This window comes from Astatotilapia calliptera, chromosome 3, assembly GCF_964374335.1.
Source record: "Astatotilapia calliptera chromosome 3, fAstCal68.1, whole genome shotgun sequence".
In the NCBI taxonomy this organism is placed as follows: Eukaryota; Metazoa; Chordata; class Actinopteri; order Cichliformes; family Cichlidae; genus Astatotilapia; species Astatotilapia calliptera.
The window spans coordinates 35,819,965-35,963,765 of NC_137424.1; the positions used below are offsets into that span (position 1 = coordinate 35,819,965).

General features: G+C 40.5%; 5 protein-coding genes and 5 long non-coding RNA genes across 21 annotated transcripts in view; 5 read left to right on the forward strand and 5 right to left on the reverse strand.

Moving 5' to 3' along the window:
- The first annotated feature begins 1,549 nt into the window (after positions 1-1,549).
- LOC113018636 (uncharacterized) lies at positions 1,550-49,647 on the forward strand. 3 transcript variants are annotated; one of them, XM_080298347.1, is made up of 7 exons: positions 1,550-1,613; positions 2,900-4,838; positions 4,927-5,099; positions 5,181-5,401; positions 47,992-48,118; positions 48,194-48,291; positions 48,464-49,647. In XM_080298347.1, exons 2-7 carry the CDS (start codon positions 2,912-2,914, stop codon positions 48,672-48,674), a joined length of 2,757 nt encoding a protein of 918 aa, XP_080154473.1. In that variant the 5' UTR covers positions 1,550-1,613; positions 2,900-2,911; the 3' UTR covers positions 48,675-49,647. The 3 variants fall into 3 exon arrangements, with proteins under 3 accessions (XP_080154473.1, XP_026017612.2, XP_080154474.1); XM_026161827.2 differs by lacking the exons at positions 47,992-48,118; positions 48,194-48,291; positions 48,464-49,647 and adding exons at positions 5,569-5,698; positions 5,770-5,867; positions 6,040-7,612; XM_080298348.1 differs by lacking the exons at positions 1,550-1,613; positions 2,900-4,838; positions 4,927-5,099; positions 5,181-5,401 and adding exons at positions 45,171-47,068; positions 47,166-47,338; positions 47,417-47,637.
- On the forward strand, positions 13,372-17,239 carry LOC145426293 (uncharacterized). 2 transcript variants are annotated; one of them, XR_013907001.1, is made up of 5 exons: positions 13,372-13,459; positions 14,158-14,223; positions 14,568-14,723; positions 15,175-15,267; positions 15,565-17,239. It is a non-coding gene; the product is annotated as an uncharacterized LOC145426293 (long non-coding RNA). The 2 variants fall into 2 exon arrangements; XR_013907002.1 differs by lacking the exon at positions 13,372-13,459 and adding an exon at positions 13,488-13,615.
- LOC145425365 (uncharacterized) lies at positions 22,288-23,563 on the reverse strand. The gene is made up of 3 exons (XR_013906035.1): positions 23,263-23,563; positions 23,030-23,083; positions 22,288-22,854 (listed from the first exon to the last, which is right to left on the reverse strand). It is a non-coding gene; the product is annotated as an uncharacterized LOC145425365 (long non-coding RNA).
- LOC113013481 (uncharacterized) lies at positions 27,625-29,491 on the reverse strand. The gene is made up of 6 exons (XM_080298349.1): positions 29,355-29,491; positions 29,043-29,190; positions 28,875-28,922; positions 28,627-28,704; positions 28,475-28,528; positions 27,625-28,321 (listed from the first exon to the last, which is right to left on the reverse strand). Exons 2-6 carry the CDS (start codon positions 29,160-29,162, stop codon positions 28,142-28,144), a joined length of 480 nt encoding a protein of 159 aa, XP_080154475.1. The 5' UTR covers positions 29,163-29,190; positions 29,355-29,491; the 3' UTR covers positions 27,625-28,141.
- On the reverse strand, positions 30,356-31,835 carry LOC113012202 (uncharacterized). Its single transcript, XR_003270663.2, has 3 exons — positions 31,680-31,835; positions 31,402-31,514; positions 30,356-31,016 (listed from the first exon to the last, which is right to left on the reverse strand). It is a non-coding gene; the product is annotated as an uncharacterized LOC113012202 (long non-coding RNA).
- Positions 49,648-50,968: 1,321 nt separating the features above from the next.
- ccdc149a (coiled-coil domain containing 149a) lies at positions 50,969-65,473 on the forward strand. Of its 4 annotated transcripts, XM_026161829.2 has the most exons (13): positions 50,969-51,132; positions 52,062-52,223; positions 52,636-52,674; positions 54,281-54,388; positions 54,475-54,591; positions 56,247-56,419; positions 57,674-57,746; positions 57,920-58,004; positions 58,594-58,738; positions 58,925-59,001; positions 60,122-60,154; positions 63,248-63,352; positions 64,277-65,473. In XM_026161829.2, exons 1-13 carry the CDS (start codon positions 51,082-51,084, stop codon positions 64,834-64,836), a joined length of 1,728 nt encoding a protein of 575 aa, XP_026017614.2. In that variant the 5' UTR covers positions 50,969-51,081; the 3' UTR covers positions 64,837-65,473. The 4 variants fall into 4 exon arrangements, with proteins under 4 accessions (XP_026017614.2, XP_080156065.1, XP_026017615.2 ...); XM_080299939.1 differs by lacking the exon at positions 60,122-60,154 and having other exon boundaries at positions 63,206-63,352; XM_026161830.2 differs by lacking the exon at positions 60,122-60,154.
- Positions 65,474-66,416: 943 nt separating this feature from the next.
- On the reverse strand, positions 66,417-70,467 carry LOC113018640 (uncharacterized). Its single transcript, XR_013907003.1, has 3 exons — positions 70,348-70,467; positions 69,045-69,165; positions 66,417-68,738 (listed from the first exon to the last, which is right to left on the reverse strand). It is a non-coding gene; the product is annotated as an uncharacterized LOC113018640 (long non-coding RNA).
- Positions 70,468-75,859: 5,392 nt separating this feature from the next.
- dhx15 (DEAH (Asp-Glu-Ala-His) box helicase 15) lies at positions 75,860-101,857 on the forward strand. 2 transcript variants are annotated; one of them, XM_026161833.2, is made up of 14 exons: positions 75,860-76,099; positions 77,766-78,072; positions 79,406-79,599; positions 79,932-80,091; positions 81,326-81,544; positions 84,836-85,003; positions 92,270-92,356; positions 92,768-92,917; positions 93,416-93,524; positions 97,743-97,934; positions 98,999-99,121; positions 99,218-99,408; positions 100,245-100,414; positions 101,227-101,857. In XM_026161833.2, the coding sequence occupies exons 1-14, from the start codon at positions 76,089-76,091 to the stop codon at positions 101,342-101,344; spliced, it is 2,199 nt and encodes a 732-aa protein (XP_026017618.1). In that variant the 5' UTR covers positions 75,860-76,088; the 3' UTR covers positions 101,345-101,857. The 2 variants fall into 2 exon arrangements, with proteins under 2 accessions (XP_026017618.1, XP_026017617.1); XM_026161832.2 differs by lacking the exon at positions 75,860-76,099 and adding an exon at positions 76,106-76,263.
- Positions 101,858-110,856: 8,999 nt separating this feature from the next.
- The window catches only part of ppargc1a (peroxisome proliferator-activated receptor gamma, coactivator 1 alpha), a 297,981-nt gene continuing 265,036 nt past the window's right edge, over positions 110,857-143,801 (forward strand). For 2 of the 5 annotated variants that reach the window (XM_026161835.2, XM_026161836.2), the window contains exon 1: positions 110,857-111,106. In XM_026161835.2, the coding sequence (XP_026017620.1) occupies positions 111,026-111,106 (81 nt within the window). In that variant the 5' untranslated portion in view covers positions 110,857-111,025. The remainder of the gene's footprint in view (positions 111,107-143,801) is intronic. The other 3 variants (XM_026161841.2, XM_026161842.2, XM_026161840.2) reach the window with 2 other exon arrangements.
- The window catches only part of LOC113018642 (uncharacterized), a 2,100-nt gene continuing 621 nt past the window's right edge, over positions 142,323-143,801 (reverse strand). The window contains exon 2 of the long non-coding RNA XR_003271836.2: positions 142,323-143,256. This is a non-coding gene — a long non-coding RNA (uncharacterized LOC113018642). The remainder of the gene's footprint in view (positions 143,257-143,801) is intronic.

The following is a 143,801-nucleotide window of genomic DNA, read 5'->3' on the forward strand; positions in this document are numbered from 1 at the left end:
TCTCTGATGATCACTCTGCATTCCTTCACACATAACTGTATATGTAGAGAAAACATGCCCTCCACCCTCTGGAAACATGTGAATACAGAGCCGATGGAAGCAGTATAAAAACATGACGTTAAAAAGACATCCACAACTACCACACTTGGACTATAAATAGCTGGTACACGGAGGTCCTCTGGATTTCAACATCAGACGTTCTGTAGACACAGTGAACCAAAACTGCACGTTCAAAAATTAAATATAAAAGATCTCACCCCAATGTCACTGATCGCAGTGGGTACTAACAAATGACTGTAGAAAAATGCTTCAATGTGAATGTTATCAAACATTTTTTTGTAAGATTTTGGTTTACACTTGAATGTTACTCTAATGATATAGGCCTACGCTAAGATTTATCAGTTAATTATCAATAAATGTATGAAAATATGATCGTAAATTGTGTTTTATCATGTGTTAATCATTGGAGTTGTCAATGGGTTTATGATACAGTATCGATTAAAACTCAGAAAAAAATATGAATCACTTTTTTAAGGGAAACTACAATAGAATGTGAATAAATAGAACAAAATAGAATAGTCTTTTACCGTCTGTATTGTCACATATACAATGAAACTGTGTTGTTGTTGGGTTTTTTTGGCTCTTTAAAAAAAAAAAATAACAGAAAAGAAATAATATTTATTAAACAAAGATGTCAGTGTGAGCTATATGAGGGCAAGAATTGGACCAAAAGTGCAGGAAAGCAGAAAACTCAAAAACAGCTTTATTGCTAAGTTTCTAAAGAAATAAAAGCAGGTTTAGGAGCAACAACCCCCAAAATAACTCTTCTCAGATAACACACAAAAAAGGAACACAGCTGAGCGAGAGAACACAACAAAGGCAAGGGAAGATTGAGACAATATATAAGACACACAAACAGCCAACAGGTGAGAAGACAGTTGAAACTAAAATAAAGAATCCGGGAAAGTAGAATTGAACACAAAGCACACGAGACACGAGACTTTCAGAATAACACAGGAAATAACTAAGACTGAAACCTGGATTAAGACACACAAACTTGAAACAGACAAGAGAAACAAGAGAAAAGAAACAGAATGGAAATATAAAAGGACGAGACAAATCTAACAACTAAAGCAAGCAGAGAACAAAAGGCACAGAATACAGGATCATAATAAGCACCAAGAAACTAAATAAAACTCTGTAACCACAAGGCTAAGTAACAATAAACAATAAAGGACCAAAATACAAGATTATAAAAAACACAAACTAGAAACCCCCTCATCATCCCCAAAACTCAAAACCCTGAGTACAAGGCCAAGGGACCATTACAGAACATTGGAGGTTTACTCTTTGAAAAACATGTTACCAACTGTAGCAGGATGTTTGCTGCCAGCAAAATCTTCATATTTGATAATACCGCTGTAAGGAATAAATCATTAACCTGCAGGCTAGGTTGGCAGCAGCAGTACAAAAATATCTTGTATCTTGACATACACTCAACCCCACCCACTCCCTATCTAACAATTTTGCTGTATGTGTTGTATAAATGGGAGGAGCCAGAAGATACCTGAGACCTTGACCTAAATGTAACAGCTGTACTTTACGTCGACGCTGTAAGTTCATTTTCTTACAATCCTCTGATTGTTTTTTTTTTTAGCCTTATTGAGAAAAGACTGAAAAAACTGGGAGAGAGAGAGCAGAGGGCAGACAGGCAGTAAAAGACATTGGGGTGGATTTGTTTCCGGGCTCTGCTATAGCCTTACAGCATGTGGGTCACATGCTCAGTCAGGTCGACTGTACCGGCGCCTTACATATATGTGTGTGTGTGTGTGTGTGTGTACACACACAAAAGTATTGTAAAATAACCTCTGCTTGCTTAAGAAAAGCACTGAGCTAACGGGGAGTGTTGGGTTGTAATTTGATCCCATTTGCAATGTTTGGGTTGGGTTATGTTTGTTCACTTTGTTCAACAAGGAAGTTCAAAGTTTAAGTGGTATGGCAACCCTTGTCTAAGATATCGTTGTTAAGAATATACTTCAGTATCTGAGGGATTTTGCGATTAAGAACCCGTGTAAATTGTCTCCAAATACAAATGCACTACTTTATATTGTAATATAACATTACATAGTCCGCTGCCCTCATGACCCAGCCCCATATAAGCGGAAGAAGATGGATAGATAATATTGCGTTTATTATTTGTGTCCAAACCTGTTGCTCTCTATTCCGAGTTGATATTTTTGTCACGGTTGTTAAAGAGTGGACTCCTGCGCGGAGCTCAGAAATAAAGACAGTGCGTTTATTTACAGTGCAGCAAGGTGACAACAGTTCAAATGTGCAACAATGGTGATAGTGCGTCCTTCCTTCCGTGTAAGCCCGTGCGTGGTAGTGAGTGCCCGTCTCTCCTCCAAGTGCTTCCTTTGTGTCCGTGAATCCTCCATCAATCCCTGGGTGAACACACACGACAGCAAAATGAGTACGAAGATCAGACAGCACTTCAATCACGCTAGCGGCTCGAAAACACTACCAGGCTTACTGCGATACTCCAGCACTGTCTGTCGCTCAGCCACACCATTAAGTAGCCGGTCCGAAGGTGGTAGTAGATTGGCAGCAGCCGGTGGATTGACTGCAGGTGCGGCAGCTCCGGGCGACAGCACTACGGGTCGGAGGTAGCCTGTTGCTTGGTTACCCCCTAACACATGACAGCGGAGCCGGAGGGGAAGACAGGGCGATAGGAGAGACACATACACACGCACACAAATATACACACTGGCACGTCCACCGGTCAGGGCGCCGCCAGATCCTGACAATTTTTGCACAGAATTTTGTTTAGGTTTCTGAAACCAAGCAGAACCAAATTCAGTATCACTTTGCTAATATTAATTCTTTCTCTCTTCCACAGGCAAGCAAAGAAATGAATTTTCCAGTGGCACAGTTTCAACTGACACTCCCCCAACCAACAGACACACATCCTGTAGTACAGTGTATATTTAACGATAACCGCAGAGAGCTCATGAAGTTACTGAGGGACAATAACATTAATCGACTTTACCCTTCTAGAGAGTGGAAGGAATGCATAACACCATTGATTGCTGCTGTTGTAAAACACAACAGATATTTATGTACTTATCTTTTGAAAAAGGGTGCAGACCCAAATATACCTTCTCAGTGTGGCTGGACACCTTTGGATTATGTCTCACTTTCCAAAGCTCCACTTTTTTTTGTGGAGAAACTTCTAGAAGCAAAAGCTGATCCAAATGGATGCTCTAGTTTCATGCCACTACTTACTGCTGCCAACAATGACAGAGAAGATGTCGTAAACATGCTCCTCTCTGCTGGTGCATTGGTAGCACTCTTACCTATAACTCATCCTGAGCATTCAGTTCACAACAGAAGATTATCTGAGATGATTCATAAAATTGCATCCAAAGGAAATGAACTCTGCTCCAAAATCAAATATTTTTTGGATGCTAGAATTGCTATTCCTGAAAAAACACCTGAAGAAGTGTTCAGAAATGTTAACAGTCAGATGCTGTTGGAAAATCCTCAGGACCATTTAACCATGATTGAACTTCTCTTTACTGTTACAGGGCGACATGCAGATAAATACTGCCAGGCGTGTATTAAATGGCTAAAGGAAACTGAAAATGTGAATACTTACATTGCAGGTGCAGCCAGTCGTTTTCCAAACATCCCTAAGACACATGTAAAGCTGGCAGTTAAAAGTTTAAATGCAGTTTTCTGCACAATGGATGACATAACAAATGAGCATGCAGTAGCTATAATTCCACAACTACTGAAACAGCTTGACTCACAAGACAGTGGTGTTCGTGAATCAGTGCTGCAAACACTGTATGTAATAACACAGAAAACAAAAGGCACACAGGACTGGGACTTAGACTTCTTCAAGAATTTATGCAGAACAGTTGCCCCTTTTGTAAATGAGAAGCTCTCGACTAACATCAGGGTCTATACATACGGTATATTGGCAAACCTACGGTTAATCGAACAGGCAGCTAACATTTTTACATCAGTGGGTGTAACTTCAGTGCCCGAGGACATACTGACATCAGCTGATATGAAAATGAATGAAAAGCTAAAAGAGGTGCTGAGAAGTCTGAAAGAATATCTGAGCAAACCAAACTCAGAATGTGAGGGAAATGCAGCATCGTCTGTGCCCAAGAAGAAAAAGAAGAAAAAGAAGAAGAAAAAGAAGGAAAAGACACAAAAGCAAGAAGATCTAAATGATGAAGTTTCCACTGCAGCAACTGATCCAACAACAAAAGTTCCTGTTTTAGAATCAACTTCAAATGTAAAGCCTTTTGAATACAGCATCATTGAAAAATCAGAAAAACAAAAATGGCTTTCAATCAGCGAGAGGTGGAAGGAGAAACTGGAGAAACTTGCTGTCTCAGATGACAGTAAAATATCCAGAATCAGAAGCATTATTTATGTGAATGATGCAGAATTCAGAATAGCGAAGGGAAGTGATGGTACTGAAGTCTTCTTGGGGCTGAGAGAGGACGGCACAGAAGTTGCCATTAAGAGAATGTCTAAAAGCAACTATGAAGAGCTGAAGAACGAAGAAGTAATTCTACGACATCCTGAACTCGATCATCCTCATATCGTACGATATGTTGATGCTGCAGAGGACGAGAACTTTGGATATCTTTGTCTGCAACTTTGTGAATACACCCTGGAAGAATATATCAGGAACAATGACCATGACCCACTGATGTTAAAGAAACTTGTCAAACAAGTTCTTGAAAGTCTAAAGGTGCTTCACTGTGGAAATCCTAAAATTATTCACCGAGATCTCAAACCCCAGAACGTTTTGATTGGTAAGACACGATTAAATTTCAGGAAAAAAAAAACATTTTAATTAATGTTTACCAGATATGATTTTATTTAATATCATTCCTCCTGCAGATGTTACTGGGAGGGCGAGATTAGCTGATTTTGGCATAAGCAGACGCTTACTCAAAGGCCAAACAACTTTATGTACACGCAGTGCAGGAACCAAATGTTGGATGGCCCGAGAGACTTTAGCAGAAGAAGCAGAAGAATCTGTGATATCATACAAGTCAAGCACTGACATCCAGGTAAAGTCTGAACACAAACTTGATTAACTGAAAAATGACATGGTAAACATACCTAAACTGATAATATGTGTTGTTATTAAGGTTGCAGGCATGCTGATCTATTATATTCTCTCTGGAGGCCACCATCCATTTGGCAAATCCTTTGAATGTGAGTTCAACATTCACAGAGGGAAGTACAGTTTGGATCACATTCAAGATGTGGTGGCAAAGGATCTCATCGAGTGGATGATCAACAAAGAGCCAAAGGACAGACCCAAAGTAGAAGAATGCTTAAACCATCCCTTCTTCTGGACTTCTGAAAAGTGAGGGAATTATTGACAATTAATAAAAATCATATTTTTATGATTCTTGATTTCTGCCTGTCAAAGAGGGATACAGATGTTCAAAAAAATTTAAATGCTCAATGCTGCTTTTTTTGCATTTATTTATTATTATTTTTTATATTTATTTTTAATCATTTCCTTTCCAGGAAAACTGAATACTTGAGAAAGATCGGTAACAGAGACGACGTCGCAAACTATAGAAAGGCTGAACAGGAGCTGATTGATTCTGTAGAAAAATGTGCTGTGGACGGATCCTTTAAGCAGTGGAAAAATAAGGTGACTGTAACATCAAATATCAAATGTCTAGATTCCTAAAATCTGCTTCATAACCAATGTTTTTGTTGCAGTTTCCACAAGAGCTGGTTCAGAAATTGGAAGGTAAAAAGCCCTACACTGAAAACACGTTGGGATTACTGCGCTTTACACGCAATCTCCATGAACATTAGTGAGTTAAACTAAATGATTCTATCTATCTATCTATCTATCTATCTATCTATCTATCTATCTATCTATCTATCTATCTATCTATCTATCTATCTATCTATCTATCTATCTATCTATCTATCTATCTATCTATCATATCTATCATACAGTAATAAAACCTTCCTTGTTCACAGTGCCAAGGAAACAGCCCAAATTGATGTTCTGGTATTGTTTCCTGATCTCTTTGGGAGTATTTACACATTTGCAAAAAACCAAGGCTGGAATTTAGAGACACCATTAAAGGAGATGTTTCAAAGAGAAAACAGCGAGGATATTAGCACAGTTTTGATGATGTCATCTAAAAGCACGGAGGAGTCCCTGGGTGTCCCTGTTCAAGAGTCTCAACCCAGTGAAGTCAAAGTTGTCAGCAGCCATAAAAAATAAAATAATAACTGCAAGTAGAGCAGAGATGTCATGTTGGTGTGCCTCCTGCTGCTTTGTTAGTTCTTAAGGCATCACGACAGAAGACACTGATCTGCTGTGGTGATCCACATGTTTGCACATAGTTGCTGTTCCTCACACAGCCCTACATTTCACCAGCACTAATAATGCACCAACTTGAAGTTAGATTTGTGCCTTCATGGAGCCACGACCATGACTGGTTCAGTCTCAGTCTCAGACCAATACCCTGAGACTGAGACTGAACCAGCTAAATGGATTTTAGACACGGTGTATGATTTATACTGTCTTGTGTAAAACAAGTGCCTGATGTTTTTAAAAAAGTAGTTATTGATTTTTAAAAGTATGAAAGAAATAGATTAGAATTACTATTTTTCGAGTCTCTTTGATTTAATTTTGTTTTTGTGAGGTTGTGTACTGTATTTACACACAGTTATGCTACTTTTAGGTTGTAGTTTCTAATTCATTCATACATTCATTAAGAAACACAAGAAGAAACAATGAGGTGTACTTAAAGAGTGGAACTTGGTAAGATCGGTAGCAAACAGAGATCTAGCTCTAGAAAAAATACCATTATATTTTTATTCAGTTAATCTTCATTGTAATGTTAATGTAGCCAGGTGGAAGGTCGATATTATGGGACATGCCACTGGATGGCGCTGTTTCTTTGGGGGTCATGCACTGTATGTATTTGAGTTCACACTTGTATTATACTATCTCTGTGGGTAAGAGGGAAAATGTACCTTGTTAACTGTTTAATCTTGGCTCTGTATCTTAGCAGGAGAAGCCATGTTTGTTTTATTTCTGTATGCGTTTATATCAGACACAAAATGATGCTAGACATCCTTGAGTTCCAGATATAGAGACATTTTTGATTTCTTCCACAAATACAAAGGTAATAAAGGAGCAGCAGTTTACACTATTATAGTTTTAAATACTTCCATTTCTGATCGCAGCCTTTCACAGATTATAAACAGAATAAATACGTTGGACATGCCTTTTGCTTTGTGGAAATTACCTCGAGCCTATGACAGATTCAAACTGTACAAACATGTATGTCACATAGTAATTGAAAAAATCTTTGTACTTAATATTAAGAGCCACAAGTGGCTTTAGTAAATATTATGAGTTTGAGATTTTAACCATGCAGGGTTTTTTTTTCTAGTGAATGGTACTGCAAATTTGCAACACATATACATTACACATATTTAAGAAACATGATTTCGTATTTTGTTTCTTGTCATGTTTTCTAAAGCAAAATACAAAGTAAACAGTAGATTGATTCTTTCTGTGTAAAATCTGTAAAACTGACTGTAGGACGTGTCCCTTCATGGTTTTTTGTTGAATTTTAAATCTTTTCACCACAATACAAAGTAAAAGTAAAGCCTAGTTTTCTTTTGTTTCAGCTATTTTGCACTTTAAAGGTCTGAGAACTAAAATATAAACTACACTTTAAGTTTTATTATTATTATTATTTAACCTCCTAAGACCCGAACTCTTCCACGGCATGCATTTTTAATTTCTCTTTGATATTTGGGCATATTGGGACCCGATGAATGTAAAAACAAAGAATTACCAGATTATATTTTTGTTTCTAAGAAAAATGAGAGCCACATATGAGGATATTCATTTAAAATTGTGATAGAACCGTTGCAGTATAATGTCCTTGTAAGTGGATATCAGGCCCTTGTAGAGCAAGATTTAGTATTTTGGTCTAATTAACCCAAAATGTGATGTCCACATATGTGGACGCCAGGTCCTAGGAGGTTAATTGTAATTTTTTTCTTATTATTCCATAACAGTGTGCGATAAAAGGTAATTACAGACTTTATGCCTGTGGTAGGACTTGACTTAAGCGGTCAAAGAAGTGCAGGAGACTGATGCTGTCCAGTGTAGCAAGTGATTTATTCACCATTTTGTGACCCAAACAATATTTACAAAGAAACAAATAAGAAACTCAACTCTATAATTAACTCAGTTCAAATAAACAAAACTGAACTTAAATCAACGGAAATTAAGGTCAAACTGCACACAGCTACACTGACCTGAATCTTTTTCTTGAAACACCTGAGTTCTGCTTAAATAGTCCACTTAACCAAACAATTTCTCCTCTGGACTATTCCATTCAGTAGGTAGGTAAGATGAACATGATTATATTCAAACTTCTACTACTCCTCTTTACTGGCAACATAAACTCTGTGGTGTAATCAATACATATTACAACAATAAATCTATTCATAAACCCTCTAAAATCAACTTTATTAAATTATAAGAGTTCTTCCCCTCTCGCACTTGGTCTCTTCCTGTGACCTCAGATGAACCCAGAAGCTATAAAGCAGGAAGTAAAACTACATTTCCTCCTTTTGTTTCTGGAAGACAGGTAGGTAAGGTAAGTTCTAAACAATACAAATTAACAGTTGAAATAAAGAACATGTTAACTTAACAAACTTGTAGGGATTGATTTAAACCAAGATGTTATATTATATAATCTGTAAAAGTGCAAAACATAAACAAACCCGGGATAGTAGATGTTTGCCTGTTGCAGATTACATGTGAAATATGGTTAAATCAAAACAAGAACGTTAACTAAGAATATAGACAAATGGTCTTCTCACCCACTTTGTCACACTCCCCCCTCTTATGACCGTTACTCCTCTGAGTCACGGGACAGGAAATCAGCAATGACATTCTTATGTCCGGGTCTATACTGGACCTGGAAACGAAAAGGCTGGAGAGATAAATACCATCTTGTTATCCTGGCATTAGTGTCTTTCATATTATGAATCCATTGCATCAGTCTCAATGATCAGTCTCAAGAACAAACTCTTTCCCAACGTGATAATATCTTTTTGGTGTCTAGAGCCCATTTGATCGCCAATGCTTCCTTTTCAATGGTCGAATACCTCATTTCCCTTGGAAAAAATTTTCGGCTGATGTTCTGGACAGGCAACTGCTGCCCTTCCTCTCCTTGCAGTAAAACAGTTCCCAGACCCACCTCAGAGGCATCCGTTTGTACTGTAAAGGGAAGGTTAAAATCTGGACACTGCAAAACAGGTTTCTGACACAGTCTTTCAAATCATTAAATGCATTCTCACCATCTTTCGTCCACCTGATCTTTGTAGGACTAGATTTTCTTGTCATGTCATTCAATAAAGCTGCTCTTGATGAAAAATTTGGAATTAGTCGACGGTACCAACCCATCCATCCATCCATCCATCTTCATCCGCTTTATCCGGGGCCGGGTCGCGGGGGCAGCAGCCTAAGCAAAGAGGCCCAGACCTCCCTCTCCCTAGCCACCTCCTCCAGCTTATCCGGGGGAATACCAAGGCGTTCCCAGGCCAGCCCAGAGATATAATCTCTCCAGCGTGTCCTGGGTCTGCCCCGGGGCCTCCTCCCGGTGGGACATGCCTGGAACACCTCACCCAGGAGGCGCCCAGGGGGCATCCTTGTCAGATGCCCGAACCACCTCAGCTGGCTCCTTTCGATGTGGAGCAGCAGCTGCTCTACTCTGAGCCCCTCCCGGATGGCCGAACTTCTCACCCTATCTCTAAGGGAGAGGCCAGCCACCCTTCGGAGGAAGCTCATTTCCGCCGCTTGTATCCGCGATCTCGTTCTTTCGGTCACTACCCACAGCTCGTGGCCATAGGTGAGGGTAGGGACGTAGATCGACCGGTAAATTGAGAGCTTCGCTTTTACACTCAGCTCCCTCTTCACCACGACGGACCGGTGCAGCGTCCGCATTACTGCAGCTGCAGCCCCAATCTGTCTGTCGATCTCCGGCTCCCTTCTCCCATCACTCGCGAACAAGACCCCGAGATACTTGAACTCCTCCACTTGGGGCAGGAACTCATCCCCGACCCGGAGTGGGCACTCCACCGTTTTCCGGCTGAGAACCATGGCCTCAGATTTGGAGGTGCTGATCCTCATTCCCGCTGCTTCACACTCGGCTGCGAACCGTTCCAGTGCGAGCTGGAGGCCCTCACCCAATGAAGCCAGCAGAACCACATCATCTGCAAAAATCAGAGATGAGATTCTGAGGCCACCAAAGCGAAAGCCCTCCGCCACTTGGCTGCGCCTAGAAATTCTGTCCATAAAAATTATGAACAGAACCGGAGACAAAGGGCAGCCCTGGCGGAGCCCATCACCCACCGGGAACGAGTCCGACTTATTGCCGGCAATGCGAACCAAGCTCTTGCAACGGTTGTATAGGGATCGAATGGCCCGTAGCAATGGGCCAGACACCCCATATTCCCGCAACACCTCCCACAGGACACCCCAAAGGACATGGTCGAATGCCTTCTCCAAGTCCACAAAACACATGTAGACTGGTTGGGCAAACTCCCATGCACCCTCAAGTATCCTGGAGAGGATAAAGAGCTGGTCCAGTGTTCCGCGACCAGGACGAAAACCGCATTGTTCCTCCTGTATCCGAGGTTCGACTAACGGACGAACTCTCCTTTCCAGCACCCTGGCATAGACTTTCCCAGGGAGGCTGAGGAGTGTGATCCCCCTGTAGTTGGAACACACCCTCCAGTCCCCCTTCTTAACCACCCCGGTCTGCCAGTCCACAGGTACTGCCCCTGATCTCCACGCAACATTGCAGAGGCGTGTCAACCAGGACAACCTCCTGCGGGTGGTGGGCCTGCGGGAGGATGGGCCCATGTCTCCTCTTCGGGCTGTGCCCGGCCGGGCCCCATGGACTAAGGCCCGGCCACCAGACGCTCGCCCTCGGGCACCCTCCCCGGGCCTGGCTCCAGGGCGGGGCCCCGGTAACCCTATCCCGGGCAGGGTAAACTGTTCCCTCGGTGTCCTTTTCATAAGGGTCTTATGAATCGCTCTTTGTCTGGTCCCTCACCCAGGGCCAGTTTGCCATGGGAGACCCTACCAGGGGGCAAAAGCCCCCAGACAACATAGCCCCTGGGATCCCTGGGACACACAAACCCCTCCACCACGATAAGGTAGCGATTCAAGGAGGGGTTAGCGGTACCAACCCACTAATCCCAAAAATGATCTCAACCTTTTCTTTGTGTTTGGCAAGAGTGCTGCAGCAACTGCATCCACTTTTCCCACCTGAGGGCGAATGCCTCCACCCCCTATTACATAACCCAGGTACTGCACCTTGGGCTTGGCGATGTGACATTTCTTGGCATTTATGACAAGTCTAGCATTTGTGATACGTCGAAACACATCAGCAAGATGTTTCAGATGATCTTCCCATGTACCACTATAAACAACAATGTCATCAATGTATGCAGCTGCATATTGTTCTGCACCCTTTCACACTCGATCCACCAACCTTTGGAATGTAGCTGGTGCTCCATGCAAACCAAAGGTCATCACTGTGAATCTAAACAGTCCACTTGGCACTCTGAATGTTGTTAAGTCCTTAGATGAGTCTGTCAAGGGAACCTGCCAATAACCTTTACAGAGGTCAAGGGTAGTCAGAAACTTAGCACTTCCCAAACGATCAATTAGTTCATCAACCCTCGGCATTGGATAAGGATCAAAACAGACACAGAATTTAACTTAGAAAAGTTTACACAAAATCTAAGCTTAGGATGTCTGTGAAGGTTCTCAGTCATCCAGGTCATCGTAGTCAAAGGAGCTTGCAAAGAAAAGCGTTACTTGAAGACGTTTCACCTCTCATCCGAGAAGCTTCTTCAGTTCTAAGGTCAAATGGTGGAGAGTCCCAGATATAAACCTAGTGGGAGTAACCCCCCACAGAGGGACAAAAGGACCCCCTGATGATCCTCTAATCACCTGAGCCAAGGTGTGAAACTGGGTGTGGGTCCCAATCAGCCAGAGTTTCGGGTGAGTTCATTGTGAAACCTGGCCCCACCTTATCATGCGAATTCCTGAGGTCAGATGGCCCAGGATGTGAGTGGGCGTTAAGGCATCTGGGAAAGGATCTCAAAACTGGATTATAGATGGCAGAGAGTTGGTGTGGTAAACCCCCGCCTCTGTTCAAAGATGGTCGCTCACAGTGGACATAGATGGCTTTTTTCACTCCTCTTTCAAACCATCTGTCCTCTCTGTCCAAAATGTGAACATTGGCATCCTCGAAAGAGTGTCCTTTATCCTTAAGATGCAGATGGACTGCTGAGTCTTGTCTTGTCACCTCCACAGGACCCACCCTCCCACCCTTCTATTTCCTCAAGAATTTAATAATAAACACAATTGGCTGCATTTTAAATGTGTCTGATCAATGTCTTCATTCAAGAATGAATTGTCTTTGTTACGGAGTCATGTGTATTTTGTGTTTTCCTCGGGCTGGTGATCCTCACAGTTGTTCAGCCAAGAATTCCAGATTAGCAGCAATAACTTCAATTCATTGACATTTGCAAGCATTCCTTTATACACAGCATTTCAGTCAGGTCGAGGTCTGGCCCTTCCAAACAAGCCATACTTGTTTGGTCTTTTTCTAATTAAACTGTCACGAATGTTAACATTTAACATGCTGTCTGAGGCCTGTAGAGGCTCATTGCCTCATTGGCTAATGCACAAGTTTAATTCAAGGTAAGCAGAGTTTTATTGTCAACCCAACAACATGCACTCAAGCATACAGTGCGACGAAATATCATCGTCCTGGATCAAAGGTGCAAACTGTAAAAATAAAATGGGAAAATTCAAATATACATACATTCTTACAACTATTCAGAAATAAGATAATCTAAGAGTAAGTACAACAGTATTGTACTTGAATACAGAGAGAGTAAGAATTGAAAACAATGAGAATAAATAAATACAATAGTACACAGAATAAATACAATAGACAGAGTCGATCAGTACAATACAGGGTACACTCAAAAAAATGAATGAGGTGGATTGTTCAGTGTATATTAATTATTTATTTTCATTTTACTTAAAATATATGTTTTTGTTAAGTTAACATATGTTTTTCTAATCAAGTCTACGTAATTGTGTCTATTATTCAACGTACATAATACTAATGTGTTACTTGATCGCATAACATTTAAGTTAAGTCAATTAGGATCGATATACCTTGTATATCCACAAGGTGGCAGTAATGCAAAAACAGTTGTAATGAAACCGCGCAGAACAAGAAGGTTTCACGGCTTGTGCCTGCTCATGCACAAGACTTCAAATTTAACTGAAAAAGGCTGTTTTGGCGCCAAGCTACTGTTTCTTTGAGAGGTAAGACCACTTTTTTCTTTGACTATGTTGTGTAGTATCTATATGTCCAGCATGGTTATATTTTGCGTTTGTCTTACAAGACATGTTATATCGTTTGCGTGCGCTTGTTTTACATTAGTTTTACTGGGTCCTGGACATGCTTATTTTGTGGACTGTGTAAGAAACATTTTTATTGTTTTTTGTTTTATTAAGGGATTAGCTACAGGGGTTCATGGGGTTATTCTTTCAAGGGGTTATTTTTCCATTTGCTTTCTTGGGATTCCTTTTCTGTAGTCCGAGAGTCGGAAATATCGAATAGGATAGCAAGGATAGCATAAAGTGACATTTAAAATCCAAAAAGTCAAGGGCGAAAGCCACTGTGACACCATTGTTCTGCTCTATCAGTAATCTGTATTATGTAAAAATGGTCTGTAAATACAGCATGTTTCCTAGCGGAGTTATACATATCAATGTAGTTATAAATTACAGTTTGTGAAAGTACACACTTACTTTTTTTAATAAAATTATTCAAGACATATGAGTGGACAGACAATGGAGGTCGACAGACCTGGTGATAATTGCTTCTATAGAAAGTTAGCACATGGCAGTGTCAATCTCTTGCTTTTCTTCTGAGTAGTATTTTATTTAGTTGTAATTCAAACAATAATTTGCTTCTTGAAATTAAGGAATTAATTTTTTTTTTTCTTTATAAATCTCAGATCCTGCCTTTACCTGCTCCCTCCTATACTGATGTGGTGTATGTGGTATTGCTGAGCTTGTATGTGGTATGTGAACTGTTATACTTTTAAAAACAAAACTGTTTTATAAGTTAAGTTTTCTTTTGTGACCCATCCCATGCCCCTGTTATTTCTTCTCCACATCTGAACCATGGTTGCAGTTCAAGGGCCTGAGGCATGAAATTCTTTTCAGATCAGCTGTGATCAATATTTTTTGGAACTTGATAAATAACAATAAAAGCTGTAATGGCTCCATTAGCATTTTGTGTAAATGTTTGTGTTAAAATTATAGCTTTAATGAGGTCTTACTACATTAGTTTTAGTTTGTATATGTGTACATATAGTATGTATATTTACAGTACAGTATGTTGTGTTTGTTGACATATTTTCAGGTGGAAGCAGAATATGTGAGGATTACTACTGCTGCACATGTTCCAAGGCTTTTTACACAACTTGACCAATACACTGACCAGCTCATAAAAGTCTTCAAGAAAAAAGGAGGCGTTGCAGGGAAGAAAATTAGACAAACTTTGGCCCCAGCCACACAGGTGTTTATTCTGTTGGTAGCAAAATATTATGGCTAATAAGATCATTTTCAAATTTAAACAGCTAGTGTATGGTAGCTGCACAGTGCACTTACATTTATATTAAGCAAGACAAAGTTTGGTACTCAAAACGTTGGAAAATTTAAATTACCTAAACATATGTAAAATCTGATCCCTTGATTTAGGTTAAACCAGAAGTGAATGTTTTTATGTTATGTTTTGAATGCAAAAAAGATGATGTATTAGTTTGTCTTTACCTCCATTATGGACATATATAATGTGGTGGAAACCCTGCCCAACAGGTTAACTATTCATGTCCATGTGATGATTAGTTGGTCTTGTGTACATGTCTATCTGTGCAGTGGATATGTCATTCATTTTGCGTATAATGTGAGTTTCTGTCATCCTAAAGTATATCTGTTTTCTCTTCCTGTATCTCTGCCACTCTCTACAGAAGGAAACCATTGAAAAGGGGAGGGAGTGTGTCCTCAGGGCACTACCTTTTTACCTGAATGAAGACCCAAGCATCCTCTTCAAAGAATAATTGGTTGGTAATTTTAGTTTAGTTTTTTATCTGTATTAAACCAAATTTTGAATAACTAATGTTGTTGCATGTTGTAATGTTGTTGTTGTTGTAATTTGCATGGAACCTGTTTAAATGTTTTGGGAAATCTTCTTGTATACCCAAACTATTTATATTTATCGTTGAATCTGTAGTCTAAAATAGTGGCGCACTGGGGTGCATGTTCCTAATATTGTGTTTACGTCATTAAAGGGTAGCTTTGGCCCTTTTTCTTTCTTTTTTTAAAACTGGATGCCATTTTTCTATGTTTTTGTGTCTAAGCTACAGCTGTTCAGAGGGAGCTGGAACAAATTACCCTTGCTATCTTTACCATCGAAAGAGCTGATGCCAGCACTCCTCCAGCCGATGTGGGTATAACCATCTAGTGTGTCCTGCATGACCTGGAAGACCTGGCCTCTGCATGTGCACTCTTAATGGGTGGGATATATGCACTGAATCTCAGTTAACCTCAAGACTGAAAGCTAAGAGACAATCAAAAGTATTGAGATTTAAAGGATTTAATTGAGAGATGATACTGCACCAGAAATGTTGAAGGGTGGTGTGTATATTAGCGTTCAAGGCATATTGTTATGAGGTGGAAATATGTTCATATTCAGTTTGTGTTACATTGTGTGCATTGTAAAGGTAATTGCAATACATACTAAAAATAAGGGTAAGTTAGGAGGTTGATCTGATATCCTCGTGTTGGTGTTGTTCCCAGATTATCATACTAAATGTTGTTCCAGGATCAACATTGCAAGTGACCAATCAGAATGTTGTGACGTCATACTTTTGCGACTTCGGGAAAAACCGGCGTAAAACAAAAAACTGTACTTAAGCTGCGTGAAACCGCCTCTGTCCGCCGATCAACTGACCCTAACCCTAACCGTAACCCTTTAATAAACAGTAAGCAGAATTGATATTGTCCTTGCAACATTGGAATTTCATAAATGCACGAATGGCTTGGAATAGAATAACGTCACAACAATGTGATTGGTCACTTGCAATGTTGAACCTGGAACAACATTTTCATGATGGTCTGGGAACAACACCAACACGAGGATATCAGATCATCCAAGTTGGGAATGCAGGATGAATGTATATTTTGTGGACTTTTAAAGACGAACAATTGTTTCCATGTTAAAATGTTTACATCTGAAGTTTTTTGCCCAAACACTGGTAAAATAAATGTTGACAGTGGCGATTGTTAAATGGTTACTGCTGTGCTGTTGCAAAAAAACTGAACGCTGACAAGCTGTTTTATTGTTAGACCATAATGTTGGCATGTTTTGTTAAAGTTTTATTTGGGATGGTGATGTAATTTTCTTTGATTGCTAATATCAGTGGACTATTTATTATTATTATTATTATTATTATTATTATTGTTGTTGTTGTTGTTACATTATTTTTTTTTTTTTTAATTGTGGCTGTTGAGGTGGACACTTCACTTTGCATTGTTAAAGGAAAGCACTTCATTGGCATTGTGTTACTGGACTGACCCTAAGCAATCATTGCAAATAGCAACTTTGCTATCCATTTTAGACACTAAAAGAAAAAAACACTCACAGACCTTACTAGCATCACATGTGCATAACTCAAGTGTCATCTTATCAATGTGTTATGTGATCTTCAATGCGTTTTTTTTCTCTTCTATTTCTGGTAGATACAGACATTTAATTTAAAGTCTTGATGTTGCATCTGTCTACATACTGTTAATTACTAACCCTAATGAGCTGTTGTGTTTTATTTTGGACTGGGTTTACACAAATGCTCACTGAATGTGTTGGCAATAAAATAAATTTAAAAAAATAAGTTGGATGTACTTAATTCATTTGTGTGGAACCTGTTGACAAAATAGATTTATGTAAAACTAATTAATAAAGCACAAGGTGGCTGAAAATATAATATTTGAATTAATCTAACTTAAATTTAACATTTTACTGCCACAAATAAGAAATGTGTTGAAGTAACTAATCTAAACTATCTAACCTGAAAATATATCATCTATGTTCATACAACATAACTTGATTTAGTTAGTTTTAAATATGTCTTGTTAATCTTAAGTAGTTTTTTTTAAATTAGATGAACTAAAGATTTTTGCTTTAAACTAACATAATTCAATTTCGTGGAACCTGTTGACAAAATAATTTTAATTAAAGTCAACGTTTCATTTTTTTGAGTGTAGTGCAAGAATTGGTTGTGAAAGGAGAGTGTTATGTAGTCCAAGAAGTGTGTGGAGAAGAGAGTTCAGTGTGGAGGAGCGCAGCATGGTGTTCAGGAGCCGGACTGGTTTGGGGGAAAATCCCATTGCACAATCTTGCCGACCTGCTCCTGATGACGCAGAGTCGTCTTCTGGATTGAGGGGTGGTAAGCAGTTGGTGGAAAAGGTGATGCGGGTCAGCTATGATGCTTGTGGCTTTCCCAGTGCAGCGTGAGGTGTAAATAGCGGGTTAGGATGCTCTGTATGGTACCTCTGTAGAAGGTGTTAAAGATGGGTTTGGGGATGTGCACCTTCTTCAGTCGCCTCTTGAAATGCAGTCGCTGCTGAGCTCTTTTTGTTACTGATTTGGTGTTGCTGGTCCAGGACAGGTCCAGGGGCGGATCTAGAGAAATTTTCCTAGGGTGGCATGGAAATCAAATGGGGAGGCAGAATCTGGTAGTCTTTTTTAAAACACATATGCAGGTGTTACATATGGTTAATATGCAGTAAGTATACACATGTTTCATATAAATATGGTCTATAACTTAATTATTTTCTATAGCCCACAATTAAATATTTCAGTTACATTAAAAAATTTGAATTTTTATTTTATGTACTGTATAATAAATAAATATGTACCCAATAAGTATAAAATCCAGAAAGCTACACAACATTGGGCAAACTTAAGTCTAACTAAATCCTAGTAATATTTATGTTTTCTTTTTACTGTAAAAACCACAGACATGTTTAGTAAATTATTTTTCATAACTTGAAATGCAAATATAAATTGTAAATTTGTAAAAAAATATTGTGTAAACATTTTGTAAATAATAAAATTATATGCAACTATTCATCTAAAAATGCAGCCAATGCACCGGTGTTCGCTTTTTGGTAAAGCCATTTAAAAAATACTGCTTAATTAAAGTGAGAGAACAATCATGTGTCACAATAAGACGCCCCACAAATTTTTTCTGCCAGTAAAAAAAAAAAAGAAAAGAAAAAAAACTGTCTACCACAAGACAGAGAAGAACATCACAGGGAGAAACCCTGCAGGCCTGACAGCAGGAGGTGTATCACTCCCTCTGTTTTCCACCTGGAGACAGTGTTCACACTGCATCCTCACGCTGCTGCAGGATTGCTCTCCCCCCGCTTCAGGACACCTACACCAGGAGATGCCGGACTAGAGCAGCGCAGATACTGAAGGACCCGTCCCATCCTGGCAACATCATCCATAAGTGACTGAGACAGGACTCTCTTCCAGACACTCTAAACCCACCGGCACAATGTACATTTCAAATTCCTTTAATTTTAAATATGTTTATATTTTCTGTTCTGTAAAATAGTCAGATTGTCTATTCTTATTTAATTCACTTAATGTACAGAATTCACCTGCTCGCTGCATACATGCTACTACTGCACATTCACCTAATGTATATATTATATATATAATGTTCTTCCTATATACCCCCCCCCCCCCCCCAAATAAAGAACCTTGCACCATGAACCTTGAACCTCACTGATACACAAAACAAAACGACTACACAACACACTAACCAACACACCAACTGTACGCTAAACGTCACAAATCTCGAACATCTCAAAACTCTCACTCGATCACTCGCTCTGTCTCGCTGCCGTTTACATCACCTGGGCTGAGGCAGTGTTTTTCGGATATTCTGCCACCCCAACCATTTGATATAAAGGAAACTCTCCCTGGTGTGACACCAGTTTATTTTTTTTATTTTTTATTTTTTATTTTTTTCCTCTGCCTGTCCCATTTGGTTCTTTAGCCATCAGAATTGTTGTCTGAAGACCAACAAGGATACCCAATGGATTTACTTTGCCAAATGGATCATCGTGGCATTGCCGTATTGGTCCATTTGGTCGATCTTTGTTTTTATTATTTATTATATTTTATTTTCAGATGTTACAGACGGGACAGACATGAGTGAGGGATAGGAAAGGGAGAAAGAAAGAGGAAGGAAAGGAAAAACAGAAGGGGAGAGGGACAGTGAGAAAGGGGGGGAGAAAAAAAATAAAAATCTCCTGGATCACCTGTTGAGAGAAAAATAGAAAACAAGCAAAAAAAACAAAAAAAAAACAAAGCAACATACTAAACACAACACCATCGCATTAATCTAGCTAAGTGTAAACAGCAGTAAATACTAAATATTCAATGTTGTTGTGCAGCACGCAGGACAGATGTGCTTCGAAGTAGCAGCCAAGAAAGGTGTAATTTGGGGTGTGACACCAGTCTAATGTTTCATTGTATAACAATGTTTGTAATCAGAGTATGTTTCTGACCTCACTTTCACATCTTTAGGTTTTCAATGAAGTATTCAAAGCAGCCAATAATACAGGCACATCTGCGAAGAACATCTCAATAACAAACAGGAAAGAAAGGGAAATACAGCAAAAATACTTAATCAGTTCTAAATTCATTGAACTAAGATTAAGTGATAGATAGCTCTTCTCTATACAGTGATATTTGTTCCTGTGTAAGGGACACTCCAAGCTTTGACCTGCCAGCATCTTTGCTTTAGTGAGAAAAAGAACCCATGTTGTTCATCAAAGGGAGTGAAGCAGCCAGCACATTTGATTTCTGGTAATTAGACGTTGTAAACTAAAACTTGAGAGAACAACAGAAGCTCATATAACCCATCGTAAATACGGAAAAATTCCAAAAGTTAATGAGCCCCTAATTACTGGCAGTGTTTACATGTATGTGCAAATAATCCTATTGTTATTATTATATAAAGAGATTTTATCAAAGATGAATTCACCAGCTGTCCAGCTTGTAATGTAAATAAGGAACAGGAGAGATAAGATGAACAGAACAAGCTGACACAAGCTCGCTCTCTTGTTCTGGTGCTTCTGTCATCACTGTTAGAATTAAAACAATCTATCAGGTTTAAACAACAACATGTCAGGGAAATAAATAAGGAACTCACACACACACACACACACACACACACACACACACACACACACACACTCACACACACACACACACACACACACACACACACACACACACACACACACACACACACACACACACACACACTTTTTAATCTTTGCAACCATCATACTTTACTCATCTTACCTGTTTAGTTTATAGAGGAAGAACCGTTGTGCTGAACTGATCAAGAATGACAACATGATGAGGTGGTGTGTTTGGAATGCTCTCTATACTCTGTTGTCCTTTCACTTTCTTTCAGCTTTCATTTTCACTAAAGTCTTTTTATGGATCACTTTATAGGAATAGGGGCCCACTGGTTATTTTTGTGAGTGAAAGCACTCAATAAACCACAAAAAATCATATTGTAAGGTTTCTTAATATCACTTTAGTAAGACTTCCCAATAACCATCATAAATGAATTGTAAATTATAGCACACTGTTGAAAAGAAATAGGAACTCCTAATTGTTACTACAGGGATATGAATCTGAGGAGCACTGCTTACAAAAGTACCACTAGTGAGCATGTTTGATGTTCATGTCTCTGACAAAACTATATGAAAAGTATTCTATGAGGATGGCATGAAGTCCATCAGTGTGTTCACAGACCAGTGACCAGCAGTGAGAACACCTGAACCTGCTGTTATCTTTGAAGAGAAAGGCACAAAAAGCAGGTCTGACAAGTTTTGGATCCCATCTTTGATGCAACCATCTGTTTGGTATCATATTTGTGAAAGTAATTAGGAGGAACTGACTGATTGCGCTACAAAAATCTGCACGCTACTCTTATCTGAATCTTATTCCACTAACTTCTTCAAGTATGTTTTAAAACAAACAAAGATAACAACATGAATGTGTACAAAACATAGTACTATTGTATTGTGCACATTAAATTATGCATCTAATGTCAATGTCACTGATTATTTATATAATATGAAAGGGAGCAAATAATATACACAGTGTTTTTATAGCATGTCATGCAGAATTACACTTTTTTTTTTACTCTTTGTAGTTTTGCCTCACTGCACCACAACAGTTAACTAAACAATCAAGATCTGAAGTGCAGAATATTACTTTAATTCAGCTGAAGTATTGCAGTAACTGTTAATTACAGCAGTCTTTACACACAGTCAACCAGTTTCAGCAGCTCACTAACAATAAGTTTTGTTGACTCTTAGTTGAAGTACATAATGTTTGTACATTATTGTATATTTTATGTCTACTTATATGAGTTTTTGTAGCAGAAAAATGAATCGTTTGTACATCATATATATTTATAATGGTAAATGGCCTGTATTTGTATAGTGCTTTACTTAGTCCCCAAAGTGCTTTAAACTACATTCAGTCATCCACCCATTCACACACTGGTGATGGTAAGCTACATTGTAGCCACAGCCACCCTGGGGCGCACTGACAGAGGCGAGGCTGTCGGACACTGGCGCCACCGGGCCCTCTGACCACCACCAGTAGGCAACGGGTGAAGTGTCTTGCCCAAGGACACAACGACCGAGACTGTCGGAGCCGGGGCTCGAACCAGCAACCTTCCGATTACAAGAAAGAAACTGCCAACTCTTGAGCCACAATCGCCCCATAATAACAGAGCAGCTAATAGACCTATAACAATTATTATTATGATCATATGAAATTTTATGTATTAGTAAATATTTGTTTATGAATTTTGCTAGTTTTCTTTTCCAGGATGTCCAGGATTTTCCAGGATTTACAAGTCAAATAAGATGTGGTGTTTTTTTGTGGTCTGTAATGTGATTGAGTATAACACTGCACTAAACTCACCTTTTAATACCAGTATAAAGCATCCACACACAAACGCACACACACACTAGAGAACAATCAGCAACTGCTTCTGTCTTTAATTACAAATGTCACAATTTGCAGAAACACCCAATAATACCAGTTTTATCATTAACAACTGTCAGATTTAATATGATTTCTAAACAGGCAATAAACCTGATATAACAAACACGATGAAAAAGTGTGACAAAACGATTCTTGTCAGAGTTTACAAGTCAAGTGTTCAGTTAGCTTTGATTTAGAAGCAGCACAGTATGAAAGAGAAGTTTTACACATACAGAACATTTAATACCAGAGACAGACGCTGACTAACATGCTACAGTTCATCTTTATTATTTTCTAGTTGTGTTAGTGTTGCCATCACACTGCGTAGTTTCTCTTCATTGTCATTGATTTCTGCAGCTGTTGTCTCAAAGTACTTATCCATGTACTCCTTGCTTGCTCCCATGAAAGTCTTTAGGTCATCCATTAAATCCAACACTGGTGTAAGCAGTGTTGGAAAAATTTTCATTGACTTTATAAGTTCGAACATAGGATCCATGAGACGTTTAACATCATCAAGCATAACTGGAACATAGGCTCTGTCTAAATTATTTTCAGCCTGGAAGACAAAAATACACCAAATTAATGTAACAAAATATACAAAAATAAGTAACTATGTGCAAAAAGACTTGTATAATGGGAAATTATGTTTGGTCTTAGTTATCATAGCAATACATATTTTTCTGTTAGCAGTCTGTCAATATCCATGTCCACAACATCGTTGACAGACTCACCTTCCTTCTCGCTGTTTCCTTTTGTAATCTTTCAACGTTTCCCTTCAGCTCCTCCTGCAAAACCAGAAAGAACATCAACAAACACGCGCGTGAAACATGTAACTGTGACTAAATGAGCATTTTAAAAGTAAAGAGGAAAGCTTAACCATTAATCGGTCTGTAAAAGTGTTTAATTTGAAATTTAATTCTCTATTAAAACAACAACAAAAAAAGAAAATTAATAACCAGTTTACCAGTTCGTCCTTGTTTATCAGTGCACTTGAAAGATGGAGCACACACAGCAAAGTCAAAATCATAACTAAGCCTTTGGCAGTTGTGACACCACTCATGGTCAACTGTGCTGCTGCCATCAAAGTTTCTGAAAAACATTAAAAAGTATCAATAAAATTTTAAAGAAATAAAGATTTCCAAAGAAATGTACAAAGAGAACTTTCTAAGTTTAAGTAGAGATGTTGCATGAAAATCTGCCTGCAATATTTCTTAATGCTACAATGTTGCTGTTCTTACCTGCCAGTGACAAAAAAAAAAATGAATGCTGACATTAAGGACTGACACACAAACTCACACACAGAGTGGCCCCTCCTCTATGACACGGCTCAGCTGTGGGTGTGTCAAAGTACTTCTTTCATTTCAATTCCAAAAAGTCACGTTCTGCTGTTCTGCATTACATGAAAATATCGACTTCATTTACAGGAACTACTGTGACCTTGAAAGACATTCCACAGTGAACAAAATGAAACAGAAACTTGCAGAAATATTTAGAATATGCATGTGGGTTGATGGGTTCATACTAGCTGTCTGTCATCCTGTAACAGATACTGTAGCTTGTATTGTCATAGTCATAGTTACACACATAATTCCTTCATTTTCTGTTTCATCACTAGGGATGGGTATCGAAAACCGGTTCTTGTTGAAAACCGGTTCCCACTGTTTCAATTCCTTGGAATTGTTTGCCGTTTATGCAAACGATTCCCTTATCGATTCCAGTCACCCTGAATGACGTCACCACGTTGCAAAGCATCATTTACCTGGCAGGAAACGCTCAAAAGTTTGGTTATACTTTACGAGAACGGATGACAACAGGGCAACTTGCAATACTTGCAAAGTAGATACTTCATTTAAGGGAGGAAACACTACGAATATGCAAAAGCATTTGCTCACAAAACACACGATGACCTTAAATGAATGTCGTGTTTTTAATTCCGGACTCGTGAATCTCAACCCAGCAGCAGCGGTAACGTTTGCACGTCCTCTCCCGTTAATGCGGCAGGTAAATAATCAACTAACAGTGCATATTATGTTAGCGCGATCTGCCTCATTACAAAACCTGCCATTACTGTGCATTTAGGTGATCATGATGAGAGAGACAGACAGAGTCTGGCTCAGATGCTGGCAGTTCTCGCTGCAGTCTACCGGTAGCGTCTCCTTTCAGGCCAGGATAGACGAATGTCACCAAGCAGTGGCTAAGTTTGTGGTAAAAGGTTTGCACCCATTTACCACAGCAGATGCCCTCGATTTTCGGTAAGTGAATGTGTTTAATTGTAGGCAGGAACATTACTGGATATTCTTGTGTAATTACTACAGAATAATTTATGTTATACTTTGTTATTGCTACAGAAGAATATTTATTTTATTATTTTACATTTACAATTTTTTTTCCTGGGGACCCTGTGACACCCCATTGAAGAGCCGTAGGCTGGATCTCTTAAGATCTCACTGTTGGGTTTGTAAGGCCATGTTACTACTGAATTTCTATCTTGTTCAAAGAGAAGATATAAAACAAAGTTCTAAGGTAATCGACCTTAGTGTTCTCCTTTTTTAAAAAGAATCGATAAAGAATCGAATCTTTAAACAGAATCGAAATATCAATACCCATCTCTATTCATCACTGTGAAAAGGACTCAAACACCTAGTTAAAAATGTTATAAATGAAAAATTGGTCTAATACAGACAACTTCTATTTCAGTATAAACTGACACGTCAGTGGTTTAACATTTGTATCTGTGAGTGTATGTTCAGACGTTCGGACTGCAGACATTACAGCATGTTTTGATCTCATTAAAGGATCTGTCTTAAAATGATTGGTGCAAATTGTTTTAGGGACAAACAGCTACAATAAATACAGTTTGAATACTCACCAATACTAATGGGCCTTTGCATTGAGAATCGGAGACAACTGCTTTCCACAGGGAGAGTATCAGATATAAGGAAGGATAACTCTTTATTGTCATCGCACAATCATATTTCGTACAGTTGTACAACAAAATTGGCACTAAGCACAACTAAGCTAAACACAACACAACGCAGTAAAGTGGATTTTTAAAAATTCCCAAGAAAGCTATGAGCAAAAAAGGTATTGGCTTAATAAATGAAACAATGCACAATATTGCCCCAGAAAGTCCAAGGAGGTAGCCAATCAGGTCAACTGTTAGTATTGATGAGGGCTATTGCTCTTGTTGTAAAATCTGTACTTGAGTTTGTTTGTCCGCGACCTCAGCAGCCTGAATCTCCTGCCAGAGTGCATCAGCTTAACCACTCGGTGTCCTGGGTGTGAGAAATCTTGTAGCTATCTTGAGACAGCGAGTGCTGTACAGGTCCTTCACGGAGGGAAGAGGATGTCTGATGATTTTTTGAGCCATATTAATGACCCTTTGAAGTGGCTTTTTGTGTGCCATGCTGCAGCTGGAGAACCACACAGAGTTGCAGGATGTCAGCATGCGTTTAATGGAGCAACGGTAGAAGATGATCAGTCTGTAAATCTGTGAAATATGAAAATTATGTGTCAGATTTGAGGTCGTTTCGGGAGTACATCCAGGATTCATTTTCCTACTTAAATGTGAAAATAAACAAATATTCAATCTGTTGGTGAAGCATGAAAGAAATAAAGTGATTCTTTACATGTTCGTGTAAAGTAGCTGGAAGTCATGTGACTTCAGACACAGTAAATTTGGGCAAATATAAATTTAAACATCCAATTCTAACATATAATTCTGGTGGTGACATATTCAAATAACTTCTACTTACATATAGTTGTTTGAACTGATGCTCTCTGAATCTGCAGATGTTTGGAAATGGGTTCAAGAGACTTACCCAACTTTTGTAAATCTAAAATTCTCCTTCTTACATCTTTACTGGGTTTCTTTGACTTTATGATTGTTATAAGCACTGTTCAATCTGATTACTGTTGTCAAAGAAAGTTTCTTTATGCTGGCGAGGAGAAACTACTACATGAGGTCAATCATGACCACTAACAAGAAATTATAAGACCTTGGCTTCGTCTAGTTAAACCCCATCACAGCGTAATGGAATCTCAACAGTGATAAGAATTTGGACAGGAACCCCCAGATAAAGGTTTGGAGGTTTGGACCAGCGTGTGGTGAAGTTGGGGAGGGGGTGGGTTACATAAATGGGAGTCTAAAAGGCAGAATAACACAGAGATTTAAAGCTCCCAGAGTGAAGGCTGGTTGCCTCAGAGAAGTTGAGCAAGAAGCTGATTAGAACAGAGCAGTAATGTCAGCATTGAGTTTGACAAATATGATATAACATGTGGACAGCAACAGAAACAATGTAATTGTCATGACCCTGTGCCTTCTCAGCTGACTCTGTCATGACGACTCCAGCCCCTGGTTCAGACACCTGCAAGCAATCGTCTCATCACCACGCTCACTTCTTAAGGCGGCTGCCGAGAACGCTTCTTCGCTGGATTATTGTGTAACACTCGTCAGTGTCATTGCAAGTCTGAGCTTTTCCATGAGTTACTTGCGTGCCGCAACTTACCTGCACCTGGTGTCTGTGTGTGAAACTTTAGAGACGGTCTGCCTCCGAGTCTCTCCTAAGCCTGACAGTAATATTATATCAAAACTCATCCAGTTAGTGCATCTACCTTTATATTCAAATTTAGCTGTAATGTTTAGACAGAAGTGCTAACCAGTTTTAAAATTATTGAAATGCAAAAGAAGTTATTTTACACACTAGAAGGAGAAAGCAAACTCAGTGTCATGTGTGGGCTGTGTGCAGGCTGGAGTGGTGGTAAGGAGGACCCAAAAGTACTACTTAACAAAAACAGAAAACTGGCTAAACTGGGACTACAGAAACTAAACTGGCAGGAAGATGGAGATCACAACACAAACAAAGGAGAACTCAGGGCTTAAATACACAGAGGGAGCAATCAGGGAATGGGAAACAGGAGGGAAACACAGCTGGGACAAATCAGGGCTAACGAGACAAGGGAAGCAAAACCAGATACATTAACATGAGTCATGGAGTTTCAAAGTAAAACAGGAAACATAGCATGGAGACGTGGACTTGACACGGGGACACAGCAGACGGGAAAAGAGCAACTACACAGAACAGAAACCAGAAGGCAGAACTCTGACAAAGAAACCAAAAGACTAGAAATGATAAATAATCTCAAAATCAAAGTTCAATAATAATGTAAACTCAAAACTCTGGGTCAATGACGAAGGTCTAACACTCAGCTCTCATCTGTGAGTTTGTGTATCTGAATAAGACCCCAGCTTACAAATCCAACAACTTCTTAAAGTTGCACTTTATATGTTTAAAACTAAAACTTAACTCTGAAGTAAAAGAAAATGTAAAGTTAATGCTACTTTTTAATTAAATGTACAAATGAAACTGAAAAGTTAGATTTTGTTGTACACAAAGAAAATGATGACACGGTGGAGAAGTTTCCTTGAATCTTATCTGGATTGTTTGATTTAAAACAGTGTAACAAAATGACACTGTGGGGCTGTACAAAGGTAAAATAGCAGGGAAGTGAGTAAATAAATAGATAAAAATAAAACGAAGAAATACATTAATTATCCAAATACTTAGAAAAAACATTATGACTGCCATCATCTCTGTTGTAAGTGGGCAGGATGGTACAGTTTCTACAAGCAGCATCAGCTCTGATTTCTTGTTTTTACTTTAGGGTTTGACAAAGAAAACTCAAGAACATTTTTTCACATGATACATTTATTTAGATAACATACAAATGTATAATGTTTAAACATATAATTGATTAACAGTAATGAATCACTGATCAATATCAGGAAAGCAAAAGACATTCTCTGTTTACTACAACATTGTGCCAAATTAATTTAATGTTCTCTATTTTTGCAGCAAACTCATCTTCTTGTATAAGAAAGTTCTCACATTCTTCAACATGTGCGAACAGATGTTAACGATTGGGCTATCGGGCGATAATCTCTTCACCATTTCCAGCTGACGAGTGCTTTGGTCATACATTTCCTCAAAACCTGATGTTGCTATTCTGTACATATATTTTGCCTGAATGAGAAAAATAAAAGTTTTAGCAGAATCACTAAATCAAATCACTAATTATCCGATCACTAAAGGTATGCTGATGTTATTGGAGTCTTTTGTTAGAATTAAACACTTTCTCAGCCAAAATGTGAGTAACTTGGAGACTGACTAACTCACCTTTAGCCTTTGTTCTTCTTGTATTGCTTTCTGCAGGGTTTCCTTGAATAGTTTCTGAAAATTTCCCAGAAAGAAGGAGAGCATAGTGAGTGTGACAGCCGGTTGAAGAATACACTGAAAACCACAAAGGTTAAGGAAACATTAGCATTTACCAGTTGCTCCTTGTCATTCAGTGAACTTGAGAGATCAAACAGTTTTGTGATTGTTTCCTGTCTATATTTGTCTTCTGCCTGATGGGGAAAAAGTAGCACATTTAAATTTACTAGATTATTCTGCATCCTGTACACTGCAGTTACTATACTTTCAGTATATCACTATAGACAGTTCAATGTAAAATGCACTCATTAAGTAAATACACACAGCAGATTTTACAAACTAATTTGGAGCCTGAGTGACCCACCTTCCAACTTTCTGCGTCTTTTATCGCTGTTTTCATCTGCTCAAGCATCTATAGTCCATTTCAAATAAAGAAAAAAATGACAGCAGTTAATGAGCTTGTAATTGTACATGTACACAGAAGTGTGTAATTGTTGTATCATAAAAGGGAAATCAGAAAGAATGAGATCACCAGTTGGCCCTGAGGATACAGGGAACTTGCGACTGAAACGAGACACAGCAGAGAGAAGATGAGAAATAAGCCTCTGGCACCGGCTGGTCCCCGGGTTCTGGAAAAATCTGCTGCTGCCATCGCTTGTAAAAGTGGAACAAGTGCTCAACTTGAGAAAAAGTTGAGAAAACAGAGAAATTTGGAGTAAATAAGGAACAATTGTGCTAATTAAAATTTTTTATTACATATATACGTATATATATATATATATATATATATATATATATATATATATACACACACATATAGATATATATATATATGTCTTCTTACCTGCTGCGTGAATTTAGGAAGAGCTGGTGTACCGTACAGGCGAAGAATGAAAGCATAATGAGATAACATGCTGCAAATGCTTTGTATGCAATGTGACTTAACTCAGCCCACCTCTCACACGTGTGAGCAGCCCTTTCACTTTTGTTTTTGTCTTTTGTTTTTGTCTAGTCTGCTTTATAGGAATAGAAGCCCATCATTTATTGTTTGGACATAACATGACAAAACACGTTTTTCTACTTCAAGCTCTTCCCTTGAGTGTTTAATAAGTGCCAGTAAAGTTTGGATTATATTACCTATTTGAGCCATTTCCTTTAATTAAAAATTACAATTAAAATCCAAGCAGATAAAAAGCTATAATGAATATATTCTTATGGCACTTTTTGTAATAGAGGTGTCAGTACTGATAACTGAGTCTGTTCTCTGGTGAAATGATAACTAGTTCAGTCAGTTTAAAATTGTGAATTCATGTATTTTAGCATGTATTTTAGCAGGGGAGTGCAGATCTGCAAAAATGTCTTTATCAGCTGGTCATTTTCCACTGTTACTTTTAGACAAATGGGTTTGATGCACATAACAGACCTTCATCAAATCACCATTTGAAACCAACATCTTTGTATGCATGAATATATGGGTTAATCGGTAGTACATAACAAATACCAAGTATGATACACATAAAAACAATTGCACAGTTATAGCAATAATACATAGAAAAAGCAGATCTGACAAGTTATGGAATGTTTCAATGATTATTATCTTGTTAGTATCATGTTTCTGTAAGCAGACAGGGAGAACTATGTGGTGCCTACTTATATTTGTTTTCTTTTGGTACAGTACGACTCAGTAACTCTCAACTTGCTATACTAGTTACATACTTCTAATTCTTTCAGTTTAAGGGAAGAAAGAAAATAGTATATAGTATGCCTTTATAAAGCATGTCTGCTATATGCATTCGAATGATAGAAGATGAGGAAAGAGTAAAAAAAAAAGTACACACAGGGCAATTAGTATGATATAATTTATTTCAACTAGGACAATTATTTAGGGCTAGCCCTCATTGTTGTTGTTCAGAATTTGAAGTTAAATAGAAGGGGGAAAATAACAGACGATCCAAGACACAAACACAAGGGAACACATAGATAACAATATGTGAATACAAGTTTCTATTTTGTTTTTTTAACACAAGTTAGTAAAAAGTAGTTTTTTCTAAGTTTGAGTTTAATACCACCTGGATTACCAGTCTAATATGCAAACTGCAAAAATGGCTGCTTCCCAATGAGAACGGCATAGATAACATATGGCTGTCATTTCTCTTACAGAAAACCACTCAGTCCATTCATATTTAATAATTCTTATTCTTATTATTTGTTTCATATTATTATTTATTTTAAAGACATTATACAGTAAGTTTTAAAGTTTATTCCATTGACTTTTAGGATGATTTTCATGTTTTCCACTTTAGTTTCCCCATTTTCACCATTTTTCTTCTTCCTCTCCGCCTATTGTGATGCTGGTTCTCACAATAAAGCGTCTGAAACTATTTACTATGTCCATCATTACAGGAAAATCATCAAAAAATGATGATGTCTTTATTAGTTCTTCCAAAGATTGAAAAAACTGTAGTTTTTCATCAAGTTCACTTGCTTGTTTCTTCTTGTATTCTGCCTGAAGAAGAAAACAACATTTATTTTTAGAAAAAGTCTAATTTACCTCTACAGTCAGACCGAGTCACAGTTCTCTTAGTGTGCACTGTATCACATCACTGCAAATGCACTGATACGCAGTTGTTGTTTCCTGCATCACCAAATTTGACTGATAACATGCAATAGACATGAAACTGACCAAACGAACTCCCGTCCGGCTGCTTTTGCTTTTTCTGATTTCCTAAGTTGATCTAAGAAACGCTTCTGAATTTTTTGAAATTTGCAAAAACAGGATGCGTCAGTTCAAACTGTGATTTGCTTATAATGACTTACATAATGTCTGTAGTTTTACATTTGCAAATAAGTACCTTCAGCAACAATTAATTCAGCAGTGACTTTGTTCTTACTTTTGTCAGTGAATTTGTGACATAAACCAGGGACAGCAGAAAGATGAGGATTAAAACGTTGGTGTTTCTGACACCAGCCAGTCCTCTGCTTCTGAACGCTGCTGCTGCCATCACTGTGGAAATAAAAATAGCTTTTGAGCTTGAGAGAAAATGAAAGAAAATAAAAGAAATGAACAAATAAAGAATCAAATCTATGTTTCCTCTTGTTATGTTATTAATATATTATAGAAAATCTCTTAAGTATAAACCATCATATGGTGTAGTTTTGCTGATCTTACCTGTCTGCTGAAAGGACAAAGAGCTGTTTCACTGTACAGGTGTAGACTGAAAACACAAGGGAATCACACGCTACATACTTAATGTTGTCCTGGTGTAATTTCCCTCTGGTCTGTGAGCTGCTCTTTCACTTTCATTTCACAGGTGTGATATGATCTACTTTACAGGAACTGAGGCCCATCCCTATGACTTTAAACAGTCCAAGAACATTCCACATATTTAAGCTTTATCAAGATCCATGGCAGCAGGTGGCAGAAAAAAAACTCTGTTTTTAGGACACTGGAACAGCATATAGAAATGAAGCAGAAGTCAATCCAGTGTTAGAGCCAGCACCAAGTTTGTTATATATGACACCAGTCCATAGTCCAGTTTTGTAATAATTCAAATTTTAGATTTTTAATTTAATATTCATTTAATATTTTTCAGATAATAAGTAGTATATCTTAACAATAATGTGGACATTACAGAGGACTGAGCAATATACGCAATAAACTGTTGTCTTTTCCACTTTTTGGTCATTTTTTCTTGCTGAGCCTAAGCAAGCACATGCCTGTAAGTAGTTGCTATCCTTTGTTTTAAGCTTTCCCGCAATAATTTTGTGTAAGAGTTCAGAGTTTTGTGTGAAAAACGGCTGCGATGCTAACACGTTAGCCTGTCTAGGGGATTTCTTATGTAACGTTAGCATGAAGCCAACCGCTAATTACTTGGAGCAAATTAATCAGTGAAGGTGTCAGGATATGTTGATGTGTGATGTAAATGGTAGCATGGCTCAGTGGAAGCATGGTAGCATGGCCCAAGCATGGCTCAGTGTTTGATATTGAGTAAAAAGTCAATTACAGCTGTTCTACTTTTGTGTAAATTTCACAATGTTCAAGATATAGGGGTAATGATAACAGTTTTATTAAGTTTTTATTCACATTAAAATGTTTTTTTTACCATATAATCCATTAATAACTGTCAACTAGTTAAACACAAAATTTCCATGATTTGTATTGATTTGTATTTACATCAGAGCTCTCTTATAAAAAGTTCAGTGAAGCTGCTGAATATCATTATGTCAGGTTCATTTTAAACATGACTTACTATTGTGTGTAATGTGTGAGTGTATAAAACGTTTATACAGTCATTGGTTGCAACATAGATCAGATGGTGTTGCCACCATGAGGTGAAAAGAGAAATTACACTTTAATAATTCTGTTTATGGTGGTGAGCCATGAATTATAAATTTTAAGGTAGGAGTGAAGGGCCTGATCTGGGACCGTGTTTGGCTGCCTGGCTGGACTTTGGTGTAAGACAATGTTTAGTCCACATTGAGTCATGAGTTGTATATATTCTGGACAAACCCATCGATGCCATCACTCTTATAAAAGAAAAAGAAAAAAACCCCAGAACATAAAGTAAAACTAAAGATTTAAGAAGGAATTTTGCACTGTGACTCTTTCTTGTTTTGTTTAAGAAGCTCACTTTCCAAACCCTGGTCAATGATGCACTCAGAGATTAAACCGCTTTTATTTGTAGTTGACTCGGACGACATCTTCCAAAGATCCAAAGAACGCCAAAGTCCCGACCATTTAGTTCTACATTTCTACAACCATACAGTTTTTTTTCTAGTCAATGGTATTGTAAACTTGTAAAACATATAAATTACACATATTTAATAAACATTATTTCATATTCATAAAACTAAACGCAAAGTAAACTGCAGATTGATTCTTTCCTGTGTAAATAAATGTATAAAACTGTGACTGTAGGACGTGTCCCTTCATTATTTTCAGATTAATGTTAAAAATACAAAGCGACAAGTGAAACCTAGTTTTTTTGTTTGTTTGTTATTTGCACTTTAAATGTGTGTGAACTAAATGTTAAAATAATATCAAATATAAACTACATTTTCAGTGTAATTTGATTTTAAATTGTTATTTAATTTAAATGTTTGTCTTATTATTCCATAACAGTGTGCTGTAAACGGTGATATATTTAATGATGGACTTTGTCCTTTATTATAAAACTAACTTTGTGTCTTCTTCACTTCTGCTGTTTGCAGGCTGTTTGTGGACATCAAATTGAGCCGCTTCAGAAACGACAGCTGGCACAAAAGCTCCGTCCTGACTGCCTTTAAAGACACGGTTGCTGCGTCTCATCCAGAGTTTGACGATGACGATCAGAAAGTAAGCAGCTGTGTTTTTGCACTACGCAGCACACTCATCTCTGCTATAGTTTGTACATTTGCACCTGGACCTGTGTTTTGTTCTGTGTGTGTCTGTGTGCAGGATGCCCACGAGTTCCTCGTCTGTGCTCCAGTGTGAGTTCTCTAAGCTGCAGACAGAAGCAGCTGCCTTGGACAAACCTTCCATCTGTCCAGTTAGAGCTCACAATGGCTTCAAGATATTGAGCACAAAGAGCTGCAAAAAGTAGGAACACAGTAAACTTTGAATGTTTTCATGATGCTGCTGATATTTCTTCACTGTGAGTCTGTAATCTTTGAAATGATGTGATGTGTTGTATGTGGTTTGCAGTTCTTTGGGCGGGAGGACTACCTCCACCTCTCCCTGGACCTGGTACATCGAGGCTCAGTGAGACTCCATTCTGTGAGCAGCCTTCCACAAATATGTAATTCATCTGTGAAAGAGTTCAACTCTAATGTACCTGTTCCTCTTGCTCCCTGCTGCAGTTGCTCATAGTTGGACTCATAGTTGGACTATGAGTGCCAGTGTGGAGCTAAGAAGATCGAAGAGGAGCTGTCGTTCTTGAACCTCAGATCGGTCCCCAAAGGCCTCAAACCACCACGGTTCAGTCGGTGTTGGGCTAACAGTTTCTTTCATGTCATGTCCTCCTATTGTGTGAAGTTGCACTGGGTTGGGACTGGTTGTTGTTTTATCAAAATGTTCATGTTTTTGCTTCAGATTGCCTATGAAAGAGAAAGCACTGACATTAACCAAGGTAGACAGCAGTCCCCCCACCAACAGAAACAATTAATTTCTAAACAATTAATTTAAATAATAAATGAATGTTTCTTTTCTTATGTCTAATTTTTACTTTTTGAACTCATGAAGCATATTTATCTTTTTTGTATTTTAGTTTCTTTGGGGCTTTTTTGTTTCTTTGTTTTTTGCAATATAAAGGTCACTAATATATTTAGTGACATACTTTCTTCCGTTATTGTAAAGGAGGGTTTTTTCCAAGTTCCACTAGCTCCAGTATTTGTTTCAAAATTAATTCTAACATTCAACATGTTAGAATGTAGGATTTTTTTTCCACTTCTTGACTTTTTGACCTGATGAATATCAGCTCCTTAATTACAATGGGAAAGATGAGTTTGCCACATACTTTGTGTCCACATACCTGGTGGTCTTTTGTTTGATGGTTCCACAGTGCCTCCCTCTGGCAGTGATGAAGTACTACACCCCCCTGCTCTTTCCATTACAGGGAATGTCTAGAAAGCACAAACCTTTAATTATCATAGCTGACATCATAAACTGTAGTTATCCTTCCTTCCTTTCCTTCTTCCTTCCTCTTAAGCACTTACGGGTTGCTGGAGAGGGGGCTGAAGACTATGCCAGCTGTCACGAGGTAAAAGATTTGCAGATTCCCACTGCTTCTAACTTCTATTGAACTCCTAGAGCTAACGTCCGTAGAACCTTCGGTGTATGCGTTATTTATATTCTAAATGTTGTTGTGGACGTGTTTTCAATGCCAAACTTAGATTCATTTTGGACATTGTTTTTATACTGATTCTACATGTAAAGGCTCTGTAGTCACATGTTTTCAGAAGGTAGAGGGCATGTTTTCTGCACAGACACAGTTATGTGCGAAGGAATGCACAGTGATCAGCCAACATCTCCAAAATGGTGAGCTGGTGAGATAAAACAAAAGTGAGCAGCTGTATGGTGGATTTCGAGCAGAAATGTCCCCAGCTTCTCACAGTCAGTTTGTATGCGCAAACTGTAAGACCACCAAGCAGACCACCTGCTACTGATTACAACCACATTCACTTCTTTTTTAAACTCTGCTTTTTTAAACTTATAAAACACATTCCTATCCTTTTAAATTGACTTCATTTTTTTCTAAATATTGTAACTGTTATTATTTCAGATTTAAACATGGATTTCAATGTTTTTAATATTATATTTCAAGACATTTTAATATATTAGTTTATTACACGTGCTCTCCTCTCAGGACATTACGTTTGCGATTGGGTTCATCAGATCACCGAAAAATACGACGTCACAGACAGCTGGCTCACGTACGATGACGAGTTTGTGCCAGGCCACGTGTGAGTCTGTGTGTGAGCAGCGGCAGAGAACAGCTTACCTGGTATTCTATGAGAAACAGGTGACGTCTCCCAGCAAACAGTCAGCATGTCTGCGCAAATACTTAGTGTAACTTGTAGAAAAACACTCACACTCAGTTTATTTGTATTTTCTTTGCAGCACTAAAAAGGCTGCAGAGTCTGGACTCAGATCTGCAGCAACACTTTTATTGTTTTATTATTATTATTAGTAGTAGTAGTAGTAATGGTTTGGTTGTTATTATTATTGTTAATATCATTAGTAGTAGTAGTATTAGTAATAGTTATATTATTATTATTATTATCATAATCAAATTATTACACACATCACTTGTTCGTATAGAAAGGCCAAAGTCTTGATGCTTTTTTAATTGTGGAGCTTCAGGTGAATAAACACTACAAACATGTATTTGTTCTTTTAATCTTCTTGATGACAAAGTTAGGATTTCGTTTAAGGAATGGCTGATTGCAGATTCCTGTTAGAAAATAACTGTGTTGCATTTGTGCAGTGGTTACAGTGGTGGCACTTACGGGACTCTGTAGGCTGCTGTGGTGACAAATTTCTTTATTTTATGTACTGATCACATGTCTTAACAATATTACCTCTTTGGTGCATAACTGGGATATCATGGGATAGCATCGCGTGTGTCATTTGTTATTTTTCATTTAGTGAGGCATTGTAAGTCAGACTGACACATGCAGGAGCCTAGGGGACTAGGCAGACAGCGAGACCTCTCTCTGATCCCTAGAAGAAGGAAGAGGCCTCTCTTGGAGAACTGGGAATGTGATTATCACGAGTGACAGTTAAATAGAGGATAACTTTGTCTCTGGGTGAGGGGGTTTAAGGATGAGCTGAACTGAAAGTATAGATTCACATCCTGTGTTGATGAATTCTCTTTGTCTGTGAGTTGGGTCGAGGCATTTACAAGACATGAGCGGACCGCGGTTGTTTTCAGAGACCATTTCGGTGAATAACCTGAGTGCTCTCTCGACTGCAGTGTTAATAAACTCCACCTCAAAAACGCTCACCAGGTGTTTGCAGTTTATTTGAAACCACCACAATGATGTGCACCAGTTTTTCGGGGTCCTTTAGGTGCAAATGCTGCTGTAAATGTGACACCATCACAGAAAAAGTTTATTAAATCAGAAGAAGAAAGAGAACTCTAACATGATGGCTGCACACCAGCTAGACCATTATAATAAGATCACATCACATGAGGAACTTCAACATGATATATATAAAATGCAGCAGGAGCCCTGCCAGCTAACGTTATGGTTACATTGATGTATTTATAATTTCTTTTTCTCTCTTAGCTTTTCAGCTCCACATTTTTGCCACTTCTTCCACACTAAACTCTTTTCTACAAGGTCACGGCCACCTCTCAGATCAGTAACCTGCAAATCAAGCAGCTTCTCCCCACCAGTTTCAACCAGTCGGATAGATGCATATTCTCGTATGAAACTATGAAGAGCTAAAAGAGGACACCCGTCTTGAAGCTGGCCGCAACTGATTGCTCGCAGACTGCAGTTTCCTGAATAAATGGGGGTACATGTACATGCTAAGTTTTAAACATTATTTTTGATCATTTTGATCAATCCTTTAATAAATTATAATAATAAACAAAGAGTTTCAACTGGTGATTCCTCAAGGTGGATAAACAAACATGATAGCAAGCACATCACCAAATTTCTACTTCCATATTCTGGATTGTGGTCTCCAATAAAGCTAGGTAAATCATTTTTAAGTAGACAGTATTTTTTAGCAAAATGTTCTTGCACATGTCTGTATTATGCTAATCTTTCAAATCTAAAGATGACCTTGGACGACATGGCACCGGGAAACCGTATTGTCAGTACCAAAACAAATACAATGTCTTAAAAAATTATCAAGAGACAAGTAAGACATTTTTTTCTTAGTAAGTTTACATAAGGGTTTATTAAATATCCACATTAAAGTATTTCATACTTTGTTTTTCAAAATATTACTGAGAATAATAACACCCAGGGGATAATGGAGAAGAGCCAGTGGGATATGAAACACATCCCTGTAGGTTCTGGAAAGGTCACCACACTGGATGACTTTGTTGTCCAGTATGAGATCACTCACACTGCTCTGCTGAAAGAGTATGAAGACTGTAAAAGAACCCTTGAAAGAAAAGTTTGCCAAATGAATGACTGATGTCCATCAAGTTTGTGTAGTTTCAAAGTGGAAAATTCATCATGAAGTCTTCTCTTCTGTTTACGTCATTCTCTACTTTTTCGCCCATTCTTTTCTCTTTTTGTGCCCCCCGAATTCTTCTGCTTTCTTCTCTTATCTTTCAGAAATCTGGCCTTCAACCCCTGTCTGCTCCAGCAAACCAACCACATGGCAAAGGATTGTATCATCCCCCCATTGTCACATAACACTGAGTGAAAACCTCACAGAACAAAACTACAAAAACAGGTCAGATCATTTGACTTGGTGGGGCATAACCCACGCAAGGCTGTGTTCTCAGCAACCTACTGTACACCCTGCACACCTTTGACGGTGAGTGAAGGAGGTGTACAGTCAAAGGTTATGCTGGGGCCACTACTAAGAACAGGAAGGCTGCGCAAAGAGTAATTAACACCATCCAAAAAAGTCATTGGCTGCCCCGTGCCAACCCTGGAGGCCATCGCCAGGTTCTCTTGTGTCATTTTGTCAGGAAAACCAGGCCCCTCGCAGGTGACCTCTTGCGCACCACGCACCACCTGTTTGATCTGCTACACTCTGGCCAATCACTCAGGTCAACCAGGTCCCACACCTCCAAACACACTAAAAGCTTCTTCCCCTGGGCCATTCACACTGTTAACAAACACTATTCCCCCTCCTTAGCCCAGCCCTGCCCACCCACTTCACCAAACTAAGCCATGGTCACACACGGACTTATATTTTATTCATGCACAGTCAGTGTGGAGCACCCACAATTTTGTTGTACAAGTACAATGACAATAAAGGGCTATTGTATTAAAATGTATAGAATAGTATTGTATTCTATTTGTTCTTTTTAAAGTTTTAAGCTATACTTAATACTTTATAAATAGCTGTAAAATATTCAGCTTAGCCCAGAGTGGAATCAAACAAAGTTCCATATTGGGATTTGTGTTTTGCTTATTGTGCAGACAGCTCATCCAAAAATTGTTAATGAAGGAAAATATTGGGATGGCACCACTGTATTGATTTGTGCATCAGTGTTTAACTGTTGTTTTGGGTTTGTCCTTTGTTTGTTTTTTTAATAGATACAATGTGACACATGTAAAAGGTGGTACCACGAACAGACCCTTGACATGAATAACAATGACCTTGTAAAAACAAAGGAAGAAGTATGGAAGTTTGTCCTGTGCTGTTAAACCTCAATCATGTGTGAAGTTTACATCCTTAACTTTGAAGATGTGCTCTTTTGTATCCTCCAACAAACGACTTTAAACAGCATGGCACATTCTAGGGCGTTAACTGTACTGCATATTTACATGACATGTGCATTTAGCCTTTGTGTACCTTTATTGTTATCAACACTGTCCTTTTGGGACAAAATTAGATAAAGTTTTGAAAGGTTTGTGTCTTGACTCTTTTAAGACAACAGTAATATTTTGGGAAATTGTGATTGCCAAAATCAGACTGACTTTATATTGACATGGTATCCCTGTGAGGGTGTATACTGTCGATATAGACTGCAATTTTCCTGTGGAAACAGAAACTTTCCTTTTAAGAGCATTCTGAAGTTATTGAAAGAGTAGTTCAAAATGAAAATTCAGAGGGCTTTTACTTTGAAATCCAAAAGAAGCCCCCCTTGATAATGATGGGGTACTACTAGAGTATGAGGGTGTGTCAACTGGATCTAATGTTAGAGTGTGAAAACAAGACTTAATGATATTTGTTATTATGCACTTAACCTGTCTGTTAACGTTAAAGCTAAATTCACTTGATGTTGGCTTTTATTTTGAAATCAGATTTCAAAGGCTTTTATTTTGCAATCAGGTTTCGACGTGGTGGAGGCTGGCAAAACTACTTCTCGAAATTTCAGTATTAAGTCACCATAAGAACTAAAAATCTAGAACGAGGGATACTGTTTGTTCATCATGATTTTGCAAATATTCCAACCAACAATGGTGATACAAGATCACAGGTGAAATTGGATGATGACTTGTTGGTTCATGACTGTATGTGAAGCACATGTGTGACTGCATGTATTTGGATTGTCTCACTGTTATTCATCAGGTGACAGAGGCAGCTCTGCCATGTTGTAGCTCAGAGGTGAAGAGGCGAGATCACAGGTGACTGACTGATGATTTGGTGCTATAGATTAACTAGTATTTATTATCATGACAGTTGTTAGCCTGCTGATGTAAATTGTTTCATTAGTGTATATTTGACAAAGAATCTGAATTGACACATCTCACTTTTTATATGGCACGAATCAATGTGTTATTTTATCAGGTGGCAATATGTCCTAGTGCAGTCAGAGGGGAAGAGCCAGGGCCAAAGGTGAGGCACATCAAGCACAGAATAATAATTGTAATCTGAGGATAAAACGCAGGTACTGAGGCTGAAAGAAGCTTCAGTGCTCTCAGAAGACTAAAAAGATGGCTAAGGTTAACAATGACTCAAATGAGATTAAACAATGCTGCTGTATGTCCACCAGGAAAGACTGGACAGTATAGATGTAAAACCAATATGCCAGCAGTTTATCTCAGTTAACGAGAGGAGAAGGCATGCGTTTGGCTCCTTCACATAGTGGACATTGAGTTGTTGTGTGGGACACCAGTAGTCCATGTCTGTTGCTGTAACAGTAGTTCATGTTTAGAATAAAAAAAATCCCAGCTCACTGATCTGATAGAGGGCAGTAGTGCCTAAAATGTTGCATAATTTTGCTGAGAGATCTTTTACTTTGTGGTAATCTTAGATAGGGATGGGTATCGAAAACCGGTTCTTGTTGAGAACCGGTTCCCACTGTTTCAATTCCTTGGAATTGTTTGCCATTTTTGCAAACGATTCCCTTATCGATTCCAGTCGCCCCGAATGACGTCACCACGTTGCGGAGCGTCATTTACCTGGCAGGAAACACGGCGCCTAAGCGGCTCAAACACTCAAAAGTTTGGTTATACTTTACGAGAACGGATGACAACAGGGCAACTTGCAATACTTGCAAAGTAGATATTTCATTTAAGGGAGGAAACACTACGAATATGCAAAAGCATTTGCTCACAAAACACGCGATGACCTTAAATGAATGTCGTGTTTTTAATTCCGCTCCGGACTCGTGAATCTTAACCCAGCAGCAGCGGTAACGTTTGCACGTCCTCTCCCGTTAATGTGGCAGGTAAATAATCAACTAACAGTGCATATTATGTTAGCACGATCTGCCTCATTACAAAACCTGCCATTACTGTGCATTTAGGTGATCATGATGAGAGAGACAGAGTCTGGCTCAGATGCTGGCAGCTCTCGCTGCAGTCTACCGTTAGCGTCTCCTTTCAGGCCAGGATAGACGAATGTCACCGAGCAGTGACTAAGTTTGTGGTAAAAGGCTTGCACCCATTTGCCACAGCAGATGCCCCCGATTTTGAGTGAATGTGTTTAATTGTAGGCAGGGACATTACTGGATATTCTTGTGTAATTGCTACAGAATGATTTATGTTATACTTTGTTATTGCTACAGAAGAATATTTATTTTCTTATTTTACATTTACAATATTTTTTCCTGGGGCCCCTTTGACACCCCATTGAAGAGCCGTAGGCTGTGGATCTCTTAAGATCTCACTTTTGGGTTTGTAAGGCCATGTTACTCCTAAATTTCTATCTTGTTCAAAGAGAAGATATAAAACAAAGTTCTAAGCTAATCGACCTTAGTGTTCTCCTTTTTTAAAGAGAATCGATAAGAGAATCGATAAAGAATCGAATCGTTAAACAGAATCGAAAATGGAATCGGAATCGTGAAAATCTTATCAATACCCATCCCTAATCTTAGATGAGTAGTTTTATGGACAAAAACCACCAGGTCATTCAGTGTTCCCTTAGTGCTAATGTATAAGAGATGTTGGTGTACTATAACTCAAGTAATGTTGTTAAGTCCTTAAAGTCATATTCTTTTATTGTCATGACTGTATTTGAAGCTATGTTTATGTTTGTATGATACCTGATTTATATGAAATATGGCTGAAGTAACCTAAACTCTAAAATACTTAGTCAGTCATTTGTTTAATAGTAATTTAACATTATATAATTCACATGTAATACTATGAATTGTAATTTTAAATGGTTTAAAAGCATGTAGAATAGCATATGTAGGCAAGTATATTTCTCCTTTTTTATCAAGAAGCAAAGACAAAAAGGGGGAAAAAAAGAAACAGGGCAGGGTTCGGTGGTTGAATCATCCGTCCCCACCAATGCCAAAACCAAATCTACGCCCTTGCCATGATGCATTGAGTTTTTCCTTTCAGTCACCTTTCTCACTCAGTATGTGTTAATAGACCTCTCTGCATTGAATCATATCTGTTATTAACCTCTGTCTCTCTTCCACAGCATGTCTTTCATCCTGTCTTCCTTCTCTCATCCCAAGCGGTCACAGCAGATGGCCCCGCCCCTCCCTGAGCCTGGTTCTGCCGGAGGTTTCTTCCTGTTAAAAGGGAGTTTTTCCTTCCCACTGTCGCCAAAGTGCTTGCTCATAGGGGGTCATATGATTGTTGTGTTTTTCTCTGTACCTATGAAGCGCCTTGAGGCGACTTTTATTGTGATTTGGCGCTATATAAATAAAATTGAATTGAATGTCTTGTGTCTTGGATTTTATGGCTTGATGTTTATGTCATAATTCTAAATACCTGTGTGATCAATGAGTGATCAAAAGGTAGTTTCTGCTTCTTCTCTTTACCAAGCTGACCTTATTGAATGAAAAGCACCATAGACACCATATTCTGTCCACGTGTCATCTATCATATGTTGTTGTATGAGCTATCTTTTGCACACAATGTTCTAACTCTATTCTCTGGCCATGGCAGATCACTTGTCATGATAAATATTCTAGGTTCTTTGTATGGACCTTTTCAAAGGTAACAAAACTAATAAAGACTACCCGGTTGTTTGCACTTTAATTTATTCCAGATTTCTACTGAAAGTACTTAAATAGTGCTACACCTCTAAGTATAAATGAGCAGTCACACAACTGTATGTTTTCTTTAAAAAAAAAAATACACCTCAGTGTATTTGTCTAACATTCAGACACACTCAAACTTACTACTTAATACTGGGAGCAGTATCTTGCTGAAGAATATGTTGCTTGTAGCCTTGAACAGCCAGGGATCAAACCACTAACCTCCCGATTAATAGAACACCTGCTACCTGCTCTAGCTACACTAAAGCCAACCTAAGGATACGCCTGTGCATCCTTGATTACAGTTCCTTCTGAAGTCCTGATGCATTTTAGAAATCGGGGCATCGTTCAACATGAAACACTAAGACAGATTTTTTTCCTTTTACCACCATACCTAGTGATTTTTTTTCTACAATACTGAGCATAACTAAACCAAATCTATGTCAATCTGAAATCTGTTCCCGTCATTTTCTTTGATAATATGAGATATCTTTGTTGTTTTATCAAAATGTACTTTCGTATGTTGTGATTAAACCGAGAGACCTGATAGCTCCCCCACCCCAAAAAACATTCAAGAGTAAAACCAAATTAATGTAACAACACAAACAATCTCCCAGCAGTCTGTCCAACAACAGCAAGTACAGACTTCATTGCACGGCTTAAACCAGACGACCCGGAAGAGAGGAGGAGAGGAGTAACAGCGTCGAGAAGCAGGAAGGAAACGCTGATATGACGCGTTTGAATTCCTCACCTTTGGCGCGGTAAGTTATTTCTCTTACCGTTTTCTTCTGACGGCATTGCAAAATAATCTTTATGTTCGCGTAAAAACAGCACACATTGTAGACCTACTTTTTTTTCTTAACATCACAGGATTTCAAGCTTACTTGAGACCAGGATAAGTCTGAATTCTTCAAAGTGTACGTGTTGCGCCGAAGTTTTACCGCCTTCAGTGTTCTCAGCCTGTATTTCCCGTTGCGCATCCTCCTGAGATTTAAAGTAAGGATTCTTATTCAGTTATAGTAATCCGAATGTTTTAGCAAAATATGATAATTTCTCTGTGTTTTCTATGTGTAATACATTTACTTATATTGGTAAACAGGCTGTAGTGAACAGGATTTAAAGAAATGACCTTTTTACAAGTATCTATAACTCTTTTTTTTCGTAGCTACATTATAATCAATTCATTCCGTTTTGACGTAACATCTGATAATACTGAAGTTAGCGGTAATAGTCGGCTGTCCAGTAATGTGTGTCTGTGATCGTCATAGCTGAGGCTCCCTGTAATAATATTTGACTGCGTTGGTATTTTTGTTTTGTTTATTCTTCCTTTTGAATCGTTCTTGAGGCCCCCTGCTTACCCACAACCCAAGTCAACAGGCTTACTCCCGTTTGTACTGTTTTCTACGATAATGATCACATACCAAATCACTTTGTTTAAATTTCTAAATTATTGAAATACTAATGTCATAAAAACCTTCAACAGGAAATGTGAAGGGGGAATAACGTCTCTAAATCCCAACAGTAAATTTCTCTAGTCTCATTCTGTAATGAGAGATCATGCCTTAAACAGCAGACACCCACACTGACACCAAAAGTAAAGTTTCTTACAGTCCTACAACAGTTAAACACTTAAAATCTGTCATTTAGCCTATGGATAACTGAAAGAGACCTTAATTATTGACTGAACTACCCATACATACTTCAGGCCTGTGTAAAGAGTGTGGCATTTGATAGTTTAGATGCAGTTTGTTTTAATGCAACTGTTTTGCACTGTAACAAGATGTTGTGCATCTTCTCTCCAGGTACTGTATGTCATAACACAAAAAACCATAGTCACAAAGGAATGGAGAGAAGACAAGGTCCTGTGTAAACGCTTTAAAACACAGTTAAAGGCTGCACGCACAAAACCTCCATTTGTAGTCTAAATAGAATCTTAGGCTTCGATAGACATTTATAAACAGCTATTAAAAAAACAAAATGAACATCCTTTAAACTACAGTTTTAATGATTTTAATGCCAGTGCTTTCTCTTTCACAGGTAATCTGATGCAAAAACATGGATATTATCACTAAAGTACAACTGAGAGTCTCCCCACCAACAGAAACACATCCTATAATCCAGTGCATAACTAACAATGACCTCAAAGAGCTCAGTAAATTACTGAAGGACAATAATGTTAATGGAGTTTACCCTTGTAGCAAGTGTAGTGATTATATAACCCCACTGATCTCTGCTGTTGTAAATCACAACAGAGATATCTGTTCTTACCTTTTGCGTCAGGGTGCAGACCCAAATGTACCTTCTGAACTCCTATGGGCACCTTTGCATTATGTCTCACTGTCCGAAGCACCTCTTTATTTTGTAGATCTATTGCTTGAGGCAAAAGCTAGCCTAGATGGATGGGGTCCTACTCCTCTGCAACAACAGATATTCACACCAATGCAAATTGCAGCCATTAAAGACAGGGAGGATATCATGAAAAGGCTCATCTCTGCTGGTGCTCTGGTGACACTGCCATCCAAAAAAGATGCTCAATGGCTTATGGAAAGTAAAAAAATATCTCAGATGATTAATCACTTTGCATCAAATGGAGATAGAGTGTGTTCCCAAATTAGACATTTTTTGGATATGGAAATTGCTATTTGTGAAAAAACATCTGATGAAGTTTTTAAAATGTTCAACAGTCACATGTTGTTAGAGCATCCTAGGTCTCATCTGACCATGATTGAAATCCTTTTTACTCTTACTGGGAGATGGAAAGATAAATACTGCCAGGCTTGCATTAAATGGCTAAAGAAAAATGGAAATGTGAATACTTACATTGAAGGTGCAGCCAGTCGCTTTCCAAACATCCCCAAGACACATGTAGAGGTGGCAGTTGAAAGTTTGAGTGCAGTTTTCTGCACAATGGAAAACATATCAAATGAGCATGCAGTAGCTGTAGTTCCACAACTACTGAAACTGCTTTGCTTAAAAGAGAGACCTGACATCTGTGAATCAGTGCTACAAACATTGTATGTGATAACACAGAAAACAAAAGGCACAAAGGACTGGCACGTCAACCTTTTAGAGAACTTATGCAGAAGAGTTGCCCCTTTTGTAAATGAGCAACACTCCACTAAGATCAGGATTTACACGTACGCTATATTCGCAAACCTGGTGTCAGTTGAACAGACAGCAAATATTTTAAAATCAGTGGGCATAACTTCAGTGCCCGAGGACATACTGACATCTGTAGAAATGGAAATAAATGAAAAACTGAAAGAGGTGCTGAGGAGTCTGAAAAAGTATTTCAGCAGGTCAAGCTCAGAATGTGAGGGAAATGCAGTCTCAACTTTAGTCAGGAAGAAGAAAAAGAAGAAGAAAAAGAAGGAAAAGGCCCAAAAGCAAGAAGACCCAAATGATGAAGTTTCCACTGCAGCAACTGAACCAACAACAGAAGTTTCTGTTATGGAATCAACTTCAAATTTAAAGCCTTTTAAATACAGCACCAATAAAAATGCAGAAAAACAAAAATGGCTTCCAATCAGCAACAGGTGGAAGGACAAACTGGAGAAACTTGCTGGCACAGATGACAGTAAAATATCCAGAATCAGAAGCATTATTTATGTGAATGATGCAGAATTCAGAATAGCGAAGGGAAGTGATGGTACTGAAGTCTTCTTGGGGCTGAGAGAGGACGGCACAGAAGTTGCCATTAAGAGAATGTCTAAAAGCAACTACGACGTGCTGAAGAACGAAGAAGGAATCCTGCGACTTCCTGAACTCGATCATCCTTATATCGTACGATATGTTGATGCTGCAGAGGACGAGAACTTTGGATATCTTTGTCTGCAACTTTGTGAATACACCTTGGAAGAACATATCAAGAATGATGACCATGACCCACAGATGTTAAAGAAACTTGTCAGACAAATTCTTGAAAGTCTAAAGGTGCTTCACTGTGGAAATCCTAAAATTCTTCACCGAGATCTCAAACCCCAGAACGTTTTGATTGGTGAGACATGTTTGAAATTCAGAGAAAAACAAAACAAAACAGATGTCATGAATTAATGATTTATTTTCATGAGTTTTGTACTTTATGCCTCCTGCAGATGTTACTGGGAGGGCAAGATTAGCCGATTTTGGCATAAGCAGACGCTTACTCAAAGGCCAAACAACTTTACGTACATGCAGTGCAGGAACCAGATGCTGGATGGCCCGAGAGACTTTAGCAGAAGAAGCGGAAGAATCTGTGATATCATACAAGTCAAACACTGACATCCAGGTAATACAGGTCCATGAAAACTTGATTAACTGAAAGATGCCTTGGTAAAAATACCTAAACTGATGTGTTATTATTAAGGTGGCAGGCATGCTGATTTATTATATCCTCTCTGGAGGCAACCATCCATTTGGCAAATCCTTTAAATGTGAGTCAAACATTTATGATGGAAAGTACAGTTTGGATCATGTTCAAGATGTGGTGGCAAAGGATCTCATCGAGTGGATGATCAACAAAGAGCCAAAGGACAGACCCAAAGTAGAAGAATGCTTAAACCATCCCTTCTTCTGGACTCCGAAAGAGTAAGGAAGTCATGCTGTAACAGAATCTGCGATTTCTAGTTTAACTTTAGTAAAGCAAGAATAGATTTGCTAATGAGAGCCTAAACTGTGAAGGATTTTCAATCATTTTCCCACACATGGTGGAAAGTTTTCAGTCTGTTACTTGGGAAATCCATATGTTGGGAAAATGAGGTCAAACTGTCTTGTACTCAGACAGGCACGTTAACATTGGCAGCAAATACTAAATTTGTTTCATACATTTCTGTTCTTGTCTTTTTAAGCATGACTCTTTTTTGCTGCTCCTGTTATTATTCAAGATTTTCCTCTTAGTTTTATGTTGTTACTTATAAAGCGTAATTTAAGCTTTATTTCCAGGCAGTTTGAATATTTGAGGAAGACCGGCAACAGGGAGGAGGTGGCAAACTGTCGAAATGCCGATGAAAAGCTGATTGGTTCACTAGAAGCATGTGCTAATGGATCCTTCAAACTGTGGAAAAATAAGGTGACTTACAGATGAGAGGTCAAACTTATGTATTCCTAAAGTCCAGTTCATGACCACCATGTTTTGTTGTTGCAGTTTCCTGAAGAGCTGGTTCAGAAGATGGATGGCAGAAAGCCGTACCCTCAAACCACACTGGGATTACTGCGCTTTATACGCAATTTCCATGAGCATAAGTAAGTTAAACTAAATGAAAAACATTATTTCATGAACACATATTCATATGTGTATATATATATAAATTTCTTGTAACTATATGCACATATCACAAATATTTCTGATACTATGACAGATTTGGAAGCTTACTTCTCTGTTACTACTCATTAATAAAACTTTCCTTGTTCACAGTCGTGAGGACGCGCCTCACATTGAGGTATTGGTGTTATTTCCTGATCTCTTTGGGTGTGTTTACAAGTTTACCAAGGATAAAGGCTGGAATTTAGAAGGAAAGAAGGAAATGTTTGAAAAAGAAGAAACAAAGGACATTTGTACCGCCTTTACAATGATGTCTACAAGTACGGACGACCCTCTGAGTTTCCCAGTACAAGAGTCTCAATAGTGACTTTAAACAAAGTTGAATTCAGTAAGGATGAAGGCTGTCATTAAGGCCTGTACAGCATGACAACCATTCAGAGAAAATGTATATAAGCAAATACTATTATTAGAAGTACAGATGTTAATGAAAGCTTTGAAGGATGCTTTATTTTGTTCAAACATATGTGTATATATAAGAACACCACAGAAACCAAACTAGCAAAATTTGTTCTGCACAATAAGCCAAAGTTTTGCACCTGTTGTTCATTGTGACCACTTTCCAAATCCTGATAGAAGGAGAGATGGTATTTTAAGGGACCTACTAGTACTAGATGTCAGTAATGTTATTTGTATGGTTTTATATTTAGTAGTTAATTTAAAATGTGCTATTATGGTGGCTGTATTTGCAAATGTTAGTGATAAAAATTCTTTGTTACTTTCAGCTTTAGTAGATAGATCAGTGGAAAAACGACAGGAAAGCAGGGGCAGAGAGAGAAGGGGGAAGACATGAGGCAAAGGACCGCGGGTCAGACTAAAACCTGGGCCGGCCCTTCTCGGCCATATGACATGTGGGCGTCTGCACAACGCGCTGAGCTAAACTGGCGCCCAATAAAAATAAAAATACACTGGCGATACTTAAGAATAAATTCTTCCACTTCTGTTTTTATAGACAGTGTTATTCCAGATAGGAAAATGATAAACCTACTTTTTCCTTTTTTAATGTATTTTATTTTGGTTGTGTGAAGCAAATACATAGCTTAAGTATGCATTTTCATTTTTGAAAATTTATATATAACATGTCAACTGTATACTAGTATTATGCACTATGCCAACTTTTCTATTCATGTATTTTGAATTAAAGTGAATGTCATTGAGAATTTACCAAATATATTAGAATTTGTATGTTTTATTAAAGATTTTATCTCATGTTCATTTTGTAAAAAACTGCAAATTTAATGTTTAGTAGCTAAATAAATTCCTTTTTTTTTTTTTTTAAAGTTGAAAGATGTGCTTCTTCCGTTCGCCAGCATAGTTGAAATCAGGCTTCAGAATGTGGAAATGCTGAATTTCATTTAATTACATTCAATTAAAAACATAGTAGCTTGCAGATCTGAAACCAAAACTGAAATGTCTTGAACCTGGGTGCTTTCTCAAGGCCAAGGGTGAGAAACTTGACTGGCTTTGAAAATATGTCCAGTTGTACAGGGGCAAAATAACCCCTCAGCACTCTTGTGCATGATCTCAAAAATATTTTTCATGAGTTCATGACCTGCAGTCAATTGTTTTAAGTATAACTGAATACTAATCTGTAATGGTGGCTATATAGTGCCAATACATTCCATTTACAGCACATGCTTTACTATGTTATTAACACTGAATGAGCAGTGGCCCTTGTTTGTTTGTTTGTTTGTTTGTTTGTTTGTTTCAGGCTTTTTAGAGTGAAAACGCCTGGCCTGATGGTTCTCAGCAAGGTTTTCTATAACAGGTCGCCTTTCAACAAGCTCCTGCCTTTATAAGCTGATATCTGGTGTTTGCGAGGGGTATCTGATTGGTATAAAGTTGGTTAAAAGGGGGGCAGGGCTAAACACCTTAATCAGTCTGTATTAAATTTACTATATAAACTGCCTAGGGTCCCTGGATTAGCAACAGCTTCTGGAAATGATGTATAATTTCACACAATGTGTATAATTTCTTGCAAATTATACACATTACCAAATGATCACTATAGACCTTATAGTCAAAGGAGCTTGCAAAGAAAAGCGTCTGGACTTCTTTAAGTTGCTTGAAGACGTTTCACCTCTCATCCGAGAAGCTTCTTCAGTTCTAAGGTGAAATGGTGGGGAGCCCAGATTTAAACCTAGTGGGAGTATCCCTCCCCAAAGTATATTAATAAGACTGATTTATCTAATTATTAAGTTTCTAAAGAAACCTGACGTTACTGGAACCCCCTATAGACCTTATAGTGCCCAGGCCATCACTGTTTACAAACTTTACAGGGTCTATAGACATAAAGAAAACGGTGCATTTTCCCCATATAATTTGTATTATTTAAGCGTTTTGCTCGTTTCTCTCCAAAAAGTGCTGAAACGGAATTTTTTTTAGTGGAAGACTTTCTGCTTTTATTATGAAGGAACCCATTTCCGCTTTATTGTCAGCTTCACTGATTCCCCACTATTTATCTCAAATCTCTTATATATATAACTCAAATCGTTCTTATAAAATCGTTTAGAACTTCATTGTATAAAATTGTCCAAAACTGAATTTCTTCAAATATAATATGATTTTCACATACGTACCGGAAGTCGTTTCCATGTTTTGTCTTTCTGCGTAACTTGACAGCGGAGGCTAAGAAAGTGACGTTGCAGGATAAACAAACGGATGAGGAGAGGGGGGCTGGTGTGTCGTGACATTTTTGCAAAATATTACGAATAATGCAGTCTTCCAAGAGGAGTGAGAGTGACTGGCAGGGGCTAGTCAGCGAGGTAAGTGAGGGGGAGAGACCGTAAACAGCTGCAGACACGGACCGGTTTTATAGATGTTTCCCGGTGTCCATATGGAAACGAGCCTCTGTCTCTTAGCTTTCATACACCTGGACGTTCATTAATAGACGCACGAGCTCAACGTTTTTTTGACACCGGTGGGCTCTTCATTGATGGCTTCTGCTAGCTATTCCGTTAAGCTGATAGCATACGACTGTGTTGGTGCAAATACACCAACCCACCCCTATATGATGATGCTACTGTGTACAGATAGGGTAGACCCACCTGTGGGCTCGCGTTTAACCTGTTAAGAGTATTACCGAGTAAGCTATTTGTATATATATATGAAGGTAAGCGTGTGTGTATTTCGGCGCTAACGCAGTAATTTAAGCTTGTAGGCTAATTTAATTAGCACTATATGCCGCAAATATCGAATAACCTGCACCTTTATAACATTTGAAAGACCATAGAAATAAGAAAATAATTAGCATTTAACGCAGTAATGAAAAAAAATGTTTGTTTGTTTTGATTTATTTTACTGTAACTGAAAGACATGGCAAGCACTGAACTTAACAAAACTACTACAGCACACCGTGCTGCATGATAGGAGCTGCTATTTGGTTATAAGCTGGTCTGACTGCTATCGGTCTCCACTGTTCATTATTGTGGGCCTTATCTGTACGTCAAACACTTCACTCCAGTGTGTTTTTCCACCTGTGGGAAACAGGTTAGGGTTGGTTTTGTTTGCACAATTAATGTAACCGTTCCCATCACAGAATAAGATAAACATAAAGATACATGATAAAACCAAGAACAAGCTTGATACAGATGTTACATGTCCAGCTGTGGTCCCTGAAATAAACATGACTGCCAATTCAGTCAACAGTAATATATCTCATAGCACCATGGCTCTCGTGCATTGTTTGCTTAAGTTCTTGGTGTGTAAGCGGAAGTTGGAGAGTAAGAAGGAAGCCCTCCTCATCCTGTCCAAAGAGCTGGACACCTGTCAGCAGGAAAGAGACCAGTACAAGCTGATGGCCAACCAGCTGAGAGAACGCCACCAGGGACTCAAGAAGAAGTACAGGGAACTCATTGTGAGTGGTTCAGCCTTCAAGGTGGTACTTTTTTGTGACCACCCTTTAGCATGAAGTATTTTACAGCCATGAGCAAAATGAATCGACAGTCCGCTCCAAGATGTTGAAATTCATTTTCACACTTGTGGTATTTTTTGTCATGTTAACAGGATCATTACTTTGCTTAATATTGCAGATCCTGATCTGATTTTGTCTTTATGTATTTTCTAGATTTCTTGAAGGAATATCGATTTTTTTGTGTAATTCTGATAGAGTTTCTCTATTCAAGCCCACCCCAAAAAAAGAAAATATTTTAAATTTTTTGGCAGCAGCTAAATGTAGATATTCAGTTTTCCATTTACACGCTGCTACAGTTTATAGTATTTGCTGTATTATTGCAGCTGATGATAGAAGTCTTTTTTTCATGTTTCAGGATGGTGACCCCTCTTTGCCACCTGAAAAACGCAATCAAGTAAGTTTTAATTTCATTAATACATATGCTAATAGGTACAGTTAAATGAGGTAATGTCTATTAAAAATGTGTGTAATTCATAAACAGTTAATCCAATGCTTATGTTAAATTCACAGCTTGGTTGTTTATTTGAAATTCTTCGTGCTGGCATACAGAGGCCATTTCTTTTGTGCTGCAGGATAAATATCAGGGTGTAGGTTAATCAGACTCCTCTCTCTCTCCTTATTGAATGCACTTAAGTAGGTGAGAATTCCAGACTATTGTTGTTCTAGGGTGGGTGTGTCTTCTACAAGTCCTGAGGCCTGCACTATGAAGCAGGATTTTGTATTTTCCAGGTAACTTCCTGGTTAAACCTGACTTTTCTGTACTGCAAAGGTGGCTTACTCCTTATCAGTGTACATCGCCATCGTAACATGTGCTGTGAACCTAACCTGCTATGGAGCAGGATGTTTCCCAGACTAGAGATCGGCACGCATGAGATCCTCATCTACTGAACACTCAGTTTTCTGGAAAATAGTGGCACTATCCATGGGACCTCTGTGCACGGGACAGAAGGACAGAATAGGAGCATCGAAAGTTGTTGTTTTTTTTAGTGCCATCTGGAGTCTTTGTCTTTCCTTGATCAACATCCGTGATAAATCTGGATTCTTAGATGCAACTTTGTTCCATGATTTGTTTTCTGTTAGCTTCACTTCCACCAACACCACTAGATCTGTAGCTGAGAAAATAAAAAGTGAAACTGCCCTCTAAACTTAATGATAGATTCATGATATTGACAAGTTTGTTAATATAGAGAGTTTGCATCTTCAAATAGCCTAAACCTTATTAATATTGTAAGCCTTTTCCTGTCTTACTGCCCAAAGCTCTGAAAGTGCTCACACATTCATTCAACACTAAACTGCTGTACAGTGCTTTTCCTGTCATGCTGCTGTGTTATCTGAGGCACTTGTGTTGGTTTTAGTCTGTATTATGTTTTTTTAACCTCTTCATATTTTTCGTACAGTATAGTTTTATTTTCCTATGCAAGATGACCTACTCTGATGCCAGTAAACCCATCGATAATTGCTATTTCTAAATGTTGCCAATGCCAACCCTTTCATGTGAACGCGCAGGGGAAACCTTGGATTAACTTAGTGCCTTGATAGCCAGCTTTGTGTGACTGCTTATCCTGACTGCCAGTGTTAGGTTAAGTGAATCCAGATAACAGAAAGATGTTCTGCTGAACTTGCTTTGTAACATAGGGCCCTGCATGACTCTGTCTTATTGTGCTTTCAGGGACATGGTGACACTGAACAGTTGCTGGTTGAATAGCACTATAAAATACAATGAAATAGTAACAAAACACCAGTGAAATGAAAAATGAAAATACTAATGTGTACACTAGATGGCACTAAATAATTGTCTCTTTCATTAGAACAGGATTGTGGACTGGCTTTGGTTTTATCTCTGAAATTTTGTGGATGTTAAGATAGGCATTTTTTTTTTCTTGAGTTGAAGAAGGAAAATGTTTGATGCTGATTAAATGTGATTTCCTGGGGTATTTGAACCTTGTCTGGCCTGGCACAAGCTGTTGTGCATTCACTCTTCTCCTCCTCCTGCTCTGCAGGTGAACCTGGCTCAGCTGCTGAGGGACTCAAGGGAACGAACAAAACAGCTTGCCGAGGAGGTGAAGGAGCTCACTCAGAGGCTTGCAGAGGCCCAGGGGGATAACAAGGTGAAGTAACCAGGGGTACTCGCACAAACGTACATGGAGATTAACTATTTAAGAGAAGTAAAAAGTTGAACTTCTCTTTTCTGCAGCTCCTGAGGATGACCATTACTCGACAGAGGCTGGGGGATGAAGAGGTCGGGGTGCGTCACTTCCCCGCCCATGAGCGTGAGGATCTGGTTTGCAAGCTAGAGAGAGCTGGGCTACAGGTGGACGTATTTCTTACCTTAAAGCACTTTGATACGTTTGGCAATTAATCCTCCTTTTTCAGGTCCATTTCTTCTTTTGTGGAATATTCATTAGGATGTTGCTACAGGATTAAGGAAAAGGAGGGAACTCCGTCCAGGGACATGTCATTTACAAATTTAATCCAAAAGAAAGACTGTTTTTAAAAAAAAAAAAAGTCTAAATCACTACCTAGGACGTTAATTATTGTTAAAGTCCTAAGATCGCTTTGTAACATATTAGCAGTTGCACAGTACTGTCAAATAATACAAATAAAAGCATTTTCTATGTGGGGTGGTGGAGCTTGGTTTAACCAGATGCTTAAAGTCCTGTTTTCTGACATATAACTCCATCAGTAATTTCCATCCACTGTTCACTTTTCCTGTCATAGGGAGTGCTCCAGTGACACTGACGATTGATGGAATAGTGAAACATGTTTGTAGTTTCCACATTTAGCAGGAACTTTTTTGTTGCATATCTTACAAAGCCTTGTGCTTAGTTGGAGATTATTGAAGTAGCTCCCTTTTTAGGCACTAAATCGCTCCAACATATACTTGGTCTTATGTCATTTTTTTTTTTATCACATAAAACTTTATGCCGGTGTTGTTGCTGATGACATGATATGGCACAGCTCTAGTTATCCCTGTCACTTCACAACAATGATCTAGGTTTGAATCTTTTGTCCATTCAGGGTTTGAAAATGTGTGTGTCATTAGGTAAATGGATGTAGGATGAACAGGGTGAGTGTAAATGGCAATTGAGTCCAGTAGTAAGTGATTCAGTAGTGACAGTTTCTATTGAAAACCAGTAACTGGTGCAGATTGTAACTACTTTAGAGTGTTCTTTTCTGCTTTTCATAGTCTTGGTTGATTGGGTATTGTCGTAACCCTGATGGGTCGATGTTGACATGCAAGTTATTGAATTTGATAACTCGAGGATGAAGCAATGTAGGAATTTTAAATCTATTCCATTGGTGTATCTACTTCATGACCTCGGCTCAAGGTCAGGAGTCAAAGGTCAAGTGTTCATTACACTCATTCAAAGGTTAAGTTGTCCTACAGTTTATGTAGAGAACAATGTAGTGACTTGTATCATTTTTAACTACATATTAATAAGACTGATTTATCTAATTATTAAGTTTCTAAAGAAACCTGACGTTTCTGGAACTGTTCGTTTCTAGTCAGGGCCTCGTGACAGACATTTATTATAGATTTCCTCAGTAGACGTAAGCTCAGTAATTCATTCATTTTGTTTAAAACTTTCCATAGTGAATCACACTTTTTGCTTGGAAATACACTCGGCGCATTACTGTCCATGTGCTTTGAATTTAATTTCAGAGTAGAACATTTTATTATTGGCAGAATCCTCTCTGCACATTAAACACAGTAAATGTATTAGACTGATAAACAATACTTCCTCCTCTTTGAAACCCGCAGTGGAGCCACTTAACTGTTATCTACTAGAGTGGAAGCTGCTCACTTTAAAACAGCAGGGGAGCTCCTGAGTTGCTGAATGCTAAAAACAGTGAATGCAGCCTCAGCAAACTCTACTTTAATGAGCAAAAGCTTTGAAATATCCATCACGTGAACGTTTCCGTGGCTTCCCTCACAAACAGTTCTGCCTGTATGCCTTTTTCTAGATGGAGGAGATGGAGAACAACATGAAAGCACTGACAGACGAGCTCCAGGACGTGAAGGCTGAACGCACTGTGTTCAGAGAGAAGGCGGAGCGACTAAATATGGAGCTGAATCATATTTTGGGGAACCACGAGGCTCGTATCATTGATGTGGACGCCCTGTGCATGGAAAACAAGTGAGTTAGAGATGTGCCAGACAGAAGTGTCATCATTTGACACTTTTTAAAATACATTTTTCAGTCTCAATACTATCTTCTAAAACATCAAAACTATTTAATACCAAACTTCGAATTTACCTAATAAACGTAATTAGTGTAAACCAACTAAAAGGTATGTTAAATCTTGAAAGTAGACATCTTTGACTTCAGTATTAACTTCATAAACTCCTGGCATTTTCTCAGCTACCTTTCATCATCACCTTTTTCAGCAGTCTTGAAGGAGTTCTCACACACTGAGCACCTCCTGGCTGTTCTTCCTTACTCTGTGGTGCATCTCATCCAAAAGCCTTTTCAACGGTGGTTAGGTTTGGATGTCCGTGGATGCCAGGTGTTCCTGATTCTGAACACCATCCTTTTTTTGAGAGGGGGGCTTTAATGTTCCCCTATTGTGCAATAATAATAGAAGTCAGAAATTGCTGCAGGATGAATTCTGAGTAAATCATCATCAGTGTCACTAGCAGATGTCCTCACAGTATCACACCATCTTCGCCATAACTAACAATGAGAGACACGTGCATGTCCATTTCTTGTTTCTTAGATGATAAAGGTGTGATTTGCACAGTGTCCTCCAAACAGCTCCTGCTGAGATGTGTTTGGTTCCTATCAAACTTGAGGGCTCTAATCTGAAGTGCCAATGATTGACTTCTGAGGCTGTAATCCTGATAAACTTCTCTCTTGGTCTTCCTGTCTGGAGGCAATTGTCATGAAAGACAGTTGATAGATTTTGAGATGGCACTTGGGGAAACTGAATGAACTGACTGACCTCCTTTTTTTGAAATAATATAAACTTGTTTCTCTCTTTATTTAGATGGCCATTTCTTGTTGCTTAACTAAGCAGTACTGGACATGTTCTTCCTTACTGTACATGCGCTTCAGTGTTTTTACCCACGTCTTATGTGGTAGTCATGTTTAATCGGGGTGGACGTTAGCTAACGAAAGATCAAAAAAGCATGGATGAAGAGAATGCTTGGTTTCATTTCCATATGAATGCATTTTTTATGTTGTGACTTCTGTGTTCTACATGGCAGAGGGTGAGCTAAATGACAAACAGCAAGACAAACATAAACAAGAGTCATTCACGTTACCAAATGCTCTTTTTGACACTGCCTCCTGCTCACAGTGCACAGCGATTATACATGTAATGTGGAACTCCTCTGTCTGTCATGTGTGTTTTGACTTTGCTAGGTGTCTTTCTAATCATTGTTCCTGTAGGTATTTACATGACCGTTTAAATCAACTGCAAGAGGAGGTGAACCTGCTGAAGTCAAACATCATGAAGTACAAGGTACAGATTGAATGCTGCAGTTAAAATGTGACACAGACATTGCCATACATGTGTATGGTTTGCATTAAGAACGTTTTGTGAACGTTCTTAATGCAAAGGAAGTGACTTTTTACTAAAATGTTCGTGTGAATCAGCAGGGTGAGCTTTATTCTCTTATTTTTCTGTGCCTGCAGACAGCCCTGGAGAGGAGGAAAAACTCCAGCACATATGGGAAATCAAATAACAGTCCTCTTACTGGAGTCCTCTCAGCCAAACAAGGTGAAAACACAACCTGTTCAGCTCACTTTGAGTTCTTTAAACTCAGACATAAATAGATGTAGTATTAGCTGATCTGGAAACTGCAGAAAGGCACTAATGCGAATGTTCTCAGGCCAAATAAACTCTACAACTGATGGCGTGTCTTCAGTATAACAACCACTTCCTTTGTTTCTACCCGTGTCTCAATGGATTATTTAATAACTTCTCTTTTTGCCGATCCTCCGAGCCACTGCCGGACACCAGCTGGGTTACTAATTGTATTCTGAGTGGTAAAGAGCACCACTGGCAGGGAAATGAGCCTGCCATGATGACTGACAGTTGCTGGCAGAAGCAGCACAGTGGGCTCTGGAGTTAAAGTTAGGAGAGTGTCACCTAGAAGACATCTGTTTCTAACTCTCCATCTCTGTCTTACTCTTATCATGCTGTGTTCCCTGTCTCTTGTTATATCACCCTGCTTTCTTTGTTACCTATTTTTAACTTTTGTGTAAGTTTTATTGGGGGATTATTGGCATTTCTCTTCCCTCCATTTGTGGCTCTCTGTCCCTTTCTCTTCCCATCCTGATTTTTTCCCCCTTTCCCTCCTTTTTAGTTCAAGAGATGCTTCTGGAAGAGCAGGGCTGCAGTCTACCAGCCACGCCTCAGTCAATCGCCGACCTCAAGTCTCTCGCCACTGCTCTCCTGGAGACGATCCATGAGAAGAATTTGGTCATCCAGCACCAGAGACACAGCAACAGGTATTAATAGTTCCTGCTTTGCCGCTGATGGCATCATAATGGTAATATTTCACCTTTAACCCCCTAACACAGTTACATTGTTTGTCTAGCTGTTACAAGAATTCTCCTCCTATAAAGCAAACACTGGAATATGACATAAGTGTGCGCACACACACACACTGACCCTTCTTCTCACCTGGCCTGCAGGATCTTGGGAAATAGAGTTGCAGATTTGGAAAGGAAGCTGAAGACCTTGGAGGTTTCAGGATTATGGAGTCTTCCAGGTGGGTCTTTGAACACCTAAGCTGTTCCACCATCAAACCTTTTATGAATCCATTAAAAACTAAAAGTAGTTCAGCAATGTTTATTTTGAGACACTTTTGTGCTTTTGGAAAAATGATCACATATGATGAGTAAAACTAATGAATCATATTAATGTATCGTTTGAAGACTACCGCTGAGAACATGTAATCTTTCCCACATCATTAGAAAACATAAATGTGTGTGTGTGTGTGTGTAGCCAATAAAACATTAAGATAAGCAAAAGATCAGACGTTGGCTGGTGTCAGATAGCTTTGTCTTTGCTCTGCTCTGCCTTGAAGACCAGCATCCCGGCATCGCCTTTTCACTCTTGACAATGAGACTGGTGTTATGTTTGTAACATTTAATGAAGCTGCCAGCTGAGGACCTGCGAGGCATCTGTTTCTCAAACTCGAGACTCTGATGTCTTCTTGCTCAGTTGTGCACTGGGCCTCCCACTTCTCTTTCTGCTCTGGTTAGAGCCAGTTTGCTCTGTTCTTTGAAGAGAAGTGCACACTGTTGTACTTCATTTTTATTTAATTTTTTTGGGGATTTTTCCTCATGGAATATCTTTCACGTCTAAGAACAAGAAAACTGAAAAACTGGAAAGTTGACTTGTTTTTTCTGTCTGTTTAAATCCACACAGGCTGAAGCTCCAGACACGCGACTACTTAAACTTTAAGCTAATCAGCTAAAACAGCTTTTAATAATCTTCTGTTACTATCATAGTCATCATCTACTACATAGATATTCCATTAAAATCAAGAAAAAGATAACAATGACTTTAAAGTTATTTTGATTTAAACAAATTAGGACCTCTTTTATTTTAAAGGTCTATGTAAAATCTCCTAAAATCATGGATACAGTATTGAAGTGCATCCATATAATAAATATGATTTTCAATTTAAGTTAAAATCATTTAATAATTGTCTCAGTGTTGTCCATCTGATGCATTTAAAGGTTGTTTAAATGACCCGGAGATCTTTGCTGGGATCGTTCTAGCTGGCCTGCTGGTTTAAATTCATTTCCTCTCCTGTCTTTTTCATTAATGAGCTTTTCTGTTCATAACACTGTGCCTTTCTCTCCTCTCTGGCTGCGTCTCAGGCTTGACCTACCACGTATCTGTGGGAATTGGGAGTATGTATTCCTTCTGCCCCGCTTAGTTCATCCATGCCCTCCACTATGTCATGCCAGGACAAATCTGGGCAGACGCCCAGAAAACATGTCACCTCATGCCCACCGTTTACAATGTGTTGACTCCATTGACCACCAGCTCATGTGTCTGTTCATGATACCGCTGACTGAATCAGGCCGACGGAGTGCCACACACTGATGCTCTCGGTCCAGTGGACCTGTCTTAAATTTTACTCACAAGAGAAACCAAAAAAAAAAAAAAGCGCTTTCTTTGAGTGATGCAGTTGGGCTTCTTTTAAGGGCAGCACAGTACTGTTGAGTAGTAGTAGTAGAAGGATTCGAGGCTCTCATAATACAGATGAGAGCCTTGTTGAAGACAGTTTGTCATATACAGTTTTGGTATATGAGGGTGTAAAGTCAAAGTTCTTATTATTTTATCAGAAAGTGAATTTTTGCACCACTTTTTAACCCTTGATCCTATATTTGTATTTAAAATTGAAGTATAAAAAATGCTGTATCGGCTGTCAGATTTTCCTCAAAGACACAGCTCGTCACTTTTCCTGTCCTGCAAAGACGTCTGACTCTCAGTAGAGCAAAACCAGTCCAAAAATATAAAACTATTTACCAAACGTAATCGAAAAACATTTGCGGCCTGAAAGAAGGGGACCGTGCTTGCTCACTTAGAAAGCAGTTCCCCTTTATCTCCACTGGAGGGAGATGTTGTGCCGTCTATGAAGCAGACTGAACGGTGGAGGGGCTGCGGCTGGATGGAGGTGCCCTGTCATGAGACCGTCATTCTCTCCGCCATAAAACTGACAAGCATCCATTACTGAAAATGATTGCCCACATTACAAACACATTTAGGGGAATGTGCCGTTATTAGGGAATTTGTAGACGAGGGCCCAGAGTGCCTGACGACCACGCTGTCCACCACAGTTAGGGAGACAGAGATATAGAGAGAGATGTGAGCGTCTGTGGCCTTGATGCGAGATGAAGTTGGGCTGATTGATATTAAAGGCAAACGGGATAGGATAGAGGGCCTTGGCTGCCTACCTGAGTCCCGGAAAACACTAGAGGTGACTACATTGTCTACGGATGAGAGAGAGCCAAAAACAATAACAGTGACATCGATGCGGTGAGTCAGATAAAGTTGTGATTGATAGCTTCCCCCACCCCAGTCCTCCAGTTCAGCGCCCCCACCTCCTGTGCTGAATGAGTGTGAGCTGAAATGTAACACTGCGAGTGAAAACCTGTCAGAGTGCATCAGAGATTGAAAAGACAGAGGTGGATACAGAATGCACCCTGTTTTGGTCAACTGACAGACTTTTTCCAGTTAAGAGGAAGGCATTTCCTGTCAATGTCGAGCTAGACAGCACTGCATAGTGTAAGCTCCTGTGACTAGCTGACAGCTATGTACACTTCTCCCGTTTGTGATATAGTGTTTAATATCCAGTATGATCTGGTGTCACATAATATGGAATAGTCCTTTTTTATGCGCATAAACACACATATATATTTGCGTGTTTGTTAGATGTGTTTCAAAGAGGTGTAGAGGTGGTTAGATGATGATACAGGCAGCTGTCAGTAAGGGTTCAAAGCAAACCACTGGTGCCTCCTATCTCTGAGTTCTGCACGCCTCATGGAGACACAGCTGCTGTGCTCAGTCTGGGTCTTCGTCTGCATATCCAGTAACCAGCATCGCTTTATTACTGGCTTCAAAAGGCAGTCTGGTGAAGTTTTCCTCGACTGTTCTCCTAAAAATAAATCTAAACTGTCCTAACACAATTGCAAGTTTAGATGCAGTTTCACACACTACTGGCCAGTCTTACCTATGTGATGTCGATATATTGCTCAGCATTCTAGCATCTTCCTAAATGGCACTTTTATGTCTGCCCAAAATGGCCCATATCTGCATATCTTTGGCCTTGAATGATGGCAGTGGCTCAGGGTTGGTCTGTTTGCTTAGACTCAGCTGCTGCACCACCTTATATGGATCTGATGTTACGTGTGGGATTAGATTTGACAATACTTGCCATAAAACATCATCAGGCTCAGTTTTCTGACTCGTGGGTCAAGTCTTTTTCACACAGCAGTTGTTATTAGTGCCAAAAATAGACCAGATCAAGCTCAAAGTGTATCTGGGTGAAAATATAAAAGCCTCCACAGATCATCAGTCTGTGTTGTACTGGGTTGTTGCTGTTTGCAAGAGAATAATCACAAATGATTTGTGGAAATATTGTATTGATTTTTTATGCTTTATTTAGCAGATATTTGGCTAATCGGGCTGTTTTTAGTCAAAAACAATCATAAAATTGATCTTGGTTTTGTTTTATGACAGTTTATTATTTTTAAATATCTTAGTAGTGGCCTATTGAAGTAACCAAAAGGAATGCAGTTTAACAGCCTAACAGCATATTAATGGCTAAACACAGTCTCACAGTTAAATAATTAGAGGAACTTTCTAGACAACATGACTTTTTTGTTTTTGCTTCTTTTGATTTACCCAGCTGGTACGACGAATTCTAACAGTCTCTCCCTCGCTCGCTGTTCCCATGTCAGTGTAAACATTGAGCATCCATAACAATATGGACTGTTTTCATAACAATATGGTGTCCGTTCACCATTCATGATTCTCATGCATTGTGTCTTCCAGTCATCCATTTTCTCGTTCTCCTGTTTGTTTTCTTGTCGCACACTTGAACGGTCGGAGACACACGCAGAGGTTCGCCTGTTCACAGGCTACGTGCGACGGCAGAGGCTGCTAACTTCCAGCCGAGTGTCTGTGCATATAGTTTTGTGTGTATAGTCGTGACGTCTGGTTTATAGTGCACAGTCTCTTTTGAGTAGCATATGGTGTCAGCCTAAGAGGCGTGCAGCCATCACTAATGAAGACAGATGAGAGGGAGCTGGAGCCTCTTCCTGTGAGCACTGCAATGCATACGTGCGCCTGTGTTTGCATGCACCATCGTACATGTGCTCCATCCAATCTAACACTCCTCCACCCTCCAAAAAACCCTCTACATATCACTTGTTTGTTGTTCTCATTTGGACCAGAGAGTAACTGGGAGCGTTTTCTCCTTGGCGCTGATGTTACAGGGACAAGAGACAGTATCACACTAAATGAGAACCTTCAGCCAGAGCTCCGTCCTACACGTGTCACGTCTCAGCCAAACATGCAGCCCAGAGTGCATCCACCCAAAGGTGAGTGTGTAATTGCGAGTGACTGGCTTCTCCAGTCAATGATAAGAACTCCTACCGCTAATGGCGTAAACACTGCAATTAGGCATTGCATGCTAAACACTCCTTTCTACCTTCCGTGTTTAACCCAAGTCCTTTCCCTTCCCGCCTCCACTTCTCCCTGCTCCTCATTGGTGCAAGATGCCCAAATGCCATGGCATTTTGGAAATGTGAGGCAAATTCTCGCCCACTGACATTCAGAAACTTCTGCCATGTTCTCTTTGAAAGAGGGTGGGGGGATCAGGGTGGGAGGACTATAAATATGGATGCCACTTCAAGTAATGTTGCTTTCTTCTTGCGTGTTTTTGCGTGTCTGTGTGTGCGTGGGGGTGGGGGGACTCTATGTGTGCAGTCTTTAACCTTTTTGCCTGCACATCCACAAATATGGGTCAGTAATCCCCAAAGTGAGAGCATATTTTGGCGAAGAAGCAGAACTAAGCTGTTGCTATTGCTGAGATGCAGGGCGTCACACTTGTCTTGCGTCCCCTTGTCTGGGGCACCGCTGCTATATTTAGCCTGTTGCCATGGAAGCACTTCAGTCACATAAGTAATTGAAATAAGTTTCTACATTGACACTGTGATCCAACTCTGAGAGAGGAAAGTTTTTCTAGCAGAATCAATACGGGCTTTTTCATTTGTGGCTGCTGTTTCGGTTTTTTCATGCATTTTAAACTCTTGTCTAATGCAATTTTTGTTATATTGTTTCGTGTGTGTGGTTTTTGGGTTGGTTTTTTTTATTACTGTTATCAGTTATGACAATAATTATTGTCTCTAGCTACTCATTAGAAAGTTTTCCTTTTTTCTTTTTCTTTAAAAAACTTTTTTGGCTCCAGCTTCAGATCAAGTGAGCGATTAAAATGACCAGTCATCTCATCTTCCTTTTCCCAGTTCTTTTAGACGACAGAAGTTCACATGAATCATCTTGGGAGTGCCACACCGCTGGCGCTGACCTTAGCACAGATGGTGTCAGCAGGGAAGACGCACCTGCACTGCACAGCAGCCTGGAGACTCTTGACAGGGTGGAGACGAATGGGATTGACAGAAGGGGGGGGGAGCTGGTGACCCTTACAGAAGATGCAGGCGTAGAGCTGGAGGAGGGGCGGAGCCCTGTGGAAGAGGCAGGGCATGAGATAGAAGGAGTTGATGATGATGAAGAGCTGGGTTCCACAGTGGAGGAAGGAGAGGAAGCAGCTCTGGCGCTGGATGTCCCACAAACTGAATCAGACCTTCAGTGGCTTTCAATTAAACAAGCTTCTGTCAGTCATTCGGAGGTGGGTCAGCGGCCCTGTGAATCCCAGAACAGTGAGTCCGATAATGTACCTGAACATGAAGAAGCCTCTGTGTCAGCTCCAGAGAGCCAGGCTGCAGAGGTGTCGAGTACAAGAGAGTGGGACGTTCAGTGTCCCTCTGCACAGAGTGACTCCTGTCATAGTGACAACTTGGCATGATCCAACCGAGAAGCTTATTTAAATCCTCGTCCTTGTCGTCGTTATTGATGATTGCATTAATCATCCACTGTTGCATTCCCACAACACAGCCAGTGCTCACGAGCTGTCTTCTCCACCGCTTTAGTCAATAAAAGAGAGAGAAAGCACTTTTTCAGCCACCACTGACAAAGCTCGAAGTGCACTTTGTATCCAGACAAGCTTGTTGCTGCACAGGAACAGAAAATCTTCAAATCGATGGAGTTGCAAACTTCATGCCCTGCAGGAAGAATTTAGCTAGGAAAATAACAAATATGGCAACATGCGTTCCTATGCCCCATATTTCCTTTCCCCTGCGATAAGATAATCCCACTTGTTTGCTTTCTTCTTCCTAAGGGATGTTAATAAACTGAATGCTGCATTTTTTGTCACTCTTAGATGAGTTCAAATTTTCATACCAAAACTTGTAATGAATGTGCACATAATTGTGAATTATTTAATCTTAATACCGGAGATTCTATTGATGTCTGTTCAGCATTATGGGTGAATCTTATTAATGAGTCCATTTTTATTTTTCCATATTTAACAGTTGATTTTTGAACTACACTACATGTGCCTTATATGTGGAACTCGCTGATATTTATAAATGTATAAACCTGCAGCATTGGTGGTTGTCACTTTTCTTTTCACAGATTAAGCTAATACAGACTTTCAGTCATGTGAAAAAGAAAGTTTTCATAGGAATCTGTGCACTCTTATAAATACGTACACCTCATAATTGAGTAGCTTCTAGAGCCACATTTAGCAGTAATAACTTTACATAACTATTTTTTATATGATTTTATGAGTGTCTCACAGTCTCATCATTTATTCTGTTGTAGACTTTCACGCACAGCAGAAATTCAGACCAAGCTTTAGCTTTCAGACAGATGGCCTCATATTTGACTGAGAATATTTTGGTATGCGGCGTTCATGGTTGACTCAATGACTCAAAGGTCTCCAGGTCCTGTGGCTCCAAAACAATGCTAAATCGTCGTCCCTCCACCGCCATGCTTGAAAGTTGGTATGAGGTGTTTGTGCTGATGTACTGTTTGGTTTCCACTGAATGTGTTCCAGTGCAATATAGAAATATGGAAATCTCTACTTTGGTCTCATTTGTCCAAAGGAAATTGTTCCAAAAGTCTTGTGGTTTGTTGTCATGCAACTTTACAAACCTAAGCCCTGCTGCGATTCTTCTCTGAGAGAGAAGAAGCTTTCTCCAGGCACTTCTTACAAACAAGCCATACTTCAGCTTTTTGTAATTGTATTGTTCTGAACTTTTAACCTAACTGAGGCCCGTAGAGTCTACGTTGTAGATCTTAGGTTTTTGCAGCTTTTCTGAGAATTGCCGGTTTGCCTTTCAACTGAATTTGCTGGGTTGTTCTTTCCTGGGACGATGGTGGCATTATGTCAACACACGACTACTCCAGAGCAGCAAACTGTCCAAACTTCTCCTTTTATAGAGGTGCTCACACCTGCTGATGATCAGCTATTCAAGTGCATTTAATTAGCAGCACCTGGCTGCTATTTCTCTGACAATGCCAGTGGAAGTAGCAAGGGTGTACTTGGTTTTTCCACATGACTGTAACTTTATTGGTCCTTTATATCCTGCAGACACACACACACACACACACATCAAAAGTAGAACTTATTATTTTAAAAAGAAAGAAAAATGTTTATTTTATGTAGGCGGTAAACAGCGAGACCAAACCATTAAAATAGTTGAACTAGTTAGCCTAAAGTCATAAATGCAGGCTTTCTGCAAACATAATACCAAGCCTTCTGGCTCTACAGAATGAAAATAGTAGGTGGTGAAAAGTACATTTTTGTGCCGTGATTGATGAACATCCAGCTTCTACCAAGTGTTAGTAGCACAAACACAAAGTAGACCCAACCAGCTCCTGTACAAGAATATGACTACTACAATATTCACTTATTTTGTTAAGACTTACAATGAACATCTGGCTTACCATCAATTGAAATGTTTGGAACGTGATGGGCTGTGTCAAAGGAGTACTTCAGCTTATCTGACAGGGCTTTTGATATATAAGCGAAAGGTTGCGAACCAGTGGTCTTGTGGGATTTAAAGTTGGATGTTTGTAGCAGCTCTTAAGCTAGAAACCACCCAGGCAGAAATTTTATCTGATCAAAACTTCAGCCGACGGAGGCTGACTTTGTGAACCTGGTGTAATAGCTGTTTGAGCTTCCACACACACACACATTAAGGTTTGATAGTGATGTTCTGGACCAGAAAATGAAATTTGTTCCAACGAAGTGTTCACAAGGTTGGTGTCTCATTAATTCTAAATGGAGCAGCTTCAGTCCTTTACTGAGTGACAGATTTGAAGTGCTTAACTTGATTCTCTATTTAGAGCCTTACGTGTTCAAAGACAGTGTGATGAAGAAACATTTAGCAGTTATTTATAATGATAATTTCACAGTTTCTCTGGATAAAAGCGAGAAAACATATGAAAAAAAATCAATTAAACTAAAAATATTGATACTGGCATTAGCTATGGGTCAAAAGTGGATGCTTGTATGTCAGTAATTTATTTGCTGCATGCCTTTCTAAAATCAACATCGTCAACCACATGCACATTTTGCTCAGTGTGATTGTTTATCTTCAACATAAACAAAGTTATAAACACCAGAAGTTGTCTTGCAATATAAAGTGGATGCGCAAACACACCCGTTTTGTCTTACAGCCAAAGTCCAGAGCCCAGTGTCTATAGAGAATCAGTGGCGAGGCCTACTCTGCCTGCATGCAGGTGACAGCTGGCCTCTCCAGGCAAATGCAGCGTCAAAGCCAGAATCTATGAACTGCTTATTCTGCAGAAGGCCACTTGCTATTTTTAATCTCTGACACAAAATAGAGGCGAGGAGAGGGAAAGAATTCAAGCTAGGAAGCCGTGGTGCGCACCCAGCGTCGGCCCCATGCCAGGCAGCTGATTTGGCACACTGCAGCAGGTTTAAGTTTATAAACCAGATGGAAACTGAACTAATCAGTTTGCAAGATGATACCAGCTTGCGATTCCTTTCCTCATAAAGTCATTGACCAGTTTTTGATTGTGTGCAAGCGTGTGAATCGCTTAAGGAAATTAGTCAGCTTTGCATATGTTAGAGAAGAAGTAATGTGTTGGGAGAGGCGGGTGACTGTGGAAGAATGAGCCACATCGGGTGCTCTTGTGGGCTGACTCCATGTTGCGTGTTTTTTGGGGGAGGTTTTGTCATATTTCTAACCATGAACTTAAAACAAGATTCTGAAGTATTATCAGAAACCAGGCCCATACATCTGCCATACATTTGTTTACTATATGTCTATACTGGTATAAATTATGGGCCACTAATCAAAAATAAGGTCCATTAGAGAATTAAAAGAATATCCACCTCTCCAGCACCACCTTTAGAGAGTCAACTCCATTCCCATGACATTACTGGCCTTGCACATAAGTTTACTGAGTCTGTTGGCATCTGCGACCCTCAACCTGCTCCCCCAGCATGCAACAGACTCATAGAAAATCACGAGTACTCACAGATGTTAAAAGATCTCAGCCGCCTCAGAAAATACAGACAACTTTGGCCCTTCCTGTAGAGTGCAGTGGTGTTTTTAACCCAGTCCACTTTATTGTCAGTGTGTACTCTGAGGTATTTATAGTCCTCCACTATGTCCACATTGACCCCTTGGATTAAAGCAGGGGTCGCTGGTTTCCTGGTCCTCCTAAAGTCCACAATCAATTCCTTGGTCTTTGTCACGCTGAGCTGCTGATGATTCTGCTCGCACCATGAGACAAAGGAGTCCACCACAGCCCGCTACTCCATCTCATCACCCTAGCTGGTGCATTCAACCATCGCAGAGTCATCAGGAAACTTCTGAAGATGGCAGGTCTCTGTGTTGAGGGTGAAGTGGAAAGGGGCGAGAACGGTCAAACAACAAAGAACCAATTTTGAATTGTATGTTCAAGCATTTTGTGACCAGCACCTGCCATTTGTTCCCCTTTCTTTAGCTGAATCCAAGTCTTGTCAAAACGGATGGAATTATGAGTGCAGAAAAGGAGCATAGGTTTTTTTTGATTCACCATGCCATAAAATCAGCATGACAAACATGTTGCTAAGTCCAGTAGAAGCATAACTAGATAGTAAAAACACACAATTGAACACTTTCAGTCATGGATTGGCCTCCCAAGAGTTCCTACCTCAACATTATTGGAGCGGTGTGGGATCATCTTCACAGAGAACAGAACAAAACGTAGCCAACGTCCAAAGAAGAGCTTTGAATGTCCTCCAGGAACCCTCAGGAACTATTCCTGAATATTACTAAAAGACATGACAAGAAAGCTTGTCTCAGAGAGTTCAGGCTGTGTTGAAGACTAAAGATTGTCAAAGATTGTGATTTTGAAGCTCATTAGATTCTACAAACTCTATTTATGCTTTATACGCTTCTTTTCTATGTATGTTTGCAAATGTTTCATCGCTGCACCTATTTCCCATTTCCTAGCTTTATATAAAGAAACTGTTTAATACTTGATTTTTTTGTTTTACAGTAATCTACCAAACACTGAGGTCAGTACATCCTCCAGAAATCCTGCATTAACCATGTTATGCCAGAAATACTCCAAAATGTTTTCTCAGTGAAGATGAGTTAAGTGTCGGGATCTGCTATTGAAGATAAAATACTTATCACTAAGATTAACCTTGTATGATGTTATAATATGAGTTTATACTTGCTTAGGATTCAGCAGAGACGCTGCCTCTTTAACTGTTACCCGTCAGAATTTCATTGGTGGGTGTTTGGTCTTGTCACCAAGCTGAAAGATTAAGCCCCCCCCCCCAGAGAGCAAAAGAAAATTGCTGAGAGCTGTTGTAGCCAATCATCACCACGACAGATAAAAATGAGGCTACAGAAGTAGCCCATGCCAAAAAGTAATCTTAGCCCCTTATCTTTGACAGCGACATCCCTCACTGTATTGCGAGTAAAAAATGTGCTGAAATCACGTAGGTGTGCGTTTGCATCTGTATATTTGTGTTAAAAGATATCAAGACAAGAATAATTCCTCTGTGTGCGTATGGCCATTCTGTGATTTCTGTCTCTTTGTGCTCATCTGATACCCTTACATGTTTAAGATGTTCAAATGCCTTGTGTAGTATTGTATATATTATATATAGGCTTGTCAGTATTAACTCGCTTTGTTCTGTTCCCTGGCCGCCCATTTATCGCACTCTGGAGCATGAAAAGTGGGAGACACTGGCCAGGTCACTGCAGTGCTCACTGGCTCTAATAAGTGTGAGCAGGGTGCCAGGTGGATGTAGGAGATTTTGACACCCCATCATCTGTGGGTCTTCTGCAACTTCGAGGGATGGGGGCGTTTGAAGTCAGCAGTTTCCAGGCCAACCATTCAGCAGGGTTAATTACTATACCAACCAGGTGCCCCCTACCAGTAATGATCAGCGCCCTTACGATCCATTCACCATTCACTCACCTTGCTTTTTTACGCTTACCTGAGTTTTATATCATGTAGTCCCTTTGAGACACTAGAGTTCACAGAGCCATGCAGGTTTGCTCTCGGGGTGCTGCAATTTGAGGACTTTCTGCTCTGTTGCTGACAAGGCTGTTAATATCTGAGACAATAGAAGAAGAAGAAACACAAGATACATGTGCCAGTCATCTTTTCTGTACTTGTTAGGATGGAGTTTCTAAAGTATCAACGATGCACTCTGCATAATTGCCCCTTTTATATAAGCTGTTGCTGCAATGAGTGTGTTTATTTTGTATTTGTTAAAGTGGACTGTTTATCCTTTTCTTTACCATCTGTGTTACAGCTATACTGGCTGAATTCTTATTATGATGCCCACATTAAATATTGCCAAAGTTTGATATAATGATGTCAGCATATGTGCATGTAATCCCGATGGGTCACAGCCCTGGTTTTTGCTACTGTTTAAGCTATATGATGTCAAAAAGAAGAGATGTAGTGCTTGAAAGATTAGTTGTAAAACAGCTGGTTGATCATCTGCAGAGGAAAGGTTTATTTGAAGACTTATAGTTGGGATTCAGAATTCATCGCAGTACAGAAACAACATTAGTGAAGGTCACAAATGATCTTCTTATGGCCTCTGACAGTGGACTTACTTCCTGACATCTGGTTTGTCCTGCCAGATGTTAGTGCAGTGTCCGACATGACAAGTTTGGTGGTGGGTCAGTGATGGTCTCGGGACGCATATCCATGGAGGGATGTATAGTTCACTACAGACTAGGCAGTAGAATGATGAAATTCTTGGAGCCATTGTCACTCTACGCTGGTGCAGTGGGTCCTGGGTTCCTCCTGTTGCACAACAGTGCAGGCGTGATGAGGTGAGAGTATGCAATGCTCTGCAATGACATTCCAGGAAAACAGACTAACCTCCTGCTTCATTTTGATTTTTGGGCTGTCTTTGCAGGTTGATCATTTTCCTTTCCATCAAACGATGTGGCATCCCTGCATTTCTAACACATTAACCAGTCTGCATCAGTATAGATATCCAGTGTTCCTGTAATTTATCTGAGCAGTGTACGGTACTGTGCAAAAGTTTTAGGTAGGTGTGGAAAAAATGCTGTAAACAAAGAATGCTTTCAGAAATATAAATGATTGTTTATTGGCCCCAAATGTATTCTGCAGCAGGACAACAACCCCAAACATACAGTCAAGTGACCATATATTAAAATAAAGTCTAAAGCTAAGCTAACTTGAGCAGGCTGGACCCTTGTACGTATGAAAGTCATTATCACCCAGCGCTTAAGCTGCAACATAAAAAGGAGGCTAACAGAGTTTATTGAATATGTAAGATGAAATATAAAATATATAAACCTATATAATAATGAAAAATAAAGATACATCCTCGCAAGACAACTTAGGCATTCCTTCAAGCCTTATGCTGCCATCTGAACTTCTGACCTTAGAGCCCAGGCAAAGGCCAGTACCAATTACCAAAAATGGCATCAGTCATAGTAATAGAGAAGTTTCATCACAAAGTACTGTCTGCCCAACTCCTGAAAGTTCTTTGCAACCTGCAATGTATTCAGTTTCCAAATGTCTTAGTGGAAAGACTGAAACTGACAACACTAACAACAACATGGCTCCCGGGACCCTGCTGGGAAGCAAGGAAAGCAAACTCTGAATGTTGGAGGCACGAGAACTTGTGGACAGCCGATAAGCAAAAAGGCCACACGGAGGGTCAGCACGTAGTCACACCATACAGTCAGATCTCTATTAAGATAGGAGATGGTGGGCCAGTGTGATAAGAGCTGACAGGACCTGCTGATGTGATAACAGTGATGGGGCACCAGCTGCAGATGTCACTGTCCCTAACCAACAGGGGAATTGGACTGAACTTTTTCTGGATGAGAGCGAGGTAGTCCTCAATTATGCTCAGATTTCATAGAACTTTGGTAATTACAGGATACTGCTAATGCGGAAACATTTTCATATTTAATGGTACAGTGGGTCATTTTTTTAGTACATTTAAAAGAGAGAGAAAAATAATGCTGTATTGATTATTTTTGCTTCCTTATCTCAAGCCTCTTAACACTCAAAAACAACATAAAAGTTAAGGATATATTAAACAACTCACCTCTGTATCGCTGTCATTGGTCAGAAGTGACTCATCGACTTCTGTTGGGTTCCTCTCACAAGGTTTTATAGCTTCCTCCACAGTAAATGGACATAGACACATATTAACAGCAGAGTTAAATAGTGGACTGACAGGGTACGCTCACTACAGCAGCCAAATCAGAAACAAGGCTATAGGACTGTTTTTAAAGCTTTACACTCCCTGGAGCACAATGGCCTCATTAATCGCAAAACTGGGGAGGTTTGGATCCACCAAGAATCCTGGGATATGACCATCTGGCCAAACTGAGTAACCAAGCAAGAAGGGCCCCTGCAGAGATGGCAGAATGTGCCAGAAGGAGAACCATCGCAGCAGCACTCCATCAGTCAGGTTTTTATGAAGCTAGACCGAAAGAAGGAAACTTGCATGAAGGACTTCTGATAGTCTGCTTGGAGTTTACCACAGTGTGGCCATTTTAAAAGTGAAATGAGGAGCAATGCCTAATATTTGCCAGACATAGTTGTCATTCTACTGAGGGGGGGGGTAAGGGGGTGCTTCTCAGCAGCGGGGACAAGGGGGGGCCAGTCTACGCTGAAGGGAGAGTGAATGCTGCCAAAGCTTGCAGCCAAGACAACACTGGGTTGGAGTCGTGAAGCCAAGACACTTGTCCTTGGCATCAGGACAAGCGTCTGACTGTCCTTAAAGCCCAGACTTAATCCTCCATACAAAATGGCATCCAGTGTGATGAAGCTTGACAGCATCTTCCAGGAAGAATGAGATAGCCTGCCCAAATCGAGGTGTACAAAGCCTGCATAGACTCTTCACCGAGTCCTGCATGACAATGATATAACAGCTCCTTCTGTATTGTAAGCCCTGTGGTTTAAAAAAGACGGAACAACCAGCAGCTTCCTTCAAGTTTGTCTTAACTTTTCACTTTCGAATGAGCTGGACTTGTTTTCCCACTCCACTTCTCCGTCATGCATCCTCACTACTTCGTTACATCCTCCTCATTCCCACAACCTGCAGCGTGCTTACATAGATTCCTGCTCATTTGTAGACATCAAAACCCGAATCATTTTTTCAGTTTGTAATTGCCTAAATAAGTGACTTTTGGAGTTAAGCTAATTCTATATACAGCATTCTGAACGTTTGGGAAATGATTAGCATATTTCCCTGCAACGCCAGCTGCCTACGTGCTAAGCACACTGAATTTACCGTTGTTCAGTATTTCAAAACGCCTGATCCTTATGATATTTCATTGGTTGCCACGAGGCTTGTTAAAACTTCTTGTTAATACGGTATTGGTTTATTATGCAAAGCCACAAACTGCTTTGAAGTATGTGTAGCTAACATGGATACACGCTGATAAGATGGAAATACATGACCTAAGTAGCACAGCAAGTTCAAGTTAACTTAAATATTACAGAATTATTACTTATACTACAAATTACTCAGGCTAATTCACTGTGCCCCTCTCTCAAACTAAAAAAAAGGAATCATAAAACAACTACAATGTCATTTTGCATCTCTCTGTAGTTTTGTTTTGTGTGTCTGTGATAATTTGCCATCTCTTTGTGCTGGCTTTGCATAACTTTGTAGTCTTTTGTTGTCATTTTCTGTCTCTTTTTAGCTGCACTGTCTCTTCAGGTTGGGCTTCCCACTGTGTATTTCTTTTGTAGTACAGTTGTGCATCCACCTCTTTGTAGCTGCTTTAGCTTTGAGTCTCTTTGTGGTCATTCTGTGCTTCAGGTTCTGAAATGTTACTTTAGGTGATATAAAGGAAAGTTTCAACAAAAGTCCTGGATTTGATTTGGATTGAAGCGAGATATGTTAGCATTCACTTAAAACAAAGGCTGATGAGGACCTCATGACCCCTGTGATCCCTGGCGCTGGCCATCCTTTCTCCATATGTTCTATCCTAGACAGATTTAAGATACTGCCTGGCTATGTTGATTTGCCCCCCATCCATGCTCTCACTGCCAGATATGTTTGCCAGAGCTATTTCATACACAATTGCACTGATATTTAATAGCCTGTGAAAGAGAGGCAGACAGCAAGGTAGAAAATTGCCCAGTATTTTAAATTATCCTTAACTTTTATACCAATATTACTTTATAGCTGTAGCGTTGACTTCTCTTTAACCATCACCATCAATCCATCAGCTATAAGCAATGAACCATCTGCTATTATACAGCTTGTTAGCAAAGTCCAGGCTGAGTAATTACCTGTGTCAAAAGCGATGATTGTCTTCTGCGACGGATTATTCATCACTTTATAACTGCAGAGACTGAAAGAGGGATTTTGAAGTCATTCTAACAGAGCCTGCGAGTATTTTCCACAGTTGTCTGCTTAATTCACACAGACACACACATACAGCATGAATTATTGATAAGAGCCCTCAAACTTATTGGGTTAGTTTTAGACAAGTGGTACATGTGTATGAAACTGAAGATAATAATTAGGCTAATGCACCCATTAATGAAAAACTGAGTGCATGACAATACATATCCTGATGGAGGCAGCCAAAAAAGGGTTTTCAAAGAGTGTTAATTAAGAGGGCTTTAAATGGATACGAGGACCCTGCGACGGACCGGCGACCTGTGAAGGGTGGATGGATGAATGAATTGATCCACTCACCTCTTTTCAATCTAGATGTGTTTATACACCACTCTAAATTTAGTCATTAGTTATTATTAACTTCTGGAACTCTTCCACATTGAGTCGTTTGTCCTGTCTCCCTCCCCTCACCTCCAACTAGTCAGGGCAGATGGCTGCCCTTCCCTGAGCCTGGTCCTGCTGGAGGGTTCTTCCTGTTAAAAGGGAGTTTTTCCTTCCCGCTGCCGCCAAGTGCTTGTTTACTTTGTTTTTATTGTCTTTAACTTACAATAAAAAGTGGCTTGAGGTGACTGTTGTTGTGATTTGGCGCTATATAAATAAAATTGAAATTAACCGATGGATATAAGCTCATTACTTAAATCAAACTGCAAATTGTTTTTGCATGTGTTATTTGTTATTTGTGAAGTCAGTGTTTGCCTTAAGTTAACTGAAAATAACAGAATATATGAACATGCACAAACAGAGGCTTTTGAAGTTTATTAGGCACGTAGAAAAGCAACTTTGCAGTGGCATGTGAACCGGCAGCTCTGCTCTGGTTATGTGAAAAATATTAAGTAGATACAAATATGTAAATTTAAAGGTTAAAATACAGCCTTGAGTCCCCGCAGAGGCTTTAAGGGTCCCCACCAGTTTTACTCCCCAGAACAAATGTTTGCATTCTGATGTGTTCATATAGATTTTTTAAATGTATGCACATTAAAAATATTTCCAGATGATTTGATCTTTTGTTGACACAAAGCTCTGAACTGAAGGGGGCGAGCCTGAAGTAGTGCCCGTGTCTGTATGTGTGCGTATGATGTTGTTTGGCGGGCACATCATCCCGACTCTCCTCGAGAGAAGCAGCGGACCTCCTGCATCCTCCCCCATCCCAAACCCGCTGCACCGTATCTGCAGGCACCGCGATAACCTTCATGGACCGCATTATGCGCACGAGTCAGTAAAGTCGGGACGATTTTGTTTGGGTTTTTTCTTTTTACAGCGTGCTTAGCGGGTCTCACAGTAAAATCGCGGCTTTCGAGTCATTTTTGTCAAGGATAATGATGATGAGGTAAGAGCTTCCGGTCGCCATTTTGCCGGTGTGTAACGGTTTGGGCAGAATCTGAATGGAATAATTAGCCGCTGTTTGGACTGATACCAGTGGGAGATGTCTAAGCGACATCGTTTAGATCTGGGTGACGATTATTCGTCGAGTAAAAAGAGGTCCTCCGATGGGTATGTGACGGTAGTCCTCATATTTTAGCGTTAAGCCGTTGTGCTGTTTTTAAACCTCTGCAGCCTGATTGTTGTTGCTCTGACGCTAACTAGCTATGCTAGCACGTATGCTAAACACGGTCAGCTAACAATTTAGCTCCAGCAGGTAACAAAGTGTTCAGTTATTCTACTGATGGGGTCACATATGGAGGTGAAATTTAGCAATGGTTCTCCACCAAAGCACTTAGCACACAGTCGGTCAGCCATCGGCCTGGTCCTTTCTGCACGTGGCTAACGTCCCATGCTAACCGGTGCTAAGTGTTTCTTTAGTGCTAAGGTCAAAATTTTCGTCACACAAACTCAGCAGGTGATGTTGAGTTCTCGGCTGGTATGGCGTGCAGCGCTTAGTAAAAATCGCACAAGGAAAGTTTCTTATGAGTTGTACACGGGACACCATGCTGGCTGGGTCAGCGTACAAAAGAAGACCCCTGACAGTCGCTGTCATACCCCGGGCTGCTTTGGTACCTTGTCTGCAAGGGTCCGCAGTGTGGATAGGCACCTGCCGGGCCTGGAGCAAGTTGAGGAGGACTCTTGCAGATTCAGCCTCAGGGTCATTGCTGTGCATCTCCCATCGCGTTTGACCTTAGGCGACAGAGAAATAAAACAAACACACGGCAGGAGGCGTTGAGATAAAACAACCCGTTATGTGACCTATAAGAAGTTCAGTGCCATTACTAACGTAAATAAGTGTAAATGAACATGAAGGAGCTATGCGTGTATATTGCAGCACTCCCACAGTCAAGGACGTGAATGCTAAGAGATGCTTACTAGCACACACAAAAAGTCTTGCCACCCCCTCTTCTGACAGTCATGTTTGGCCTCGTTGTCAGTGAATCTCTAGAGTTGTGTAGAGCTGAGAAGTTTTTAGTAGTTAAAATTTAGTTGCATTTGTATTACATATTTGATTAAATTCGCAGCTGAGCGTTTAAGGCTGCCCTGCCATACTGGGCACCACCTTGTGTATCAGAGGTACTAATGTGTCACGTGTTATATAAGCACAGCATCTGATGCATCTGGCCTGTGTGTGTACCCAGCATCACTGTCTAATAATGTCTAGTTATGACACCTCAAAGCTTTTTGCAGCTGATGCGACAGTGTTTATGGTTCTCGTGTGATCTTAAGGCATTTAATATATCCTTTTGCAAAAGAAGCAAGAATACCGTGGACGATTAGTTTATCTGTGACCTTTGCATGCTACACTTGATTAGATTGCTTTTTGCAGTGGGTAAGCCACCGTGAATAAGAATGTGCAGTAACCTTTTCATGGGATTTTTTTTTTTTTTTTAAAGAAAAGCTCTTGACGTGGCCTAACATTTGAGCAATGTTTGTCCCGAGTTGGGCCTCTTGTGTCTAATTATGTGCGTATCTTTGTTTAATGATGTGTTGTTGTGTCGCAAAAAAATCAGTTGGTTCGTGTGGCAGTGCTTCATGAAATCTTAAACTCATGCATCTCGCCCTCACAGGCGCGACAGAGACCGTGACGAGAGGTCGCGGGACCGCGATCGAGACCGTGACAAGGACAGAGATGTGAAGCCGTCCGGGGTGCCTACGAACCCAGCTGCAGGCATCGCCGGCTTCCTTAAGCAACCCGGTATACAGCAGCAGATCAACCCCTTCACTAACCTGCCCCACACGCCACGCTACTATGAGATCCTCAACAAGCGGCTGCAGCTTCCCGTGTGGGAGTACAGAGAGCGCTTCACTGAGATCCTGATGCGGAACCAGTCTTTTGTGCTGGTGGGAGAGACAGGCTCTGGAAAGACTACACAGGTAGAAAAGCAAAATATGCAGCAGTTTTATTTCTATAATTTTCCATTAGCCTCCTCCAATATATATATATATTTTTTAATCTTTTGATGAAACTGTGTCACATTAAATGAAAGCTAGAAATTCTGCGACTAAAATTGGTATAATTATATCTTTAAAAACAGGGTGGAATGAACAGATGATGCATTTTAAACAGTTCCGTTGCTGAGCTGATTCCCAGTTTGCGGTTGTTAAGTTTATTTTAAGTTCTTGAAAGAGCTGGGTTGTCTGTTTTTTATATTAACATGAGAGAAAATTAGAGTAAATCACTGGCTGAGCTGTGGCCTCCTCCTGAGGTGAATATAAAGTATCTTCCAAACACTTGTTAAAATGAAAACGTGTAATCTTGTCAGTGCTTTCTGCTTTGGCAATGGTATAAAATATGTGTTCCTCACAGTCACTGTGAATTTTAAAACCCAGCAGAAAAGCGGTCTCATATAGATGCAACCATAGTAAAGGACCACCAAAGTAAAAGTTGTTTTTAATGTGCGCTAAATGATTGTCATCTTATCACTTTAATAGTGATAAATCATTCAATTAAATCATTGTTAGTGGGTATGTGTGGACATGATTGTCCAGCTCAAGGTTGCAGAGGAAGTGGAGGCCATCACAACTGTCAGAAGGCAGAAGGCAAGATGCATCCTGAACCGGTTGCCAGTCATTCACAAATCCAACAGTTGAAGCTAACATGCATACCTTTGAACTGTGGGAGGAAGCTGGAGTACCCAGAGAACCCACACAGAAAGGCCTTGGCTGCCGTTTGAAGGAACCCTCTTGCTGTGAGGCTGCAGTACTAGCTGCTGTAACACTATAGCTCACTGCAGATCTTTTATTTGCAATGTACTCTGTGACTATTGAATGATTCTGCTGCGTCTTAAGTGAGTTTCTTGTCCTGCACATGAACTCCAGCATATTATACTTGTGCGACAGCGATCCTTGTTCTGCTTTGCAGCCTCGGCAAGCTTGATGTTGCGGATAGCAAGTCAGTTCCTGCTGAAGAAGACAGTGAACTGGGAGAGAATGGATGACTCTAAAAAATATCTTATGTAGCTCCTTTTGTTTTTAGCAGCATAGCTGCAGTAAATGTTTTGACTTTAATCAGTAAAGGCTTTGCAGGACCCAGCAGGTTGTATTAATGAACGCAGTATTGCTCTCTGTGGTTTTAATCAGACATCTGCATTTGACCTTCACATCCAGCGCCCTGCTTTTATCTGACCTGCAGTCCTGCTCTTGTTTCTCGCACATCTATAAACACTCTTTGGTTCAAACAAAAGCCGACTTGTCCGCTGTGTTCCAGATCCCCCAGTGGTGCGTAGACATGGTCCGGTCATTGCCGGGACCAAAGAGAGCCGTAGCCTGCACCCAGCCCAGGAGGGTAGCGGCCATGAGCGTTGCCCAGAGGGTTGCAGATGAGATGGATGTCATGCTGGGCCAGGAGGTGGGCTACTCCATCAGGTTTGAGGACTGCAGCTCTGCCAAGACCGTCCTCAAGTAAGAAGGGTGTTTTTCAAATTAAAGCCTACAGCTGTATTGAAACTGATAATTGCAGAAAACTGGCAAGAATAACAATAGCAGTTTGCTGGTTGCAGTTTCATTCAGTAGCCCGAGTAAATAAATAAGCTGTAATAAAGTAGTCAGGTATAATGTATTAACACAGTTCTGCCCAGAGCACTTTCAAAGGGGAGGATGTCCCTTTGGGATCCCCACTTGCTTCTATTTGAAGCAGGTTTTATTCAGATAATGCGGTTTTACGTAATGATAGAGGGTGAATATATGATCAGGCTTCACAAACCGTGTTTACTGCATGGATGCTGTTCTCCCAGGTACATGACTGATGGAATGCTGCTGCGGGAGGCCATGAACGATCCCCTGCTGGAGCGCTATGGTGTCATCATTCTGGACGAGGCCCACGAACGCACATTAGCTACAGACATCCTCATGGGGGTCCTCAAGGAGGTGGTCCGCCAGAGGCCTGACCTAAAGGTAAAAAAACAGCTTTCAGAAATACACTCAGTTCACTCAATGTTTTTGTTCCTATTGCCTTAATTTCATCATTAGTTACTGCAGTGCTTTTGGGCAGCTGATACATTGATTTTAAGGAGCGAGCTTCCACATGTTCCGGTTTTATCTGTCAATCGTTGTTTTGCATTATTTGCAAAAATGTGTTCCTCTTACGGTTTCTAAAACGCTGCTGGAGACGTACATAATACTTGCCCTAAGGATACATTCGCTCGCAGCCGGTGTTTATGTCCCTCTTCTGTCACTCGTCTCTTTTGTCACATTTGTTGACAGTGTCCTCATGCCTGACAGCTGTGTATCTGCTGAGGGAACGGGGGGAGGAAACAATCCTGTTAGCTTCAGAAATGCAGAAATGTGTTCTGCACTGCAGCAACGGTGGAGATTGCCTCTCAGAGACGTAGGGCTGTTTTTAAACCAGCTAACCAGTAGCAGAACAGCAAACGTGTCGGTGTGGATGGGAGCACAGAAGCAGGCAGGAGTTTTATAGGGTACAGCGTGCCAGGCATAATTCTCATAAAGCAGATGGATAATGACTGGTTGTTTGTCAGCGTGGAATCAAAGGTTAGATTGTTGTTCGCAGACTGTTAAATGAGGTCTAGGTTATTGGGAATGATCATCCACCCACACCCCTCTATCTCCTTCATCCCTATCGCCTACCGAATTTGAAAGTTTAATTTGCCTTGATTAAGAGCAATTATGATGTCTCGCAGAGCGTAAAGCGAAATGCAGAGACGCTGGCCCCTGAAAATGTTTGAGATTGAAAATGGGAGACGCGTTTCCCATCAGAATCCTAATGCACTCTATCTAATGGATCTGGAGAGAACATTGTGTATCCAACATCAGGAACAAGGACTGTCATAGCTCTGTGTAGGTCACTGACTTGGATTGTAATGCCAAGTACCACATTATAGACGCCATCTTGAGTTTGTGCTTCAACCTAAATTCACAGCGTTATCCATCCCGTCCTCATCTATCCTTTAATTGCTCACACGTGTGTCTACTTAATATATGTCCTCATCCTCCAATCATCATCAAGCTATTTAAAATGTTAAATGATTCCTCATTCGAGTGCTCGCTGCCATGGTGATGTACACTCTGCTGTCTTTACGTTTTCTTTAACCGCTTTCACGAGCACGTTGAGCCTCACAGACGCGTTAACACGTCGCTCTCTCGATTTCCCGTGTCCTTCTCGGTTCAGGTCATCGTCATGAGCGCCACACTCGACGCCGGTAAGTTCCAGGTGTACTTTGACAACTGCCCACTGCTAACCATCCCGGGACGCACGCACCCCGTGGAGATTTTCTACACACCGGAGCCAGAGCGGGACTATCTGGAGGCGGCCATCCGCACCGTGATCCAGATCCACATGTGTGAGGAGGATGAGGGGGACGCTTTGCTCTTCCTCACTGGACAAGAGGTAAACTGCCTTGCAGATTCTCCAGATGTTACTGGTGTCATGTTCTAAACAGTACAACTGAGTTTATTAATTTATAATTTTATGTCATATGGCCAATCCCAGTTTATTTATTTATTCATTTAGTTTTCAGACTAACAGTCCTAAACACAAATATGGTTAATCTGCTATGAAATAAAAGGTTTAAGCAGCTGGAACTCGTGACTGTGTGCTGTCTGTGCTTCATAGAAATTGAAACCATTAAATCAATTTCATCTTTAAGTTAAGCATCTGCATATTAATTAATCATATTAATCTAATTACATAGATCAGTCGCTCGCATAAACAGTTGGGAGCGCACTCACACACAGGCGCGTACTCTCTGCACAGGAAATTAATAATTCTCAGATTGATAGATGCGTTTTTGGAAACCTCCAGGATTTGTACAGCGGCTGGAGGGAGGAGGAAAAAATAAAACCAAAAAAAAAAAGAAAAGAGAGAAGTGACCCAGATTCTGCCCTTTCCACAAATCTCAAAAATTAAGTCATTTATTATTTTTTTTCCCCTCCCTGCAAATGTTGTCCACTGATGTGTAATGGAGGGCAGGGTCCATGCCCAAAGTGATGAATTTGGTCACAGCTGGGTGAACACACACACACACGCAGACACACACACAGAAAAGCAGCAACAAATGTTTCAATCTCCTGATCACTAGACAGGAGAAGCCTGACAGATCCAGCAGCGGCCGTGCTGGTGTGAATATCCTCTCAGCATTTTGACAAAATGGTGCTGAGATCATGTGATTAGTGGTGGATGTAAAGGAGGATGTAAGTTTACAATGACGCGTCCCCATCTTTCCTGCAACGTACTAGTTTGGTTGTTGTGGGTTTCTCATTTCCATGGGACAGCGAGGTGTTTATTAGCAGTAATTATTTGTCAGTCGACACCTACTTGGCTTGTTGTAGTACACCTACGTCGGTTTCATTTGTCAAAGCAGGATCAATATGCAGCTTGTTACAAACAGGATAAAGTCATTGGGGTGGCATGGTGTTTGAAGTGGTCTCCTTTGAGGAGCGCTAATTGATTTTTAGATTTAGTGGCATCCCAGCTGCTCCGATGAATGAGAAGAAAGGTCTGGGATATTGAGAGGCTGTGCTTTTTTTTTTTTTTTTTTTTTCTCCTTTGTTTTTTAAGTTTAGATGTAATTTGTTGATTTAAAGTCCAGCCCCCCACACACCCACACCCACACGCTGTGTCAAGCTAAGGTATTACTGACCGCACTCCCACGGTGAGTTCATTATCACCCTCCCCTAATTGGGTTAAAGAAGTTAATGTGTGTTAGGTCTGGCAGAGATGGTTGTTCAAAGGGTGCAGCAGCACGCCCCTCAAGCGCTTCTTAACCTCTTCAGTCTCCCAGCAACTTTGATGTAGACTAATGATTGGGAGGCAGATCCACAGCAAAGCCATAGACTCTTTTTATCTGACTGTTTAATTTATAACAGACGGAGAGGAAATGCACACAACTCCCATCCTCTCTCTTCCGCAGTTTATTTTTCTTCTCTGAGATATTTAGCTTCCATAAACAAATAGAACTGAAGCACCAACTCCAAACAAGAAAGTCGAAACTTATCACAGCTGTCGAGCAAAGATAAGTCCTAATATTTAAGCTTCCCCCTCAGCAGCTAACATCAAAACATGATTGGCGGCGGGGGTTGTTTGCTAGTCAAGAGGAGTTCCTAAATGTGTTGGTTATTAGCTTGGCTGTAGATTGTTGCTTCTGGGGTCACAGGGAGAGCTGGTGGACAGGTTCCCGACACTGGCCAAGTGCCCCTGTGTGTGTACAGACACACGCAGGGGGACACGAACACACATACTTTGTCTCCATGTCCCTAAGGGACTAGACAGCCAGCTTGCTTCCAGCATTTTGGCAAAGAGGTCCACTTTTTTTCCCCTCCATGGCAGCTGCTGCTTCCAGAGGCTTGATAGGCTATTAATACTGAGGCTAATTTTACCAATCCATTCAGATTTACCGTTTTCCACTTGTCACTGTGTTGATTAAGAAGCACATGGCCATCAGCGGGGTTTGACTTAATGCGATGAACAAGGGGACAAACAGAGCTAGTAACACATTCGCAGTCCAGAAGAAAAACAGGGAGGGAGGGGCTTCACAGTGGTCTTTTCTCATATCAAGGTGAGTGTGGCTTCACACGGCGGCTCCAAATGAAGTCAGTTTTAGTCACACTTAAACTCAACAAAAGCACAGTATGTTTTAAAGGAGGATGAAAAATCCCCGAGAAGTTCAGAATGCATATTTTATTTACGGACTTGGGGATGAAAAGGGTGTGTAGAGACCTCTGATGTGGCCCATTTTTATCTCTGTGAGCGCCACTAGAATAAGTTTGGAATCAAAGGGCATGCTCGTCAGTGCCTCCGCTGCTGCATTGCTCCCACGGGCCTGCAGGTGGTGCAACAGCATCAGCAGTAAAGTGACACCCGTAGCACTAATAATACTGCGGCTTCATGAGATTAAACGATTGGTGTTAAAGGAAGTAAGAGAATGTTTCTCAACGGTGGGAGCTATTCAGAAATGTTCTTTGGGGCCATGCAAGAAACTTCTTAAAACTTTCAGAGATGTTAAAGACATGAAAGTATATCTGTGGGAAGAGTGATAGTGATAATCATATTCCAGGGCTCTGGAATATTTAAGCATATTTAGTAGATTTAAAATGATGTTGTCATATTCTTTGGAGAACAGGCCCTAACCCAGTGTTCACTATGGTGCTTTCCTCATTCCTAGTGCAACTCAGGCCTGCTGTCTGTCTGCCAGCCCACCGGCTCTGGAACGTTCAGCTTCACTAAACTGATCTGCCATGATTTGCCGCTGGTTATGCATCAGCGCTGCAGTCTCATATCACATTCCCCCTCTACAATACTGCACTGTGGAATAATGAACCCTGTTTGAGTCTGTCTGGCTCTGTGCGTGTGCCTTCAGAGCATGCGCGTCCATGTTTTCCATGATTGCTGCATTTGACAACAGAGCCACAGGGAGCTCAGCAAAGCATACTGCAGTCCAGGTTTAATTTCCTCCGTGAGATGGAGCGATAGTTAGAACAAATGTACTGTAGCAGGGAATCACGCTTTCCCCCGGCCGCCGCTGCCTCCTCCTCCTCCTCCTCTTGCCTTCCCTCTGTCATCCGGATTCACCGCCATTGTTTATCCAGGTGTTGTTCGCATCCGGCTCAATTTATTTATTTCTTTTGGCGTTTGCATACACAAGCAGCACCTGGATTAATTGTCGTGCTCCCAATCTTTCAGGAAATCGACGAAGCCTGCAAGCGAATTAAGAGGGAGGTTGACGACCTGGGGCCCGAAGTCGGAGATATCAAAATCATCCCGCTGTACTCGACGCTGCCTCCACAGCAGCAGCAGAGGATCTTTGAGCCACCCCCGCCCAATAAACCAAATGGCGCCATCGGAAGAAAGGTATAGCTGCCCTGTTGCTATAAAAACACACAGAGGGGGAGGTAGAAACGGGGAGATGGGCGGGAGGGGTGGAGGCTAAGTGAAGAGAAATTGAGTGTGGTTGGTGTAGAAAGGCCAGATGGGGAATAAGGTGGGTAAAGTGAGAGAGCTGGAAGGAAGGAAGGGACTGAAACTTTTTTCCCTTTCTCAGCTTTAGCACAGAACTGACTCACACAACATATGCTGCTTTTGTCAGCATGCAATTCTCTGCTCTAAATTATAACTGGGGTATTACTCATGCCCTCCGAGCCTGAGGAAAGTACTGCATTCTCAGTCGTTTTTATCTTTCCTCTACATTTACACAGAGCCTGCTGGTACTGGGGGGGAAAAAAACAGGCCTCAGACCTCTGCTTTATAAAACCGTGTAAAAGATGCACTTTATATGGGATGACCGAAAACAGGACTCTTCTTGCCGTACACCGTACAATCTTCCTTCAGTCACTTGATCGCAGAGGAGTGGATGATCCTTCTATTGATACAGACACGAAAGAGTTCCTCTCTTTTGTGTGACAGTTTCTATTCACAGGGGCTCATAACCACAGCAGCAGCAGCAGCACCACCTGCACCGTCACACTGTTGGCTAGGGATCTGACAGAATATCCGAATCTCATAGCTGCCAGCAAATGAGTAAACACTCATCCCAACATCTGATAGGGGACGGTGTTGATGAATGACTCATTGCTACAACCCCTCTAATTGAGGCAGATCAGGCTGACATATGAGCAGCGAAAATATTTATGGGCTGTCAAAGTTAAATATGTCACATTAAGCAGGTCGGCCATCAAGTTTGTATTTCTTATAGGCTTGTGTGGTATCTTTTTTTTTCCCCTAACTTACTGACATTTTGCCAGGGTTTATGGCATATGATGGTATTTATGTTTAATAATGAATAAAACCAAGAAAAAAACTGCCATTACACTCCGGCGAAGAGCAGTTTATTACATGACATGTTTCCTTACAAAAAAGAGAAACCTAAGAAATTGCAGATACATGTTTTCGTTACAAAAAGGACAGATTTTTAACTTTCCAACAATCCTCGAACTAACCAGGTGTAATATACGTTTCCTTCAGGAAAAACGACCACATATAAGCAATTTATTCAATGTGTCTCATTTAAAAAATGATCCTAAATTAAACTGCTGTAGATGATTTATAGAGGAGTGTGTAAAACACTTATTTGTAGCAGTTCTGAAAAAGAAAAATGGAAATGCATAACTGGTGGCCCGGTTATTATTTTTTCTTCCTGTGACTATGTTGTATACACTGATTCCAGTACTTTAATAATGTTTTAAAATCAACAAGAAATTAGAAAAAAAGTCCTTTAAATTCTTCATCTATATTGTTTTGTTTCTTATGGAGGCACAGGACTTTGGGGAATATAATACGTGAATGCCATACTATGTAACAGTGGTTACTATATACAGCTGGAGCACTGCATAGCCACGTCCAGTGCAGGTTAATACTGTAGACACTATGACTTGTAGAAAGAAAGCTGCTAGTGCTAGCTCTGCAGCATTTAACAGCAGTGTTTTGTCACGTTTAGATGAGTTAGATTAGATTAGTAGCTAACTGCCTCTTTCCTTAGATACTTGTCAAACGGTCCTGTGACTCTGCTGCTGCAGGCACAGACAAAGTGGGCTGAATAGACACAATCCACCAGTGGTGTTGTCAAACTGGCATTTTAAAGAGTTACGCTCTTTAGCCACCTGTCTGTGGAGGGAAACAGTTGTAATTTCAACTGGCTCTTCACGAGCACATACTTCCTTCTTTTTGCTTTGTGTTTTTGTTCACTTCCAAACATCTGTGTTATTTTAACAGAAAGAGGAAAAGCTGTGATATTTATTTTAAACACTATCGAAAATCATACTGTTGGGATGTATAATACCCTGATGTACCAGCGCACTGCCCAAGCCTAACTTCCAGCAAGGCCCACACAGAGGTCCTCCCCTCGTGGTTTAGATCATACATTTGGGCACAAATCCCTCCTCCAATTACTGTCCTGAGCCTTGAAATTTCTTCAGGCTTTCTGTTTAAATGAGCTGCATGTGTGCTGCAGAGGCTTAAGTGGCCCAGTATTGGATAAGATCTTTTTCATAAGTTCAGATATCATTGCCAGTATTTTCTTTTGCCGTTCAAGGGGATGTTGATGTGAAGTATGGCCAGTGTTGCTTAGGGGAAGCCTTTTAATATTACTTTGCTCTGGCAGTGGCCCCCGTTTGGTTGCGGTTGTATATGGACATTTGTCTGATGTGCTAGAGCTCACCCCACTGGGACTGCACCACTTAAATAACAGTGATGTTGTTACCTTGCTCTTCTCTTGGTGGATAAATTTCGTCGATGTCTTCACGATACCCATGTGTTCAGTTCATACATGAAATAAAGTGAATTTGCTGGTCCTCACTGTTGAGCCGGCGAGCACTTTGAGCTTCAGAGCAGCAGTTTGTCCTCCCCACCCCCCCCCCCCACCCCCCCCACCCACCCCCCATTTGTCACGTGCCTGTTGAATTGGTGGAGGTGGCATCTAAAGTTGCCACGCTTGAAGTAAATGTGCTTCTCCTCAGTGACTGACTGAGCGACTCATCAAGTGAAAAATGCAGAGATGTCATCTAAGCCAGCCCAAGAGAAAGTAGTGAAGAAGAATTAAGGTTCGCCACATTTGCCACTATGCATGCTAACGACTGCATTAGGCACCCCTCAATTAACATAAAGCACTAGCTCGTCATTGCTCTATTTCTCCAGGAAAGCCACTGATCTTCCATTCTGAGCAGTTTTATCATTTAAAATCAAGTCAGAAATTGAATAATTGCCAATAAAGACCATAATCTCGCTTTGCTTTCCAGCATCTCACAGATTGTCTCTAATAAGTGTGCTATGATGAGTGTTAGGATTGTTTTTTAGCATTGTCACGTTTGAAATATTTCCTCCAAATGTCACTTTTCTATTCTGTTTCAATGAGCTTTGAGTGTGGGTGCAGCGACTCTGCACGTTCTGCTTCCCTCGGTCAGGGGAAGGCTTTATTTGTCAACAAGCACGCGTTCCTCAGCAGGGGATGTGAAAGATGGCCCGAGTTAGCTATAGTACTTGCTCTCTTGCAGGTAATAACCCAGACATAACATGCAGAGATGATGTTCTAATGATATTACTGATGAAGAGGCCAGGGTTATCCAGTGCAGCAGCAGACTGGAAGGAGCAAGCCTGCGTTCAGTGTAATGGGCCTGGCCTGGATAATCCTTCAGAATCAATGCAGTCAATGAGGTCTCACCCATATGATCATGAAATGTGAGAGGGTGTCATGTGAGGCATCTGCTAGAGCAACTGACTGCATCCCAACACGCAGGAGGGTGGCAACCTTCACTAGGCTTTCTTTTTTTTTTAACTGGACTTTGAAGCTTTCCATGCCTTTGATTGCTCGCTGAGATGTTGGCCGCTGACATATCTGTCCGATCGCCTGATCTCGTCCCTTTTTTTGGCCGGCTACTTTAATCCCAGACTGCTGCTGCGGGTAATTGGTCTCCCAGCCATGTGGCTGTTTTCAAACTTTAGGTCACCAACAGCCCTTCAAGCTATTACCTGTCGTTGGGATCGTTTTTAGGTACCTTGTGATTCTTTGCTTTGTAGTTCAGAGCCTGGGATTGTATTTTTTTATATATACCTAAAAGGAAAAGGTGTCCTTCTTTTACATTTACATAAAACCTGTCTCCAGTAGCTTAGAGACCTTTTAAGAAGACGTTTCCACTACATGCATTGACTCAAGTATGTTTCACTTTGTTTGTTTTCCACTGTGATAAAATGCAAGAAATGCCCAACGTAGTTAGCACAAGGAAAGGATGAGCCATTACTGACCTGGATGGGGTATTATTATTACGCTCTTTATTATGTGGTTATATTGTCTTGTTAACTATGCAGAATATTTTTCACTACACTTCTTGGCCGTATGCTACACCCTCCATTTCTTTGACTTCACGTGAACAGTTTTGTTCGGAGCCATTCTCACTCCAGCTGTCTGTAAACAGCCTTGTTACAGTTGACCTCTTACGAGCGTTTTCATCTCCATTCTGTGCCACGAGATGACCATACCCTTGTTTCTGTAGATCAGGGGTGTTCAATTAAAATTTAATGAGGTCTAGTTAGAGAACATTTCCTCACACAAAGCTCTGCAATATCATAAAGTATTAATATACAGTCAACAGTTGGCTGTCAAGTAAAAGGAAGTTAAATTCAGCATTATTTCAGTAATGTTTATTATTCATTTTCACAATAAAATAATAAATGTTCTTTTCTTATTTCAAGTAAAATAAGGTTTGTGTTCATAAATAAAAATTTTAAAAAAGCAGTTCAGGTTTCCCCTTCTTTTTTTTCATCAACTACATTTTCCATGTAAACTAAACTAAAATCTATTTTCTCTCTGATTCCCAGACTTACTGCTCTTACAGCTTGTGTCTCCTCACTTAGTTTTCCTTTTTCACACGCGCTCTGAATAAATCTTTTAATTGGCTGAGAAGCATCATGCGGGATAAATTACAATGCACACACATTGATTACCTTGAAGAAAAAGGAAAAGGCGGCGCATATTCAAAGTAATCTTACGGCAAATATGAGCAAAGTTGTGCAGAGTAAAATCGAAGCGGTAATAAATTAAGGTCTAGTCGTGGCTTTGGGTTCTTGAAGAATAGCATCTTGGTCTGGAGCGAGGCTCATCCCAAGTTTAAACTGAGCATTTAGAGCAGTCTGAAGGTTTGAGTCAGGGGGATTTTTATTAATATGAGCATACTCTATTGTAATGACATGAAAAGCCTTTTTCATTCTGTCTTCTTTGTTTCAAACCTCCGAAATTACCTGAAACTTTGATATTTTTTTTGCAGACTTAGTTTCAGGAAGTTGTTTGCAAAGTGTGTGAGAAACACTGGGAATAAACATTTTAATCTTTGACAGTGGTTTTATATTACTACCACAGATTCGCAGCCTATTGCTGTGGCAGTAGGCCATGATTGTACTTTTAGCTTTTGAACCGTTTGGCCTGTTATTTATAAAGCCTCTAGTACTTTCATTTAAATCGAAATTAAAATAGCCAGGAACTCCTTGTATAAAAGCCAACCATTTGGCAGATAGTGCCATGTGATCAGTTTCATACCAGCATTTGCCATCTCTCTATTTGCGGGCTTGCATGCTAAGGGGAATGTGGTTTCGACAGGTGAATTACTCGAGGTCAAGGGCTGAAAGAGGGGAAAAAAGAAGCCCTCTCTGGCATTAATAACTAAATAGTCAGGCATTCTGTGGCTGAAGTAAAATCCTCGCTTAAAAGGTGGGATTTAAAAGTCTCCAAGGCTCACAGCTTGAAGACAGCTGAAGAGGCACAGCTACAAAGGAAGTGTGTCAAGTGTGCAAAATTGGTTCTGTGGACCTGTATCAGCAAAGACCACAGAGACCTGTTTGGTTTTGTGCTTGGCATTTTATTATGAAGACTAACCAAGAAGCGCGGACAGCTACCACCAAATTGCTCCTCAGGTCAGCCTGCAGCTTGTTCCTGACCTGGTAAATGTTGAGCTGGCCAGAAGGCGGGGGCTAAGTGTGGAGGCATCTTTATTTTATTTTTTTCACCCCAGAAACCCTCAAATTTTAAACTGGCAGCTGCCAGCAGAGTGGGCTGTGACACTGCCCCCACCGCCTTGATGAGTTAAAAAGGTTTCTGTGTCCGGTCAGTTTCCAGCGTTATATAAGCAGAACTGAGCCTGGCAGCGGTCAAGGTTTGCGTGAGTGTAGCTGTAGATCTGCCTGCCTGCTACTTTCCCTCTGTTTGTGTTTATGCTGACAGTGAGAGACCCATAGTTTCATGTGACTCATTCAATGCACATCTTTTTTATTTGCTTCGATTCAGCTGTCATTTGTCATTGACATCTTTGCTGTTTGGGATCATTCATCATCTCATAAACCAAGCAGCTAATTTTCACTTATATTCTTATTTCCTTTCCCGTTTTTTCTCTTCCTTAAACTATTTTTAATCCATCAGCTCATAACTCCTGAATGCCTGGAATGAAAATAATTCTGCAGATTTATTCAGTTGCTTTTTTTATTAAGCGATATAAGTAACTACTATTTTCTTACAGCTCTTGCAATGATCGGGGATAACATTATGACTGCAGTGAATAACCCTGATTATCTCTTCATCGTGGCACCTGTTAGTGGGTGGGATATATCAGGGAGGAAGTGAATATTTTGTGCTCAAAGTTGATGTTTGAAGCAGGAATAATGGGCACGTGTGTGGCTTTGATGGGAGACTAACACAATGTTAGGCAGTTGGTTATAATGGTACGCCTGATTGGTGTACATATATTGTGTAGCAAAACTTTGATTGACACAGTCTTCCAGAATATTTAGAACTAAATTAAATGTGAGATATTTTCAGTGTTATTTGCCTCTGGTTGTGTTGCAAGTGTGGCTTTGAAGGAGCCGGCATTGCAGCGTTGAGGGGTAAGTTGGCATGTCTGCAGACAGCGGTGTCGCACATATCAAGAGACGCGTTTTCGGTTCACATGAGAGATTTGCAGCAGCCCTCAATTAGAGGGGAGGAAAAAGATGTTTTTGATGAAAGTGCTAACCACTGTTGCACACCATGTTTTAAAAAGCAGGCCACCTAACAGAACCCATTAAATTAAGACTGCTCTGTGGGTTTGAAAAGCTTTCCAAAAGAGGGAAGCTGACATCCCAACAAACCCAGCGACATGCCGGAGATAGAGACTCCAGCCACACACACACACGTGTGCACACAAAACTCGAGTAATTTTTATTCGATGAGACACCGAGCACCAAGCCAGCACTGTGCACAAATCTGTTGATAGCACTAGATTGCAGAAACTGTTGTGGTGTCGCTTTGTTGGGCTCGCTCGGCAGCCTGCAAACATTGATCTCTGCAGACTCGTTGAGCTGGCTCACATCAGAGCAGACGCTGATATCCACGTTTGTTTTTCTCTCTAATGTTTAAGGATCACTGATTTCTCAGCACTTTGTATGAGGTTATCTGAACCTTTCTTACCAGAGGAACTTCTTTCTGATAGGTATAATGATGTTTTTGTATTTATGCTATGTTTTTTATGCATCTTAATGGTTTGCTCAAACTATTTTCATGCAGTTTTATGTATCAAATTGTAGCAGACCAGTCTCGGGTCTCATCAGTCCCTTCAAAGTCCCCGGGCGGATCATTTCTTAACTCGCGTCTTCTCGTTTTCACAGGTCGTCGTGTCAACAAACATCGCCGAGACGTCCCTGACCATCGATGGGGTGGTGTTTGTAATTGATCCCGGATTTGCCAAGCAAAAGGTTAGCTTCCCTTTTCTCCCTGCCACCATCCCCCCCCCCCCCCCCCTTCTCCCACCACTCTTTATCTGCCGCGATCATCTGCTTCTGTTGCCTGAGAATCCCCAGATAAACACAGCAGTGCACACCTGACAGCAGCAAAGATGGAAAAGCCTGTTATTTATTCCTCTGACATTTCACCAGCCTAGAGCCAAGTCATACACATGGCACAAAAAGAGATTATATATGCTCCAAGGTGGATTGTGCGCGCGTGTGTATTGTACGTCTTCTTTTTGTTTGCTGCTTGTATATATAGTAGATTGTAGGTGGGTTTAAAAAAAATGAATAAAAAATACTAGCTTTTTTTTTTTTTTTTTTACTCTACCCTAGTTTTTATTCAGATGAAATGACTCATTGACCTCGTTTCCCTCTCAGGTGTATAACCCACGAATCCGAGTGGAATCCCTTTTGGTCACAGCCATCAGCAAGGCCTCAGCCCAGCAGAGGGCAGGCCGTGCCGGACGTACACGCCCGGGAAAGTGTTTCCGGCTTTACACAGAGAAAGCTTACAAGACAGAAATGCAGGTAAGAAGCAAAGCAGTTTGAAAACCATTAAAATTGTACAAGTTGTAAACACATGATTGATTCTCATATCTCACATTCTGCAGTGCCACAAGCACTTTGTATTCCCCCAGAGCAGCCTTCTAGCTGGAAAAGCTTTCTATTATGCAATATTTGCTCTTAGAACTCCTCGATTCCCAGTTCAAGCGAATTATCATTCCAGGAGCCCGGTGCTAAAACGCACCTTTTTTCCACCCTTCCTCATAACCCCCGTTAATGACACGGCCACCTTGTGACAAATGGACCCGTGGGGGCCCAGTTCTCCACTTTAACAAGCTAATTCTTTCACATCACGCCGAGTGGCAAAGGGAATTTTTTTAAACAAGTTAAATAGCCCTTTGAATGCCCCCGGTCTCTGTTCAAGTTGACATATGAGTGATGCATGAGTAGATAATAAGCAGGCCTGACGAATTCATTTTGAATTGTTCCTCGGGCTTCTTTTGTACCTCTTTACTGGCACAGGACAACACGTATCCAGAAATCCTGAGGTCTAATCTGGGCTCTGTGGTGCTGCAGCTCAAGAAACTGGGCATTGATGACCTGGTGCATTTCGACTTCATGGACCCACCAGGTTAGTGTAACACAAATGTTACTCTAAAACCTCCGGGTATGATCGGCTTCATATTGGATCCAAAACAAATATCGGAACCATTCCTAAACGCAAACGGATACATCACTTATGCTTCTGCTTTTTAAAACAATTCCAACACCATGTTATTTTTTTCTTAAGTAGCTTTGCATGATTAAAGTTTGAAATGATCCTTGTTTATCTCACGGTGGGCTATGTCCATCCACAGTCTGAAACAAGCAGTTTCAGCTCCCCTTTAAGCCTACCTCCTTCTGTTTGCATGGTTTAGCACAATAGCTCTTCTTTATTGTTCGATTTCATGTAGATTTATATTACTTTGCAGCTGACAGCGACCACAGGTGTCAGTTAACCAAAGAATCAAAGAATATTGAGATCTTGAATTTGATTAGCGCTCTCTGAATCAGGATGAATACACTTACAAACTGTTATGAAATCGAGCAACATTTAGTCGAGCTGCAGTTGCTTTGATGTACGATATCAAATCTGGGTTGGCAGCGTCACTTGGGAAAAACAACAAAGCAAAGAAGGGATCTTGGCAGACATCAAATAAAACATAGTGAATGTTTGGAGATCTGAGGATATGTGTTGTGATAGACATGGACTACACACTAGTATCTTGCAGTTTTTATGAGGAATCCGCTCTAAATTTCTATTATTGCTGTTCAGACTGAGAAATGACTGATGTGTGCAGTTAGTATTCTGGCTGATCACTTAGTTTATGCACCGCCTGTCACTGTTGCTTGAATTATATCCGAATCCTGCTCGATCTGTGCCAAAACACAGACCTCTTCTCCCTCGAGGTGCTAAGTTATGGCATTCACCAGGAGAGTGTGTGTGTGTGTGTGTGTGTGTGTGTGTGTGTGTGTGTGTGTGTGTGTGTGTGTGTGTGTGTGTGTGTGTGTTTGTTCCCACGTCTTCTGGAGGAGACCACCCCTCCTTTCCCTATCCTTAACCACCTCCTCTTCCCTCCACCCTTTTTCTCACCATAATATAGTTTTCATCTCACCTCTGAGATTAAACCCATCTCTCCCCGTCCACTGTGGCAAACGCCATTTTGAGAATGAAATTGGTTACATCAATAGCAGTGCTATCACCTTGGCTATTGCCTTCCCTTTATATTCCTCCAGAGAAACGTGACTGACCTCCACCACCACCACTCCCACGTTTCTCGCAAAAACGCAAGGGTATACATCAACATACGAGGACCGGCCGAGTCTAACCGGGAACAGTCGGGCAAAAGAGAGGGGGGAGGATCACCTTTTTATTGATTTGAGCCACTCTCTGCAGAAGGTTTCTCCTAAATAGCTCCTGAGCAGGCTGGAAGCTGCAGCTAGTTGGGTGCAACAAATGAAGTCTGCTTTAAGTCTGAGGAGTTCCCAGAGAGGGTTTTATAACGGCTATTTACAGCGGATCAATTGTGATATGCCGTGTCAGAGGCCTGCCTCGGAGAAAATACAGGTCAGTGTAGTGTCTCTGGGCAGTCGGGAAATACAGTGAGACAATAGTCTCGTGATAGAATGTTTTTTTTCTTTGTTTTTTTGGCCATTGAACCCCTTTAATCATGTTTTTGGCTTAAAGGTGTTCGTTTCAAATTGGCAACTTTCTGAGGCAACTGTAATTATTGTTCGGATACAAGGTCGACATACATTTTTTATTATTTCCACGCATATTGGATTTGAGTCCAGGCCTTTTCCCCAGTGATGATCAGCCTCCAAACCCAAAGTAGTTTTTTGTGTTTGCTTGTCTGTAATGTGAATTGGAACCTTAATCCTCCCCCCTTACCGTGAAATGCTCAAGTACGTAGGTTATTTCTTCCTTTGTCCACCCCGCTTCCTGCTCGCTAAACACAGGAGCGACAGTGCGAGCCAGACAACCAAATGGAAAATCCAAAAAGAAATCAGTAGCGATTTACACAAGGACTTGGCTGGGTGGGATTCATTTTCCTCGTGACATTTCCAAAGAAGTACCTTTCAAAGCCAATGTGGTTTAATGTACCTTTAGCCTTTCGCCTCATTGATTTGGCCCTTGGTTAATATATCGGATTCTTGTGTGTTGAGACAGTCAATACTTACTTTCTGATGAGTCGCGTTGGGTATAGATTGAATTTCCACTCGGGTTCTTAACGCTAGCGGTACTTGGAAATCAGATTTTCACCTTTTGTGCAGGCCCACACAAGCTACTGTTGTTGCTAAGTAATGTGACCAGCACTCACTTTGTGTATAGAAAGGAAAAAAAGTAGCGTTGATGCCCCAAATCAATATTTGTTAATCATAAAAAAACACCTCCCTGCTTTTTGAAATTGAATTTTTTTTGGGGGGGTGGGGGAAAGCACTTGAGAGAAACGAAAGAGAGCGAGCGCCGCAGCTTGAGCTAATTTTCAGTTAACATGCAACTGGTCATTAGGCTTCAGCTCTCGGGAGCCAAAGGTCAATAATTGCATCTGGAGGAAAAATCTTTTAACCAAACAGTGGAAGCCTTTTGTGTTGAAGCATTAAGTAGAAAGTTCCCCTGTAATTGCATTAGTTGTTTAGGATTGCCTGAGCGGAGGATGAAAAATGAGCTCTGCCATGATTACGTCTGGTGTAATTCTGGCCGTCACATAGTGAAACTTCAGAGCGCAGCAGGTGATGGAAACGCTACCTTTTCTTCCTTTTCTTTGGGTTTTTAACTTCTTTTAATGTGCTGGTTGATCTAATTTATGACTGATTCCATGGACTGTGCTTCTCTTTTCCAGGTCTTAGTAAGTCCTTGAATAAGGAAATCGCTTTTAGTCAGTACATTTTAACTCGTGACCCAGCTGTTTCCCCACATTTAAAGAGTGAAGTTTTGAAATGCAGTAGCTTGATTGTGATTGATTTTCTTTATGTACTACTTAAATTAACAGCTGTAAATTTAATCTGACCGTGAAGACACAAACAGGAAACCCTAGCGTGTCGGACTGCTCCTCAATTGCTCTGAATATTTTCGTCCAGTTGGCATTGATTAAGTAGATTAATTTATTAGGTGTGCAAATCAAAATAGGATGTTAATTAATATTGTTTGCTATAATCGAATCTGCAGATTAGGCGCTTTCTGCCAGGCCATTGCCAAGTGGATTTTATTTTACTTGTTTTTATATTCTAGATTTGCATTAGTTAATGCATCATTTCAGACTAATGTTACCAGCAACTATTTTTACAAATAAAAAAATGTTGCTGCAGATTTTTCAGCTGTGCATTCATAATGTGAATCTCCTGTTCCACCAACATCCCAAAGGTGCTCTAGTGGATTTCGATCAGGTGTCTGTGGAGGCCAATCATGGCTGTCGTATTTAAGAAACCTGTTTGTATGATTTTAGCTTTGTGACATGGTTTGTTATCCTGCTTGAAGTATACCTACAGTGTTCATCATCTTACATTGCTCAAGCAGGATGGAGCTGTGCTTTCATTGTCGATCCCAAACTCTGAGCCTGCCATCTGAATGTTGGAGCAGAAATTAAAGCTCATGAGAGCAGACAATCTTCTGTTGCTCAGTTTTCATAAGCCTGTGTACTGTAGCGCCTGTTTCCTTTCCTAGCTGAGAGGAGTGGGGCCCAGACTTCTGCGGCTGCAGCCCATCTCCTTTGGGTTTTGCGTGTTCAGAGATGCTCTTCTGCACCTTTTTTCTCTTGTTATGTTGTTTCATTTAAAGTTCAGTGGTCCATCTTTACAAAGTGTATGTTTCTATGTGCCTAAGTGCATCAAGTTGCTGCCATGAGATTGTCTGATTTAATCAGACAATCTGTGGCCGCCACACTTTTGCAGTCAGTGAAATAGCAGCAGTACATTAATAAAATTAATGAAACCTTCACACACTCCTCCTTCCTGTTGCAGCTCCAGGATCAAATGACTTCTCTTGGCAGGAACCGTGTCTCAGATGTTTTAGCTCACTGTCATATGAAACCCACAAAGCTGCGACTAGCACATTTAGCACATTTAGCTAAATTAGCTAAACGGTTAACTTGACCTCTTATCTCACTTCTAAATGTGAGCATGGAGTACGGCAGTATTAATCAATTCTGACATAATTGTGTGTGAATGAGTCCCAAACTGTCCTCCTCAAGTGTTGCTGCAATGAAAGAATGACAGTTCTGCAAATTGTCTGTTTCAGCCATCTGTGTGTGTTTTGCCCATGGGCTTGGAGCATTTTAATGGCCCATCTCTCCCGCTCTGTCTCCTCCAGCTCCAGAGACCCTGATGCGAGCCCTGGAGTTGCTGAACTACCTGGCAGCGCTCAACGACGACGGTGACCTGACCGAGCTGGGCTCCATGATGGCAGAGTTCCCCCTGGACCCCCAGCTGGCCAAGATGGTCATCGCCAGCTGTGAATTCAACTGTTCCAATGAGATCCTCTCCATCACTGCCATGTTGTCAGGTAATGCTCAGGGCTGGCCCCGCTGCTTGGGTCTGATCTGCTACTCTTTCCATTTCCTGTGCTCATTGGCCATTCCTCCCAAATGACCAGTGAGCTGTAAGGAAATTTACAGAGCAGCTTCTTTATCTTCTAAGAGCCCTTTATTCATTCTTTGACCCTTCTTGTTGGTTTAGTAGTGGTGACACAAGGATTTAAATGGGTCTATTTGATGCATACCAAAGCCCTGACTGGTTTCAGGTTTTGTGTGCGGTTATTAAAATATCAGCAGTCCAGAAGTTGAGGTCTCCTTAGTATTGGCGTAATGTGTACCTACTGAACTTCAGTACAGGAAAAGCAGTTGATAAAGTCAATGGTGTCAGCTGTTATTTGCGAGGAAGGGGAGGGGGGAAAAAAAACTACATGTCTGTACAAAATGTATAGGTGTAGCTGGAGCAGCACCAGCATGCTACAGCAGTAATTGCACTTTGGGCTTGCCAAAGCAGAATGCTGCTCATTGAGATGAATCTTGACGCCTTTGAAGGGAGCGTGAGGGTCTTTGAGAGCGGGGAAATGGATTTAACTAGGTGCTCGGACGTGGTGCGCACTTAAAGCAGGTGTTTCAGGATGGCAGGTTTTTGCTGAGTTCATTAAAGTAAGCAGCAAAAGTACACCTGAGAGCGGTGCCGCCACAGCAACCAACCATGAGGCTCAATAAACACAGCTTTTACCCATTAAAGCTACAATCAAGCAGGTTTGGCGTTAAGCAATTCAGAGCGAGTTCGTGCAGGGGGAGAGGGCAGAACAAAGAGTCCGGGGGAAGTCTACATCACTGTCAGGTGTAGGGTGGGAGGAACTGTTTTGACTGGCTGTAGCCAGAGTGTAGCAGATCAGGACAGAGAAACCCATCCTCCTTCCCTTCTCTTTGGACCCTCCTTTCCTTTTTCCACCGTAATCACTTGGCAATGCAGTGTGCCCTGTGAAGTGCTCTGTGCCTCTCTTGAGCTGAGGCCTTGTTCCTCTCTGTGGGATTTGCTTAACTTATCCCTATGGGCGGCTGTGTTGGGGCCTATACCAACCTTGTTTAGTCCCACAGTGCTTTGTGCGACCCACGGAGGCCAAGAAGGTGGCTGACGAGGCCAAGATGCGCTTCGCCCACATCGACGGAGACCACCTAACGTTGCTCAACGTCTACCATGCCTTTAAACAGAGTGAGCGGCCTGTTTCCCCACACGTTTCACTGATTAGATTCATTTTTTTCCTTTTTTAAATGCTCCTTAACCCTAAGTTGCTCTCTTCCCACACAGACCACGAGTCCACTCAGTGGTGCTATGACAACTTTGTCAACTACCGCTCGCTGATGTCAGCAGATAACGTACGGCAGCAGCTGTCCAGGATCATGGACCGCTTCAGCCTACCGCGAAGGAGCACTGAGTTCAGCAGCAGAGACTACTACATCAACATCCGCCGAGCACTGGTCACGGGCTTTTTCATGCAGGTCAGTGTGAATCTGGGACTTTTTTGTTTCTTAAGTTTTGTAAGGTTCGATGTGCTGTTTAGTCTCTCATCGTGTTGCCAGTGTCATCATTTTGCTTTCCTTTATTTATTTATTTGTTGTTGTTGTTTTGTGACATTTCATATTTGAGCAAACGCTGTCTGTATACAGCTCCTCTGCTAATCTGATGCTCATTGAAGTATTTTTGTGCCAAACATTTGTACAAACTGCAAATGCAGCCGAGAGCTGCCTGTTTTTCTTCTTCTTCTCCTTCTCCTTCTTCTACCCCAAGCAAACACACGCGCACTCGTGCACACGCACCAGCGAGCTGCTTGTTTTAAGCACATAACAAGAAATGAAATCAATTTGTTTCTCGCTCAGGAAAACAAATGGCAGTTTTGCAAAAAGCCATTTTCAGGGCTACCTGAAACAAGCAACCTGACAAGTTGAATTATGGCGTTAATATTTAAATATTTGTCAACATTAACCTTTATCTCGGAGACAAATTTGCAGCTCGTGTTCAGGCGTTCGCACTGTTTGAGATCATGTCTTTGTTTGGAAAGGCCTTTATTGAGACTGATTGCCTTGGTTAATCACAGCCGCCAATGCAGCTCGACCACAGCACACACAAAAAAAAACCTCACTCGCTACGAATTAGCCTCAAATGTCTTGCTACTTTTTTTTTAATCAAAGCATTAATAATTTACTTCTTAGATTGTAATGGGACTGCATGATTAACACACACGCACACACACACCAGTAAAAGATGTGTGTGTGTGTACTTGTTTTGACTTTTTCTGGATTTCATGGGGTTTTCCGTCTTGCTGCGGTTTGAACAGATTGCTCACCTGGAGCGCACAGGCCACTACCTGACCGTGAAGGACAACCAAGTCGTACAGCTGCACCCCTCCACCGTGCTGGACCACAAACCGGAGTGGGTGCTTTACAACGAGTTTGTGCTCACCACCAAGAATTACATCCGCACATGCACAGACATCAAACCCGAGTGGTGAGTTTCAGCAGTTTCATTCTGAGTAAGGGGCACTTTAATTTATCAACCTGCACTACCTTTGTGCATTTCTGCCTCAAATGAGTGGTGCTGGTGCACGATAAACTACTGGTCACAAACATATCCCAATTGTGGCCTGCTTCTCAAAGGCAAATTGTGTCCGCCATAAACATCACAATTCCTGCCAGTAACATTGGTGCACTTTAAATGTTTACCAAGACTCTTCACCAGCACAGGCAATCACGTTGATGGTTATGAGGAACTAACGTTGTGCGTAAAAATGACCCTGCTACACGTGAAAGTCTTTAAATGTTTTTAATTCTCAAGTTTTCATTTCAGCTATGAGTCACTGCAGCACACAGCCACTATCGGTTAATCTAGCAATTATTTTCACAATCAGCTAATTGTTTGCTCCATAAAAATGTTATCAAATGATAAAAAAAAGGCCTCCTATCACACATTCCCAAAGCTAATTGTGATATCTTGTTCTTTGCGACCAGCTGGAGCCACTGAAATGTTGTGATTTTTATGGTTATAAAAAGGCTGACAAAAGCAATTATGACAAGGATCTAATAAAAATAAGATTGCAGTCATACCAGCGTCGACTTATGAGCATCGTTGCGCTAGCAGCAAAACCGCAACAAACCTCGTATGCACGTTTCCCTCCTCCCCCTGTGACCTCGTCCAATTAAGGATCAAATTGTCAAACCCGCACCAGTAGTCGGAGTGTGAATATGGAAGAACGACACTCTCCCACAAGTAAACACCGAAGACAATTTTTGTGACTAATGTTTACTTGCTTTCTTTTCTAGGCTGGTGAAAATTGCCCCGCAGTACTACGAGATGAGTAACTTCCCCCAGTGTGAAGCTAAGAGACAGTTGGAGCGTATCATTGCAAAACTCTCATCCAAGGAATACACTCAGTACTAAGAAGGTTTGCATGTGCCGCTGCAGGAGCCGCGTCCTCGCCCGCCTGTACAAAATGAAGACGCTCTTTAGGTTTTCTGTATATTTTATTTGTTTTATTTTCATCGTTCTGAACTCTATTTTTGCTCCTGTGTATTGAATGCGTAATGGTTTTAAAATCAATGATGAATTGACCTTCGACGGCCACTTTGTTTTCTTTAAGCCAACATGGTTAGAGCACTACAAGAAAAAAGGACTACAGATGATGAGTGGTTATCAGGAGTTTAGTCATTAGTCATTTACACCTGAAGCATGTTGTTTCATGTGAATTTCAACATTCCTCTTAAAAAAAAAACACCCAAAATAACAAATCCCACCTTGGGATTCTTGGCTGTTGTTTTGCTTTGTTATGATGATCAAATGTAATTTATACTGCATTTTGATGCAGGTGAAATGTAATGTTCTCTTGTCATGGAGATAATTTCCTGTCACATTTCCTGTCATCTGTTCAACTTAATAAAATGGCTTTTGTAATAAGATGTTTCTTCCTCTGTCTGCGTTAAAATAACAGGATAATCTCTACATAAACTTTCTGTCTTCACCCTCACGTGCGCACACGTCCTGACTTGCCAAATCCAGCTAGTTTCCCGGCTCTTGAGGGAAGTTAAATCTTCTTACTGGGATATTGATAGCTTCAGAAACAGTTGGGGAGAGGGGGATGTTAATTGCAAATGTTTCGGAGCAAGATCAGTGTGAAATCCCTGCTGCGCTGGAGCCTGTTCTGGCTGTACTGCTTTGTGTCACTGCCTCTCTAATGTTGAAGGTAAACCTTGCGGTTGGGAGAAGTGTGCCTTGCTAGATTAAACTTAGAAACTAGAAGTGATTCCTTATAAACGAAGTTGGTTGAGCTCTGACAAACTTTCTTGAGAAGCTTTTCCCCTCTCATTCTGTGGGTCAGCAGCTTAGTCTAGACAAGCTCTGTGTGGCTGGCGATGCATGAATACCACGAGGAGTATGAACAGCAGGACTCTTGAACAAGACTAAAGGGGAAAAAGATTCTGCTGTACCACCCTTGATGCCTCATCATCACAGCTTTGCAGGTGGCAGTTTAGTGCACAACAAGTTTCTGTCCTTTTAACATATAATCAAAGTGCTGTCTGACCTGGAGAGTGAAAGCACGTAGCTCCTCGTTTTACCCTTTAATCTATAAACTGGCTTCCAGTGAAGCACTCCCAAATTATATTGGGAGTGCTTGTGTATATTTTAATCCGAAAGATATTTCAAATATCACTTATATCAGCTTCACTTGCTCAGTAGTGCAGTGGTATACACATACACTTAACAGACAAAAATTTAATCCAAGGAGGGGATACACGATCTTGGGAAGGGCAGCTGGTGTAAAAACCTGCCAAATCAAATATGTGGCGCCACCTGCTGTGATGGTCCCTTGTGAATAAGGGAGTAACCAGAACTAGCTTACTTAGGTTAGCTTACATGCTGCCACAGAGAGCATGTAAGAGATGGATGGATTTTAACATCGTAGCTGTCACTGTCTTTATTTACTTGATATGGTGTGTGTGGACTCTTATTTGGTCACACTATAAGCTTGGTTACCGAGCTGCATCCATAGATAGATAACTTTAACCAGGGAAGAAAGAATTGCACGTGGTGGCCTGCAAACACATTATAAATGATGTAATATGAAATGTGTGTAGAAGTGTGTACATATGAATACATAAATCCAAAATCCCACAGTTACACGAGTCAAGAACAAGCAGACGTGTTAAGAAACACTGTTTGTGAATAACATCTAACAGAAACTTGAAAGTTGTGCAGCAGCATACTGCAGTGATGACGACTTACACCAAACCATTCTAAATAAAGATTGTGTGCATCACACAGACACGGGTACAAGCTAATAGATTCTTAGTTAACATATGAACAATACTACAATCATTCATACTAGAATATGCCTGAAAAGCAGAAATTGAGGGATCCAGTTCAGTGACTTAAAGTAGCTGAGGTGAAGCTTCCTGCTGGCTCCCACCTGGCTGTAATTAACAATGCATCATTTTAAGACACTTCAAATGGGTGTTAAGAAGAAATCTGATGTCTTTAAGACTTCACAATGGAGTAAGCAAAGCAAACGGACATTACACTGTGGGCAAAGAAGGCACCATACTTTTTACTCGATTAAAAGAATTAATCCGTCATCAGAACGAGTGAATGTGCAAACAAACGCAATGTATTTAACCGCTTCTCTGCACCTTTCTTCTCCTGCAGGTGGACTGTCGACCGTATCACCATAACCTTCCTTTTGTCTCTTCTGCATCTCAACTTTACATCAATTGTAAGGAAATATACTTAAGCCTCAACTAAAGATAGAGGCAAAAAATGAACCAGTAAGCATTTTCACAATCTCTGTAGTGTCTGGATGTAGGCAGGCAGAGATAGTAGACCTGCTACTAAGGGAGTTTTAAATTAAGCCTGCAGATTGTGTAATATGCTAAGTCAGGAAATTAGCATGCACGCTTCAATATTTTTGGACTTTTGGGAGACGAGTTTTTAAGTGGATGGCCTTTTGCTTGGAAACATCCACAGAAACCACAAAATGGTACCAGAGAGATTAGTCTTTCTCCGAAGTGAAGCCAATAGAAAACCCATTAGTTTGAGCTGATCTGGAAATTATATGGAATTGATCCTGGGGTAAGAACAGTTTTTCATGCTCAATACTTCCCATTGATTCACCCTGCCATAATTACAAATGAAAATCATTACGTCTCCAAGTTGTATTTTGTTAGTGTCTGATGTGAGGCTACACGAGGAGAGCAAGCGGTCTTATTTTCTTGCTCTTACTCTTGCGTCTGCACGGGGATGGATGTTCATACATATGAATACGCGTCTCTGTATTATTAACAGTGAAATCTGGACCGAGCTGGGATGCGCTTCATCCTTTGTTTGGCTATTAAAAGTTGAAGCCAAGGGCTTGCGGAGCACCGCATGAGAGTCGTCTCTGCATTTAATCCCACAGCTGTTACGCATCCATCCTTACACTTTGTGCTGATGTCGTGTGTGGAGTGGGCGGAGGACATTTATGTGGCTTTTTGACAGTAACTCACCAAAAAGTAGCAACCGCAAACAAATTCCAGACAGGTATTGTTCACTGTTTCCAAACAGTGTGAATCACCAGCTTGCTACAGCTCAATCTCCTACCACCCACAGAGTCCTGGATGGTGCCTCATCATCATTTGAGTCCGTGGGTAGGGAAGTTTATTGCAGAACACCTCAGCGTTTCAGGAAATCCATCCGCCCACCCAGTCCTCCCATCCCACGCCGGTCCTTCCCCCCACCAGCACCGAGACAGGTGTCTTATCTCCATCGCGCAGCACAAGCACAGCCAATCTTCCAGGAAGATGGCGACCGCAATGTGACAAATCCATCTGTCCTGGTTTGAATTTGTATGCTAATTTGAAGTAATAGCCCCTCTGGTGACAGTGCAAGGGAACAATTCAATCACGCCATCTATGACAGTTGCTTTCCAAGCCTTCTCTGTGATACAGGGAGTATATGCACGTACCGCCGGGTTAGGGCTTGATAGATTGGTTATGTAGGGGAGACGTGGCATGTAGACTGCATGTTTAAAAATGGCCTGCCAGTTTCGGACCACTCACGCAACTACCGAAGGCACCTGTGCAGAAACGTGCAGCCGCCACCTGTGGGCAGAGGGGGAGTGGGGGAGGCGACAAAATTTAACCTCATTTATTCCCCCACAACGCTGGTTGCCGCCCTGAACTTTCACCCAGTTTTGCTGCCGCAGCCTCTGTGAGAGATGTGTGAATGATAGAAGTATCCCCACATAAGATCACACCAACACAATTGTTACATTGTCACACTGAATTATCGCAGACTGCTGATTTGATTCAGTGAAAAGCTTTTATGTGTCACTGGGCAAGACGAAGAAACAAGTTGAAAGAACACAGAGGATCGAGGCACAAGTATAGGAACAAACCGAGCTGCGCCTCACTCTCAGAGGGAAGCCGGATGCTATTTGTGATTTCTCTCGTGTTGCGGCACTCCACCACACCATACGAATGTATAGGGCTCCATAATCTTTAAATTAATCTACAGCACAGGACAGATTATGGCTGATGGTGACAGATAAGGCTAAAGAACAAGCTGCCATTCGTTTTGCTTGCATCATTCTTTTTCTTTGCCTCCAGATCAGAGACTGCTTTCCTTCGAGACACCGAGTTGGTTTGCCAGAATCCCGCCCATTCCAACCCCCGACTTCAGCGCAAGTGTCACGGAAAGATCAAAATCTTGCTAAATTCTTTATTTTAAGTTTTTTTTTCCCGAACACAGAGGATTGTAATGTGTTTTATCATAATGTACGATGTTGACACCACTCGCAAGCCTCACGGCAATGAGCTAGATGAAACGCGAAGGCTGGGTTACGGCCAGTCACTGTAGCAAACATTCGCTGTCTTTCTCCCACTCTCTGCCGCAGTGAATTCTTGACAATTTCTGCATAGGAAAGAGAATATGCAACACTGTGCCAATTGACCATACTTCAAAAGGGTGCAGATCACGCATCTTGATCAAACGAAGAGGCCGGCGAAGAAGACTGACGCTCGAAAGGCCCGTCTGACTGCATGGGTCTCATATCACAATAAATGGTGTGCTAAAAGACAGTTCTTCAAATGAGCCCTGTTAGCAGCAAAATGAGAGATTGTCCGTGCTCAGCATGGCTGCACGCGGGTAACACTTATTCCGTGGCACAATGTTGTACTGGTTTGGCTTCTAAGGGCTTGTTTTCCCACAATGCTGTACAATTATTCTGATGGTTTGATGTGCAGTTAGGAATTTAGTCTAAAGCTGTAATTTCACTTTAATTGGGAGGCCTTTAATCAGTCATAATGGGCTTGATTCAGTCTGACGCCTCTATCTGTGACTTACAAAATGATAAAGCACATTGAAGAACACATGGAGAGCAGGGTTGTGAAGATTGAAATGCAGAAAAAAAGGGTTTTTAAAACAGAAATTTTAATATCTCAATCCACCTACACTAATCTTAGTCATGAAAGACAAGTGATGTGTCTAGAGTTGTTTAGCAGGTTTACATAAAGGAACACTTACTGCCCCCTTGTTGCATTGTCTAGATATATTGTGTAGCCCCATGGAGGCTCTGGAGTTATGAGTCAACCCTCCAGGATTTTCAAAGGAACATAAACTATTTTGAGGTGTAGTAACACCAGCAGCAACGTCATGATTTCACTTTAAACTTTAGTAAGACAGTATAAACACTACAGTGAGTTAATAAATCTTAAGATGTTCAGTAAAAACCTACAATTTTCCTTTAAAATGTCAAATTACATTTTTTGCTTTGTAAGTATGTGTATTATGTATGTAAATGTAAGTAGTTTAGCCATATTTTTTGTATAAGTTGACAAATTATTAAATATGTGGAGTAATTGCATGTGTATTTTGATTACAAGGCAATTCAAGCACTCATTATCTCATGATCTGGGAATAAATGAATTAATCTGCGGTTATATGTTCATCTGGTGCCATGTGCTGTTACATTTTGTACATAAGTTCTGTGAGACAAATATGGTGTACAGATGCTTTCAAGAGTTGACAGAAAGCTTCAGCAAGAACTTACTTTTGTTTACGGTAAAGGCCCATTTTACCTCTGCAGTTGTTTTGGCTTATTCCGAATGATTAAACCTCTGCCAAGGCTGAAGCTAGGCCAAGCTACGCCGGAAAATGGGAACTATGTGCTGTCAGCAGTCTTTGTGAATATATAGGACAAATAGTAAAGGTGGAGGTTGCCTCACACTAACAGGCACAAGAAAACTAACAGGAGAGCGAGAGAGATGTCAATCAACTCAGTACACAGGCCCACACAGATCTGAGGAGACACACGGTACACTCAAACACCTGTGTGGGTGCACTGTGGGTTTGAAAGTTTGCATGCCTTTTACATTTTAGCATTAGTTAGAACACAGAATCGAAAAAGAAAAAGCCCCATTTTGGATACATATTTTGGACAGAATGTAAGCTGGTGTTTTGTGGGATGAAATATCTTTAGTCAAGATAAATCCCAAATAGAGATCAGGATACATGTAGGCCAAGGCTAAGTACTGAACTCGTGTATTATGTCCTACAATATTTGTGCACCTTTTGACAGAACTGAGTCTGTTTTAAAAGAAGCAAAGGCGACAGTGACTTCTACGTGTTTCTTTCATGCACTGCCTACATCACCCCCCTATATTTTATGCAAAAAAGTCTGCTATTTTTGGATACATTTAAAGTATATGAAACACTGAGAAAAATCCATTTTGCACACAGACATTCATCTTTGGGTTTGGGGGACTAGTTGTGCTAGTACAGTAGGCTATGTTACAGTCAAAAAAAAAAAAGTCCTTCTAATTTTAAGAAAGAAGTAAACAAATTCATCAAAAAACTGGACTTCATGCTACCCCTGCCACACAGCCTGGAATGTGCTCCAAGGTTTCATCCATCCCTAAACTGGCTGGATGGATGTAAGTTTGTGCACACCGGACAGGTCAGGTAACTGGACAAGCCAACACAGAGACAGCCAATCACTCACCCAATTTAGAATCCCCAATTACCGGTAACTTAATCCCACTAACTGTATGTTTAGACTGTGGGGGGAAGCCAGTGTATCTGAAGAGAACATGCAAACGCCACACAGAAAAGGCCCAGTCAGACAGTGGATTCAAACCCAGTATCTTCTTGCTATTAGGCAGCAGCGCTAACCACTGCACAACTGTGCTGACCTGAGTGGCACAAAGTTACCAAAGTTAATCAAATCTGATAGTCAGCACATGTGCTTTTTGTGTTTACAAGTTTCCAAATTGTCTGTATAAGACTACAAATTGTTAAACCCATTAGAGACTAAATCACAGACAGCTCAGTTAAACTGGGAGAGAAGAGAAGTTATCAATACTTTTAAATGTACAAGATATTTATAGTGTGGTGATACCAATGTTACAACAAGGAGTGACTATGTATTTTACACTTAAATGTATTTCAAGACATGGACAAGTTTCTGCATTTATTTTCATTATTTACATTTATTTTCAGTCAAATAAAATTACAAATACAATGAATTGCACGGCTGTTCACTGGTAATGGTCAGGAATCCGGTTGTTCAGTCTGACGTCACTAGCCGTGTCTGGGCCTAAACTCCGCTGCAGGTCCATATATCCAACGATCACTATGGCATTACTGAGAGTTGAAAAACTGTCTAAAGTCTTTCATCTTTAATAAAATGATCAGCGTTCTGCTCTACCAGGTGTAACAATTGAGTTTAACATCCAGGCATCCATGAAAACGGAATTTATGACATTTAACGGAGTTAGAAGTTAGCAGGAAGTTAGCTCGCTAGCTTCTATCTAAATACAATATAGCATGTCCTGACTGCGGGGTTTTGGAAACAAATTAAAACGTACAGCTTTGTTATCACTTCCAGCATAAATGAAGACAGAAAACTAAAAAGCAGTGACGTTTGTAGGGTTACTGAAGTTTGGCTAGCTGGTTTAAAATGATGTGCTACATGACCGCTAGCGACACAGCTATGCTAGCATAATATAAACAAGCTACCTTTTTTTCCACTCGATAAAAGTTAACGTGAGTGTTCTCTGTGGTCAGGAACAAATGTAATCGCATGGCAGGATGCTGTAAAAGGACCAAACTTCAGCCAGGAGAACAACTGAGATAATCCATCCACAATACGAGGTTAGTCATTCATATACTGCTGCATGGGCTGGGCTGTAGTTACATCCTAAGGTTTTAAAAACTGAGCTTAAATAAATGATTAGTGGTAATAAAAGCCGAGGGAGGTCAGCAGTGATCACTGACTGTTTTAGGAGCTTTTTGAGATCAAATATAAGAAAATACAAAACATTAAACATGTTAACAACACAAAAGCCATATTAAACGCAGACTACTTTTTTTTTTTTTTTTTTTTTTTGGAATACGTTTTATTGACAAAGCACAAAATACAGATATACAAATACAAAATAGCAAACACAATGTCAGGGGGTTCGTATAAAAAAGCAAAATAGACAGTCTATTATAGAATCACATGATATTGAACAGGGAACATAGGTTTATGGTTTTGACAGCTTTTTGACTTTGAGAATGTTGTATGGTTTTAACATATTGTTTGGTTTCATTTAAAAAGCACCGAAAGGATGGTTTTGCGTTAGAAAATTTCGACTTATGTATATGAAATTTAGCCAATAATATCAATAAATTAATCAAATAAAATTCGTTTGCCCTGTGCATGGGGTACTTAAAGAAACCAAACAATATTTTCTCGTAACAAAGAGAGAACTCAGAAAAGATAAAGGAAACAACAAAAACACAAAATTCTTGCCAGAAAAGATTCGTGTATAAGCATGACCAAAATAAATGAGAAATATCTTCCTTCACACAATTACAAAATGTACAGTTAACATCAATGTCCTTTTTATAACGTACAAGAAAAGACCTAGTTGGGTAAAAACGATGAATAACTTTAAAAGATATTTCCTTTACTTTGTTATTTAATAGAAATTTCGACGGTAAGGTCCAAATCTTCTCCCATTCCAGGTCCTGGTATAAGTTATTCCAGTAGGCGACAGCTGTTGGGACACAAATTCTGTCTTTTTGAAACAGAGTTCGTATTTCACGGTTGTTTTTCCTCCTTACAGAGGGGAAACACACCTGACCGATGTAAGTAACAGCAGGATCCAGTGGTAAAGGGGTCAAATTAAACGCAGACTACTTTAGGCCCGGAAGTAGGATTTGTCGCGTCATCACTGAACAACCGGATAGGGGGTTCATGAGATGTGGTTGCTGGTAGATAGCAACTATCATATAAACATAAACCTGTGGGGTCTGGAGGTGGACACATGAAAGTTTTATATGTAAAACTTTATATTTAGCAATGTATTTTAAATATAACACAGGATTCTGTGTCAGTTACTACAAAAATAGCCCTTTGAAATCAGATGACTTTGCTTACACATGCCATACACCCCACCCTTATTCTTGGTACCCCATTTGTAAAAATCCTGGAAAAACCCTTGTACAGGTGCTAGCTTTTTGGCATACATATTAAGTGTTCACGAGGACATAAAAACTATTTAAAAGTTTTCTAATTCTTCAAACTTCCCTAAAGTGTTTTTTCTACCGGCATGTTTACCGTTTTCATGTCACTGTTTTCATAATGCCCCGGGTTTCATTAGCTGGGAAAGGAATTTTTGTTTAAAAAAAAAAAGACGTAAAAACAAAAAGCAGTTTTCTTATTTTGCTCACCGTGACCGAAAGAGAAACAGCTAACGACCACACTCCAGGCATCCAGTCGTTTCTCTGCCTTGTTATTTAAAGTATTTTTCATCGCTTTCGTCGGTAGCCACCGTTGACCCTGACACCTGAAGGCGGTGGGATGCACCCCGACACATCCCACTTTGGTTTTTTGGAGACGACGGCCACGTGACCGAGGTAACGGCAGCATCCGCGCGCACACCGCCGCTGTTCGTTTGATAGCATCCACGGCGCCGGACGGAGAAGAGAGCGGGACAGAGAGAGAGAGAGAGAAAGAGAGGGAGATAGGAAGAAGCAGTCGTCGAGGGAAGACTTGAACAAAATCTCCGTCTTGCTGACTCCTTCACCAGACGCGGCGGGCACACCATGGACGGCTATGGCCGGACCGAAGATGAGCTGTTCTCCTCCTGCCTCGTGAACCTCACCTGGGAGACGTGCTACGAGCAGGTAGGACAGGTCCCTCTCCGCGGGAGAGAACAGCGTCGTTGTTTCCGCTGCTGTGATTTAAAATGGCACAAATATATATATAGAGAGAGATATGTAAGTGTTTAAAGGGGGAGTTTAAAGGGCTGGTTTTTAATGACTGACTCAGCACGTGAGGTGAGAGCAGGTACAACTTCACAAACTTGGGGTTTTTGTGTTTTGCCAGCAGGGTCACACGAATACTTTCCTCAACTTCCCTTAAGCTTTCTGTTACTCAAACATTCTGCCTTTAAAATCAATAATGGATGAACCTAGTAGACAAAATAAATCTTATGCCGGGAATGTTATCAATAAATTAGAGGTAAACACACACACACACGCCATTATTCCTTTGAAGTATCTGAGAGACACGATCTTTTTGGTGTTATGAGTGAAGCTTTTTCAAACAGATCATAAGACACCGGCTTCTTACTAAAGATACCTGTGTACCTGAGACCCGTGGGTTGCTATGTGGGTCTGGAAATCAGGTAAGGCAGACTGAGATTGGAGTGAGTGTTGTTGTTGTTGCTGATGCTGAGCACTTTGATCCTGGAGTGTCGGGCCTGTTTCTCACACAGCAGAGAAGCACTGGTGTCTGTTTGGAGATAATTACCTAATTCATCCTCCCTCTTCCCTCAAGCTCAATCAGTTTTGCTTTTTAAAAACACACTTATCGTGCTATATGAAATCCCTCTTAATTCTCACATTCTAATTTGAGGGAGGAATGCGTGCGGCTAAAGTCATCTGCCACAAGAATGCCAATGAAATCATTCTCTATGAATGCTAAGAGGGCTCCCAGCTATTTAGCAGTTTATGCTCAATGATTGATGCCAAAATATTTGTACAGTGATTTTTATGGTAATTTACTTGAATGCCACCGTGAGAGCTCGGGATATATACGCGGGGAATTTATTTTTCTGTTATCAGTATCCAGGTTGCAATACAGAAGAGGAGGACACTTAAACAATCAATCTCCTGTGGTTTAGTGGGCTAGCATTTTGAATTACAAGTAATCGCAAATTAAAGAGGATTAGGCTCTTAAAGCCTGAGCTCCTGATTGGCCGTGCCGAGTGTCATATTGTAACAGTTATTTAGGCACAAGAAACAAAAGCCACCCCAAAAACATGACTCAGAAGTGCAAAGTCACTGTGAATGGCATTTTAAATGTGCAACAATTAAGCCTCGGCTGCAAAGTGGATTTCGGCACATCAGTCGAGTGCAAGCGCATTTACAAATTTAAGACACTGAAATCCACAGCAGAGAACTGACTTAGCGTTGTAGACTTCTGCTGCATTTGCATCAGTCTTCAGGGTTGGAAAGTTTAGAACTTTACGTCGCTGTTGTTCAAGGCTGAAACTGCAGACTGAAGGTAGTTCAGCTGAAAATATCGAGAGAGAAAAAGGCCATTACCTAGGTTTATTTTTCTTACACCTGCTAAAACGAACAGTTGATAAACTGATCAGCAGAAAATTAGTTTTTAAGTCTTTTTTTGTAATCAGTTCATCTTTCAAACACTGTCGCTCAGTCGATCGTTTTTACTTTTACACGTCACTTCAGATTTGCTGTCTTTGGGGGTTTGGAAATCTGGTCTGAAAATATAAGAAATCTAAGTTCACTTGGATGGATTCTTGTTTTTCTAGAGTGGGTGGTTCTGCTGTGTGGCTTAGGAGGTAGAGCAGGTCATCTACCAGACACATGGTTGGTGGTTTGATCCCTGGCTGTTCCTGTCTTAGGCAAGATACTGAATCCCAAGCTCCTCCTGATACCAGAGTAGAAAAGCACTATATAAGCCTAACCCATGTATCAGTTTGCATATCCTATTGGTCAGTAGTGGCCTGTACATTGGTATATGCTTATATTTTTTTAATATAATCTTTATATTTAGAGAAAATCAAGATGTAGTCAGTACTTTTGGCTGTTTTTACACCAGCCATCCTTCCTGACAGGACCCTCCCGTTTTATCCAGGGTTGGGATCCGGACTAGGTGTACACTTGTGCCCCCAGTGCATCTGCTCCCCACTCTTGAACTGGGGATCTTTTGCACACAAGGGAAAAGTGTTAACCTCTGCAAAGCAGAGCTGCTATAATACTGGAAAAGGTGCTGGGGTATTTCAGAAATCATTTCATAATTTTCCCAGCCTGGCAGCATGTGTAGGAGAGTAGCATCACAGCTGAGCGGACGATGGTTCGAGATCTAATTTGGCAAATATATTGTTGATGAGTTAAACAATGTCTCCATCATTTTCTGTTTTTAATTGATCTGACATCCAGCGGGTAGCGCTGAGTATTTGATTTGGCAGATTTTTACGCTGGATGCCCAGCCTCATGCAACCCCTGGGGGATTTGTGCCTCCTCCTGGGATCAAACCAGGGGTCTTGCTTGTTAGGCCAATATGAAAACCACTACACTATGGAGATCTGTAATGAGCATATTTCTCCTTTCAGACTGGCTGATATTAGATTAACAGACAACACAACTGAAGCTTTAATCCACAGCGAAAAGGTTGGACTATTAGCCCTACATTCCCGTTCCTATATGAAGAGTTAACATAAAATGGTCTTCCTCAAATGCTTTCACATATTTTCCCAAATCAGCCTGGCACAGTCTGTATGCTTCCCATGAAAAATCTTTAATAAGTATCTTCCTGGAAGCAGGTCATCTGCTCAGCCACCACGTTGTTAGCCATGCACATATATCCTCTCTCGCCCTCCCCAAGTCCTAGGGCGGGTGGGTAAATAAATAAATAAGGCAGTAAAGGGAAATGTTGACACAGCCTGTCCTTGTGGCCAGATTATCCACTCATGCTTGAGCGCTGGGTAAAGGCCCTGCATTATTCAGCCTAAGACACAGAGACAGGGGAAAACCGTGGAAAAGCTGGGTCTTGCCGCAGGAGTGTGTGCGTATGTGTGCGTGCGTGCGCTCTTTGGGGTGAGTGCTTCCACTTTTAAAAGAGCAGACATGGGGGATAGCTGAAACGCAAGCGGTGGGGAATATGCTGTCTTCGCTTAATTATCAAATGAACTTATTGCCTCTCCCTCCACTCCATCGCCTTCTTTTTCCCCACTCTCCACAACCCCCTCGCCAACACCTCCCCCTCTTAATCATCAGGCTTCTTGAGAGCTGCTGTCCGTGGTGCTGAAAGTTTCATCACACATTTTGTGCATGTCTTTTTGGAGTTCCAGGCTCCGGTCCCTTCCCAGGCTCCGTCGCTCTTCAAAAGCAATGTATTCAGTTTGTCTCGACAAAAAGCGTGCCAGCGCTTGGCAGTCCGACTCAAAAGGGTGAACTCTATCATTCAAGACGTTTCAAAAAAGCTGCAGGTAACACAGCGTGCGCTCAGAAGCAGTAAGAACTAATGCGTTTTTTTTATGTGTCTGCTTCTGCCTACAGCATGTTTCATCACAGCGAGGCTCAAGCTCCGTTACTACTCACTCAGTGGCTTGGTTAAATGAAACCTCCTTTGTGTGCGCTCTTATGTACAGTATTTGATCCACGTGAGTCCCTTTTTTTTCCGTGTAATGAGACAGTAGCTTCACTGTTTTGCTTTTTGTGGGTGGAGGCACTTTACAGCAAGGAAGGAATTAAAAACTGTTTAAACAGGGTTGTATTTGGAGAGCCTTTTGAGAGATCACAGACTCAGCAGAGAGCGAGAATGTGTTCCTTTCTTTGAGTTTACAGTATTGTACTCCACTTTTGGCAGGGGAAAGGGTAGAATTTCAAATATATTTAGTGTTCATAGCTAAGTATAAGAAAAATTGATTGTAAGCTGTCAGGATGCCTATGTGGCACTTGGGTTAATAAAAGCTCTCATTCAGAGCGGAAACAAACTCATCATCATTAGTCAGTCGATGGAATAGTAATTGGCAGCTGTTTGGTATCAATCAATTCATTATTTGCTTTTTTTTTCCAGTTCCAGCTTTTCTGTTTTTATAGCATTGAAACCAATTTTCTCAGTTTTATTATTCAAATGACTAATCGGTAAGAAAATTTGCAGGCTGGAGTCCTGCACATCTCTTGGCCTCTCTCTTTTTCAAATGATGGAATCCTTTTTAAGCCAGGATTTCCTCATTGTTAATCCAGTGTCTGCAACTGTCTGTACAAGAACTAGTCAAGCTAGTCTCCCCTACTGTCATGTACCACTTCCAGTTCTCGTACTACATCAGGATTATTCCTTGAAAGTTCTGTTCCAGTGACTTGTTGGCTTGCATTTGGGCTTTTCTGTCACTGTATTTTAAAAAAAAGATGAAAGAAGGAGGTTGCAGGGGGCCAGATATGGTGAAAAGGGCAAGCACGGAGCGCTGTTTGTATGGGCATGGCAAAGAAATCTTGTATTCTGTCACTGTGCAGATTTTTTTCTACTTATTTGTTCTCTTCTCAGATATCTCAGGCCTTTATTCTGTGGTGATGGTGAACTCTTGTGTCCTGTGGTTAAATTAAAAAAGAGAGGCTCCTCCTTATCTGGTGCACTTCCCCTTGCTGTGGAAGGCAAAGTTATGAGGGCTTGAACAAGGAAACTACCATGAAGGGGATAAAAGCCATATTTATTTAGGGTAGTTTGTGAAATTTTTCACCAATTGCAATGTGACGGTGGTAGCGGAAATTTATGGATTATTTCTTCAGGTAAAAGTAACAACACACTATAAAATAATGTAGTAAAAGTCACGCAATCAAAACTTTCATGGGACTGAAATGCTAGTGGCTAAATGATTAAAAGTAGAACTACACATGTGTGTAAAAGAGCTGATTTTTATACAGCTATACAATGGTCGTTTTTACTTTTTAAAAAAATAATCTGATATATTGATATTGTAGAAAGATATATCATGATAGGTATGTTTGTTATTATGGATGAGCTCATATAAAAGTTCCCATTTGAAACAACACATGGGTTTAATTCAGAAATTGTGTCAGGTGCACAGGGTACGCATCACTGCTGAGAATTTGACGGCGCTGTGCCGACTGGTAAAATAAATTGCTGAAAGATGAAACACTGTACAACTCTAACATAGTGCATGTGTGTGTAAATCTGAGTACGATGTCTAAAAAAAATATGGGCTGGTATGTTGATAACATCATCACCCTTAAAAATCAGTGCTCTACTTAAATATTTTATTTGTATCTACAGAAAACTAAAGCTTATGTTTTCCAGGCTGTACATATGTTTGATGTTTATATGTGAACTTGAAATGGAGCTATTCATTACGCCTGTTGAATTAAGGCAGCGCACTAGAATGCCAAAACATTGTAAAATGGATATATCAGTGTACAAGTACCTCAAAATTGTCCTCAAGTGCCTACGCTTATTTGCACTGATCAGTGGAGACCTCTTGTCCCTTTAACAGTGCAATGCGTCACTGACAACAATATGAGATGGAGCGCTTATTCCAAATAGAGCGAGAATGGCTAAAAGCAGGGGAGCTAAAGGTAAATTTTTAAATAGCCTCATTACCCGTTCCAGATTCCAGGAACTCACTTATTGTTTGTCATGCTTTCAGTCCGTGATATGCTCCGTGTACCTACCACCTCTCACAACCAACCCTGAAGGGGTATATCTAATTTTCACATTGGCACATCTTATTTCTTTTTCTTTTCTTTTTTCTTTTTTAATCAACAAGTGCGTGCCTGCTGAACACCTTGCTTTTGATAGCAACCCACAGATGCAGGGCCTGTCAGCGGTGTAATGAGAAGCGCGTTGTTCCCTTGCAACATATTGCCAAGATATGGATGGATAATTATCTAATCAAGACTTTGTGAAAGTGCCACCCCTTACTCACTGCTGACCTGCTAACCGTCTGCCAGAGCCTGTATACTGCTAAATGATCATAGGGTACGTTTCAGTATTGGTGACAGTGTTGGTATATTTTAAGGCTAAAAAGGGGCATCGATTTAGAGGACTTTAAATTACTTAAACAGCAACTCTATTGGGTGTTATCTTGTTGTCAGTAGTTGTTGATCTGTGGTCATTTTGTTAATATTTAACAGTGAAGTTGGTGCTTAAAGTCGCAAAGAAACACCAGACCAGCTTATATCGTTATTTATGAGGCATAAATCTACGCTAGGTGACACTTCATTTCATTTCCAGAGAGAAACGTGAACTACCAGAGAGAGCAACAAGCTTTGATTCCTGGTGGAACTATAAAATCTGTCATGCAGAATATCTAATTATTTGCAGCAGGAGAAGCCTTTTAACTACACCAGTGCATAATATGTACAGTTAATTGGTTAGCTGCGAAAAAACCCCAACTTTTATGCTCTTCTAGTCTCTCTGAGGTTCACAGCTAATTTAATGTAATCAAAATATTAGTTTCCAGTGATATTAATCTTGTTTTGTAGCTTTCTCGCGCCGCGCCGTCTGAATTGACGTCTAAGCGGGGTGAGTGCAGACTACATTCTTTGATTATGTGTGGGAAAAATGTCTTCCTCACCATTGACAATCTGTTGATACCTTGCAAAATCTGAGATGAAAGGAAATGCAGCTTAGACTGTGAAAAATCCTTGCCTTCTCACCGGGAGGTAAAAGTACTCTCACAAACATTGAATTGTACATCTGAAGTGTTATCAATTCCACCTGAAACGGAGGGCCCCGGTGGCAGAGCTGAACCCCTGCGCTTTTGATCGCACCAGCAGTGCCTGTAAACAAGTATTTTCCCATCTTCCTCTCCTCTGTCTGTCTCTCCGTTTCTCTGCTCTCCCTCTCCCCCACCAAGGTGTCTGGAGGGGGAGGTTCCTTTGATTATCTCTGCTGCCGATTAATTGCTTTTCTTAACCTCTGCACAGACGTGCTCCTACACCGCCCCAGAGCCTGCCGCACGCGCCCAGATGGACCCCTGCCAGGAGAAAAACAAACCGCGCCATGCTTCTTCCTCCCCACCTTCTCCCAATTACTGACCTTCATCCTTTCATTTTGCCTCGGATGTTATCGTCGGCATTATCAGGCGTATTTACTTTGCTTGTTTAGCTAGTGGCTTGGTGCACTGCAGCATTCTTAGCTACATTTTTATGGCACGCTGAGCATGTGTGATACATGCATTCATATATATATATTTTTTTTTTTTTTGAGGGAAGAGTTACAGGACCGGATGAGAGGAGTTTATGACATACAATACATTTACCTGACAACACAAAGTGTCTGTGTGTGACCAAGTGAAGCGGCAGGGCATGAATATTATACTGTCTTTTTTTTCTATTTCCAAACTGTCCTTATTCTATGATTAAATAGATTTTGGCCTTGAGTTGTGCTGGCCAAGCAATTTGAGTTCCTTTTTTTTCCTCCAACACTGAGTGCTCTTTTCCATCTCACTTTGCCTTTGAGACATGCATGTGCATCACATCTCTGAAAAGGTCCCAGCCCTTGCCTCCAAATGCTGTCATATAGCAATGAACTCCCTCCTTCAGACCGTGGCCTGCTTTTTTTTTCTCCCACCCTTCCTTTAGGACATCCTGAAAGCTCGTCCAGAGGCCATCTCTCAATGATTAATGCGTTTCATCTCGCATGCAGACCACCTACTATACCTTTACAGTTTGGACAACGCTGTGCTAAAATGTTCTCAGGATGACCCAGCGGTTGGTTTGCCACGGGAGAAAGAAAGCTTTAATCAATTTTTTTTTTCAGTTGTTGCTGATTTATTTCCTGACTTTTTAGCACAGACTTGATAGGTCAAAATATAGACATGAAAGTTTCTTTTTTTAGCCTCAAGATGCTGGCAGAAAAGTGTTGGAATATAACCTTTCGAGTTCTCTAATCCATAACACTGACTTTTTAGTCTTGGTCTCCCTCCAGTTCATCATTTTCTGCATCCAGAGAAACTTCTCTTACAGCTTAAGTTTTGCGTGACTGTTTATGACATTACTGTACTTTGCTTTAGGGATTTTTTTTTATTTTTTTTAAGCGAATGTAGCCTAATTGGTTCAGGTGTTTGATACAGAGAGCACTGTGGGGCTCTAGTCTAAGAGGAGAGGAGACAGCCCACACATAACCACGCTCTGGATGCACAAATGCAAAAATCTGCATGTGAGGCATCAGCAGACACATAATGTGCACACTGACTCACTCATTCACTCACTAACAGGCTAGACTCTGAGGACTGTATGGCACAGTGTGGTGTTGCTGATTTTTTTTCCTTTTTCCCCCATCAGCAGAAAGCCGGGATGAGCTGAGCTAATTGAGCTGGGAGGCCCGGCGGGGGAACGTGGCCCATTCTCACACCAGCTCGTCACTTCCTTTCTTTACCCATCCACCCTTGCGTCTATAGTCCCATACCTCCAAACCACTCAGTGCTGCTTACAAGAATGATTTTACTTCATCACCCAGTGTTTGATTAGTGCTAGACTCATATTGATACGAGTTACAGGTGGATGAAATGCATCGCAAAGCCGCAGTTTGTAGAAAATGATAGCAGTTGCTCTGTCGACATAGTCGAAGCACATGTTGAAGTACCGGTTTGAATAATGTCAATGTGACGTGCATTAGTTTCGGACTGCTGTGTTGCATCGTACACTTTACACATTACAAGCTAAAACAGACAAACTGCGCTGTCTGAACCAGAGCAGACAAGGCGACAACAAAAGCAGATTACCTGTTCTATTTGAGGGATATTAAGACATTATATGCCATTCAATGGGCCCTGGGAGGCCCGTCATAAAAGCCACAGCAAGCTGTCGAGACGGAGACTCAGAGTTGTTTCCACCCTTTAGCTGCGTTTGGGGACTGATTATGGTCAGGCAAACAGCCCTTACCTGGAAAGTCACTTTCACTTTCTCGTCCACCATTTGTTAGTATGGCTAATGTCTCATTAAGTCTCACAGAGGGGAAATGATGTGCTCTTTGGGTGAAGGTTAGGCTCTCGGCTTATCATGAGACAAAAAGAGAGACTGATTATCACAACACAGGCGTGCCTTAGCCTGTGTCTTTCACTACAAGTCCTATTTGTGTTACTGCTCGAGCTGCTTCATTACCCATAATCTATTAGCCCTCCCTCCACCTCCCCCAAGTAAAAGTTAAAACATTTGGACTAAATGATGAATGCTTGATCACTTTCTGCACCGGTGTTCTATGGAGAGGAGTGAACGGAAAGGGGTGGGGGGTAAATTTTACATTATCAAGGAGATAATTACAAAGCAATCATAAACAGTTTCCAGTAAAGTAGTAAACAAGCCAAGGGCTTGTGCTCTTTTCCCAAGAATAATTAAAAGTTGCTTTGCATTCTATGCATCAGTGTCCTTTCCTCTGCTGAGTGGCCACCTCTTGGCATAATAAAGCTGGCTGAAGCATGGGGGGGGGAGTCCTTCACTCAAAGGTGATCGGGCGTTTTTTAGACCTTTTCCTGTCTCGTAATCTTCCCCATGATCTGCCATGGGAAACTCATTTTGAATTTATAGTTCATTTCCTTTTTTTTTTAAATCTTTTTCCCCCCCAGTCAACAGTCAGTTCTGAACAGCTGTGGACTGCTGTGTCACAAAGTGGGAACACTTCCAGAAATGGACTTCTACTTCTCCATGGCTTTTCCTTTAATGCCTCAGTAACGAGTTCATTCATTGATTGGTCTAGACTCAAGAGCACGGTGACTTGCCGACGAAGGTGTATAGGAATATTAGATGAGAAGGCCATCCTTTCTAGCTGAATTCTCAACCTTAAAAATGCTAATTAACTTTTAGGCCAAGTGACTCTAAAAACAGGTATTTACTTGATATGGACAGTGGATCTTAGGCACAGCTTCATACTTTCAAATATCTTATTTTATTATGAAAGTATATCAATTTTATAGCTTGTGTTACTATTTATTTTTACTACCCCCTTCGTAATTGCTTTTAATAAGTGAATTGTTAGAACATCTTGCCCCAGTTTCAACCCTTTTAACAGAATCCAAAGCTGTCAGAACAGAGCAGCAGCTCAGGACAGGCTCCTTTGCACTTGATCAACTTCCTGTCTCAGTTTCCTGGTCTTCCTTAGAGCTTAAGATGCCTGCAGGCTGTGTCCCTTCGCAGCGCTGATGCGCAGTTGTTACTCAACTTCAAACAACACTAGAATCAGTCAATTATCCGTAGAATCGATCAACATAATGCCGCTCTCGCTCATTTAAAAGAGCCAATCAATCTGCATGAGCCTTTTTTTTCCTTGACGCAGTACTGCATTCATTTGTGTGCATGTGTTAGACGCTCATGATGGATCTACTCCAGTGACGGCTTACCTTCTGATTTATGATTATTTATCCCAGGAGTAAGACTGAAAGTTGACCTCTCATCTAGGCGTCTGCCTTCCCCGATGCCTGTAAAAACTGCATGTGGAGTCGCACAATAACATCTTGCTTGCTTAAAACTCCTAATGCACAGGAGGCAAAATTCGCTGCTTCTCTAAAAGCTCTTAATTTCAACTCGCTTGCACCTGTGTTAGCACGTGCTAGCTGCACTCACCAGCTCCTCTGTGACTTCATTACTAAATGAAGCAACCCATAATTCCACATCCCACCACAAATAAATGCTGTAGCGGCAGTCTGCGATGCGCCGAGGGTGGGGCTGGGAAAGGGGGACACCTCGTCCTCCATACCTGATGACATGCAAGGTTTATCATGTTGAGCAGAGACATGGTCACCTTACCCCGGGCCTCATTGTGACAGCCAGCAAGTCACTTGAGAGCACCATTGGAAATCAATATTCCTCCACTCTTTAATTGTTAGGAAAAAAACCTCCCCTGTTTACAGCATCCCATCATCAGTCAGGACAGTCTGACTTTCATTTATTTTTGCCTTTTCCTCTCTTCTTTCTGTCTCTTCCTCCTTCTTCTCTGTGGTGCGTGCTGGCTGGCTGAGTTTTTGCTAGATTACGTAACGGGAACTGGCTGGATTTCATTTCGGGGGACCTACTTTATATGCACACAAACGCTTTTCTGGGTAACTTCAGGGTCTTAAATCTGCTTAATCCTACTGACCACACACCCAAGAGGTCATTTTTTTCTTCACATGTGTTTTTTTTTTTTTTTTTTTAATCATTTGAAATTTTTATGACTTTGTCCATCAAGTTGTTTCTAATAACGCTAAATGATTGTTTTCTATTTCTGCTTTGATTGGTGTTTTTGAAAATATAAATGTTTTGGGCTCCCAGTGGATCCCAGTCTGTACAGCTTTAATATATGGAACTATTTATTCACTCTTTTGCAGCGAGTCCTAAGTTAAAGTAACACAAGATATCCAGGTAATACTGGGGCACTCTGTTATTTTAAAGGAAGAAAGACTCAAATGCAATCACTGCCTACATCATCTGGATGGGGAACTTCCCAGACTGGAAGCTATCAGAATGCTGGAGATGTAGCTGGATCTATTGTACCTGAGACAGCCGGGGCATGGCCTGGTCATGCCATAAATGACAAGGAGAGCTGTTACTGCTACATTACAAACCTCAATCTTAGGAGCTATGAACCTCCTAAGGGTGAGGAAAACTCCACCTGCTGATGTGACTATCCAACACTCACCTCAACAGGAAGGCATCAACTGTTTGCTTCTGCTGTGACATGCCAGCATGGCAGGAAGCAAATTGTGTCTGTCTGTTGTGTGTTCTTAGCTTTAGCTGTTTTTAGTCCTTTCTGCTCTGGTTCCTGTATAACCATGGTGAGAGTCAAGTTAAGATTGCCAGCAATAAGTAAGACTGAGAAGACAAAGTTTTTCTTTGTTACATATTCTGTTCATAATAGTTATGGACAGAAGTTCTAGGCATAGCCAATTTGTGGATGGTGAAGGGTTTGGTGGTCTTGTCCCTGCTGGAGATGATGGCTTTATTGGGCCATGACCTCCAGGTCACACTAGGGTAGTTTGCAGATGAGTGTCAAGCACCTCCAGGTTTGAATCCATGGCTCTCAGTTGAAAAGAGTGGAGTGCCAACTCCAGGCCAGGGATGAGTACCTGATCTGGAGTGGGAATTCAACTATTTTGGGGTCTTGTTCGTGAGTGAGGGCAGAGTGCAGCAGGAGATAGACAGAAAGATTGGCTTAATGTCTGCAGTAATGTTATACTGGTCTGCTGTGGTGAAGGGAGAGTGGATCCCAAAACTGCCACATTAACTATGATCACAAAAGTTGCAGGTTGTGATGAAAAGAAAGTGATTGTAGATGCAAGGATCTCTAAGCCCAGGACATTTGGGAAAGACTCAGGGTAAAGTTGCTATGCCAGATGAGGTGGTACAGCCATCTGACCAAGAGACCTCCTCGGTCAAGTGTTTCAGGCATTTAATGGAGGCCTCGGGGCAGAGCCAGGACATGCTGGAAAAGTCTCTGGGCTGGTTGTGTGTTTATTGGAATTATTTTATATTGGCGTCCAAATGATCCATCGTGGTTTCATCATGTATATACAACTCAAATAATATTTACATGAAATTACTGAAAACCGATTAATACCAGAATCCAAAAATGGTACATGAGCTTTTAATTAATAATGTGAATGTGCTTTGGTGTAGGTTTGTGTTTTACAAAATATGCTAATTCATTGTAAAAATTTTTTTTTTTAGATGACATTAATTACATAGCTAATAGTACTTGAAGCAGAGATAAGTTTTACTATTATTATTATTTTTCTGTTCTGATTGATTGTCACAGTAAAGTGTACTTGGTGTCCCGGGGGTCTTTAACCTCTTAAGACCCGAACTCTTCCATGACATGCATTTTGAATTTCTCTTTGATATTTGGGCATATTGGGACCCGATGAATGTAAAAATTAATTTACCAGATTTTTTTTTACCTTATTTTTGTTTTTAGGAAAAATAAGAGCCTCATATGAGGATATTTGTTTAAAATTTTGATAGAACAGTAGCAGTATAATGTCCTCGTAAGTGGATATCAGGCCCATGTAGAGCAAAATTGAGTATTTTGGCCTAAATAACCCAAAATGTGATGTCCACATATGTGGACGCCAGGTCCTAGGAGGTTAATTCATGTATGTAAAATGTCTTTGGGATGAAGTTTGAGAGTGCACGTCCTCTATTGTCTTGAGCAAACACGACATGCTGGATTCATGGCCAAATAACTTCAGGATGCAACTGCTTCACAGTCCTTGTTGTTTACTGATTTCATCGCCTTTACCTCTACAGTCCTCCTACTTATTCACAACTGTTATATTATGACCATTAAGAGCTAAGAAGTTCCTAGAAACAGACAATAAATAAATAAATATATTTATTAATATATATATATTTTCATGTTAAACTTTGTCAACGTTAAATGCTACCCATGACAAATGCCACAGTATTGCAAAGAAATAATAATAATTTGTTTAAAAAAATGTAATCTTTATGGTTGATTATTCTTTTGTGAAATGCATGTGTGGCACCTGTCTTTTGCTTTCAGTTAAGGAAGCTGTATAACCACCAGGATCTACTTTTATGTGTGAAACATGTCAAAATATGGAAGTTTACAAGTGCAGCTCTAGGGGACATCCCACTGGTATGTCTTGGAGGAGAAAAGTAAAGATGTGAGAAAGCTGGAGCAGATAACATTTGGCAGTAATGTGTCCCTACATCCTGTGTGTTGTGTGTTGTTTGTACCACTTGCAGTACTTTGTAACTTCTGTTTTTAATAGGAATGTCTTTATTTAGTTGTCATGCAAGTAAAAGGCATACATGAGGCGGGTGCTTGTTGATAGTTGATGCTAAGTGATGAAAACAGTCGCTGTGATGTCACCCACTGGTTTGTCCTCGACTTTAATTTTATGGCCAATGCCAGCTTGGATTGCTGGAGCATAGCAAAGTGACCATATATAGATGATATATAAGGGTGAATCATACAGATGCAGATACCTACTAATCCGGTCTTTAAGTCTGACGTCATTAGCAATTTCCGACAGTTATAAACGGTCTAAATTCTTTCATCCTTAATAAAATGATCAGTGTGGCTGCTCTACCAGGTGTAACAATTAAGTTTAACATCCACGCATCCATGAAAACAGAGTTTATTAAATTTAATTCAATTTCAATTCAATGCAATTCAATTTTATTTATATAGCGCCAAATCACAACAAAAGTCGCCTCAAGGCGCTTAATGGAGTTCAAAGTTAGCAGCAAGTTAGCTTGCTAGTTTCCACCTAAACATGATATACCATGTTCTGGGATTTCTCAAAAAATTAAAACGTACAGCTCTGCTATCACTTCAAACATAAATGAACACAGAAAACTAAACAGCAGTGACGTTTGTAGGGTTACTGAGTTTGGACTAGCAGGTATATAATGATGTGCTACATGATCACTAGCGACACAGCTATGTTAGCATAAAACAAACACAGTTAAGCTGGAGGATGAACGCTAACCTTTTCCACTCGATAAAAGTTAACGTGAGGGTTCCCGATGGTTAGGGACAAATGTATGTGCATGGCAGGATGCTGTAAACGGACCAAACTTAAGTCAGGAGAACAACTGAGATAATCCAACCACAACACGAGGTTAGTCATAAATATACTGCTGCATGGGCTGGGTTGTAGTTACATATAAGGTCTTAAAAACTTTAAAATGAATAGTGGTCATAAAAACTTGCCTTTTTTAGGGGCTTGTTCAGATTAAAAAGAACAAGATATAAAGCATTAAAACATGTTAAAAACACTACAGCCATAATAAACGCAGAGTAGTTTGGACCCGGAAGCAGGGTTTATAGGTCATCACTTAATGACTGGATTAGAGCCATGTAGCATACAAATAAAATGCTACGATCAAAAATGACCATGAAGAGGTCCAGCTGACTGACTCTGTAAAGGACTGATGGGACAGAAAGGGGTAGGACTAGATGTTTTAGCAGCAGCTGAATTTTCAAAATATGGGCAAGGAGATTGTCTTTTGTCTGTTTTGGATGGTGCTGCAAAATGACCTGAAGCACCTGAAGGTTTTAAGGTTTTAGCATTGGTATAGTGAGCAGCACTAATTGTAACTTGGTTTACAAGAAAGTTCCACAGGCAGTTTTTAATCATCTTGTGTCCTGGCTGATTTGTCTTTCAACTCAGTGGGTATTTGAACCATCAGGTGGTGAACTACTGCCTCATGTGGAACAACTTTATTAAAAAAAAACAAAAAACAAATTAAAGCTGACCAAATTCAAAAGTTATCTCTTTTAACACAGGTCAGCGCAGTCATGCCTTTCTTATGAGAAGCCCAAAGCCAATAGTTACCTTGTTTCCACTTCTCCACAAGCTTCTCCTATTAGTGTGTCACCTGGGGAGGACCACGGCTCCAAAACTGTGATTAGGCCCTCTCTGGCTAATTAACTGCTCGGGCCACAGTTGGTCATTTTCCGCCTTTAATGGAGGGATGATGCCGCAGCTGTCCTTCGTCTGTCATTCATCTGACTTGTGCCCTTTATGCCACAATTTGTGCCATAAAATTTCTAAATAGCCAAAGCTAGCATAGCATTTTTCACTCTCATTAAAGTGAGGGAGAGGTTGGTGCATTTAAGCAGCAGCAGCAGCAAAGGCTGTATTTTCAGTATGAGACATTGAATGTAAAAGTCTTCTCTCTTTGCAGAAGAGATTCCTGGTGATTCCCAGAGACGAGGTCTTATTATGACAATGTTGTGTTGCTTTAAAATGCTGCAAGCAGTGCTTATCGCTGTTAATTTTCCTCCATCCTCCCTCTTCTCCTTGGTTTCCTGCTATTCAGGGCAACAGGGTTCTTAATTATTTATACCTATCCATTACAGTGGGAAAATTGGGAGGACACTAACACACATTCAACACATGGAACATAATATTACTCATAATGTGTCTCGTTTAGAGTTTAAATCTCTACTGATCCTTCATCCTGTTTAGTGGGAATCTTAGCAGCTGAATCCAGTACCATGTAATGTGTTTTTTTATCTGCGTGTACGGATGCACCAACATGATCATACTCAATAAAGAGAACACAGTATAAAATCACTCTGTTATCTCTGTTACCCACTTAGTCACAAATGCCACTGGTACCACTGTGTCATCCAGTTGTGTGTTCATTAGACAGCTTGTGTTTGCCCACTCTGCCCTCTTGTGTGCATATTTTTTTCTTTTAACTCGTGCTGGTGGATTCTTTTAAAATGGTTTGATTTTATTCCTGTTTAGGACCATTTTTTTAAATGCAGCAATTTAATAAAATGGGACTAATAGTGATTTTTTGAAATTGTTTTTTAAAGGAAATATTGGTAGATATTGTTCATATACTCTCACACTGCGTTTCTGCAGCTTAGTCGGCTGTACATCCACGATGCAAATTTCCAGCCCCACCACATCCCAAAGGTCCTCTGTTAGATTGAGATCTGGTGACTTTGAGTACCGTGAGTACTCACTGTCACATTCAAGATACCAGTTTTAGGTGATTTGAGCTTTGTGACATCATTATAGAGCTGGAAGCAGAAGAAGAAGAAGAAGATGAGTGCACTGTGGTCATGAAGTGCTGGACAAACAATTCCCAGTTGGAACTAAGGGGATTGTTTGAAGAAAATACTCCCCACACCACTGCACCAGTATGAATTGTTGATACAAGGGAAGATGAAGCCATGCTTTCATGTTGTTTATGCCAACTTCAGACCATACCATCTGATTGTTGTGGCAGAAATCAAGACTGGTCAGACCAGATGAGGTAAATGAGATAATAAAGGTATTCAGCAGTACTCAATACATTGCAACCAGTGTTGGGCAAGTTACTTTGAAAAAGTAATTAGAGTTACAAGATTCTAAAAGTAATTAATTACTTGAAAAGTAACTATTGCGTTACTTTAAAAAAAATTTTTTTAACCCTCTGGGGTCCAGGGTATAATTGGCCATTTTTAACTACTTGTGATTTTCCCTCCACATTTTACCTTTAAAAACTGTTTATTTGCCTTATTTGGTACCATTGTTTTCAGCACAACCTAACGTGTCTGAATTTACAGTTTTCATTTACTGTAACAACCACAAACATGTTTAATGAATCATATTTCATAAATTTAATTCAAATATAAATTGTAAATTTTAAAATCCTATGCACAAGTTTTGCAAACAACAAAGTTATTTGTAGCCATTTACCTTTTATCCTTTTTAAATAACCATTGCAAACTATTTACAGAACAATCAGCTGTTCTGCATTCGATAAGATGCCTCACAAATTATTTGTGCCACTCCAAATATTTCTGTCCATTATAAAGGAGAACATCACAGCCTGATACCTGCAGGTCTGACAGCAGCAGGGGTATCACTCCTGTTTCTACCTGGAGACAGCAGTCGCCTCATTGTCCTGACAGACAACACAAAACTATCCACAACACTACACACTAACTACACAAGACAACACATTAACTACACACTACAAACACGCTAAACGTCACAAATCTCTCACGTCTCAAAACTCTCTCTCTCTCTCTCTCTCTCTCTCTCTCTCTCTCTCTCTCTCTCTCTCCCTCCATCACTCCTAAAACTTCTTTTGTTTTGTTTTGGGTTTTTTTGTCATAAGCAGAGAGTGCTTGCTAGCGCTGTCCTTAGTCAGTAAACGTGGTGAAACTATTGAGGAAAAAGCGTATATATTGTTTATCATGACTCTGGTTTTACGTGGCCTATCGACACAATTTAAAAACTGGTATATATCACCTTGTTGCTTTGTCATCTTGAAGTGGTCATGTGATTGGCTTACCACGACTGCTATATTCTTCCTCAGCCAAACAGCAGCACTCACGCGATTGTTTTGCTCCCCTGAGCTCCAGGTGTTGTGCCAAAAAGTGATCGTTGGGCAGATAGTGATTGCTGTCCGTTACTTGTAACACTGTTATTCCCATCACTGATTGCAACGCAATCGTCTATAATCACAATCATCTGTCCCAATATATGTTTAACTGCAGAAAAAAGTAATAATCCTAAAATGATGGAAATTATTCATTTATTCACTTTAATGTGTGTGTGTGCATGTGCATGAATAGTAATTGGTAAATTTTCTTTTCCTGTTGTTTGCAATTTTCCGCCTGTGACTTTGTTATTCACTGTAAGTTGAGCAATGTCCACGTGCTTTAGCCTTATTTAGTTGATAAGTGCCAGCATAAGGAGTTATGAAGTAGTAAGAGTGGTTAGAGCTATTGCATGCTTTAATAAACACACTGATTTTGGTGGCATCGCCTCGCAGGAACAAACAACACATCGAGATGTCAATATTTTGTCGTACCCCTCTTTAGTGCAAAGTCTTTATACTAGTTAAAGTTGAAACCTCTTTTTACTCTCTGGATGTTTATTTCCGACTACTTTCTCTTGTGTCTCTGACCCGCCTGCACTGCACTTTTTTTTAACACCCCTTCCCAGGGGGAAAGCGGATAGCACATGTGAACAGATCACTTCTGATTAGAGAGGGCGCTTTAGAAAGATGCCTGCAGTGTTTTTTGCCAGAAACAAACAGTGGTGCGGCTTCCCCAGGGAAGACTGCCATTTTCTTAGCACTGAACAACCCCCCAGTGAACTTGTATTGTTTCCCAGACACTGATAACTTTGGGCTTTAAAACGTGTACAGGCCAATGCCTTGTTTTTCACATCACGAGATGATGATATTGTTTAGGATGGCAGCAGAGCTGATTTTAATAAAGAGTGCTGGATTCAGCTTCATCTAGTCTACACGTAGAATGGCTTTTTAATTTTGTAAGAGCCTCACAACGTAAACTCACTGTCATTCAATTCTGAGACTGCAAATTTACATATAAAGTGTCTGATAAGCATATTTGCATGTTGCCAACACACTTTGCACAATTTGTGTCAACACATAAAGGCTGGGAGAAATTTGACTTTGTTTTGAATAAATTTGAGTCTTGTGACATTTTGTGTGAGAAGAGGCAGCAAGAGAAAAGATATGGGAGGTAGGTAAGTAGTGCAGGAGGGCGGAGAGCAGAAGCCGGCGACTGATTTGTCTCCGTTCTGTCGGGAGGATTTACGGTGCAAGTGTGTTGAGCCATCAATCAATTGTGGCGCACTCCAAGGACAACTTTGTCTCTTTATGCAATTTGTAAGGCTGTCCAGTCAAATTGATTCCTTAAACAGGAGCCGTCCAGCTCCCTCAGAAGAGTAAACCCCCACCCCCTTCAAAAGAAAAAAGACCATCAACCTCTGTGTTTGCTGTAAACCAGACAATAAATGATATGACTGTTGACTGTCAGTGGACAAAATCCAACTGCAAAATAAAGTGGGTGACAAAAAAACAAGATTGGAGAAGTGATTGATTAAATGTGAACAAGTGAGGATTGATGCTGTTGAGTCTCTGTGAAAAATGATTGTGGTATTATGACAGCTGTACTGAGTCCTTTGTGGATTACATCTCCATGGAAAACAAGTAAATTCCATTTTCAACAAAAAATGGACATTCATTCCCAAGATTCACTACTGGACAAACTTAGCCTTTGAAGTATGGAAACATTACTTGGGCAATTTGGTCTGAGCTTTCGTCATTTAGGGAATTAGTGTCAACGTGAAGGATTGTTATTGTAAGTTGTGTCTGTCATTTTAGCCCCAATAGTGGTGCTCCAGGAATGGCAGTGCTGGTTTGTCAGTTAATCCAGACTGAAATATTTCAACCATGGGATCCTGATATTACTGTTCCCTTTATCATCACCCAAAATTAATAGTTGTGATCATTTCCCATTTTTTAAGAGGCTAAAATTTGCAATTCTGAGTGAAGTTATGGGAGAGTACCTGGACTTTTGTGTACGGCAATTAGGAATTAAACACCTTGGTGTTGGACAACATTACTGCAAAGTGAATGACTAATCATCAAATAATAAAAAGTCAGTAAGCTAAACAAGTTAAACTTAGGCCTTTATGTTAAATTATATGGTGAACATGTTCAACATTACATCAGTAAAACGTTGACATGTTTGCATTGTCACTGTCAATGTGCTGGCTCAGTTCATGTACTTCTGCTGGTAAACATTTACTCACCTAAAGTGAATTAAAACACTATTATCTCCTCTATTCTACTATTAGCTGTAAATTGGTGGGTGGTCACATGTATTGTATATTAAATATGATGGTCAGGGAATTTCCTTTTGTGAAGCCCCTAGATAAGCGTTTTTTTTTTTAACTTTTACCATCTTAGTGTTTTGAAACTGGACAAGAGATGAACAGATCTGAGTGAGAAAGCATCCTCGGCTTAACTTAATTGGAATCAGGCTGTGTTCAGTGTGAGTTGAAACCAGACTGAGTGCATAAAGTTACCAAGAAAGTGTTTACTGAGGCCATAGATCTAAGGGCTGAGGGACAGATGGATGTTCTATGTCTTTTGTATAGTCTGTGGTGGTCCTTGTATTTCTGCTGTGTAGCCAAAAAAGCGGAAAAACATTGACAAGAGCTTTGGTGAGAAGTGTACAGTGTGCTTTTTGACCGCTGTGAGTACACCATCTTGCACTGCATGTAGCTGTACATTGTGGTGTGAAAGCACTCATGCACTCTAAACAGCAAGTGTAAATACAGAGGCATTTAGGATCCTGTCTTAGTATTAGAAGAGGAGTACAACCCTAAAACATCTTATTTTATTTGTCAGTGCTTTCTGGGTGTTACCTTAAATTTGAAAGATAATCAGAATGATTTAAAGTACATCCTGTTTGCCAGATCATATAAGCTTAAAAAATGAATAAAAATGCCTGAGGTAGATGCATGTTATCATTTCCTGCTGAGCATGCATTCGGTCTTCTTTCTTGTGGAGATTTGGGACGTTTAGCGGACAATAGGAGAGCGATTAAAAAAACAGGCTGTACACTTGAATAATTGATGCCGGAAATCGTGCTAAGCTTTTCAGAATTCATAATGATCCCCCGTTATCCTTTACCCCAACATAGTCTCTCTCACACACATACCGTCTAATATTTCCAACAGAGGACATTACACCCGTTTATAATCATTTCTGGGACTCTTAGCCACTTGTTTACAGCCTAACCTTAAACCAAGTCCTCATAATATTATTATATAAACAAATGTCCCCACAACTGCAGTAATACAGGCACATAAACATACGCAACCCAAAATATTCAATTTGTCTACAAATGCCTATGATCAACAGCTATGACGTGTGTGTGTGTGTGTGTGTGTGTGTGTGTGTGTGTGTGTGTGTGTGTGTGTGTGTGTGTGTGTGTGTGTACAGTGATCACATTAATATGGAAATTTAAAAAAAAATTGCACATGATAAATTACACTGCTGAGCAAATGTCTTGGCATTGCTTTTAATATGGTCTTTAAGATTTTTAGATTAGCATCCCATCATTTTTCTGCTGTAAAAATCCAATTCAAGGGAACATTTTCCTTCCTTTCGACTCACTGAAACGACTAGAAACATAAATTTAGAAACAAATTGAGTCAAAGATTATCTAATGGAGCGTGCATCACTGCAGTTTGTCACAAGCTTTAGAGGAGTATTGCTCAACGGCCACAGTTCTTTAACTATTGAAACCATTTTATTTTCCAAATAGCATCGGTTTTGAGCTGTTGCAGCATACTTTATCATTCATTTAAGATATGAATACATTCTGCCACCACTGAGCCTTTGACAGCTGGGACAAGGCACATATCACATCCATATGAAGAATGGGTGATTTTGTGACAACAAATAGCCTGAAAATATAGTTCATTCCAATTTGATTGGGGGGGAAAATATTCCGTCTGAGGGCTGTCTGACAAACAGCACCATGACATGTCAGTCTTGCAGCACATTTTGTCTGTGATAAGGAAAGTCTAGAGGGAGGGAGATCCAATATTAACAACAGTGTTTTCTTTCACAAAAGAGATCTTTTTGGATGTGACTTGTCAGGCAGTCATAAAAGAGGTGTGAAACATTAGTACATTATGTATGCAGTCTTTGGGACTGTGGCTGCTCCAGCAACGCACTTAAATTTAAGACTGTGGAAATATTTGAAAAATGATTTCCTACTAAAACCATGTGACAAGACTACTATTTGGTCAAATGTAGTTAATCGGTCAAGAGCTGCCACACAAGTAATCTGACCCTTACAGACCAATCAGCTACATATAGTTCACGAATTGAATCTACTGCTGATTTTCCTTCTCCTCTAACACAACTGAACTCCAAAACATGTTCAAGGAATTTTTTGTTACTTCTTGCACATAGGAGATGTTTTGCATTAGCGTTCTTGTTGAAGGAGACGCCTGAGTAGCGCATGCAGGAGGCAGGGCGCAGGATGGCCACTTGCTACCTGTGAATACACATGAGCATCACCTGTCGGATATTAACATCAGCCCAAATTCAGTCTAACATCAAACTAGGCAAGATATCACACTGATCATGCCCCCCCCCAACCCCCTTTTCTGCCATGTATATGCTATTATAATGGAGGATGCTAATGTGAACTTGGCCAAAGTTTCAAAGGAGGACAGCATCAGTAGAATCAGTCCACATGATCCAAAAGCTCCGGCTTAAGACTGCTATAAACACTCAGTTTCAGGCAGTTTGGCTCTGTAGCAAATTATGTGAAGGGATTATTATAATATGGTCATATCACGCATACACCTCTGGCTGGGAGCAGAGGAGGGAGAGGGGCTTGACTCAGACAGCAGAAGAACAAAGGCCCAGTATGAGACATGTGAGTCTTGCAAATCAACTCTAGTCCAAGAATTAAATACACGGGAATGGAAATTAGCATAATGGGTCCCCTTGAAGGTTTTTAGTTTTTTAAACTTTTGTAATTATTGTCTGTTAGCATACAGGTTGAGGTATGACTGATGAATGTGAAATGAATGTGAAAATATGTGAATAGTAGCGTTTCACAAATCCAATTCTTAAATGAGGTTCGATGATTGATGCTCTCATAATCCCTGCCTCTTTTTTTTTGTTTTTGTTTGGCTGCATTTCCCCAAAATCACTGAGAGATGCACCTCTGCTGTTTATTGTTGGTCTAATTGTCTTTACCGCTCAGCTGTAAAAGGCTGATAGGGGCGGGTGGCGTGGACGCCTACGTTTTTGAATCCCATAACTTGAGAATGAAGCGATGTAGAAGTTTCAAATTGGTACCATAGGTGCATCTACTAAAAGTCTTGCACGAGTTTGACTCTAGATGACCTCGCCTCAAGGTCAGAGGTCAGAGGTCAAGTTTTCTGAACATTTTGTGAATGGAGTAACTCGAGAAGGAAGTCACCGAGGATTTTGAAATTAATACCATAGGTGCATCTCCTAAAATTCTCAAATGAGGTGGAATCTCAGTTACCTTGACCTCAAGGTCAGAGGTCAAGTTTTCTGAAAATCTCGTGAATGCTATACTTGAGAAAAAGGTGATGTAGGATTTTCAAATTGATACCATAGGCGTATCTGCTAGGAGGCCGAGGGGTAGTACTAGCTGCTGTCAGTAGTTTTCCAATCAGGAAACACAAAAAATCCATGGATGCAACACTGGATAAATGAATTTATTGGACACAACTGACAGGTAGAGCTGCTTGACTGTGGCAAAATTGCTGATGCGATTATTATTATTTACCACTAAGTTAATCTAGTCCTCAAACCTGATATAAGAATAACAACTTAAATAGTAATAACACAAAAAAATGTAGACTGAACTAAAACGCTCTCAGCCTAGAGCTGTGGCAAAAATCACTGCTGTAAATGTGTTTTTTATTTGTTTGTGTACCTATTATTGGTACAAGCTGGCAAGCAGGATGCTAAATGTGAATAAGAGGTTATGAGTGAGTTAGAAGTTCTTTTTGTCTTAGGAAAAATACAAAATAAAATATTTGAATAAATATGAAGACAGAGGACAAATGTGTGCCATGGGAGACTTAACCATGATCATTGGACTGGCATCGAAAACGCTAACCAGTGACTTGGCCACAAGGCAAGTTAGATGTTTTGCATTCAGGTAACAGCAGGACAGCATGTGTGCAGGAATGGATTTTTATTTTTAATTTTTATATTTTTATTGGATTATTTGGTCACGGTTTCTTTGTGTGGCAGAGGAAATGCTGTGGGATAATTTTGTCCTGGGTGTGAGAAATACACATGGCAGCCGTGTGGAAATAGGGCTTAGTTTAAAATAGGATGAAGTGACTGTGGTTGGAAGGAGTCATTTTTATTTTTTTTAAACTGTTGTGCTGTGCTCTTCAAAGACCCAAGACATGTTGCACATTATTTTGTCATGACTGGCCTCTATTGACAGATTTGACCAGTGACTGCTTTTGTTACCTGTAACCACACCTACTTCCAAACTCTGTCCGCGGCCGAGGGGAGTTCAGAAGAAACAGGTGCAGGGCCCAGCTCTCAGTAACCTCCTCCGTCTCTTCTTAAAGGTGGAGGAGGGAGATTTTCATTAAAGAAATGCTGAAAAATGAGAGCAGAGGTGCCATTTCACTGCAAGTAGGACTCCTCCATCTACAAGAGCTTTAGGTGGTCGCCATGTGAAGGATATCACTGTTATTTCTGCCACTTCTGACTCCATTATACTTTTTTTCAGCTCGGTCTCTCGCTGCTTATTTGACATTCCCTTCACCGGTGCATTTGCCAAGCGTGGCATTGTTCTGCTATTGACTGGCCGAGACCTGGTCAGTCGGGAAGAGTGTGTGCCCGCCAGGTTATCAGTGACATCACTCTTCAGAAAAGCAGCGTTCGCCTCTCCTTTTCCTTATCGACGGTTTGGGGAGTGCATTAAGAGTAGCTGCTTAGCCTGATTTACAGAGACACGCCAACACCTCTCTCTGCACCCTGAAGGCACCAGGTAGCAATCCAGTCTCACTCCCAGTGTTTATTTACTCGCTCTCAGGGAGGCGATGAATGTGGCTCTGACTGACAAACAATCTTATGATGCAGCCTTCATGTCAGGACTGGATTTTTGTCTCTTTCTCTCTCCTTACCAGTCTTCCTTTCTCCAGAATATCTCAGTCTGTTGTCAAGCCTTTTTTTCCCTAGCCATGGGCCCTGTTGACACAAGAATCCGTCACTTCTCACATGGGGGAGAGTGGGACAAGTTGGCGGCCATTACTATTCATGAGGCAGTGTGATCCACTCTGTCACCCGTTGTCAGCACGAGGTGTCTGTCTGCACCACCGCTCCCCTTACTCTTTATCAGCCAGGGGTGGCTAATGAGAAGCACCAGGTTAATACCACCTCTAGAACAGCAATGGCTTTAAACCTCTTAATTCATTTAGACATTGCTAATTGAAACCTATGTGAACTACACTCTGGACACCATCCATTTTCCTACAAGCCACTGCTGAAAGGGAAACTGTGTATGTGATTTGATCGCTTTTGTTTTCTGTTTTTTTTTTCTGGTAGGTGATGGCAGGATGAACTCACCTTGACCCTTTTCTCTTTTGAGTTTGTGTCTCTTCTGTTTTTTCGAGCAGTCCCTAGCCCTGCAAATGATAGCCATTAAATCTTGCAGGGAAATGTCACAAGACAAGCACAACCAAATAATATACTTAGAACCAGCAGTGACATGCAATACCAAAAATAACCAGCTTTGGGTAGTCAAAAACGTCTTAGTCCAATTAAAGCGAGCAAAAACAGCAGCCATGACTAAGACAAGACAACCTCCTGGATGTGGCAGAGTGTAAATTAAAAAAAGTCTTATTCACCCCGCAGTTGTCAGACATGACTTAGTCATCCTGCACTTGAGTGTTTAATCAACATGCAGCGAACACTGTGGGCCTGTTGACTAAAACCAGGAGTTCTGACTCTCCCTCCTTCAGCCCTCTTGCATATTTATCCTTGCAGCTTTTGTCAATGCTGCTGGAAATGAATATTGACAAGAGCAAGAGGGCGTTCTCCATCCCACCACACGGTCAACTAGGTGCATCAGGCACCTTGGGGCTTTTCTGTCCCTCACTGTGCGAGAGAGCTGAGCACAGTGCATGCCAATGTCTTTTTTCTTTTTCTCTCCCGCTGTCTTTGATGCATCTTTATGCTACACTGAAGGGCTGTGGCCTAAAGATAGGAGATCATTCTACCTACCTTAGATGCAGCTGTAAATATTCAAATGAGCCATCATCAGTCGATGGTGAGAGAGATAACGGGTCCATCTTTTACCTGCCCCTTCTTGTGTGCGACAGCGGGATATATTTAGTTGACGGCATCATCGTCCCCAAAAGCGCTTGATTTGCGGGCATAAATTTCAGCAGACACGCACTCCCTCGCTGCGCCTGCAGAGGCAAATGCTTATTCATTTACCCGTTTGTCATTTCAATAGTTATTTTATGGTGGTGCTGTATTAATTGAACTGCTTCTACTGCACAACAATTCAAGGCCCAGTACATCTATTACAAAGGGAGTGTGCCGGAAACATTGCTGAACAGGCTCACAAATCAGCCTAAGCTGAGAGGGGAACCTCACAATAATGTAACACAATCGCACTAATCTTTCATTTGCAATGTGCTCCTACCTCAGCCATGCAAGGAAAATGTCTTGAAAGCTGCAGTGGAAAAATCAGATCGGTTGTATGGGAGTGCCACAAGATTACTGTGTATTCGGAGCTATTGTTGTTGTTGGGCTTCAAAGAAAGAAATAGTACGTTACAGAAGAATTAGAATGAGGTTTTCTTTCCTGCTCATCATTTGAGCTGCTTCCTTAGATGATCCTGTGAAATTGCTGTTAAAGGTTTTGTTTGATATCAATTTCAAATTGGGGTGAAATGTGTGAAATATCCTGGAAGTGCCTCTTATCTCATTATCATGGGTCAGGTAGTAGGTCATTTGAAATTGTCTGCTGCAACTTGAAGGGTAAGTATTTAGTCGGCTATCGTATTTAGATGTAGTTACAGTGCTGTTGTGATTTGGAGGATTTGTTTCTCCTGTCCTGATTTGGAATTGATTCACCTTTGGAAGACTTAGTGCTCCTTTTTAATCTTACTACTATTAATGGTAAAAACTATGTATTCTTTCCGATTCGATTTCACTTTCAAACAAATAACAGTAGTTTAAACTTGAGTTAAAAAAATAGCATCATGAATATACTGGAATTCAGGCAATTACGTTGCAGGTGGCTCAAACACCAAATACAAACTCCAGGGAGAAGTGCTAATGTATGACTTTTATTGTAGAGAAGATGAATAAATAAATGAAAAAGATATACAAGCACCTTAAAGATACTGCAGCAGCAGGACGAGAGGAGAGAGAGCTAAACAAAGAGCCAGCCTTTATAGACCCCCCACCCCCATATACAGACACACACGCACACCGCCCCCATGCAAGCCAGGACAGGTGCTAACCAATAAACTGATTAGGCTAGAGATAGAAATAGAAAACACCAATAAACAGGATGTAGCACTGTGTAAAGATGGTACCTAAAAGGTGACATTACTCATAAAAGCACAACAGGGCATCTGCAACAACATTTTTCTGACCTTTCTTATGACAGATTTTTACGTTTGGGCAATGTTGGCCCAGTTCTTTAAACCTGCCGTGTTTCTACATCACATGTTTACACCGGCCATACCCAAAGGGTCGGAAAAGGGAACTGGCATACGCTTTGAAGTGCCGAAGTGCCCACAGCAAAGCCAAGGCCTGCTCCTCAATAGTGCTGCAGTTTCTCCAGGCCTGTGAGAAATTTCACAAGGCAAAAAAATTACAAGATGTGAAAGATTCTGAGATTCGACTTTAAAAAAGAAGAAAAAACTTTAAAAGTTTTCCCCCCAGTAAAACTGTATCACTGTATAACTTCAGCTACTGGTGATGAAGTGCATTTAGTCTTTAGGGGATGCAACAGTATGGATGATGTAACCGGCGATATTTTTGCACCTTATTTCTAATTATGCTCTCATTACAAAAGCTTATTGCAAAGTAGACCGGAACTTGATCAGGCCATTGCATGCACAATCCATGTTAAGTCTTGCATTGTGTAATAGAGGTTGATCTAGCCTTGCAATGCCGTTCTTTGCGGGGGGAAAAAAGCAAACTTGTGTCTTCAAATTAATTATTTTTCTTTTGCACATAGATTCATAAACAAATCACTTTTAATACTGAAATTGTTTTTTTTTTTTCTATATATGTTCTGTTTCTCCAAATATTGTAGAATCTTCTGTCAAAAACCCCCCAATTTCATCATCTTTTACTTTGAACAAACTGAAGTGATCATTTTTTCCTTGACTAAAGTACCGTCAGTATCAGTCCTCCTGCCTGTTATCAGCACCACTGCTCTGCCACATTGCTTGACATCACATATTCAAGTCATTGATGTAACAAGCTTTAAGACTAAACTAAAAAATCATTTAAATAACACTAATTTATCTTAGATATAGATTATGCCTTAACAGTGTTTTGAGTTCTCATTTTCTTAATAAAGCTGCTGGGGAAAAAAGCCAGCAGCCTCTTGCTCGCTTTGTTGCTTTAATTCATCTGTTATCTTCTGAAAGACTTAATAATACTTCTGTGACTCAGCATCCCGTTCTCTAAAACAAACAACATGCTCCAGAGCTGATGGGGACATCCAATTTAACTGCCATCTTAATGGAATCTATAATAAGCGCAGGGGCTCAATAATGGCAAAGCACTGCATCTTCTGATAACACAGCAAGCATCAAAACCCCTGTGATCACCAAACAAGTCCAGTTTTTTTTTCCCCCCTCAGAGAAGCGAAGAACAAAATGTCTAGATGTCATTGTCAAGTTGCTGGTAACATATTCCCTGTGGGTTCCTCACAGGGGGCTGCCTCAGCTCTCCAGTGGCCCTCACGCCATATAGAGGTAATCTGCAGTCTGCAGCACAGGGGTTTCTCTGCATTTCCTTCCACACTTCTGAAGCCCCCTGACTTTAATTTCACGGGCACCTGTTCCCTCATGTGCTCATGGTGGAGGAGTCAAATCAGACGTTCATATAGGAACTGGGAACAAACCACAGACTTGTGATTCAAGTCGAGCAAACATTGCCTGTGCTGCAGGACCACGTTACATGATGAACTTGTCTGGTTCTGACATGTAAACCAATGCTTGAGAGAGGTTTATATGTGTTGAGGTTTGTTATCACAAACGGGCGCTGCATTGTGGGAGTTTGATATACATATATGGCAATAAAATGATTAAGCTGTCCCAGATACAATATTCTTTTAGCCTTTGTTATTAATAAGCATTGAAAAATCGAGGGGTTTGCACAGCAGGGCTGGGGGGCCTACAGTGACTTGTTTGATTTTAGAAGCACGACAAAATCACCATACAAATGAGTTAAAGACAATGACTATGCTGTGATTTCTGCCACATAAAGGATAACTCTGAAAGAAAGTTAGAAGCGGCAGAAATTCTCATACTTTCTTCTTACAGCCAGTGCATGAGTGCTCACTGTCACTCTTTGAAGCCTGAAATTTTCCTCACCAAATGAACACAACAGAGGGAGAGAGCGGTGCTCCTGTGCCAGAAGAGCAAGAAGTCACTGCAAAGCAGTAGAATACTTAAAATAAATATTGTGTTGGAAACTATCCAGTAGTATGTAAAGTTGCTAAATCTAGCAACAGTAACACTAACTGATAGATGAGGAAATAAAGTCAAGGTGGAAGTGCCAAAAACTGTGCCCTTCATCTAGTGACTGGTCTTCCAGAACTGATCCTCTAACCACTTCAGGCTGGCTCCAAATGTCAGTAAATTCCTATAGACTCCCATGTTTACTGGTACAAAAAAATCTCTGGATAATTCCCTTGATTTGATTCCCTTAATTAGTACTTATAAGCAGATGTGTTGCTCCCATATACAATGCATCTGGACAGTATTTACAGCGTCTCACCTGTTCCACATTTTGTCATGTTGTATTATTCCAAAATGGGTTAAATTCATTTTTCAACTCAAAATTCTACACCCATTACCACATAATGACAAAGTGAAAATGTTTGCTTGAAGTTCTTGTAACTTAAAAAAAAAAAAGAAAAGCAAAAATATAACGCATATATAAGAATTCACAGCCTTTGCCATGACACTCAAAATTGAGCTCTGTTGACCTGTTTCCACTGATCATTTTTCAGGTGTTCCTACAAGTTGATCGGAGTCCACCTGTGGTAAATTCAGTTTTTGGGACATGATTTGGAAAGACACATACCTGTCTATTTTTGTCAGAGCACAAACCAAGCCATGAAAGCCATGGAATCGTCTGTAGTTCTCCAAGACAGGATTGCATTGAGGTACTGATGTGGGAAAGATACAGAAAAGCTTCTACACTGTTAAAGATCCAAGGGGCCTCCATCATTCATAAATGGAAGAAATGTGGAATCATCAGGACTCTTTCCGGGCACTCTGAACGATCAGGGAGGTGACCAAGAACCAGATGGTCACTCTGACAGAGCTCCAGTGTTTCTATGTGGAGAGAGGGGAACCTTTGAGAAAGACAATGGCTTCTGTAGCACTCGACTAATAAGGCCTAGATGATAGAGTGGCCAGACTCCTCAGTAAAAGTCACATGACAGCCTGCCTGGAGTTTGCTAAAAGGCACCTGAAGACTACTCGGATCAAACAAATGAAACTGAGATTGGAACTCTGTGGCCTGAAGCATCCTGACTGACCAATACCATCCTTGGAGTGAAGCATGGAAGGTGACGGCATCATGCTGTGCGGCTGTTTTTCAGATCCAGGGAAGGATGAATGCAGCATTTTGCAGAGACATTCTTGATGGCAACTTCTCCAGTGCTCTAGACTTCCAACTAGGGCAAAGATTAATTTTTCAACAAGACAACGACCCTTAGCACGCAGTTAAGATAAACAAGCAATGGCTTCAAGACAACTCTATGAATGTCCTTGAGTGGCCCAGCTAGAGCCCAGACTTGAACCTGACTGAATATCTATAAAGAGATCTGAAAGTGGCTGTGCACCAACGCTCCCCATCTAACCTGATGAAGCTTAAGTGGTTCTACAAAGAAGAATGAGAGAAATTGCCTAAAAATTGGTGTGCCAAGCTGGCAGCATCGTGCTCAAAAAGACTTGAGGCATTCACTGCTGCCAAAGGTACTGTAACAAAGTATGTAACAAAGGCTGTGAATATGTATGTAGATGTTTCGTTTTATTTTTTTATTTTTAATAAATTTGCAAGATTTTCAATTCAAGTTTTTCATAAAAGGAGTTAAAAACCCCAGGCTAACCATCAACCTATTGGTTGATATTGGAAAGCCACACAATAGGACCTCTGCTGAACTGTGGTACATCCAATTTTTTTCTATATCCAAAATGCATTCATTGAGCCTTCTTATGAAGCAGTGAACTGAAAATTAAATATAGTTGCAAATCACCTGCATAGTCATGGAAAAAGATGTTATGTTGGTTGTGAGGTAGTATAGAGCAAGTGATAAGTAGACAGCATCAGCAGACTGGTCATACGTCTTCTAAGTGTACTTTATTTCCTGGCATCTCCATTCTACCATCTTAACACAACACTGGTTGTCAAAATCTCACTTGTTTTACACAAAAATGAACCTCATTAGTCTCTACCATTTAGAAATAGGTTAGACCAAACATTACAATCTAAACAAAGAAACAGGAATAAATTATTCATCCAATTGACAAACTTATTTACACAGCCAAATGGTTTGAAAATTAAAACACTGCATACAGTGCAATTCAAAAGGTTACTTTTAAGAAAATAAACATCACTATACAAAAGGAAAAACCCTTCGTTTGGTTGTACCCAGTGATGCAGTCACGACCCTATATAAACAGGAAGTGCTGGGCTAGCCCCTCCCACACACCTGTTTTGGGTATAGGACCTGAACAAAGGGACAAACAAAAGTAAGTATAACCAAAGCGACATAAGCAAACATAATTTACCAGACATTTACCTGTCAACAGAAGAAAATTCAAATCTCCTGATGGTTCAGCAGTATTTACTTAAAGCATATCCATGAATGTAAATTGTAACGTAATGCCACCATAAACAAACCCGGGATAGTATGCATAGAAAAGTTACACCAGCAATGTCTAAACTAAAGCATTATGGCCACCTGTAAAATACATGGGATAAATTATCAATATGTTAAAGGTTAAAGTGGTAAATAAGTTTAAGCCTACCAATGTGCCACTTTGTCACATTGGTGAAGAATTTGACGGAGCATGTACAAAGAAAATAAGAACAGGTTTCAAGACAGACCACCGTGGAACTCCAGATGTCATAATAGCTGACACACAAGAGTATTTTCCAATGTTTACTGGGAAGGTTCTTTGCTTAATATCATATTTAAACCAGTTAAGAGCCAAACCCTTGACTTCTGCACAGTGCTCCATGTGCTCAATGAGTAGGTCAAGTCCAGCAGATCTATGAAAGAAGAATGACCAGAATCAGTATCAAGTAGAATATCAGTTTTTATTTTGAAAAGAGCGATTGAATACTGTGGAAGACCTTGAAAAGATACTGAAAGGTCTATAAAGGATAACGGTTAAAAATAACTTTTTCTCTAGAGTTGAGAAACCAGTGGGTGCCATCATCTTTTAAATATAGTCAGTGGTAGAGCAGTGCAAAATTATAGATCAAATAGAAGTCAGCGTTGAATTGGGGAGCTCCAGGAGCTCCAGTTGCCTAGACGAGGTTATACCATATTGAAGAAATTTGCTTTCGCGCTTAGGAGAAGCTCCTTCTTTGATCTCCTGGGGACCAAAGGTGAAACAGAGCACAAGGAAAACCTGAAGCTCAAAGAGCTTCAAGTTGGCCAAACATTTTAAAGCAAACAAAGATTGCCACAACTGGATGTGGGCGATCAGGCAGACTGCGCAAATACAGGCCCGAGGCAAGGACACGTGTGCAACAGCCTGATGAAACGATAGCAGCTTTGGCTCCTCAACAAATATTCAAATGAGATTACA

Excerpts from the sequence above, each read along its gene's own strand:
- LOC113013481 (XM_080298349.1), bottom strand. The coding sequence starts at position 29,162 with ATGGCAGCAGCAGATTTTTCCAGAACCCGGGGACCAGCCGGTGCCAGA. Across the intron at positions 28,923-29,042 it reads TGTATCCTCAGGGCCAACTG|ATGCTTGAGCAGATGAAAAC; the intron begins GTGATCTCATTC and ends AATGGACTATAG. Across the intron at positions 28,705-28,874 it reads AAGACGCAGAAAGTTGGAAG|GCAGAAGACAAATATAGACA; the intron begins GTGGGTCACTCA and ends TTTCCCCATCAG.
- ccdc149a (XM_080299939.1), top strand. The coding sequence starts at position 51,082 with ATGCAGTCTTCCAAGAGGAGTGAGAGTGACTGGCAGGGGCTAGTCAGC. Across the intron at positions 52,675-54,280 it reads CACCTGAAAAACGCAATCAA|GTGAACCTGGCTCAGCTGCT; the intron begins GTAAGTTTTAAT and ends CCTGCTCTGCAG. Across the intron at positions 58,739-58,924 it reads CACCAGAGACACAGCAACAG|GATCTTGGGAAATAGAGTTG; the intron begins GTATTAATAGTT and ends CCTGGCCTGCAG.
- LOC113018636 (XM_026161827.2), top strand. The coding sequence starts at position 2,912 with ATGAATTTTCCAGTGGCACAGTTTCAACTGACACTCCCCCAACCAACA. Across the intron at positions 5,699-5,769 it reads TTAAGCAGTGGAAAAATAAG|TTTCCACAAGAGCTGGTTCA; the intron begins GTGACTGTAACA and ends TTTTTGTTGCAG. Across the intron at positions 5,868-6,039 it reads CGCAATCTCCATGAACATTA|TGCCAAGGAAACAGCCCAAA; the intron begins GTGAGTTAAACT and ends CCTTGTTCACAG.
- dhx15 (XM_026161832.2), top strand. The coding sequence starts at position 76,196 with ATGTCTAAGCGACATCGTTTAGATCTGGGTGACGATTATTCGTCGAGT. Across the intron at positions 99,409-100,244 it reads TCACGGGCTTTTTCATGCAG|ATTGCTCACCTGGAGCGCAC; the intron begins GTCAGTGTGAAT and ends CGGTTTGAACAG. Across the intron at positions 100,415-101,226 it reads ACAGACATCAAACCCGAGTG|GCTGGTGAAAATTGCCCCGC; the intron begins GTGAGTTTCAGC and ends TTTCTTTTCTAG.